General features: G+C 37.8%; 3 protein-coding genes and 1 pseudogene across 8 annotated transcripts in view; all 4 read left to right on the top strand.

Moving 5' to 3' along the window:
- The first annotated feature begins 4,275 nt into the window (after positions 1 to 4,275).
- ZNF451 (zinc finger protein 451) lies at positions 4,276 to 88,715 on the top strand. Of its 5 annotated transcripts, XM_049652850.1 has the most exons (15): positions 4,284 to 4,562; positions 5,113 to 5,196; positions 14,323 to 14,403; positions 37,929 to 38,054; positions 43,214 to 43,325; positions 48,304 to 48,454; positions 49,699 to 49,825; positions 58,239 to 58,392; positions 58,897 to 59,044; positions 62,335 to 63,944; positions 68,153 to 68,296; positions 69,619 to 69,749; positions 70,787 to 70,973; positions 76,972 to 77,040; positions 88,246 to 88,715. In XM_049652850.1, exons 1-15 carry the CDS (start codon positions 4,542 to 4,544, stop codon positions 88,290 to 88,292), a joined length of 3,192 nt encoding a protein of 1,063 aa, XP_049508807.1. In that variant the 5' UTR covers positions 4,284 to 4,541; the 3' UTR covers positions 88,293 to 88,715. The 5 variants fall into 5 exon arrangements, with proteins under 5 accessions (XP_049508811.1, XP_049508809.1, XP_049508807.1 ...); XM_049652852.1 differs by lacking the exon at positions 5,113 to 5,196 and having other exon boundaries at positions 4,283 to 4,562; XM_049652851.1 differs by lacking the exons at positions 4,284 to 4,562; positions 5,113 to 5,196 and adding an exon at positions 5,203 to 5,758.
- Positions 57,512 to 57,647, top strand: LOC125939244 (uncharacterized; annotated as a pseudogene).
- Positions 88,716 to 91,819: 3,104 nt separating the features above from the next.
- Positions 91,820 to 106,337, top strand: BAG2 (BAG cochaperone 2). The gene is made up of 3 exons (XM_049652863.1): positions 91,820 to 92,022; positions 103,790 to 103,899; positions 105,762 to 106,337. Exons 1-3 carry the CDS (start codon positions 91,910 to 91,912, stop codon positions 106,172 to 106,174), a joined length of 636 nt encoding a protein of 211 aa, XP_049508820.1. The 5' UTR covers positions 91,820 to 91,909; the 3' UTR covers positions 106,175 to 106,337.
- Positions 106,338 to 124,457: 18,120 nt separating this feature from the next.
- Positions 124,458 to 144,179, top strand: part of RAB23 (RAB23, member RAS oncogene family) — a 38,186-nt gene continuing 18,464 nt past the window's right edge. For both annotated transcript variants that reach the window (XR_007462550.1, XM_049652862.1), the window contains exons 1-3: positions 124,458 to 124,756; positions 133,245 to 133,460; positions 139,803 to 139,888. Coding sequence is in view for 1 of the 2 variants with exons in the window: in XM_049652862.1 (XP_049508819.1) it covers positions 133,306 to 133,460; positions 139,803 to 139,888 (241 nt within the window). In the remaining variant the exon portion in view is untranslated. The remainder of the gene's footprint in view (positions 124,757 to 133,244; positions 133,461 to 139,802; positions 139,889 to 144,179) is intronic.

The raw sequence follows: 144,179 nt of genomic DNA on the forward strand, positions 1-144,179 counted from the left end.
TACAGGCAAATACATCATTGCTTGAAGGGGGAAATGTCTACATTTTAAAGAAGTAATTACAGCTTGCTTTAATGAAAAAAGTGGCTTGTACTTCTGAATGAACCATAGAAATGAAAAACCCTCTTTTGTTCTGTGCTCCAACAGGCTACTTTTCCTTATGTGCAACACTTGTACAGAATTCTAGACCTGACAGGAAAAAAGAAGTTGCACTTATAGACCTATGGGCTAGTCTTTTATACTCTTTTCAGAACCAAATGCTTTTTGTTCTGCTCCCATAACTCCCAGGAAATGATTATGTCAACTGGTTCTGTATTATTCTAAGAGCCATCTTCTTCCCTGAAGAAAATTGTTTTGGAATAAATGCCTATAAATCCATTTCTTTATTAGCAGTTGTTGAAGAGACCATTGTAGTTGCCAGGTCTTAAAACCAGAGCATTTAATCAAAACCAAATATGGTCTTAATAATAGAATTGCATTAGAAGTATTTGTGCTTTTACTAAAGTATAGTAAGATTTGGTTCTGTGTATACATGAATTCTTTGGCCCAAATTGAATGCTCTTTAAGTAAATTACAGGCACATGATACTTCCCCTTTTTTCAGACGTATGAAAATATTGTATAATTCTCAATGAGGGTTTGAGCCTTTTAATGCATTTAATTTGCCTCTTGGTGGCATTCTCTTAGCTAAGAACTAGGTCTCCAGAATCTTAAATGCTGCTGTGCAGCCAATATTCAGACAGATGGTTCTATAAATAATCATTCAACAAAAAAAGCAAGTCAATAGAAAACTGATGAAAACAGGGGTACCTGGGTGCCTCAGTCGGTTAAACGTCCAACTCTTGGTTTCAGCTCAGGTCATGATCCCACAGTTCGTGAGTTTGAGCCCCACATCAGGCTCTCTGCTGTCAGCACAGAGCCAGCTTCAGATCCCCTGTCCCCATCTCTCCCTGCCCCTCCCCTGTTTGTGGTCTTTAAAAAAAAAAACAAACTGATCAAAACTAAAGTTGAAGCTTAAACTTCTTTGTTAAATTGTGAGTTTAAAGAATAGTATCATGGGAATGCAAGCTGGTGCAGCCACTCAGGAAAACAGTATGACGGTTCCTCAAAAAACTAGAAATAGAACTACCCTATGACCCAGCAATTGCACTACTAGGCATTTATCCAAGGGATAAAGGTGTGCTGTTTCAAAGGGACACATGCACCCCCATGTTTCTAGCAGCACTATCAACAATAGCCAAAGTATGGAAAGAGCCCAAATGTCCATTGATAGATGAATGGATAAAGAAGATGTGGTATATACATACAGTGGAATATTACTCGGCAGTCAAAAAGAATGAATCTTGCCATTTGCAACTACGTGGATGGAACTGGAGATAAGGTATTAGGCTAAGTTAAATTACAGAAAGACAAAAATCGTATGACTTCACTCATGAGGACTTTAAGAGACAAAACAGATGAACATAAGGGAAGGGAAACAAAAATAATATACAAACAGGGAGGGGGACAAAACAAGAGACTCATGAATATGGAGAACAAACTCAGGGTTACTGGAGGGGTTGTGGGAGGGGGGATGGGCCAAAGGGGTAAGGAGCACTAAGGAATCTACTCCTGAAATCATTGTTGCACTATATGCTAACTAATTTGGATGTAAATTTAAAAATGATATTTCATCAACTTAAAAAAGTGATAAAAATAAAATGCGCAAAGGACTTAAGAAAATATTTCTCCAAAGAAGACCTACAAATGGCCAACAGATATATGAAAAGATGCGCAATCATCAAGGACATGTAGATCAAAACCACAATGAGATATCACCTCTTAACAGAATGACCATTATATAAAAAACAAAAAAATATGATCTAGCAATCCTACTTCCAGTCATTTATCCAATGATTTGAAATCAGAATCTCAAAGAGAGATTTGCATTCCCATGTTACCTGCAGCATTGTTCTCAATAGACAGTGTGGAGTGTGGACATTACCTAAATGCCCATCCACAGATCAAAGGGTAAAGAAAAGGAGATTTACGTACACCGTGGAATATCATGAAGCCGTAAAAAAGGAAATTCTGGTATGTGGTCTACCTAACATGAATGAACTTTGAGGACATGATGCTAAGTGAAATAAGCCAGTCACAGAAGGACAAATATGGCACAATTCCACTTACACGAGGTACCTAAAGTAGTCAAGCTCATAGAAACAGAAAGTAGAATGGTGTTGGCCAAGGGCTGGAGAGAACGAGAGTGGGGAGCTGCTGTTCACTGGGGTTTACAGTTTCAGTTATGCAGGATGAGCAAGTTCTAGTCACTGCTTATACTGAATTCTGTGTCATACACTTCGTTAACGGGGTAGAGCTCATGTTATGTGCTTTTTGCCTCAATAAAAACTAAAAAAATATGAATATTCTCCACCAAAAGAAAGAATAATATCAAAATAATATCACTGATCTAGATCTAAAAAATCTCTTATGTTGTTTAGGATACAGTCTAAGAGAACTAAATTAGAGGAGTTACCAAAACCAGTGGTAGGCTCCCTCACCAATCTAAACTCATAAAGCAAAATAATGGATCCACGGCCCAAGTAAAACATAAAAAAATATAGCCACACAGAAAACATTTCCCCATAGTTAAAAAGTCTCCATTTTGAACCCTGAACCGTTCAGGAAACAACTCTGCTTCTTCCAAATCTAATCAGTCCCTACTTCACACGCTGGTCTTAACATCACGCAACCCAATCTCTTAATTTCCTCAGATTGAGAGGAGTCTCTAAACTTTGTTTGTGGTTTCTTCTCCTTTGCTACACTAAGCTAAATAAACCTAGTTTTGTGGTAACTACAGGCATATCTCTAATCTTCTGTTAGTGTGTTGCAAAGGATTTTCTTAAAAACACATAGTCTAGCTACCCAGAGAAAATTACTGTTGATGATTAAGTAGTTTTCCTAATTCAGGCATGGTTTTCTTGGCAGTTGACGTGGTTCTTATCATATTACTTATCTTGCATTTTTGAAAAACAGGATTTTAGAAATTTTAGCTACACATTTTCAATGGAGATGAAAACACTATAGAATTATATTGGCAGAATACATCCCAAAGTTTAACCATTTCATTTTCCAGTCACTAGACATTTAAATGTTTTACAATTTTTCTATTACAAACTTGTCATAAATAATATTTTGCATACATATTTTCCTACAGACTAAGGTATGTCCTCAGGATAAAGCCTTGCATTGACAACTGAATTGAAGAATATGAGAATTTGGGAGCTCCAGCCAGAGAAAGCTCGTTTTCCGATAGTTTTACCCATTAACTCCTACCTGTAATCAGTCTTTTATTCTCAATTTTTTCAAGAATTTTCAAACTTAGGCAGAAAAGCAAATGAAGTCATAAAGCACTTTCTGGAAAAGCAGAAAATAACAAATACCAAGAATAATTACTATAGGCATAAATAATCAGCTAGGTGTGGACATAGGCAAAAACAGGCATCGGAAAATTTAAAAGAATTTTTCGACTTTAAAAGTTCTTTTCAAAATTGTTGGTGTAGAAAAAAAAAAAAAAAAAAAAGCCGGACAGTTTTGTATGACATTAAAGTGAGAAAAACCACACAAGTAAACATGAGTCAACTATTTTAAAGACTGCTTTTTGAGTATGAACGCTGAAAAAAAAGCTATTGTAGTAAGGTAATATTCTGAGAATATATTTAAACAGCGCATGTTTTCACTGGCCTAGAGCTTAATGATAGTTAGCTAGGCCTTGGCTCCCTGGACTCTTGCTTCGCCAGTTTTCTTCAGGCCAACCTGGAGACTGGAACGCTGGTCCTCAATTTGCCTACTCGGGTGTATTAATACATGCTATGGCTGAGAGAATGAAGCTAGGGAACAGGTGAGTAACATAAAGACACCTCGGGTTTCTTTATCTCAAAATTCAACTACACCTTTACATTTCGGGCCCACCGCAAAAAATACAAAATTAAAAAAGGAATATGAGAATTTAATCCCCATCATCCGCCATTAGGCCAAAACTGACACCGGTGAGCTTCGATTCCACACCCATACAATACCCAATTGCAAACACACCTCCACATCCCTGTTCCTGCCCTTCACTATGAAACAGAACCTAGCCCGCCCACGGCTCCGCAAAGCTGCAGCTGACGTCAGCGTGGCAAAATGTGTGCGCCATGCTTTGGAGTCCTTTTCCGTGGTTTGCTACTGACGCCGGGACGGTCTCGGGCGGCACTAGAACTACAATTCCCAGGTTCCTGCGCGGCGCGGAGAAGGCAGGCCGGGACTGTGCGAAAGAGACTCGGGGGGATAGCGGGCCAGAGCCGGCCGCTCCTCCTTTTGAAGCGGTTTCGCACCTCTTTCCGCCCGCGGCGTCGGTGGCGTCGGCGGCGTCGGCGCTCACGCAGGGGCGGGTCACGGCGGCGCGAAGCGGTGCTGGGCGGGAAGGGAAGTCGTGGCGGCGGTGGCGGCGGGGACAGCTGCGACGGCGGCGGTGGCGGCGGAGACCGCAGCAGCGGTGGTGCTGTCAGTTAGGCCGTCGGAGAAATGGGAGACCCGGGGTCGGAGGTGAGTGGTGGAGCGTCGGGCCGCGGCGTTCTCAGCCGCGCCGCGAAAGGGCTTTGTGTTTTGTTGAGTGTGTGGCCTGCTGTGCGCCCGCGGGGCGAAAGCCTCGGCGTCTCGGGCCGAGCCCAGCGTTCCGGCCTGGTGCGGGTCCTAACGACGACCCAGCGGTAACAATGGCCGCCCGGCCGCCCCCGGTCCCCTACGCCGGCCCCGGTGCTCCCTGTTGTCGCCGCTCTGCCCGCGAGAGCGACATTTTGAGACAGGATCGCTCTTCGGCGGTGAGCGTGCATCCCTCCTCCTCGAGCAGATAGGGGAATTCGCAGGGGCTGGGGAGTCGTTTTCGGCGTCCGCTCCCCGTGGCTCCGCGTCTGCAGAGGCAGAACGCGACTCCATGGAGTTCTGTTCTTAGTCGGATTTGCATGCAGTTGTGCTGTTAGGTTTCCTCAAGAGCTCGTTGTTTTAAAAAGCTCTTTCTTTTTCGTTCCTTTTGGGAAAGTCTCTTCCACCAAGTACGTGGCTGTATAGATAAGCGTGTTTTGGCTTATTTTTATAGATAATAGAATCTGTCCCTCCAGCTGGGCCCGAAGCATCTGAGTCAACAACGGATGAAAATGAAGATGACATTCAGTTTGTTAGTGTAAGTAGCTACGACATTCGGGTTTTTCCTAGAGTTCCAAGACTGTGCGTGGTAAGCCATTATGTGATTGTACTGCACCTGTCCACTCCTCATTGAGCAACTGTGTATGAACGTCTGATAGGTACTAACACCGGGGAGCGTGGCGTAGGATTAGGAAATTTCCCCAAAGAGGGCTCTGAGCAGCTGCGGTAGCCGTCGCAAAGACTGCCGAAAGTCCGTGGTGCTCACTCCATCACGCTTCTCGTGCGTTTATTTAGCGCCGTTTTAATGCTTAGTCTAGGCGTGTTTCCAAGAGGGACAAGGTTGTCCTGTAACAGATGACGATGCAGGCGAGGGAGAGAGGACAGGTGATGATGAGGAAGGAGGTAGAGAACAAGAAGGCTTGCAAGAACTCAAAATCTGAGCGTTATGTAGCTGCATAACATGAAGGCGACTAGCTTGAAGACTTCCCTGACCTGTGAGATCATGGTGTTTGTTACAGCATAGTGCAGGAGTTGATGTTCATATGGAGATCCCCACATCACCAGGAACACACATATTTTTCAGAATTTCGTCCCTTCGGGTCAGTGGTCTTTAAGCATTACCAAGGGTAAATGTGCGGATTCCGGGGCCTCACCCTTCCATACCCACTGAATCGGAATTTGTAGGTGGGACCTAGGAGTCTTCCTTTTGGAAAGATGAAAGGACATATGAATCTCTGAACCACAGTTTGTAAAGCCTTGGTTTAGGCAGAGTGGGGGTTATGACGTATTTGGAGATGATTTTCACCCAAAACTGTCAAGAGTTGCAAAGGCTCAGCTTAAAGTGGTATCATAGTTAGCTAGAGAATACTTCTACTCTAAACCATTTTCTGAATACTGTAGTTATTTGAGGTTTGCTGTGAAACGTGTATAGTTTTTCTTAATAGATTGTAGTGTTTTTATGTTTGTTGGTTTGGGACAGTTTGTAAAGCTGGTTATTAAATGATATCCTCTATATACCCAACGTTAGGGCCATTGTGGTGAAACCATTCTTGTATTGTCTTTAATTGGTTTATTGAGGAGTCTTTCACGAGATCATTTTTTTGGCTGTCTTCACCATTGCTAGTGCATGTGGTACTTTTTCCTTTTATTTATTTTGAGAGTGAGAGAGAGTGCAGGTTAGCATGCAACAGGGGGAGGGGCAGAGAGAGAGAGAAAGAGAATCCCAAGCAGGCTCCACCCTATCAGCACAGAGCCTGGTGTGGGGCTTGATCTCACAAACTGTGGGATCATGACCTGAGCCAAAATCAAGAGTCATATGTTTAACCACCTGAGCCACCCAGGTGCCCTTTGTCCTTTTATTTTAATTCTAGTGTGGTTAACATAGTGTTAAATTAGTTTCAGATGTACTTTTTCTTTTTCTTTTTTTTTTTTTTTTAAGTGTTTGTTTAGTTATTTTGAGAGAGAGCATGGGAGCAGGGAAAGGGGCAGAGAGAGAATGCTAAGCAGGCTCTGTGCTATCAGCACAGAGCCCAACGCAGGGCTCGATCTCATGAATTTTGAGATCATGACCTGAACCGAAATCAGAAGTTGGATGTTCAACCAGCTGAGCCACCCAGGTGCCCTAACAGTGGACTAAAGTATGTTGGTAACAGGATTCTATGGCTTCTTAGGACAAATATTTCAGGTTGTTCCTGAATATTGGTATTTGGAGAATATTCATCTTGATATTTGTGTATATGAAAGAATGATATACTTCTTTATAAACTATGGGTGTTGGGTTGAGAATCATGGAATTTATAAAAATAAGATTTGAAAAACTTTTTGGTACTTGTGGAATAAAAAATTACAGTATAGCATGTATGTAACTTAAGCTTAATAATGTATTAAGCTGAAGTTCAAAATACTCTTTATTTTTGAAATACTGTTTTAATTTTAGGGGCCCCTGGGTGGTGTATTGGTTAAGCATCCAACTTCAGCTGAGGTCATGATCTCACGGTTCATGGGTTCAAGCCCCATGTCAAGCTCTGTGCTGACAGCTCAAAGCCTGGAGCCTTCTTCAAATTCTGTGTCTCCCTCTCTCTCTGCCCCACCCCTGCAAGTGCTCGCTCGCTCTCTCTCTCTCTCTCTCTCTCTCTCTCTCTCTCTCTCATAAATAAAACATTAAAGGGCGCCTGGGTGGCGCAGTCGGTTAAGCGTCTGACTTCAGCCAGGTCACGATCTCGCGGTCCGTGAGTTCGAGCCCCGCGTCAGGCTCTGGGCTGATGGCTCGGAGCCTGGAGCCTGTTTCCGATTCTGTGTCTCCCTCTCTCTCTGCCCCTCCCCCGTTCATGCTCTGTCTCTCTCTGTCCCAAAAATAAATGAAAAACGTTGAAAAAAAAATTAAAAAAAAAAAAAAACATTAAAAAAAAGCTTTTTAAAAATATTCTTTTAATTTTAAATGTAGAGAATATCTTACATCTTTGTGTCAAGAATAAAAAATATATAGTGCAGGGGCACCTGGGTGGCTCAGTTGATTGAGCATCCAGCTTCGGCTCAAGTCATGATCTCATGGCTTGTGAGTTCAGGCCCTGTGTCGGGCTCTGTGCTGACAGCAAGGAGCCTGGAGCCTGCTTCAGATTCTTTGTCTCCCTCTCTCTCTTTCCCTCCTCTGTTCATGCTCTGTCTCTCTCTCTCTCTCTCTCTCTCTCTCTCTCAAAACTAAATAAACATTTTAAAAAATTAAAAAATATATTGTGTGTGCACCTTGATACAACACCTTGTATTTATCCCTGTTGGCAAATACAGGTTCAAAGTTCTGATAGTTCCAAATGAAGAAGTGAATTATATGTATTAAGCACAATTACAGTTTTAGAAGAGATCTATGAATAACATTGCTTCTACATTTTTAGTGATAACACTTAAGTGATAATTAATGATAACTTAATTCTATTTTAAAATAAATTGAGATATAACCTTCTACTTCTCTCTGTAAACTAATCTTATCCTTGATTCCTTTAGGTGATGCTCATCCAGTAAAGATAACAAATTGTTCTCTGCTTAAGATTTCTTCAGATACAAAAATGGCATTATAATGTTGCTTCTTGATTTACTCTGGCTTGGATTTCTTAATTCACGCTCATTAATGTAATTTTCCCGTCTTTGATCACATGGTGGCACAGCAGTCTTTCAGTGGTTTGCAAAATATAGCAGTGTGCTGAAGGAAAGAAATAATGATAATAAATCCCTTTCATTTAAATTATGTTGAAATATACGTACAGAGAACTGCACGGTTTATAAGTGTACTGTTTGATTTTTGCAAAGCCAATACCTGGGTGATCTCAAACATAATGTTACCATAGCAAAAACTTTTTATTTAAGCATTTTGCTCTCATTTTCTGTTTAGTTTAATAATACAGGTGTATCTCCACCACTCCCAGTTATTGTAAAGTAGAAACATTTGAAACCTATGAAAACTTTATAAGCTAAGAGGGTCTAAAGCAAAGAAGCAGTTACCATTTGCTTATATGGAAAAATTTTCAGCATTTCCAGACCCCAAAAATAACCTCTTTTTGGCTTTTCTGATACCTTAAAACACATCTTGCTAATGGATGTCCAAAATAAATTGAGATAAAGTACAGATGTTTACAGACATAATCCAAAGCTATGGCAGTGAAATGCTGAGTTTAGTTCACAGGGAAGCAGCTTGGCAGTGGTACTCTCGCTGCTTGGGGTGCATACCGCCTCTGTAATGGTTTTCTGCAAAACAAATGCTGTACAGTATTTCTGTTTTTCATCACTTTTTTTTTTTTTTTTTTTTTTTGTATAAGAGAAAATCTTCAGATTTACTTCAGTTAGTGAAAACTGATACCAATGTAGGTCTTTCGTAAAAGTGAAATGGTGTTAACACAAGCTTTTAAAAACTGAGAATATTTTTCTGATCCCTTATTCAGCCACCATCTTTCTGTCTTTCTTTGAAACTTTGTATATTTTAGTTAATTTACTCCCAGAAAATGGTTTTAGCCAAGAGCTGATGACATGATTTTTCACAGTGCTACTTGAGACACAAAGGCAACCTATTATAATCTTGGTAATAGCACATGAGATTTAGGTTTTAGTCAAGATTATTGGTATAATGTGGAATCATTGAACATATGGAAATAGTGAAGGAAATCAAGGTATAATTTCATCATTAGCTTCTGAAGCACATAGGTCAAGTGATAATACTTAAACTGCAGTAGGTAAGAGTCATGGGCAAAAATGTGAAGGTATCTTGGCTGGGTGTCTTGCACCTATAATTAGCTCAGTAAATAAAAATAATGCTGGAGCTCATGATATGCAAAGTCATGAAGTAAGTACTCTAGAACTACAAAAGATTAATTGAAAATAGGTCCTACCTGTAAGTGCCCATATTTCAATGTGGAAGATAATATAGGTTATGAGAACTGTGTAAATGGTTGTAGAAAGTAGTTATTTTATAAAAAGTACCCGGTGCTATATAAAAAAATAAAGGAAGCCTTTTTGGCCTAGGTAACATTTAGTATTTGTATTTAAAAGAGCATTTTGAACAGAAATAAGGAAAGGCATCAAAATGGGAAAGCAGGGAAGATTCTGTGTAGTTTTGGAGGATAAAAACTTTTTAAGTGAAAGAGAAAAGGGTGGGCCAGATAGTGTAGATTTTGAATTGTGGTCTAAAAGTGGCAGTTGGGAACCACTTGGAATTTTTGAACTGGGCAGGATTGCACAAGTAAACTATATCCCTGATCCTGTAACTGGAAATCTATTGAAAAAACACATGCATTATTAAAATTTTAGATTAGAGTTTTGCATCAGTATTCAAATCCATATTCTTTTAGACTTGGGTGAACTACATTTCTTACAGTCCATATCTTAATGTATTGACATTATTTTCCATTTACAGTTGACCCTTAAACAGTGGGTTTGAACTGCGTGGATCCACTTGTATCTAGTTTTTTTTACAGTACTATAAATGTATTTTCTTTATGATTTTTGTAATATTTTTGGCTTTATTGTAAGAATACAGTATATAATAACATCATACAAAATACCTGTTAACCAACTGCTTATGTTATTGGTAAGGCTTCCAATCAACAGTAGGCTTCTAGTAGTTATGTTTTGGGAAGTCAGATGGCTGTATGTCGATTTTCAATTCCATAATGGAAGGGAAGGTCATAGCCCAAACCCTCATGTTCTTCAAGGGTCAACTGTCATAGGTAATTGGTGTTTGGTTTTGTATGATAATCATTTTTCTAGTAGCAGGAATGAAAGCTTTTTGTGTCATTAATTTTTTTTTTTTTTTTACTTAGAATATTAATATTAATTCAGCTGTGTTACTAAACTGTGTTGTTTGTGCCTGTGCTCCTGGCCCTAATTGTGCGGCCTTCGGGAGTAGAATCCTTTGATTTTGTTATTGGTACAAAAGGGATGATGAGAGTGATGGTTTACTAGTTGATGAGTTGAGCAAATTCAAATAAAATGCCTTTAATTGGAGGACAACATGCATTTATACTTGTTAAGAACATAGGCAGTTACTGTAAACATTTTAAGAAATGTTTCTTGACATAATACACATTCTTATGGGGAATTAATAACTTATTGTTTGGTTAGTGTTATGAGTTATTCAGATTTGAGGGCAATAGCAAGAAGTCTTTTTTTTCTCTTTTTGAAGGAAGACAAAGTTTCTTAAAAACTTAGGTAATAAGGGATTGATTTAAAAAAGCATGTAGAGTCACCTGGCTGGCTCAGTCAGTAGAGGATGTGACTCTTGATCTCAGGGTTGTGAGTTCAAGCCCCACGTTGGATGTAGTGATTACTTAAAAATAAAATTAAAAAAAAAATGTAGTGTGTATACTTTGAACTTAACCTCAGAATTATAGTGACCACACAGCCGGTTATATATTTAGAGAATCAGGTGTACTTCACTTAGTTTTCTCATTTGTTAAAAGGAGTAATAGTAATAATTCACTGTTTCATCTCATAAAGTAATTGGGGATTAAATGGAATCATTTACATGAGAAGTTTAGTACAGGTCCTGTATAGGGCTCAAAGACAAATGTTATTGATGAGTAGTAAAATTAATGGAATACTAAAATGTTTTGATTCGTTAAGTTCGTTATGGTGGCATTTTTTCCATATCCATAACTAAAGTTTAGAGTGTGTGCATATAAGTAATATTTTCCTTGGGGATACTTCTCTTATTTTTTAACTCAGCTTCTGCTTTTTTTGGTGGTCTCAAATACATGTCATCGTCATCTACCATTCTTTCACATACAAACCCATAATTATTTGCTGAGTTAATCAATAAATATTCTAAATGACTCTTGGTTTTTCTCATTTTTGGATTTCCTACCCAGATTGTTTTTACTCTTTTAATTAGTGTGAATCATATGAAGTTGTCATTTTTCGCTAGTTCAGGAATAGTTGGTTGCATATCAGTCTAATGGTTCACCCTAGCAGTAAATTTGTAATCGTCTTCTTTCATCATTTCCTGCTCCTGCTATTTTCTGCTATTTCTGCAGCTGTTTTTAAATCCCATCTGTGACCTTTTTCTTTATCCTGGGTTTTGGGGGTTTTGGGGGGGTCCTCTTCTACTTTTTGCTTTGTACTCTGTTACCTTCTTTCGTCTCTTTTTTCTCTGTTTATGGAAGCTCTCTCTGCCCCTCCCTCTGTGTATTTCTGGTAACCCGGAGACTTTCTTGGTGGGCTGTTGCTATGGACATGTAATAACAATTTCTAATGCACATTTCTTGAAGAGCCCAAAGTTAAGGCGTTAGAACAGGAGAAGCTAGCATATTTTTATTTCTTCTACTTCCTTGAATTGAATGTATAACATTGACAATAACAGTGGTAGATTGTAGTCTAAAGGTAGGTGATTCCTCTCTGTTGACCATAATTGGAGAATATCCTCTTTTCTAAACTTCCCATTTTTAGGGGTACCTGGGTGGCTTAGTTGGTTAAGCGTCTGACTTTATCTCAGGTCATGATCTCACTGTTCGGGAGTTCGAGCCCCGCGTTGGGCTTGTGCTGACAGTTTAGACCCTGGAGCCTGCTTTGGATTCTGTGTCTCCCTCTCTGTCTGCCCCTTCACTGCTCATGCTCGCTCACTCACTCTTTCTCAAAAGTAAACATTTAGAAAAAATAAAAAACATTTTTTTAAACTTCCATTTTTACAGCTCAGGCAAAAATCTTAATTACTTATTACATGATCCCTGTCCTGAAGTTCTGGTCTCTGGTTTTATCATAGTGCCTAGATAAAACCTGTCTGCAAGGATAGCAGTTTTCTGCTTGAGGAGAAGTAATAGCCTAAGGGAGAAACAAGTTATCTTTGAGACAGAATGTCTCTTCTAAGGAAGAGGATATTTAAAGATCTTAGCTTCTGTGTCCTGACTCTAGTCTTTCTCTGTTAGTTTATCCACTGAATAGATCGCTTTGGCTTGCCAACAGTCAGCTTTCTGCATCCTAAGAAATCTTTCCCTCAGCTATATTCTCTTCCTGTGTTCCTTTCTCTTATTCTCAACATATTAGAATTTAAAAAATAATATTCTTTACTCATGGCCTTACTGCCTCTTTTTTTTTTTTAATATTTTATTTTTAGGTAATCTCTACAACCAACGTGGGGCTCAAACTTACAACCCCAAGATAAGAGTCGCATGCTGCATTGACCAGCCAGGCGCCTCTATTGCCTCATGTTCTACTTAATATTTTAGAGCCTGGCTTTTATATGCTTGCTACTTTCTTGAAAGTTGTTTTCAGGCATTTAAAAATCATGTTGCCAATTTCAGTGGCAGTTTTTTTGGTTGTCCATGTTTTTGACTGCATTTTGCATTGACAACTTTTTGAGGATTCTCTAGTGTTTTTGAATTTATCCATTCCTGATTCTTCTTCAGTCTTTAATTACCTGCTTAGCTCTTCTTGAGTCCTAAAATTCCAGCATTTCCTCAAGAGCCTCATTAAATTTCTTCTTTTTCCTCATTGTTTTCTTTGTTAGCAATATCATAGTTCAATTTAGTCTTCTAGAGGAACCCCTCCCAAATCTGTATTTCTAGTTATGTTTGTACATCCAGATTTCAGCCCTGCATTTCTGGCTTCTGCCAGTTAACTTTGTGTGCCACTGGTACATCAACCCATTATGTTCAAAAGAGTGTCGGCTTCCTGTTTCTGAATTCCAGATATATCCAGCTGGTTGTTCAAGCTTGAAACCTTAGGGACTTCTTTGATTCCTTTTTATTGTTGGAATTTTGTTTTTTATAGCCAATCTTTTTTTCTTTCTTAATACCCATGTATTGTCTTGTATATATACTACAACACTACTCTCTTTGCTGCTGGTTTTTTTTTGCATTATTTGACTGATTAATTACCCTGCATTTCCCACTCTCCATACTCATCTACATGATTAATTTTAAAGCACAGTACTCATGTTTTCCTTATCTTAGTATTTATTGATTCCCTCTTGCCTATGGAATAAAATCTAGGCTTTTAGGCCTAGTATTCAAGGCCTGATATATGATGCAGTTAGTATGGTTGGAAGCAGGATGGAGAAGAATCAGGTTTGATGTTTGACTATAGGAGTGGGAAATAAAGCCAAGCTGTTAGTCAGAGAACCACATGTTTTTGAGTCTGGTTATCTAACAGGTAATTAATACTCATCCCATCTAAAAAACATTGAATCATATCTGTGTCCTTATAGCACTAATTCCTTTATTATTAATAATCCTTCCTCGAAGAATAACATTGTCTTAATATTCTACCAAGGTTTAAACTCTTCCTTTTAGATCTTGTCATTAGTTTTTTTTAATGTTTATTTTTTATTTTTGAGAGAGAGAGATAACGAGCAGGGGAGGGGCAAGGGTGGGGGTGCACAGAGGATCTGAAGCAGGCCCCAAGCTGCTCTTAGCATCCCGATGTGGGGCCTGAACTCATGAAGTGTGAGATCATGACCTGAGCCGAAGTCGGGCACTTTACCAACTGAGCCACCCAGGTGCCCCATCATCATTTCTTACTCATGTACTCTGAATATTTTTCTGTGTGTTCTAATTATTTTCTGGCGCCCATAGGCCGCCTCTTTAGAGGAATTCTTGCCAGTCCCAACAAAAAAAGTGATTGTTTTAAGTGACTGGTTTAGTTTGAATAACTACATGACTTGTTAATTTGCTTGATTGTTTCATAGGAAGGACCATTAAGACCTGTTCTGGAATACATTGATCTGATCAGCAGTGATGATGAAGAGCCTAGCACCTCCCATAGTGATGTAAGTACATTATATTTGATTTGCATTTCTTTCACTTTAGTCATTTAAGAGGCCTTGTCTAAGACAATTATCAAGTCAATGATGGCTGTGTTTAGGAGCTGTAGTACTTTAGTGAATGGTCCATTTCTATAGAATGAGCCATAGAAGGTATCCATTGAGTCCTTTGCCCAGAACATCTCCTACTTCCAGTTTTGTTTTTTACTTTCAGTGAGAATGTGAAAAGATAACATGATACAGCAAAGTTCTAAGACTTGAAGATGGTATCTGATAAAAGGGAAATGGAATAAAAACTGCAAGTGTTTTGGCTCCTTGTGCCCTTCTCCTTTCGTATCTCTCCTTAGGTGCCATGTATAACTGGATCCTTTTCTTCCAGAACCATGTGGCCACAGAAAGTTTGTTTTATCTTGGAAGAGAGGATGTGTGAAGATCCTTTAGAAAATGGAATGTGGGGAAGGGTTATAGGTGGTATAGTACTTCAGTTGTCATTCCTTTTAACCTTCTCTATTCCTCACATATTTAGGGTTTTTTTTTTCTCTTACCTGTGATTTATTGGTTGTGGGTTTGACCCTTAAACTAATACTTCCCTTACTCTGAGAACTAAACTAGCTGAGCCCTTTGTAGCAACCTTGTCTTTCTTTTGTCTTAGCCCGAGTTTCTATTAATGGGCTATTGTCTTGATGGATTGATGGGTTGGAGACTCCTGGCCGGAATACTTCTTGCTTTATGTTACAAGGGATTGAGACTTGGACTTGGAATCAGTATGCCTAGGTTTTAGCCTGAGCTTTACTCCTTAGTAATTTTGTGACTCTGGATAAATTAAGTAGCCTTTAATCTTAATTTCTTTATCAGATAATAATACCTACCTCACAGGGTTGTTGTGAGGACAAAATGAAGTGACAAATACATACTATGTAAGCTCCTTGGAAACTACAAACCATAAAGTAGGACTATGCACAAACCATAAAGTAGGACTATGCAACTGGCAAGTTTTATCATTATTCATTTATGTTATTCATGGAGAGGGAACAAGAATCTTTAAAGGACTTAAAAGTGACTCTTCAATGGGGACTTTGAGAAATATTTTTGTGTGTGTGATTTTCAGTGGAACTTTTCCCAAGTTCTCTATACTATTATAAACTTCTACTTGTTGACTTACATACATTAGATGGGATTTTTAAAAAAAAGATTGTTAATCACCAGTAGTCTCACCACCTCTTCTTGTCCTAGCAGAAGACTGAGCAGTAGGCTAAGATGGCACCAATTGAACTGGGCTTGTTTTTACTCTCTTTTTTAATAGAGTGCCAGATTATTGCCAGTAGTTGGTATTGGGTTTTGGGGGTAGTGAAGCTTGTGGCTTTGACTTCTATGATCCCCTTGCAGACCTGTAGTGGATTGCATCTTTCATTGTTGTTATAATAATTAAAAAAATTGAGTTCTACTTACTGGTCATGCATCTCTGCACTTGAAAGTTAACATATTAAAAGCATTTTTTTTTCTTCCTTGGTTTTCTTGTTCATGTGGATAACCCAGAGAATGCCTGAGTCTAAGGTGCCATCCTCTGAGAATCATCGCCCAGAAATGTGCTCTAGCTGCAGTGTTCCTCTTCCCATTGGAGACAGCAGCTCCTCCTCTGGGAGTTGCACCAGCAGTCCACAAAGGATAGTTTCTCAACCTTCTTCTGTTGAGAACCCATTGGAGAACCAGAAAAATGATCAAAATAATTCAGATATTAAGATTTCTGAGACAGAGACACTTAAACCATCACAAAATTATCAGACTCTGCCTTCATCTCCAGTTCTGGTCCCCCAAGAATCTTTGGCCTCTTCAGAGGTCAAGGAGGATTTACCTGTAGAGTCTTCTTCAGCTTCACAGCATGGACAAGATGCCATCCTTTATCTTCAGACACAGGTGGCTGAGATGTCACGAGTGATACGTGATCTGCAGTCTAGGAGCTGTTTTAGATTCCATCATTCTAGGCCAAGTGAGAACTCCTCAGTTCCGTGGGACATCTCCACCTCCAAGGATGAAAATTTATCTACGGTTGATGAAGAAGCTGACTGCAAGTCCCCCTCAGCTGATGACAAAGGGCAGCCAACTGATCCCAGTCAGTCTAGTTTCACAGGTCTTTTGAAAAGAATGGAACAAAGAGGTGTTATAAAGAGAGTAACGTTACAATCTGAAGCAGAATCATGTGAAGGGAAACCTGATTATGTGACCTCTAAGAAACGTTTGGTTCCTCCATTGCATCCTCTTCTGAGAATTGCCACCACTGAGGTTTTTAAAGACCCTGCTGATTGCCATCCTTCTTCCTTCATGGGGCACAGAGTATATCCTGTGGCCAAGGATACCTCTCCTTTCCAACCAAATCCACCAGCCGAGGGCCCTATTGTAGAAGCACTAGAGCACAGCAAAAGAGGAAGCACAACATCTCCTCTAGATTCTACCTCAAAAGAAATGGAGGTCATGGGTTGTAGATTCTACCATGCTGCTTCCATTGCAGCCCGAGCTGCTAGTTACATGGCCTATATGACTCAATATCAGCGTAAACTCTGGGAAGACATGGAGGATCTGGTTCATGACCCAGAGTTTGATCGTGGAAAAGCAAGATGTATAATATCAGATGGTATGGATGCCGGCCTTTGGCAGCTTTGTACTACTAGGGACATAATGGATTCTGTAGTCAGAGTTATGGCCATGGCAATAGACTACAGAAGACAAGCCTGGCTCCGACTTACATCTCTCACTAAGAAAACCCAGGAGAAGATCTCACACTTGCCCTTTGATGGTACTTCTCTCTTTGGACAAGATGTAAATGCTGTTGTTGCAGAAGAAAACAGTATAAAAGAAAATGATTATAGAGACCACAACAAATACTATAACCAACATCGATACTTTTATAGTCATGATCAGAAAGCACATTATCACAATAGAGGATATTCCAAAGGAGATTGGTACAAACCTCGAAACCACCCCTATAGATATAGAAAAAAGGGAGAATCTCCAGAACGCCATGGGTACAAGAATTAATAACCTGTTTGCATTCAGCAGTGTAGTCATCCAAGATCCTAACTATTTTACTTGTTCCTCCCCACTCAAACAGGATCTACAGGTAGGAGGTCACCTCAGAAAATAAATGCATGTCTGGAATTATCACGGCTAACATGTAATTCTAGACTTTTGAAATAGAGACTTATGTTTTATTGGCCAAGTGACAGTAGAGACTTCCATCTGAGTAGGGTTGGACAAACGTTTACCCATTATTTCTGGTCCAAAGTAAGTTCAGAGGAGGGTACTCAGGAATCTGAATCCTCTTGTGCTTAAAAAAATATAAATGATTTGTTCCTCAGGAAAATCTTACTGGTAAACTGAGGACTAGCAGATCTGGGGCCTGGAAATAACCTGCTACTGGGACTCTGTTTACTAATGCCAGAGGCAAATCCTTCATTTTTATGTCATCAGTGCTTCCTTGTTCGGGCTTCACCTTGTCAGATCTTCACAAAATGACAAATCTGTTGTGCCCTGTTTATGTCAGGACGATCTGACTCTTCAAGAGTCCATACTACTCTCAAGCTCTCTCAGACTTCAGAATCAACCGTGCAACTCTGTCAAGAACTGGAATACAAATCAAATTTTGCCAAATCCAGTTTGCTTCCAGTAGGATGGCTAGATGTTACAGGTCTACTGTGGACACCAGCTGGAAAAAGACTTTCCTTCTTGTAACATCTCTAAAAATTTTCAAAGTAACTGTCCGTATCGAGACTGATGGCTACAGTGTCATTACCACTCAAAGCTACATGTGAGAGAATTCTTTTTATCATCATGGCCTAAGTCTTTGACCTGTCAAGCTCTCACATATAAGCAAGCTGTGAGACCCATCATGGTGTTCTCTCAGGATATTCTAGGCCTTTCACCAAGATGACCTTCTTAAACCTACCTTCTAAACGGTTAAACTTTTTGAGCTTGATAATTCATCACTCTAAACACAAAAAGGAAATGTGCATTAGTGTCCTGGAAATAAAGGATGTTCTACAATCCAGGCATGCAAATCTGAACTCTTATAGGAGAATTCCAAACATGCCTGACAATCTGGTCCTCTTACTGTAATAAAGAGGGATGCCATCAAATAGATGATGTTGAGAATCCTTAAGTGTTAGAGTATAACTATGGATGTAGTAAAGAGAACATCTCATGCAGTTCTGTTTCTGGATATCTGTTTAAACGATAACATCCAGTAATGATTTCTTAAAAGTCTGAAATCAAGACTTCAGTAACATGTTCTTGGTTTATTGGTCCCTTATTCTAGTCAGACTCTTAATCATGAGAGACGACTTATCTTTTTGCTCCAAGTTGGTTCCATTAATAGTTCTTCACAATTCTGGAACTGGCAGCAGATACCTCAATTGTATATTCCACAGTATCTTTTTAATCTCAAGGCAGTGGCTGTGCAGTATACCAGTCCTTAGATCCTCGTTTTCGCAGCATGACTTCAAAAATGGAAGAAGTGTCAAGTTTGAGGGATCAGAGTCCATCACCTAGTATTATTTGCTTGACAGCCCCCCAAAAAATTTTTGTCAACAGACTTAACATTTTGTATCTCCTTAGTTTGTAAAACACCTGCATTTTTTCATCTGCTTGGTCAAAATATTTTGGATCTACTGTTAGTGGAATATAACTGTTTTAGGGTTCATGTGGTTTCTATTTCTGCCGTAGTTCTTGCACAGTGGTGATTTATATTTTCCCTAGTGCCCCACTTTTTAATAGTTGAAGCTCATTCCCCCTCCATTGTAACTATATTCAGTACCCTTTTTACTACTTTTCTTCCTCTTTCTGATTGTTGAAGACGCAACAGAGGTTGAAGACTCAAATCCCTACTTAGAAGAAGTTATTTTATTTTGTCAGATAAGTTCAGAGTACTATATTGGTCCCATTTGTAGATTAAGCTTAGCAGACTTGATAGAGGAGATGATCTTGCACATTTGGTCAAGTCATATCTAGACTTAACATTTACCTTGAAAGACACAAGGGTCTAAGAAATCATAAAGATTTTTATAGTTTGATATGTATCACATCAGTTAAGTGGTCTCATGTGCCCTTGACATGGCACTATATAGCTTCTTTTTTGAAAGGACTAGTCACAGGTGAATTCAGTGGAGAGAGAGACCTTGGAACTGTTCTATATGGCTGCACATAGTTCCGAGTTAGCTAAGGCTACTTTAATCTCCCACTTGTCCATTTCTCCCCTTTCCTCCCCTGAATCAGATAGTGGGTTACAAATTTGATGATTTTTGAGGTACTCTTACTTTCCAAAATCCGAATCAAAAAATGATATGTGAAGATGGGATTCTCTGAAACTGCTTTGGCACTTCCACTTAACACATGCCTCCTTTTAAAATTTTTGTTTTTAATTGTGGTTAGAGACAAGACAACATAAAATTTACCATCTTAACCATTTTTAAGTGTACAGTTCACTCGTGTTAGCTCTATTTACATTGTATAGCTCCTCAAATATTTTATAAAACAGCATTGCTGTTCTCTTCTTGTGTTATTTATGTTGCTCAGTAGTAAAGTTAAAATTGCATTACCACTCTCCAGTTGATAGACTCAAGCATCTCCAGAGAATTTTCCTAAAAGTGAAAAGAAATCCCCGAATTGTTGACTGGGTAACTTCTGAAAGGGATTTGGATTTGGCAGTTGAGTGGGGATTGTCAGAATGCAGTAAATGGGAACAGCTTTTAGCTATAGATCAGTCTCTTGACTGCAGAAGAAACAGTATTCTTAACTTGTTATTTAAAAATCTTTCTCTGGCATACTTGAATGATAATGGTGTTACAAAACTAAAAATGGGGACTTGTTGTAGGGAGACAACCCCAATAGCATATGGAACTCACAATTAGATAGTAAGTTTTCTTACTGTGCCTGCCATGGGCAGAGCCTGCCACAAAAATTCTCCATTAGGTGAACCTGTTTAAATATCTCTAGGTTTTCGGGAAGCTTTGAGGTAATTGCAAATTTAATGATTTGGTATTCTCAAAAGGGATGTGTTTAATGATCCTTTTTCTTCAAAATGTTTTTTCTCAACTAGACATAAAATATATGTGAAGACAATATGATTTCTTGCAGTTACTGTGTACAGAGAAACAGTTTCCATTGTTATATGAAGTGCCTTTTTAAATTTCACCCTGCTTAAAACTTAACATTTTGGTGTCTTGCATATGTTGCTGGTGGTATTTATGTGAGTTCTGTACAGTTATTTTTTTTTTTTTTTGGAGTCTTATAGTTTATTCATCATCTGTACAATTGCACTATCTAAATGTACTCTCCTTCTGAATGTTCATTTGTTTTCTTTATAGCACTGTTGATCCATTTCAGAAGGTTATAGAGTATGCCCTTCCCCTTTATTTAAATAATGTTATGGTAGTTCTTTTTAGTTATTAATGATTGGCTCAGTTTCCTGGGCATTAAGGCAGCTTTGTTTTCTTTCTGCAGGTTCCAGGTTTTCTGATTGAGTCATTTGTCTATCTAACTTTGTTCTAAGCCATGGTAACACAACTTATATTTGATAAGTGGAAGTGTTTGCTTGGTAAGAAGAAACAAGGACTTTAGGAAAAGCAGTAGATTTCCTGATACTTTATCCTTTGTTTTCAGACGGTGTGACAACTTCCTTATCAATGTAATTGTATTTAAACTTTTTTTTTCTTACTGTGTGGCAGCTTCTTTATAATTCCATTTATTTACATAGCCCTCAAAATGACATTTTGAGGGGAGCATAAAGTCTTTCAGGATACTTGGATACTATTTAGTATGTTACATTAGTACTATACTAATAATTTACTGAATGATACCTAAGTGACCTGATTGATAATGTCCTTAAGGGTCCAGTACATCCAGGATAACCTCAGGTACTAAAAACAAGGAGGTTGGAATAGACACAATCCAGAATCCCTTCTAGCTATAAAATTGGATACAGAGTTAAATGACACGGATAAGTAGACTTAACTGCCACATTCACTATTCTTGAGGATGTAATTTAGTGGAGTTCTGATGAAGGTTAGAAATCATGGATTAGGTCTTTGTAGGAATAGTTTATAAAGGTTGCAATAATTGAAAACTTTTTTTTTTCTTTAACGTGAGGCATATCTTGCCCCAGACTTGCACTGCTTATGTTTCCTTGTCTTTTGAAATTTGCCATTCTTAATGTTAGTGGCTAGTCCAATAATGGATTGTGATATCTGTGTACATCTTAGGCATGTCATTCAGTTCGCCAGGTCCATTCTGTATAGTTTTCATTTGTGGATACACAAACCAATCCTTCCATTTTTCACTTAAAATATACAGGTGGAAGTTATCATTTAACTGATGATCGCTTTTGAATGCAAATCTTTTAGTTATTTTTCCAGAAATAAAGAGTTTTGTAAGCCATTAAATTTTTTTATGAAATTTCCCGTCCTGTACGAATGATGAAATACTGTTTTATTAAATCTTTTTTTTCTTATTGATTAGTGGGATAATATTTTTGTAATATTTTTGTCTTTTTTGTTTGCTTGACTTTATAGTAATGAAAACTTTTTTATAGTCGTGTTCGGTATCATTGAGTTATGTTATTACTGGAAATTATGTTTGCTTCCAGTGGGATATATCTGGAAGTGATCACAGTCCAACCATGTCCTTTTGATGTTATCATATCAGTTATTTCATTCTTTATTTGATCTTTTCTTCTCCCTTATGTAACACATCTTTCTGGAAGGATGTCTGATCTTCCCCTAATCTCTTTGATGTAGATTATATTTTTTATTCTACCAGTAATTACTAGCCAGTATTTTGATGTGGCTTTGTATACTTAAATACAATGCCTTCAGCATTATTGTAAGAGATTTTCTAGTCTTCTTTTTTAATGTCCTTTTTTTTTAAAAGTAGCCAGTCCAGTCTCTGGAACTATTATTTTCTGGCTATTGAACTTTCATCAGTTTTAAATGCTTTCTCATTTAATAGTAGTATTTTCTCATTTTATAATTTTCACACAAATGTATTATTACATATGGTTTATGGCTAATTGCATCCTCTCATAAAAATTTTAAGCCCATTACCATGGAGTTATAGAACAGTGCTGACATATAGTGTATCTTAAAGTTAACTAGTTTTCTCCAGGTCTTAAGGGCTTTACATGTTTTATTGAGATAACTCTATTTCAAATGGTCTCTTGGATTTTCTGATGCCTTGTCAAGAATTCAACAAGAATTCTCAGGTTGTCTGTACTTTCTTTTAGGACTTTGGAGATCTCTCAAGTTGTATTGAGTTTTCTAATAATCCTAACTAACTATGTTCTTTGGTAGAAGTGAAAGTAAATGCTTTATATCTAGTGGTATTTTAAATTTCTCCTTTGATCTTAAATGCTTCAGGTGTTATTATGAGTTCTGTTAGTAGTCTTCTTACAAGACCTACTTTGATATGCTGTTTTTTTCCCATGAGCTATCTATGTTTTCTGTTTTCTTTCATTGCCCATAAGAGTAGCTCTGTCACGTCATTGAGTTTGAAGGGCTACAGTTAGACCTCTTGTTAACTCCCACTTTTATCTATGATGGCTATTTTACACTACTTAGTGTGCATTTAACACTAATGTGCTATAAGAACTATCATGTTTGTGGTCCCTTTTATTTATACCACTTTTAATTCGTGGGGCAACAATGATGTGGACGATTGGGGGAAAACATTTTCCAAGTCACTAAATAGTCTTAAATTTTCAGTTACATTTTTTTGAACATATTTAATTACATTAAATATCCAGCTGTTAGGTGTGCAGCCCATTCCTTTCTGCCTTGGTTCTAGTCAGTTTTTTATTAACCTCATTTAGATTCTTAGCAAGAGTTGCATGCATGTTGGTCTTTGTCTAATGGCTTATAACAACTCCTATTTACATTTAGCAAAAATATATTTTGAGATCTTGAAAGCACCTTGATAGCCTTGAGTCTAACTATTGTCTTCCTACCTGGGAAGCAAGCAGAGGAGAAAATTTTCATTTATAGAGCTTACATTTACTAGGCTGTGTGCTAGAAGTTACAAGGCGTTCTTGAGGAAGAAATTCACTCTGATTTTGCAGATGAGGAAATGAAACATCATTAAACACCTTGCTCAATTGGTGAAACCAAGCTTTGAATATAGACTCTTCCTCCAAAGTCTGAATTCAGCATTATACTAGGCTGCCTCTATGTATTTTTCAAGGCTCTACTAAAGTCTTAACTTTTCTGATGAGCTAACTTGACATACACTAATCTTTTTCTTCCCTAAACTTTGTGTTTATGGTTGTACTCTCATCCCTTAGTATTTGATGTCTTATATTAACTAATTCCTGGTCATTTCATGTGTCAGACGAGAAACCCTAACCTCTTAGTTTTCCCATTGAGATTTCACTGTGGGACTAAGATTGTTCTTGATGCATGGTCATTGGCTTGTTTCATGTATTCCATTCATTTTCAGCACTGATCATTTTAGTCATGTTTTTTTTTTTCCTACCTTTTTTGTTTGTTATATCCATTTTGTTTCAGATACACACTTAAATTTTATTTATTTTTTTTTTTTGCTGGCATCTTTAAGATATTGGCTAGGGAAAAAGGTGGAATGGTGCAACACACATGGTATTTAAATTCAAAGACCTTGATCCGAGTATTAGCAAGTCATTTATTATCTGAGCCTCAGTTTTCCTACTCTCAAATGAGGTAATGCGCAGAAGTACTTTGAAAACTCAAAAGTCAAATATAGATATCTTTCATAGTTGTGCTGTTTCTACACACATTCATAGATATAACTGTGGGATGGTATTGGGTATAAGTACAGGTACATTTTAAGATGTGTATTTAATAGCATGTAATAGTTCTTGTCATCAGATCATTTCCCCTTGTTTACAGTTTTTTAAGGCTCAACCATTAAGCTATATTGCAAACCCATCAATGGACTAAGTCATTGAAAGGCATATTTAAAGTAAAATAGTTGCTTTTCTCAAGTGCAAGCTAAGAAATGCTTATGATAATAAGAAATAAAAGAATGTAGAATGAAGAGCTAGGATATGTAGGTACGTGTATACAGTTTTTGATGGATGCTGTTTTGTCACTTTGTGTCTATGTTGGCAACAAACTTTTATCATCATCAATATCTATGTGCAGGCAGGCACTGAGGAAGGTCTGGGGGTACTGGGAGTTCATAAGAGATGGTGTATTCTCACAAGAGAAGGAAATACCAATACAATGTAATTGTCCTGTTTAGAGGATTGTCTGTGATGAGGTTGGAACAAAAGAGGGCCATCTAGAGGGATCAAGGAAGCTTTTCTTACTTAGTAAATACTTGAGCTGGGGTTTGGAACATGCTTAGAGAAGAGCCAGTTGGACTAACGGAGAATCAGGAGCCAGGCATTGAAATGAATCAGTGCATACAAAGGCATGTGGAACATCACATCTGGTTTCAGAATTGTAAGGAACACCCTTTATGGGGCACAGTTTGAGATGCAGCTGAAGAAAAAGGATAAATTACCCATGAAAATGTATTGGTTCCTACTTATTCAAAGTGTACCAAGTTTGTATAGCCGTTACTTGTAAGGTTATAGAAGTAGTCTGTCTGGAGTTCGCTTTGTACCATAGTCTCCTGTGGACATCTAGAACAATTCTTTTTCTTCTCTGAACTGAGCCAAAGGAGGGTTTTTGGTCAGTGCACCACCAGCCCCAGGGATAGACAGCTCAAGCAGTGAGAAAGAACTGAGGCACCGGTAGAGAACAACTTTGAAGATGAACAGGATGATGACACTGAAGTGGAATGTTACATTATGGGTATACAGTTGTATACTTCATGACCTCCTATTGGCATTGTGTCCTTAGTGTAGCTAAATGTGGCTAATCTCCCTGTATGTTGGTTTATAGATAATTTGAGGGTGGATTTGGGGAAAATGAAGATATTTCTAAAAATGTTGCTTCATTGGAGTTTGGAGGTGTTGTATTGAAGAAAGACCTGTGAACCTTGTGCCAGTGGTATCTCCAGCAGCACCCAGAACACATTTTGTCAACTTCCTGTTTGTTTTTTCTCTGGTTTGGAGTTTCTTTTCTTGCTTTTGTTGCCACTTTGTCACCTTTTCTCTTTTCATAATTCATCCTTTTTCTTTCTGTGCCAGAGATATAGCAGTGGCACTCAGGGTTAAAGCTATAACTCCCCCTTAGCAGCTTCAGAGATATTTTAAAATTCCCGAGTTCCAAAGTTGTTTTTTTGTTTGTTTGTGGTCCTGTGCTGAAGGAGAATCTGTCATTCTTCCCAGGAGGGATTTTTATAAGTATAGATACTGGCAATTTACCGAAAAGACAATACAGGAAGAAGAATCTTACCTAACACGTTTGGTGGTTACTGGCCTTCTTAAATGAATAAAGTACTTTACAGAATGGGGTATATCTGTATGTATGTTTTTAAGTTTGCTCATATAAAGCAGATGTTCTGTGTACTTTGTATTTGTAAACAATAACCAGTTGGGGGTGGGAAGATGATTGCTTTGTATAAAAGGGTTGTTTTCTGGTTCCAAAGCTTTGCTGCTGGAGATGGTAAATAAATATTGTACTGCTTTGCTGTGTTTATCCCTTCTGCTCTGTCTGTATTTGAATATAAAATTCTTGAGAAAAATTGTTGCTTTTCAAAATGTTATTTTGGGGTATGGTTTGAGCCATAGGTTGGGCAGAAGAGGCTTCTGGTAAACAGAACTTCTGGGAGTACAAACTTCAGACCGAACTGCGGACCCCGGCTTTAGAATGAGCAGTAATAAGCAGGCTTTGGAATTTGAGTTTGTATTAAATAATGCAATTGTTTCAGGAATTCTTTTAAAATTAATTGCATTCGTCAGATGGATAGATAATATGATGATTTACAAAGTTAATTACACTTTCACATTTGATTGCTTCTTTGAGCTTTTTTAAAACTTGGAATCCCTTATAGAGGATAAGGATAATGGCCAGAATAATCATTCTCCAGTTAACACCCCTCTGACTAGTTTGTGCCAGCTGGTATTCAGGAAGGATGCTGTAACAACAAATAAACCTCTCCCTTGGATTGTTCTCTATATCCCCTCTCCCTAATCTTCTCCCCCCCCCCCCCCCCACCTCCTACAAAGCTCATCTTTCCTTATTACTGGCTTTTCTGTAGCCAAAAAAGCACCTTTGGTGTGTCAGATAGGGAACTGGGTTGTTGTGATCACCTCTCTGGACAACTATTTTTACAGTGCTTTCTCCTAGCTTACATCATCCTGTAAGGAGTGAGAATTAGTCCATTTCACAGAGTGCTCCATTGGCTATATTCATTATTTCCATTAAAAAATAATTTTGTATAATGCCAAATTTGATAGTTACTCAACAACTAAAATGCTTTTTAGAGATTGGTGATTTTAAAATATGTCAGTTGCTCATTATAAAAAAGCCTCAAAATGATATAATGCCACAAACTATTATAAAATGATAATTTCTTCTGTGAAGCCCTGCCTTGTTCAGTATTGTTTCTAGAAAATGCTTTACAAAAGCAGATTTATTCTTTTAATTCTGTATTTCCTTTAACTTAATCTTGGCAAATATTTCTAGAAAACTGACTTAATGGCAGTAAGAAGCTCAACTTTTGGGTGAGCAGATGAATGAAGAGTAAAATGGAAAATCTGCCTGTATTTAATATTTTAAAAACATTTATTCATGAGACCTTAGAAAAGTTTTATTAAATGGATTATAGCCTGTTTTCTCAGCATTCAGTGCCAAGTCCAGTTCTTAACTACCAAAGGGGACTTGGCAAGTATATGGCACTTGGCTTCTTAAACTATAATACACTGAAGGATTGAGTGAATGGTCCAAGAAATGGGCATTTGTAGATGAATTTTGAAAGAAAACCCACCTGTGAAATTCAAGTTATAGTTAAAATTACTTGTGGGACCTTGTTAGCTTTCTTGTGAATAAATATGTATATTTAGAAATTACCTTGGTCATTGGAAAAGTTAAGAATGTTGCTTTCTATTTTTATATTCCAAAAAGAAAAAGAGGACGGTCAGGTTTAGGCTAAATAAACTAGTATTTTTAATTTGACTAAATATACTTTTAATAATTTACACTTAAAAATACAAATGGGTATGGGTACTTCATAATTTTTTTAAAGCATACATGTATTTTGCTTTTTGCTTTAAAATAGTAATGGTGTTTGACATCAAAACTGTGTAAAATACACTTTCCTGATAGCCCTTAAGTCTGTTGAATTGAATATGACTTACCTTAGTTATGATTAGTATCTTTTTCTGTTAGGTTTGGAAAATAATGTTATCTTGTCATTGGATTTCTTAGAGGGAAAAATCTGGAGGAAAAGAAAAGTTAAATACAATTTACTAACAGATTATGTTGCTTCTAGATACAGAATTTCCATCTACCTTTATAAAGTATAAATGTTAAACTTCTATTTTTGTAAGGGATTAATTTAAACCAGATCTATCATTCCCAAACAAAAGAGTGAGATCCTCAGTTCTTTTTGTCTTTATGCTGTCTTGTTTGTTAAAAATTGAAATTTTATGGGGCACCTGTGTGGCTCAGTCAGTTAAGTATCCTACTCTTGATCAGGTTCAGGTCTTGATCTCAGGGTCGTGAGTTTAAGCCCCATGTTGGGCTCTGCACTGGGCGTGAAGTCTACTGAAAAAAAAAATTGAAATTCTGTAAATAATTTTATTACATGTGCTCACTGTACAAATACTAGGAAATAGAGATAAAACGGGAAAAAAAACCTTTCCAGACAGAAAGAAACAACTGCTATTAAGATTTGATTTATAGCTTTCTAGATTTTACTTAACATATTTTATTTAACAAAAGACAAAATTATTTTCACTTAAATACAAGTTAGGGAAAAAAGACATTGAAATGTATATAGATGATAACTTCATTGATCGGCGGTATTGTGCCATTTCGTCATTAATTTGCCTATTTAATGATAGTGTATGATTTTATAGTTCACATAGATGTTTCACATGAATGTTAGAAATTTTAATAGTATCCAGGAAATCTTAGCTCATTAAACTTGACTAGTAAGTGAAAGTATTAATTACTTTGGTGAAAATTTTGTCCAAATAGTAGTCACCCTGGGTGTGACTCCTCATGATCTTTTATGATCAGGATTGTGAGTTCATGATCAAAACTAATTTGAAGTTCAACTGAACTGATTTTGAGGTGGTTATTGGCCTGTAGCAAAAAGAAAAATCAGGATAGTGCAGCTAGTTTTTCACAAGGCTAAATTTGTTTAATATGAGACTATTAAGGGAAATTTTAAAGGATCAGCCTGAGGTTGTGTCTTTACTCGTAAGAAATGGTGACCATTGATATTAGTTCCTTTAAAATGCCCTTACTTGGGCTGCCTGGGTGGTTCAGTCAGTTAAGTGTCCAGCTCTTGATCTCAGGTCTTGATCTCAGGTTCCTGAATTTGAGCCCTGCATTGGGCTCCACACTGGGCATGAGCCTACTTAAAAAAAAAAAAAAAAATGTCCTTAGTTGACAAAATAAGGGACTCCTATCCCAGGCTTTGCTTTTCCCTCTGCCCCCAGTTATGTTGACACATTGAATCCCATTATTACGGATTAGATCTCATAAGAGATTCTTCCTTTCTTGCCCAAGTTATACCTTACTTCTAGCTTGGAATTTTTGCTATAACTCAACTCCACTATATTAAAACATAAACATTTTGTCCTCAAAAACAAAAGTCTTACTTTCACCTGTGCAGGCATTCCTTGGAGATTTTGCAGGTTTGGTTCCAGACCACCACAATAGGACAGATGTTAAGTGTGCAGTAGTAGTATGTCTAAAAAAATATACATACCTTAATTTAAAAATATTGCTAACAAATGCTAACCATCATCTGAGCTTTCAGTGAGTTTTAATCTTTTTTCTCGTCTTGCCTCGATGATGATGGCTTCTGACTGACCAGGTTGGTGGTTGCTGAAGTTTGTGGTGGCTGTGGCAATTAATATAAAATTACAGTGAGGTTTGTTGCTTTGATTAAGTTTCAGAAACAATCTCTCAAGCGTGGTAATATTCTAAATCCTTTGTTGTCATTTCAACAGTCTTCACAGCATCCTCACAAGAGTAGATTCTATTTCAGGAAATCTCTTTGCTCATTGATAAGGAGCTCCTCATCAATTCAAGTTTTATCATGAAATTACAGAAATTGAGTCACATCCTCAGGCTCTACTTCTTGCTAATTCCGGTTCTCTTGCTATTTCCACCACATCTGCACTTCCTTCCTTTTTCCCGGAAGTCTTGAACCCCTTAATGTCCTCCAAGAGGGTTGGAATCCATTTCTTCTAAACTCCTCTTAATATTGATATTTTGACTTCTTCCCATGAATCACAAATGTTCTTAATGGCCACTAGAATGGTAAATCTTTCCGGAAGGTTTTCAATTTTCTTTGCCCAGATCTCTCAGAGGAATCACTATGTATGGAACTATAGCCTTACAGAATAAATTTCTTAAATAATAATAAGACTTGCGAGTTGAAGTTGTTCCTCAATCCATGGGCTATAGAATGTGTGTTGTGTTAGCAGGCATAAAAACAACATGAATCTCACTGTGTATCTCCAACAGAGCTCTTGGATGACCAGGTGCATTGTCAGTGAGCAGTAATATTTTAAAGGAGTTCTTTTTCAGCAGTAGGTCTCAACAGTATGCTTAAATTCAGTAAACCATGATGTAAACAGATGTGCTATCATCCTGGCCTTATTCCATTTATAAAGCACAGGCAGAGTAAACTTAGCATAGTTCTTAAGGACCTTAGGATTTTAGAATGGTCAATGAGCGTTGATTCCAACTTAAAGTCACCAGCTGCATTAGCCCCTAACGAGAGTCAGCCTGTCCTTGGAAGCTTTGAAGCCATGCATTGACTTCTCTCTAGCTATGAAAGTGCTAGATATTATCTCCTTCCAATAGAAGGCTATTTCATCCACATTGAAAAGCTGTGGCTTAGTGTAGCCACCTGCTGCTTCCCCTTGCACTTCGCTGTTCACTGAGACAGCTTTTCTTAAGCCTTGTGAATCAACTAGCTTCAAACTAGCTTTTCTTTTTCCTCACTTAACCCTTCACAGAATTGAAGAGAGTTAGGGCTTTGCTCTGGATTGGGTTTTGGCTTAAGGGAATGTTATGGTTACTTTGTTATGGTTGCTTTGATCTGTCCATACCACTAAAACTGTCTTCATATCAGCAATAAGGCTGTTTTGTTTTCCTATCATTTGTTTGTTCACTAGAGTAGTACTTTTAATTTCCTTTAAGAACTTGTCCTTTGCATTCACAACTTGCCTTTTTGGTCCAAGAGGCCAAGCTTTCAGCCTATCATGGTTTTCAGTATGCTTTCCTCACAGAGCTTAATCATTTCTAGCTATTAAAGTGATAAATTGTGCAACTCCTCCTTGCATCTGGACACTTAGTGGCTATCATCAGGTTATTAATTGGCCTAATTTCAATATTTAGGTCTCAGGGAGTAGGCCTAAGGAAAGAGAAAGCGACAAGGGAATGGCCAGTTAGTGGAGCAGTCAGACAACGTTTACGCAATCTTTATGTGTAGTTCATGGCACCCCAAAACAATTATAGTAGTAACATCAAAGATCACAGATCGGCATAACAAATACAATAGTGAAAAATTTTGAAATTTTGCAAGAATTACCAGAATGTGACAGGCATAAAGTGAGCAAATACTGTTGGGAAAATCACATTGATAGACTTACCGGATGCAGGGCTGCCACAAACCTTCAATTTGTAAACGTTGTATCTACGAAGCACAATAAAATGAGGTGTGCCTGTCTGTGCTTAACTTTCATGGATATGTGTACTCAGATTTAACCCGTATTCTTAATCTGACTGCCATTTCTAGGACACAACTCAAATTTGCTTTGTATAAAACCCAAGTCTTAGATAAAAATGTAAAGAATATACCAGAGGATATAAGGAGTTCATAGTGTCCAGAGTGAGCAGAAACAGGATCACAGAGAGAGGCCATATTAGCCCAGCTTCTGAGGTTCTGGAACAGCTTTTCTTCCTGTACCCAGTGTGTCCCTTATTTTGTAACCTTCTGACTCCTGATCACCCACAGATTTTTTTGTGTGTGTCAGACTGGGATTTTAACCATACCTCTGGTTCCCAATTAAAAAACAAACAATATTCTTCATAAATTTTTTTCCATGGTCCCTGAACTAGGATATGCCTTTTAACATTTTCTGACTTGACAACTTTCTTCTTAATTCTATGAAAACCCCACACAACTTCCGCAATGGGAGAGGAGAGGGTATGGAAGAAAAACTGATGCAGAGAATGATCTAAAATAGAGGCAAACAGACTCTCCCCCTCCCCAGTGTATCTCTTGAGACCGTCATATTCTTCTCCCAAAAAATAACTGAGTGGGTAGCATTTTCTTGCAGATTATTTGCTGTAACCCTGGACTCAGTAGTATTCTTTAATAGTTTCTAATATGGAAGTTAATCCAGGGTGAGCACAGCAAGTGCTTCAAGAAAGATGGCTCTGAAGATCCTATAGCTGCTAACATTTTATTCTTTTTGTTTTTTCTTTTTGGCTTAAAACAACAGAAATTTATTCTCTTACAGTTCTGGAGACTAGAAGTCCAAGTTTGGCCAGACCAAGCACTCTCTGACCACTCTAGGGAAGGGTCCTCACCTCTCTCCTCACTTCTAACGGTGGCCAGCAGTCCCTGGCTTGTAGTTTTGTCACTCCTGTTGCTGCCTCTGTCTCCCATGACATTCTCCCTGTGTGACTTAGTCTCTTCATGTGGCATCATCCTCTCTGTGTCTTTATTCTTACCATTCTTACCTTTGAGAGCCAATTCCATTTCTAGCTTGAGAATTTACATATCTGAAAGTCAGACCATAGAGAAACTCTAAGGACCTAAATGCTTATTAATACTATAGGCTTTGGGGAAGATTGGCAAATCTGGCCTAAGAAGAACACTCCTAGAATTTTGTGACTTCACGTTAAATAACAATTCAGTATTTTGTCACTAATGGAATGGTGGAGACTCCCACACCTAAGAATATAGTGGCCCCTTTTCATCTTAATTCTACAGAAACATTTAATACACTTTCGTCTATCCTGAAATGAGTTCACTTTCTGCCCATGTTCCTGACAAATAACACTATAGTTTTGATTCTGCTTTTGAATCAGTAACAAGGTGGCCTGCAGTAAGTTTTTTTTCCCCTTGCTTCTTTCTGATAAGTTAAAATATATTTCCGAACATATTGATTCTTTGAATTACCTGTTCTATTTTTGTGCAAAATAAGGTCTTCTGCGACCTAATAGGCAAAATCCCTAGTATGTGTTTTAATATCAGTCATCTCTGGTTTTCCAGTGCATGTGTGTTTTCCCAGAACCATAGAAGTATGTAATTCAGTAAGATCTAGAGGCTGCCCCTCATCTTGAACCCCTAAAAATGGAAATTCAAAGGATTTGGCTTCCTAGAGTGAGTGTGTGTTCATAAATAACCCATTACTCATGCCTGGCTTAAACCAGCAACCGTGATCCCGAAACCTAAGTTGTGATGGAAAAATATATGAGTATCATCCCCTGCCTCATATAATTAATTTTTGTCATTTAAAAAAAATTTTTTTTTTTTAACGTTTATTTATTTTTGAGACAGAGAGAGACAGAGCACGAACGGGGGAGGGTCAGAGAGAGAGGGAGACACAGAATCTGAAACAGGCTCCAGGCTCTGAGCAGTCAGCACAGAGCCCGACGCGGGGCTCGAACTCACATACCGCGAGATCGTGACCTGAGCCGAAGTAGGACGCTTAACTGACTGAGCCACCCAGGCGCCCCTAATTTTTGTCATTTTAAATGGCAGAAGTCTCAAAGTTGAAGTTCACTCTTTCTCTGGCTGCCATTCATTCCTTTTTAGCTACTCCTAGCAGATTGTCTTTCATATCTACTTATGTGCTTTCAATATAGGTAGCCAGAGGTGGGGTTTTTGGGGCTTGGGGTTTGTTTTTTTTTATTTTTAAGAAGAAAATAGAAACTTTCCCCTTTGAGGAAAAGAAGGAAAATAAACTCAAATGTCTTTTGTTTTCAGTATCAGAGCTGTTAGGTCTTTTGAGTCCTTCAAAGTCATGAAAGATTAAATAAACAGATCAGAGTTAGCTGGGAATCACAGAAGTAATCTTTTGATTGATATCGTCAGCTAGTTCATTAAGTGTTAACGTAGGCTACTGATAACTAAATATAGGAAAAATAATTTTAGCAAACAATAATACCAACAGTCTTTATTTGTTCTCCAAAAGGTAATGTTCTAGGACTAGAGACTAACTTTAGAATGAGGTTGAAGAGATCTAAACAAATGTATAAGTGCTGATTAAAGGTACTAAACAATTTATCTTCCTAGCTTATGAGTATAGTTTGAATGGAGTAAAATTCTTACCTATATTTTGTGACTAATGGATTACTAAAAATTTTTCCAGTTGGATATATAATCTGTTTCAGACTTTAATTTTCAGCTAGTTTTCTGCCCAGCATATGTTCAAAAATTTTTTTAAGTTTATTTATTTATTTATTTTGAGGTAGCACACAAGCAGGGGAGGGCCAGAGAGAGAGGAGAGATCTCAAGCAGGCTCCACACTGTTAATGTGGAGCCAGATCAGGGCTTGAACTCACAAATCATGAGATCATGACCTGAGCTGAAAGCAAGAGTCAGATGCTTAAACCAACTCAGCCACCGAGGTGCCCCAAGAGTGTATTTATAATTTATAATGTAAAGCAGAGAATCCTTAATTGTGCTTTAAAGGAAACTTTAAGAAGAATAAATATTATGTAAAATCTTCCTGAATGAGTATAACCTCAGAAGTATTTCAGAATGGTTATTTTGTAGTGGCCTAGGAAAAAGTAAAATGATAGTGAACCATCAATTCAAGGGTAGCTCTTCCTGCATTAGAATTACCTTAATCCAGAACATGGCCTTCTTTCTGTCCCCAGAATTGTGATCCAACAACATATTTTTATAGGTAAACCCTAATTTATACCTTGTCTACCTTGTGTTCATGTGACCTTAGTTTACTTAACCTTCCAAGCACAACTTTTACTAGAGTTTAAAACCTAAAAAGTGTATCTGTTAGGAAAACTAACATACTCTAGGCCCATGTTTGATTATCATTAACTTCCTTAAATTAAAAAATTCTTTTAGAATCTACTCTAGATTTCCTTCTCAAGGTAGTATTTACATTTTAAATAAAGAAATATTATTTTTGTCTTCCCAAAGAGTAAATTTTTGTTTTTAAGACAGGTAAATATGTCTTTACTAAAGGATCAGAGCTCTGATAAAGATTTTTGTGACTCTTTTTCTAATAAGCTGCATTGTTCTATGCCTTGTAAAAGAATATTTTGGTGAAGTTAGGAGAATGTCATCTATTACCTGGTACAAGGGTATATGTAGGCTGGCCAAGTGGTCAGAAGTCAGCTGGAACTACTTGTACCCAAAGTGATTCTGTGAGCATTCCTTGTTGCAAGGATGCAGCTTCATATTGAAAATACCATTTTGACCTTCTTATGTATACTCCAGTGTAACTTTTGTGTACTTGGAAAGTCACACTTGGTGTTTGACATGGTTGATGATGCAACTCTATCCCACTGTATATAAAATTTGGGTTGCACATAAATGACTGATTTGCCTACAGAGTGATACAGAGTAACCCAGTCTTTCTAGTAGAAAAAAAATTTAATAGACTTTATTTTGGGGGGAAGTTTTAGGTTTACAGCAAAACTGGGAGGAAGATAGACAGAGATTTCCTGTATACTTCCTGCCCCTGCACATGTACAGCTTCCCTCATTATCAACATCCCCCAGCATAATGATACATTTGTTGTAGTGAGTGAACCTAGAGTGACACATCATTGTCACTTAAGTTCATAGTTTACATTAGGGCTCACTATTAACGTACATTCTGTGAGTTTATAAAAATTTGTGATAACAGGTGTCCCCTTTATAGTATCATACAGAATAATTTTACTGCCCTGCAAATCTGTACTCTGCCAGCTCATCCTCCCCTCTCCTCAACCCTGGGCAACCACCGATCTTTTTTACTATCACCATAGTTTTGCCTTTTCCAGAATGTCATATAGTTGGAATCATACACTTTGTATAGCCTTTTCAGATCGGCTCCTTTCATTTAGTAATATGTATTTAAATCTCCATGTCCTTTCATAAACTGATGGCTTTTTTTGTTTGTTTATTTGTCGACTCATTTCCTTTCAGCACTGATATTCTATCATCTGGATGTTCCACAGTTTATCCATTCACCTACTAAAACACATATTGGTTGCTTCCAAGTTTTGGCATTTATGAATAAAGCTGCTACAAATATCTAATTACACAGGTTACTTCGCCTCTAACTACTATATATTTGCGTGTTCATTTTTTATTTTTTTTAATTATTTATTTTGAGAGAGAGCACTAGCAGGGAGGGGCAGAGAGATTAGGAAAAAGAGAGTATCCCAAGCAGGCACCACACCAGCAGCACCAAGCCCGATACAGGGCTCAAACTTCTGAAACTGGGAAATCATGACCTGAGCCAAAATCAAAAGTCAGACGCTTAACCTACTGAGCCACTCAGGTGCCCCTGCATGTTGTTCTTTAAGGAAGATCATGTCATCTGTGAACAAAGAGGATTTTATTTCTTGATTTATGGTTTGTCTGGCATTGATTGGGGGAAATTTTTAGTCATTGCATAAAGGTTTCTGTTCTTTCTCTCTCGTATTTTTTTTATGTGTAACATCTTTTGTAACAATTCTTGGATATTCCATTTTGTGTTTTTTTCAGTCTTTGTTTTGTTTTTTAGTTTTGGGAGTTTCTGTGGCTGTATTCTCAAGCACAGAGATTCTTTCCTCGGCAGTGTACAGTCTACTAAGGGCACTGTCAAAGGCATTCTTCATTTCTCTTATAGTGTATTTGATCTCTACCATTTCTTTTTGATTCTTTCTTAGGATTTCTCTCTCTTACTTACATTACGCATCTGTTCTTTCATGTTGTTAATCATAGTTGTTTTGAATTCCTGATCTGATCATTCTAACATCCTTGCCGTGTCTGCCTTTCTGTGCTTGCTCTGGCTCTTCAAACTGTGTTTTTTGCCTTTTAGTGTTCCTTATAATTTTCGGTGGAAAGGTAGATAAGATGTGTTAGGTAAAAGGAACTGTGGTAAATGGGCCTTTATAATGTGATAGTAAAGAATGGGGCGTGGTAGCACTGTATAGTCCTGTGATTAAGTCTCTGTCTTGTTGAGCTTGTGCCCCTGGACTGTGACCTTCAGCCCTGCTTCTCATTCCCTTCTTTCAATCGGGAAGGATGGCTAGTGTGGCCTGAAATTGGGTATTTCCCTTTCCCTCATGTGGAAGGCTAAATGGAGCTAGATTGGGTCTTTCCATTTTCCCAGGTTGGTTAGGTTCTGATAAAATTCCTACAAGGTTACCTTCTGGTAAAATAGTTGTTGGTGAGGGCAGACCTTGTTAAGAACAGAATGCTCTGGCATATTTCAAAATGTTTACTTTTCCTCTCCCCCTGCTGGAAGCATGAAGGGATTTTTCTCCAGTGTTTACTGTGAGAACCTGGTAGAACTCCTTGGAGGTAAACTCACAAAAGTGTGAGGGCTCTCCATGACTGGGTCATCCTGCAGTTGTTAACTCTTAGACTTATCCCACTGAGCCTCTCGCAATCCATCAGTTACAGTTGAGGTTTTTTGCCTTTATTGCTTCCTGCTGAGGTTTCCACTCATGGGTTTTTGCTCCATTTACTTGGGATTCTGTATTTGCCCCCTGTCTTTTTTGGAGCACCAATTTATACTGTGACCTCACTTCTCTGGTGGATGTAAGAAGAGTTGTTCACTTTTGGTTTTTTCAGCTTTTTACTCAACAGAATGAAGTGGTAGCTTATAAGCTCCTTACATGTTGGACTGGAAACTGGAAGTTAGATCTATTTTTTTAATCAATAATTTCTCTTAAATAAATATTGTTCTGGCATTGCTGAAAAGCCAGAATCAAGGATGTTTGTACTGTTAGACCTTTTAGAGGTAGACTAATGGCTTAATGGCATTACCTTATAGATCAGAAGAACAAAGCAACACCAAACTCTTCAATATCCAGATGATTATAAAGTAAATAAAGATGATAAATTGTCCTTAGAAGCTAGTTTATCTAACTTTTAGAAAATGAAAGATGTTGGTGGATAATTGACCTATAAAATACTACATGAAATACAGAATACACAAGACATGTTCTTAGAAATTTACTGATGATAAAAGTAAATTGTTCTTGAGTGCCTGGCTGGTTCACTCAGAAGAGCATGTGACTCTTGATCGCAGAGTCATGAATTTGAGCACCATGTTGCGTGTAGGGATTACTTAAAGAAATAAACTACAAAAAAAGGTAAATGGTTCTTTAGTACAATAACGCTTTGGTAAATGGATTCGTTATCCCAAGGCTTGTTTTGTTAGTTAAAAAAAAATGAAAATGTTTTTTTCAATTATAGGATAATGTTAAGCATAAAGACTATATTGACCATCAGAAGGATAAAGTTGCTTTAACTCTGGCTCGTCTAGCCCGCCACGTCGAAGTGGAGAAACAGCAGAAAGAGGAGAAGAATAGAGCATTCAGGGTATGTGGTTGGTGTTTTTTAGTTGGTGTTTTACCAAATTATAGAATTGTTTAGAATACAATTGTAAAGAGAAACTTGTCATCAAAAAATGTGTAATTGAATCCAGTTCAGTATGGACTCTAGATAGCTCATTAATTTAGTAGTAATTCATAATAACTTTTTATATCTCTGTCTTTAGTTTGTTAGATTCTGATCATATATGTATACAGGAGAAAAAATTGACTGGGCTTTATTTTTGGGAATTAAAAATCATGGGATTTCTTACAGCAGATAAGCAATTAAGGGTTTCTGATTACTATATCACAAGGGTGAAAAGAGTTTATTGGTGCTTTCATAGACATAAGCTGTTAAAAGAAAGGTTATTAGAAAGCTATTAAAAGAAAGGTTTTTCTACTAAATAGAATCAGACCGCTTTCTCAAACTTGAGCCTGTCCCTTCAGATTAAATCTATTACTAAAAGGAAGGAATTTTGAATCAGGTTTGTCAAAAAGCTGCTATGTGGAAAATGAAGCCTAATTTAGAATATCTAATGATGTAAATCTTTTTCTTCACTTGCTTTAGAAGGCCCTGGATGAATTACTTAAAGAATCCCTCAATACTGAGGCACCTAGCTGGCTCAGTCGATGGAACATGTGACTCCTGATGTGAGCATCATGAGTTTGAGCTCCACGTTGAGGGTAGAATTTACTTTAAAAAAAAAAAAAAAAAATTTTTTTTTTTTTTTTTAAAAAAAATTTATAAAAATTTATATAAATTTATTATATTTCTACTCTGTTAGGAGTAGAAAGTTGATGAGTTGGGTAAATAAAGCTTCATACTAGGACTTTGGCAATGGAAATTGAGGGGTGCCTGGTTGGCTCAGTCAGTATAACATGCAACTCTTTTTTTTTTTTTTTTTTTTTGAGAGAGAGAGAGTGACAGAGCACACATATGTAAGGGAAAAGGTCAGAGGGAAAGCAAGAGAAAGAATCTTAAACAGGCTCCATGCTCAGCACAGAGCCTAATGTGGAGCTACATCTCACAACTGTAAGATTGTGACCTGAGCTGAAATCAGGAGTCAGGCCCTTAACCAACTGAACCACCGAAGCACTCCTACAACATGCAACTCTTGATTTCAGAGTCATGAGTTCAAGTCCCATATTGGATGTAAAGCTTACTTTAAAAAAAAACAAAAAAAGAAAGAAATTGAAATCATGGCACTGCCAGCTGCTTGTTTAGGTTTCAGCAGGTCACTTATCTTTTATAGACTTTGTACTTTAATTTGGTAGGGATAGAGTCGGAGATGATCTCCCAGGTTGGGATAAGCACTAGGACTTTATAATTTTAACATCTGTGTTTTGATTGCTTGTCCATTGGTTATCTTAAAGGAATTTGCATATTTCTATAGCCTCTGTTTTAGTATCTCCTAATTTGGTATAGAATAAATTAATATTCTTTACATTTAGAAATAGATTTGTTTGGGGACTTTTACTTCATAATGTAATACCAATTAAACTAGTGCATAGTATTCTAGTTGTATGTTTAAAATGTTTAATGCATAGAGATATAAAAAAAAAAATAGGATCATTTCTTTCCTGGCAGAAATAATAATCAATTTTAAGGAAGATTATTTTTCCCCAAAACTATGTTAAATGTATTGTTTATGGGTCATGGGGAAAATCTTGAGAGAGGGGTGATTTGCAAGCTGTCCTTTTCCACAGATTTCCTGAATGATGCTAGCTTCTTTTCCCAGGCAGTGTTCCCATATGAATAATAAAGCGTCTGTGAAGAGTTCAGAATCTTATAGGCACTATGATAATTGGTGCTTTTCTCAAGGGTGGTTTTAGCTTCTACTCATATAAATGCTGATTTATTCTATTAAAGACTTTACCTCAGCATTGAATGAACTTCTTGAAATTGTGAAATTCTTGTTTAATCAGTTGTGAAGAATAAATGTATCTAAATTTCTTTCTTCTTAAGATTTCTTTTTTTTTTTCCAAGTTTATTTATTTTGGGGAGGGGGAGGCAGAGAGAATCCCAAGCAGGCTCTAGCACGGAGCCAACATGGAGCTCAAACCCACCAACCATGAGATCATGACCTGAGCCAAAATCAAGAGTCAGACGCTTAACCGACTGAGCCCCAGGTGCCCCGAGATTTCATTTTCCTTTTTTCTCTTTCTTTCTTTCTTTTTTTTATGTTTGTTTATTTTTGAGAGAGAGACAGAGCGAGAGTGGGGGAGGGCAGAGAGAGAGAGAAGGACACAGAGATTTCAAAGCAGACTCTAGGCTCTGAGCTGTCAGCACACAGCTGGACATGGGGCTCAAACCCGCGAACCGTGAGATCATGACCTGAGCCGAAGTCGAAGCTTAACCACCTGAGCCACCCAGGTGCCCCTAAGATTTCATTTTCTAAGGGAGAAAGTAACACAGATGCTTTAGTTCACTGCTTGCTATCCATTCATGATTTTTTAAAATTTGGTTTCCTGTGTAGATAACTTCTTTTTTGTTTTAACTAGATGACAGAAAACAAAAATAAACTACCCAGAAAGGAAGATAATGAAACGAAAATAAAAATAACTGTTGAGGAGTTTTAGTGGATGATAACTCTGACTAAAACTAGATATAGTAGAAAATATCTTCCAACTATTCTTAGGCCTTTGTGAATTATTGATGTTTTACTATTAAGGTGAATTGTTCATCTTTTGTGATGGAGTGGTTTTATAGAAAAAAAGAAAATTCATTAAAACCTTCACTGCATATGGGGTACCTGGCTGTGTCAGTCAGTAGAGTGTGCAACTCTTGATCTCAGGGTCATGAGTTCAAGCCCCACTTTGGGTGTGGAGCCTACTTAAAAAGAAATTTTAAAAAATCTTGGGGCACCTCAGTGGCTCAGTCGATTAAGCGTCCCATTTTTGGTTTCAGCTCTGTTCATGATCTCATGGTTCATGGGTTCACGGCCCACATGGAGCTCTGTGCTAATAGCGCAGGGCTTGCTTAGGATTTTCTCTCTTGTTCTCTCTTCTCCTCTCCTACTTGTGTGCAAACACCTGTGCTCTTGTGCTCTCTCAAAGTAAATAAACTTCAAAATCTTCACTAGATAAATTACTTTCAGAGATAATGTTGTGTTGACTAGTTGACCGGCTACCAGCTTTGCTTGTGGCTATACTGTAAGAGTTAAGATGACTTACAAAAAGGGGTATAACCCTAAAGTTTGTGGAAGAAGCTTCATGACAAAGGAAAAGTAGTGGCTAATTTGGGGATGACTTCAGCCAACAAGTGTTTTTTGAGCATTGACTATCACCAGAGAGTTCAAATTCTGTTATAAAAAATGTCAGAACTTTTTAAAAATCTGTTTATTTTTAAATTTTGACAATTTAAAATAAATAGGCTGTTGGCTGGCATGTAGTTGTACTTGATCTTAATCTAAGAGTTTTTATTGTGATAGATTTTTGTAAGGAACTATGATAAGTAGTTTAATTTTGTACATTAGAAAACGTCTTTGGAGTCTACCGGAGGCTTACCATATTGCTTCTTTGGATAAACTAGCTTTGTTTTCCATAACGTATTACTCAGAACACTAATACTGCAGGATCAGGATATACTTTGGAAAAAAAATATTTGATAATTTCTTGAGATACTGCATATTCTCTGTGTGGAAAATCACACAAACATTGACGCTTGAAGGCTTTGGAAGTCCTGCACTAAAGGAGACTTTTAAATTTTGTATTAAAACCATTGCTTCTATACTTACTTAATTTGATTATAGGGAATTTTTTAAATCTCTATATAATGCTTGTTAACATCTTTCAGAATTAGTATCGTATGGCTGTACTTTGAACAATGTTGTATAGAAGATTTTTTTCAGATTTAAATCTTGAATCTCCCTGTTCCTCTACTTTTTGATAGAAGATCTTGTTGTATTGCCAACTAGGCCATTGATTATTCTGGCCTGTCTCTTACAAATCTAGCATTTGTGACTTTGTGATTTCTTTTTAAGAACAACTTTGTTGAGATGCAGTATGGTATACTAGTTAAGTGCATGGATTCTAGAATCAAATTGTGAGAGTTTACATCCTGTCATTGTTATTTATCCTTGGGCAATTTATTTGACCTTTCTGTGTACCTCAGTTTTCCCATCATAAAATGCAAACAGTAATAGTACCTGTCTCACAAATTTATTGTGAAAAATCTAAAATGCTTTTAGAATAATGGCATGATAAGTCATCAATAAGTGTTAATTGTTAGATATAGCATGATCAGACAGTATGCAAAAGATTTACAGGTAATATACAGGAAGAGTTAGAAACTAACAGTCGAAAGCACAAGTCTAATTTCATGGTTGGTCCTGGCCTGCCACCTTTTTTTGTAAATAAGATTTTGTTGGGACATAGCAATCCCCATTTGTTTACATGATCTCTATGGCTGCTTTCATGCAGAGTTGAGTAGTTGCAGTAGGGGCTGTATGGTCTGCAAAACCTAAAAATATTTACTGGTCCGGCCCTTTATGAAAAAAGTTTGCTAATTGTGGATCTAGATGGTAATAAATGCTTTATACTGGCACATACTCAGTACTAATGAATATCTGCTCTTATTAATACTATTCACTGAACAAATATTGAATAGGCTTCTGTATACTTCAGAACATATGTGGAAAATTTGAAAAGAATGTATACTGGTTTAAAAATTAAAATAACCATTCATATTTCCATTCCCAGAGATAGTCATTGACATTTTGTATATTTACTTTCAGCGTTTGTTCCCCCTCTGCAGCAGATGTAGTTACATATAGCTTGAAATTAATATTTATTTATATTTGGCCTCATTTGTTTAATACTATTTGGTGACCTACTTGATACAAAAATACATTCCTACTTCACTGAAAAAGTTTGATTAATGTTTCTAATTGACTTTCACGAGATATATGTACATAATTAAACAGTACCCATTGTTGGAGATGTAGATTGTAGCAAACTTTGTGCAAATACAGATAACATTGGAATCAGTATCTTAGAGCATGAACCTTTGTTTTGACTTTTCTCTTTGGGATAGATGTCCAGATGTGGAGTTACAGGGACAAAGGATAATCAGTATTTTCTGATCACTAGTATGTTAAAATCTTTTTCTTAAGGAAACCAGGTTAGTAATCATAGGTTAATTAATTTTCTTCTTAATATCTTTAGGAAAAAATCGATTTTCAGCATGCTCATGGATTACAGGAATTGGAATTTATTCGAGGACATTCTGATACAGAAGCAGCAAGACTGTGTGTGGACCAGTGGCTAAAAATGCCAGGTATTCTTTAGTGATCAGAGTGGAACACTGAGGTTACTGAGCTTCCCTAAAGCCTTAATGCATTATGTCTGTATTATTCAGTTGCTAGTAAGTGTATAAAGTATTGAAATTTAGTTTCAGTAATTAATAATGGCCTACTTTACCACTTGTCTTTCTACATTGGCAAACGTGTATTTTGATTATAATAGGCCATCCTTGATCTCATTAGATACTGCTCATGTATTTATTCGTGTTATTTTATAGTTGTTACATGGAATAGTGCATGTGTTTTGGGAGGATTTTTAATGGATTATTTGGGGTCAGGAAAGGCTTCTCTAATGAAATGGATTTTAAGCTGAGATCTAAAAAGTTCATGTTTATTTATTTATTCATCAATGCAGCCTGTATAGATATTTGGAAGGAAGTGTCCACATGAGAGTCTCATCTAAAGCATTGGGTAGCTTCTTCACTAACTCTTTGCAGACCTTAGGTTCCTGAAAGAGTCACTATGGAACATTTTCCCCCCAACAGATAATTTGATGGAATCTTTAAGAGCCAGTGGGACATTCACACCATGGCAGCTTTTCTAGCCTGTCTTGTAGACAAAACAGTGAGCCTTTTAAACGCTTGGGATATCCACAGAAATCTTAGCTGTGGATATAATCCACAGAAGATTTCATTGAAAAAGCCATTAGAAATATCTGCGCATGCAGGGGTGCCTGGGTGGCTTAGTTGGTTGAGCATCTGACTCTTTATCTCTGGTCAGGTCATCTCACGGTTTCTTGAGTTCGAGCCCCACATTGGACACTGTGCTGACACTGTGGAGCCTGCCTGGGATTCTCTCTCTCTGCCCCTCCCCACCTCTCACTGTGTGTGTGTGTGTGTGTGTGTGTATGTGTGTGTGTGTGTGTGTGTGTTTGTCTCTAAACATAAATAAACAAACAAACAAAAGAAATAACTGCATGCAGTACTCAACTTGAACCTAGATATCTTGTTATTCTGAAGTTGTTTTCAGAGGGGTTTTCTTTGAATCAGATTACCACTGATGAGATAATTCCAAAGTTCTCTAGTGCGGTTTTTACCTTGTTATGTTGAATTGAAATGTTTGCACATCTGTCTTTGTCAGACTCCACACTCTTTGGGGACAAAGACCAAGGTTTATAATTCTTTTTTGTGTGAGTGCCTAAAAAGAATGCTCAGCATAGAGATAATAAATGCTGGTTGAATATTAGCCAAAGCAGGCTATAATCATTTGCATATGAATGCAGAAAAGAAGCCTAGGACTTGAGTTCCAAATGTGACTGTCATTCAACTAAACAAAAGAATTGTTTGGCATTCCAGACCTGCTTTAGCAAAAGATACTTAGGAATTGTGGTAAATGATTTTGCCCCTTGGGTTGTTCTTTGTAAGGCTTCGAATAATAAAAACTTCCTCTTGATAAGCATTCTGTTCTTAGTGCAAGTTAATGACTTTAGTTCACTGGTTTCCCCTTAGCTACATCAGAGTCACCTGGGAGCTTTTAAATACATACCTTGGCTTCATCTCCAGAGATAATTCTAGGACATCTATAGTTTTGGAAAGATTCCTAGGTATTTTTGATAGAGAAATGGACTATTTCATCTATAAGATGTCTTCTAAAAATAGTTTATCTCATGTGAATCTAACACCTTCAAGTCCTGTCTAGAATGCTAGTTGGCCTGGTAATATGCCCCTTTAGGCATACCCCTAGCCTCCAGGTTGGCACAATATTTTAATTTCTTGTAAAATGAATTCATGAGCATCTGTTTATGGATCTGTCGGAACAGGTCAGGGGGGAACAAATGAGTCATTTAACTGTGTCTTCATGTCTTGGTAAGACTTGTTATTGTATATATCTTTAGGTCACACCTGATTCATTGGTGGCTGATGAGCTTAAGTGTGGATTTAAGGTCTTTAGTTATACTCTTTTTATATGATTGTTTTATTTTTTTGCTTGCTCCCTACAAAAATACTATAAAACGAAAGTTTGGGATCTATTTCTAGAACAGCTGCTTCAGCACTGACTATATTTGGTATGATGCTATTCCATAAATTATCTTTAGAAAGTGCTGAGATATTTGGATAGGGTATAGCTGGGGAAACAGAGATGAGTCATTGTTTTCTTAAATTACAGAAAGTGAGATTCTACTTTAAAGTAGCACTAAGGGACTTGTTCAATCTATTCCAAAGTATCCAGCTTTGTAATTCAGTTCTTTGATTAGAAGTAGTTTAAGTACTTTATTTATAATTACTCTACTAGAAATTCATCTTTTATAGATCTTTACAGTTAGGCCAGTTTGTATACATTTGAATACTTCATAACTTAAAAACAACACTCTCTCTTTTTTTTTTTTTTAAAGTTTTTTAACCTTTATTGATTTTTGAGACAGAGAGAGCATGAACGGGGCGGGGGGTTCAGAGAGAGATGGAGACACAGAATCTGAAACAGGCTCCAGGCTCTGAGCTGTCAGCACAGAGCCCGACGTGGGGCTCGAACTCACGGACTGTGAGATCATGACCTGAGCCGAAGTTGGACGCTCAACTGACTGAGCCACCCAGGCGCCCCAAAAACAACACTGTCTATACTATTTAAGGAAAAGAGTTGTTTAAATTTCTGTATTTTGAAAAAAAAATTCTGTCTTTTGCCTTTCCATGGGTAAAGCTTATTTTCTTTCAATAGATTGTTTTCTGCTATTATTTTTAGTCAGAGCCTTTATTTAGTTAAAGATCAAAATGGAGCAACATCTAGAATGTGGATCGACGGTAAATAAAAACTGTCATAATTGCGACTGCATCAGAAAATTAAGGATAAAAAAATGCATTGTCATTTAATGCCTCTTTAAGATTAAAATATGATTAATGCTATGCTGTTCAATGTTGTCAGAACACATTGATAAGCATTTTGGCAGCTTTTAATGGAGGCCTTCCCCCCATGAGGACTAAAACAGCAGAAAAGCAGTTGAAACCTTAAGTTTGTATAATAACCATTTGGAGAATCTTAAAACTAGATCTTAAAACTAGATGATGTTAAAAGAATAATTCATTCTATTTAAATCTTTAAGTTCTATTTAAATCTTTAAATCTGCCATAAAGATAAATAACTTAGTTTTCTATTGTATGAAATATTCAAGGTATTGAAACAATCCACAAATAATTATAAAAGGGAGTCAATAATCAAACCGTCTGTGTATAATCATGTGATATACAGTCAGAATCCTGGCAGTTTTACATTTCATGGTTTATACAGTGTGACTACAAAATTTCCATCATATATCATGCATTCGGAATTTCCCTGGGAACAAAATTTGGCCAGGGGTATTAGTCTACAAGAGTTGTGTGATTATAAAGAAAGAGAGGGGATGAAGAATGGATCAGGATAGAGGAAGATTAATTAAGAGAAAGTAGTGATGAAAAGGGGTGCTTGGCTTGCTCATTCAGTAGAGCCATGTGACTCTTGATCTTGGGGTTGTGAGTTCCAGCTCTTCTTTGGGCATGGAGTTTACTTTAAAAAGAAAGAGAGAAACTAGTGATAGGCAAACTTTGAAAGGAGAAAAAGAGGGGTGGCTGGGTGGCTCAGTTAAGTGTCCAACTTCAGTTCAGGTCATGATCTCAAGAATGGTTCTTGAGATCATATCCTAAGTTCAAGTCCTGTGTCAGGCTCAGTTCTTACAGCTCGAAGTCTAGAGCCTGCTTTGGATTCTGTGTCTCCCTCTGTGTCTCTGTTCCTCCCCCACTGGCACTTTCTTCTCGCTCTCTCTGTCTCTCAAATAAGATTTAAAAAAAATTTTTTTTACATGAAAGGAGAAGAAGAGGGACAAAATAGAATAAATAGAAAGGAAAGAGGTAGTAACAATAAGTAAATCTCTGCTTTGTGTTCTGTAAATTTATTACTGAGATCTGCATTATTTGATATCCAGGTTGGAACTCATTGCTCAGTGGCTGGTTTCTTCAGAAAGTACCACTCTTATTTTCCTTGCCTCCCTGAGCTCTCCACTCTTCCCGCTCTCCCAGTTGTATTTTTTAACATAATTTTCAGAGAACCCCAATCTTTTATAATATAGCTAAATCTTCTAATGTGTTTAAGATCGTTAAAAGAGAAAAAAAAAATTAGAAGATCTTTGCCAGTTTATATAAATGAGAAAGAAGGGTAGGGGTCTGTGGAGCAACTGCTTTTCTTTTTTTTTTTTTTTCAACGTTTTTTATTTATTTTTGGGACAGAGAGAGACAGAGCATGAACGGGGGAGGGGCAGAGAGAGAGGGAGACACAGAATCGGAAACAGGCTCCAGGCTCCGAGCCATCAGCCCAGAGCCTGACGCGGGGCTCGAACTCACGGACCGCGAGATCGTGACCTGGCTGAAGTCGGACGCTTAACCGACTGCGCCACCCAGGCGCCCCAGCAACTGCTTTTCTAATCAGTATTTAATGTTTGACATTTCTTGGCTGTTGAACTTAAGAAAATAGAGTTTTTTCCCCCAGAGAATGTTACTTAAAGATGTTAACAGCATTCAGGACTCCTGACTGGCTCAGTCAACAGAGCATGTGACTCTTGATCTCAGGGTCTTGAGTTCAAGACCCACACTGGCTGTAGCAATAATAAACATACAAACAAACTTAATCCCTATACCTATTTCAAAAACAAAAAGAAAAGGCACCTGGCTAGCTGAGTCAATAGAGCATGTGACTCTTGATCTCCGGTTGGAAGTCTGAGCCCTACATTGGGTATAGAAATTACTTAAAAAAATAAAATCTTTAAAAAACAAAAAAAAAAAAGATGTTAACAGCTTTATTTGTCCCAAATAACTATTTATTTTTAGGTTATCATATGTTTTATTAGAAAGCTAAGAAATTTTTAATTATAATTAGGATCACCCAGTTGATGCTATTTCATAGTATTTATTATTTTGCCGTAATTTTGGTTACCTGTCCAAAGGACAAATATCTGAAGTAGGAACTTAAGAATTTGTATTTCCAATAATGCAGGACTCAAAACAGGCACAATTAATTCTGGAAAAAAAAGTTCATTCCGAAGAGGAGGCCAGATGCAGGTGTCTGGGAAACCAATTTTATGTCCCATAATGCACTGTAACAAGGAATTTGATAATGGACACCTTCTCTTAGGACATTTGAAAAGGTGAGTGTGATACTCAGAATAGTGGATACTGAAGAGCAAATGTGTTACAAAGTGATTTCATATAATGAAAGCATGATGCACTCATGCCATTGTAACCATAGCTTTATATTCCAGACAAATTGTTTTATGCTCTTATGATAGTTATTTTAAATTTATATTTCTTAGGTTTTCTAGAAGGCCTAAAGTCAGATTTCTCTAGTTATATTCTTTTCTTTAAAGACTTGTAGCATTCAAGTATGTATTTATCCTAATATGTCTCATAAAATTTTGAACAGATTTTTACATTGATATGCAGTTGAATCCGTTGTAGATAAAGCCAGCCCATAAATGCAAATTTCAAGAGACACAAAGCACTTACAGATATTTGGTTTAGCCTAAAGAAAGCTAATATGGTATTACAAAAGAAATGTTAAAAGCAAACCAAATGTAGCAAAATTAATAATAAATATTCTATTTATAAACCTATCTTATTAACTTACTGAATTTTTTTAATAGTAGAGCTTGAGAAAGTAAATATCAGGGAAAAGCAGTATTAAAGGTATAAAACATTCCTACCTTCATAATCTCTCCTTCTAATAGTTTAAAGATGGAAATTGAGAATTTGGGGTCTCACAACCTTTTTCATTTCTAGATGTCTCACCCTGCTTATGCATTAACCTACCTATAGAGCCTTTTGTACGGTCTTCAGCATTCTATAAATAACTAGGTAGCATACTATATCTAAAGAGTTTTTAAAAGTCTTTGAGGCAGTTTAAAATGACACATACTTACTAAATGATTAAAGTGAACATTAAAAGGATTAAAAGCCATTTTTAGGAAACAGGTGTGTGCCAGAAATCTTGACATGAGATTATAATTCTGTTGATTCATTTACAACTATTAGTAAATATTGTGGCAAATAAGGCAAAAAGGAAAAGATGATGGCTCTATAACTTTCAGACTGGAATTGTACCAGTTTGGCAAGACACGCTTAAATCTGTTTTATTGGATCTTGGATACTTTTATGAAATCTTGAGCTAACTGTTGGTCACTGTTTGAAGGGATTGTGTGTGGCATTTAGGAGTCATTTGATATTTCTTGAACATGAAGAACGTTTTTAATATTTCAATAGAAAAGTATAAATTTCTGAGTGTGTTGTGTGTATGTGTGTGTAAACAAATAAGCAAATGCTTAACAAATGAAGCAACATAGTTTGGCTCCTAAAATGTGGACTTTTCTAATGCTACCTCTCTTTTGCTGAGTAGGTTTGATCACTCTCCATGTGATCCGACAATTACACTACATGGACCATTCGTCAATTCCTTTGCTTGTGTAGTATGTTACAAAAATTTTGTTACTCAACAGCAATATAGGGATCATCTTTTTGCTAAGGTAAGAGGATGTCCTAAGAGTAGGTATTTTTTCTAGAGAACCATGGAATTCGATGCAAGTGTTTTCTTGCTGCTCTTAAGCCTGCAATCACTAGTAGTGCACATAAGGGTCAAGAGTAAAATGATTGGAACATTAAATTTTTGTGGACAGGTAAACTTCATTACTGAAAGCCAGCACTCCTAAGGATTATCATCGAAGCCCTTCCTTTGATGGAGTTGCTGTGTGGAATTAACATTCTTCAAGATGCTTATGATGAGAACTAGAACTTTAATCTTAAGTCTGCTGCCTTTCACTGCCTGTTGAAATGTTGGAGCCATCTAGTAAATTAAATAACAATTCCTTTATTAATGCTAGTGTTAAGAAATCTAGTATACAAAAGGTTGTTTTATGTAACTCTCATTAAGTGTTAAATCTCAAGGGAGACAGGTTGATTCGTGGCATACACAAATCTGTATAATAGATGATTCTGTAGTGTGTGTTTACTATATTTGAAATTATATATCTATAATGACTTATTAACGTTACAAAATGTTACTTGTGCAATATGTTCACTGTGGAGAAAATTTTTTTTTCATTTAAAAAAAATTTTAATGTTTAGAGAGAGCACAGGCGGGGGAGGGGCAAAAAAAGAGAGTGGGACAAAGGATCCAAAGCCAGCTGTGTGCTGACAATAGGGAGCCCAAAGGGGAGCTTGAAATTAAGAACCATGAGATAATGACCTGAGCCGAAGTTGGACACTTAACCAACTGAGCCACCCAGGTGCCCCTTAAGTTTTTACTTTATGAATGCTCAGTGTTCATCATGACAAGTATACTCTTCAATCCCTATCACCTATTTCACTCATCTCCTCTAGTAACCATCTGTTTATTCTCTATAGTTAAGAGTCTGTTTCTTGGTTTGTGTCTCTCTCTCTTTTTTCCCCTTAGCTCATGTTTTGTTTCTTAATCATACCTATGAGTGAATTTATAGGGTGTTTGTCTTTCTCTGCAGATGGCAAGATTTCATTCTTTTTTATAGCTTTTTTATTCCATTGTGTATATATACACCACATCTTCCTTATCCATTCATCAATCGATGGATACTTGGACTATTGTAAATAATACTGCTATAAATATATGGGTGCATTATCACTTTGAATTAGTGTTTTTGTGTTTGGGTAAATACCCAGTGGTGCGATTACTGGATCACAGAGTAGTTCTATTTTTTAACTTTTTAAGGAACCTCCATATTGTTTCCAGAGTGGCTGCACCAGTTTGCATTTCCACCAACAGTGCACAAGGGTTCCTTTTTCTCCACATCCTCGCCAATACTTGTTTCTTTTGTTTTTGATTGTAACCATTCTGACAGATAAGAGGTGATATCTCATTATCACCTCTTATAGTTTTGCTTTGCATTTCCCTGATAATGAGTGATGTTGAGCATCTTTTCATGTGTCTGTTGGTCATCTGAATGTCTTTGGAGAAATGTCTGTTCATGTCTTCTGCCCATTTTTTAATTGGACGATTTGTTTTTTGACTGAGTTGTATAAGTTCTTTATATATTTTGGATACTAACCCTTTATCGGATATGTCATTTGCAAATGTCTTCTCCCATTTAGTAGGTTTCCTTTTAATTGTGTTGATTGTTTCCTTTGCTGTGCAGAAACTTTTTATTTTGATGAAGCCCCAATAGTTTATTTCTGCTTTTATTTCCCTGGCCTTGGTAGAAATATCTAGAAAATTCTTGCTATGGCCAGTGTCAGAGATTACTGCCTGTACTCTCCTCAAGGATTTTTACGGTTTCAGGTCTCACATCTAGGTCTTCAATCCATTTTTAGTTTGTTTTTGTGTATGGTGAAAGAAAGTGGTCCAGTTTCATTTCCTTTTTTTAATTCTATTTTTTTTTAAATGTTTATTTATCTATTTTGAGAGAGATAGAGGGATAGGAAGAAAGAGAATCCCAAGCAGGCTCCACATTGTCAGGACAGAGCCTGACATAGGGCTCAAACTCATGATCTGGGAGATCGTGACCTGAGCTGAAATCAAGAGTTGGACCCTTAACCAACTGAGCCACCCAGGTGTCCCCAGTTTCATTCTTCTCCATGTTGCTCTCCAATTTTCCCAGCACCATTTGTTGAGAGACTATCTTTTTCCCATTGGCTATTCATTTCTCCTTTGTCAAAGATTAATTGACCATATAATTGTGTGTTTATTTCTGGGTTTTCTGTTTTGTTCCATTGATCAATATGTCTATTTTTATGCCTGTGCCCCACTGTTACAATTACTATACCTTTGTAATATAACTTGAAGTCTGGAATTGTGTTACCTCCCGTTTTGTTTTTCTTTTTCAAGATTGCTTTGACTATTCAGGGTCATTTGTGGTTCAATACAAATTTTATGATTATTCTAGTTCTGTGAAAAATGCCGTTGGTATTTTAATAGGGATTGCATTAAATTTGTAGATTGCTTTGGGTAGTATAGACATCTTAACAATATACGTTCTTCCTATTCATGAGCATAGAACATCTTTCCATTTCTTTCATCATCTTGAATTTCTTTCATCAGTGTTGTATGGTTTTCAAAGTATAGGTCTTTCATGTCTTTGGCTAAGTTTATACCTAGGTATTTTATTGGTTTTGGTGCAGCAGGTTCAGTACACACAAAACAGTCAATGTGATATATCAATAAGAAAAAGGATAAAAAACATTGCAATAGATACAGTAAAAGCATTTAACAGAGTACAATATCCATTCATGATAAAATCCCTCAACAAAGTAGGTCTAGAGGGAACATAACCTCAACATAAAAAAGGCCTTTTGTGAAAAACCTACAGCTAACATCATACTCAGTGGTGAAAAACTGAGAGCTTTTCCCCTAAGGTCAGGAACAAGACAAGAATGTCCACTCTCACCACTTTTATTCAGCATAGTACTGGAAGTCCTAACCACAGCAGTTGGATAACAAAAAGAAATAACAAAGATCCACACTGGTAGGGAAGAAATAAAACTTTCAGTATTTGCAGGTGACATGATACTATATATAGAAAACCCTAAAGATTCCAAGAAACTACTAGAACTAATAAATGAATTCAGTAAGGTAGCAGGATACAAAATCAACGTACAGAAATCTGTTGCAATTCTATACCCTAATCTGAAGCAGCAGAAAGTGAAATTAAGAAAAAATCTGATTTACAGTTGCATCAAAAATACTTATAAATATTTTTATATAAGATCAGGTGTGTGAGTTTTTTTATAATTAAGAAAATCAGTGTGTTAGGAGCATCTAGGTGTCTCAGTTGGTTAAGTGTCTGATTCTTGATTTGGCTCAGGTCATGAGTTCACGATTAGTGAGTTCATGCCCCAGCTCTTTGCTGACAGTGTAGAGCCTGCTTGGGATTCTCTCTTCCTCTTTCTCTGTCCCACTCCCTGCCCCCTTGCATGCACACGTGCTTGCTCTCTCTCTCTCTCTCAAAAATAAACTTAAAAAAAGAGAAAAGCAGTGTGTTGTAAACATGAGTGCTTAAACATTTGTTGAATCGATGCATACACTTTAAGTCAATGAATAGTATTCTTCTGTATGAATATATTATAGTTCATTTAATTTCCTCTTAGATGTATCAGTTGTTTCATTTTTTGTTATTAAAAACAATACCACATTAAATATCCTGATAGCTTAAAACCTATAATGAATCATAGCTGTGAATACAACTATATGCTGAGTGCTGTGTATCCTAGCAAACCATCAAACCTGGGGATGATTTGGGGGACTCCCAACACAAGTGGTAACCTTAATACTGGCAAGAGGTTATTGTAATAGGACAGTGACATGATGAAAATAATGCTTTATACCTTTTAGAGTTAGAAGGACTTTTAATTCTAGAACCCAATTCCTTCTCTTTCTCAGGGATACCAAAGAGATCGAGTGGTATTAGGATGGTAGCAGTGTTCAAGGTGGATTTATAGGTGTAGAAAGGAGACTGCTTTAGGTGACTTTTGCAATAATTTAACTTTGAGATGAAAAAAGGCTTTGCTTAGGTAATGGCATTTAGAATAAAGACCTTAAAGTGAAACAAAAAGAAATGACAGGGCTTCCTATTGTGACAAAGGTTTAAGGAGAGAAGAGAAAAATGATACAAGAGGACTGCGTTCCATAAATTTTTTTGGTGTTTTCACTTGGTGACTAGTATTCTTCCTTTTTCGAAACTAGAGTTCTTTCAGAGTCTGTTTCCCTATTCCAGGCTGTAAGTGTTTTGTCTATTTTAGCGAGCAAATTATTTATCTTTTTTCTTTAGTAAATCTGGATAGGTATTTTAACCTTAATTAATACTCTCATTTGTATTTTCCAAATTTCATTAATTTGTTCCCTTTTTTTCTGGGAATTACTTATTCCATGTTGTTTTGACTGGTCTCCAGGAAGTAAATTTATGATATTTAGCCTTCTGAGAAGCATTATGGTAAAATGGAGCAAAGGCTTTGATGTCCAGACAGACCTGGATTCTGCTGTCGCTTTTATTAGCTGTATGTACTCAGCAAGTTAAGGAACATCTCTGAGCTTTCTTTGTCTCTAAAATAAAATTGTCATACTTACATGCAAGATTGTCGAGAGAAAATATAATTCTTTCTAAAGCACTTAGGCCTTAACAAACGGCTCTCATTAAATGCTCCTTATTGCTTATTCTTTGGAGAGTCCGTCACCGGAACTCTAAAGGAAACTGGTATGCACTAATTATAATTGCCTATCTTAAATCAGCCAGAAGAGGTCACTAGAAGATTGTATACCTGTGAATTCTGTTTTGTAAAGATGGCATTCTTCGGTGAAAGAGAATGAAATTACCACAATTTGCATTTTTTGCCTTGCTTCCCTCCTCTTTCCCTTTCGTCTCCAATTTCTTCTGTCTATGCTGATGTTTCTTACTTAATACACTAATCACTTGGGAATCTTGTAAAATGCAAGTTCTGATAATAAATTGAGGTGGGACCTTGGATTCAAGATTCCTAACAAGCTTGTAGGTGATGCCAGTGCTTCTTGTACTTGGGTCACACTTTGAGTAGTAGCCAATGTCTAGTGGTTTTTAACATTAAAGCCATTCAATGAGTGCTATATCACTAGATAGCTTTCTGCTTTTCTTCCGTTTAATGCAGGTGGTAGAGGACATATTGTAAGCTTCAGTGTACCTCAGTGTCACTTGTGAGTCAATAGGCACAACCACTCTTTCTCATTCTCTTCCTAGGGGCCAGCCTATCATTGAAGGTTATTTTTCCCTGTTGTTAGCCCATCCTCCCTAGCCCTAGGCAACCTGTAAACTATGGTTTTGCCTTTTCTGAGCATTTCATATAAATGGAATCTTAAAATATGTGGCTTTTTGTGACAAGATTCTTTTATTTACCATAATGTTGTCAAGGTTCATCCATGTTGTAGCATATCAGTACTTCATTCCTTTTTATTGCCAAGTAACATTCCAGCATATGGATATATGCCACTTTTTCTTTATCATTTCATCACTTGGTGGACACTTGAGTTATTTCTACTTTTTGGCTGTTGTGAATAATGTTGCTATAAATAAATGTATAAATCTTCGTGTGACTATGTCTTTACTTGTCTAACAGGTTAAATTGTTGGGTCATATCATACTTATGTTCGGTTGTTTGGAAAACTGCCAAATTGTTATCCAACACACTGTACCATTTTACTTTCTTACTAGCAATATATGCAGATGCCAATTTTTCCACATTCTTATCAACACTTACGTGCCTTTTAAGCTAGCCTAGATCCTAGTGGGTAAAAAGTAATATTTTATTGTGATTTAACTTTGTTTAGATATACAAATGTGTATGGTGTATTTTATTTTAATATAGCTGAAAATATAGTGGTAGAAAAGAATTGAATAACTATTTCCCACTTATTCCCCTAGTTTACATGAGCTAATATGCTATGCTTTTGCAATTGGTATATTTCAATAAAATTTTATGTAGGATCACATTCTTGTTCTATTGAGCAAATATTTTAAACAAGCTTTATATTGAATCCATTTATAACTCACAGTTGAACTAAGAATTATTTTGTTAGCATTCTTCAAGTTAGGGACATTTTTATAAATTGGTGTTTAAGAAATGCCTTTAGTGCTCTTATTTAGGGCTTTCTAAGTATCTTCTTAGATGTGATCTTCTGCAGGGCACTCACTAAATTAAAATGGGGTAAGGTATAGTGGAAAGAGCATAGAATTTTTTTTTTTTTTTTTTTATTTATTTTTGGGACAGAGAGAGACAGAGCATGAACGGGGGAGGGGCAGAGAGAGAGGGAGACACAGAATCGGAAACAGGCTCCAGGCTCCGAGCCATCAGCCCAGAGCCTGACGCGGGGCTCGAACTCACAGACCGCGAGATCGTGACCTGGCTGAAGTCGGACGCTTAACCGACTGCGCCACCCAGGCACCCCAAGAGCATAGAATTTTTAATCGAGGTATAAGACTGTTTGGTTATTTTGTCTCTTCCCAGGGTACAACTTGATTGGAGGGAAGTGTTGACTTAACTAAATTTAGTTTTCTCATTTATAAATAATGAAAATAGTACTTCATGGGACTATCGTAATGACTAAATGGAAAAGCACGTTTTGAACCCTAATGTGCTTCTTCACATGTGCTCAATTTAAATGTAAATTTCTTATTCCTCTTTCTGTTGCATCTTATTAGCACTATATAAACTTTCTATATCCCTAATGTTAATGATTGTAAATTTAAAAAGACACAGTACAACTTCTAAGGCTATTACTCTAAGGACCATTAACAAGATGTCAAATTATATTTATACACTAGCACACATACACAGACATAAATATAGATACTTTAAAGTATTTTCAGCTTTGGGGCACCTAGCTGACTCAGTTGGTAGAGCATGTGACTCTTTTAAAATTTTTCTTTTTTTTTATATTTATTTATTTATTTTTTTTTTTGGAGATAGAGCGTGAGCAGGGAAGGGGCAGAGAGAGAGGGAAACACCAAATCAGAAGCAGGCTCTAGGCTCTGAGTTGTCAGCACAGAGCCTGACACGGGGCTCAAACCCACAAAGTATGAGATCATGACCTGAGCTGAAGTCAGATGCTTAACTGACTGAGCCACCCAGGTACCCCAGGCATGTGATTCTTAATCTCGAGGTCGTGAGTTTGAGCCCCACATTGGAGGTAGAGTTTACTTTAAAAAAAATTTTTTTTTATATTTAGAACATTTTCAATTTTGAGATAGAGGAGCCTCTTAACCAAGTGGACACCTAGAAAGACATACCCGTTTGACTATATTAAAATTTTAAAGTGACCACATCAAAATTCATAGATATTTCAAAAATGTTTGCAAAATGGAGCATCAGACAGAAAGTTAATTTTTATAATGACGAAATGATGCAAGTTAACCGGCGGGGAGAAAACAAAACCAACTGAAACATCAGACAAAAGGGTATGAGTAAGCAATCCACAGAATATGGAATATCCATAAAATTGTATGAATTAAAAAAAAAAATCTACAGTAGCTATTGTACCGGGCTCATTCATTGCTAGGGAATGTGTGAATTGGTAGAGCCTATTTGAAAAACAATCATACAGTATCCTTTAATATTCAAGTAATAAACCTTTTAACTCAATAGGGCCACTCCTAATAATGAGAAAAATACGTCTGTAAATAAGGATATGTATTCAAGGTTGTTTATAACACCATTGTGTTATTGCTTCTCTGCCTTTTGCCTGAGATCAAGTGTAGTATATGTTCTTATCAGTTTGTAACACCATTGTGTTGTTTATAGTGGCAAGAAAAAAAAAAGTCTGGTAATGAATAGTTACCTAAGTCTTAGTAAACCTACACTGGTTTACAACCAGTTGAGAGCTTTGCAACCATTGAGAAGAATGAATTAGAGATATTCCAGTTGATTTTTTTAGGCATTTTCATTAGGTATTGTGGAATAAGAGAACTAAGAAGCAGAAGAGTCTGTAAGATGACAATATTTGGTAAAACAGTGGCAGTTCCCTGTGTGTTTATTTCTATATATTTTTGTAGATTATTAAGCATGGAGATATTTGTGGAAGAATACATATATATAAACATAGGTTATATTGCAGAGTAGAGTGAATAAAGCAAAATGGAAGAAAAAGTATATGTGATATGAAAACATTTATTCATTAACATAATATAGATATGTATATAAAAGAAAAATATATAGAAAGCAAATTTACTTGTATATTATCACAAAAAGATGGTCAAGAGTTAAGAAAAAAAAATTTTAATCCACATAGGCAATTTAATGATAAAAATTCCATAGTTCACACTGAGGAAAGAAAAGTTCTCTTGTTAAAAACTGGTACAGAATATTCCAAATCAGAAATTTTGAAAGTTGATTTTTAAAAATTGAATATTGATTTTAGTTGTCTGTAATACAGCTTTGCTTGTATTTTAGGAAGCTGCAGATGATGGACATAAAAACAACCTTCTTCCTCAGATTATTCAGTGTTTTGCATGTCCAAATTGCTTCCTTCTTTTTAGCAGCAAGGATGAGTGTTTGAAGCATATGTCTGGAAAGAATCATTTCCATCAGAATTTTAAACTGAGTGGTATGTTAATACTCTGTTCTGAAAATTATTAAAGTACTTTAATCTTTGCTGATTTACCATACTTCTCAGATAATTCTTGAGGTAACTTATCCTCACATTGGATTGGAAATATGAAAGTGAAAGATTGTCTTAATTTTTATTTTTCAAAAAAAATTCTCAACATTGATCTGTACCAGCAGTAAGGTTTAGTTACTTTGAGGAATGAAGAGAAACTTGGAAAGAAAACATTTCTTTATATAATAAATATAAAAAATAATTTTTGATGTAATAATTTTTATATATCCATAATATCTGGGAAGTTGGGTGTTTCTCTGCATTAAAGGTTCAAATTTTGAGCATGAGTTCAGCATCCTTTGTACTTATGGCTGGAAAATGACTTCTCTTAGTTTTTTATGACAACAATCTTTTACATATTCCAGCCAATGTTGAGAAAGGCAAAGGGGAGGAAGGTTGGGTTGCTATCTGCTTAAATCTTTGCAAGTTATAGTGTATTTTGTCTTTCAGATGACAAGGGAATAGCACAGCCAATATCATTTCCATCTTTTGCAAAGAAACTTCTGATCTCTCTCTGCAAAGATGTCCCATTTCAAGTTAAGTGTGTGGCCTGCCACCAGACACTACGTTCTCACATGGAGCTCACTGCCCACTTCAGGTTTGTACAGGTCTAGTCAGGCTGTAAGGGAATCCTGCCCAAGAAGCTCTTTACCAGTAGGAGGATTCAATAGGATGTTTTTCTATTTCATGTTCCTCTGCTTTTAAAATGAGATTATATATTAGTCTGGAAATTAATCAAATTTAACATAATGAGAGAAGTTAAAGGTGTGGAAAAAGTGGATATATTGATATTGCTGTGAATGTAAAACCAACAGTTCTATTTGTGTTTTTCTCTGTATGTTTGTGAAGAATGTGTGTATGGGGGGAGGAGTGGGTTAACTTGCCTTTAAGTGTGACTTGCTTTTAAGTCAACCAGAATGGAAAGTATAATATATATATGAAAATTAAATTTCAGTGAAAGACCAAATTTATCAAATAATCAAGTGTGATTTTTTTTTTTGTCTTTGCAATGGAAATTATCGAGCAGTGTACAACCCCAGTATACCTTTTACCCAGCTTCAGGATTTAGCAACACATGGCAGTCGTGTTCATTTATATTCTCACCCCCCTGCAAGTTATTATTTTGCAGTAAATCATGTCATTCTATCTGTAAATACTTCTGAATATAACTATAAATGATAAGGACTCCTTTTTTTAAAAAAATCCTATAATACCATTATCACACCTTTAAAAACTGGTATTTTTAATAGCATCAAATACCTAATCAGTTATCAAATTTCCCTGATTATCTCATAAAGTTTTTTGTTTCACATTTGGTTTCTTGGAATCATGATCCAAACAAAGTCTGTACATATTTTCTATTTAGGTGCTCTGTCTCTTAGGTCTCTGTTTTCCTGTTATATCATTAAAATATATTAAAAGTTCGTATCTACTAAATTGCATTCATTTAAATAGAACAATTATTTTCACAAACCTTCGAGTAAAATATGTTCTCAATAAATGAGGCAGTAGAATATAATTACTCTGTATATATCCAGTGTAACTACTAAGGTTAGCAGTCCTGGTTCTGACTTATATTTCGTGAGTTCAAATCCTGGTTCTACCTGTTATTTTTATTCTTAATGTTTTATTATGTAAAATTTCAACTGTATGAAGTCAGCAGAATAGTCTAGCGAACCTCCATTTACCCATTTTATTCTATACATCTTTATGCTCTTTATTCCCCTTATTTTTTTTAAAGTTTATTTAATCTGAGAGAGAGAGAGTGTGTGTGTGCACTAGCAGGGGAGAAGCAGAGAGAGAGAGAGAATCCCAAGCAGGCTCTGCACTGCCAGCACAGAGCCTGATGCAAGGCTCAAACTGACAACTTAAGAGATCATGATCTGAACTGAAATCGTACGCTTAACTGACTGAGCCACCGAGGCGCCCCAGCCCCTTAATTATTTTTAAAAGTTCTTTGTTTTTGAAATACAAATTAAATTAATCACAGTGTACACATCTTAACTTTTATGATTTTGACATAAAATCACAGATAGATGCCTACATCTGTTAACCTATGCTTTTATCATAATATGTTACCTGTCTGTGGAAAGTTCCATTGTGTCCCTTTCCAGTCATTTCCCACCCTCTTACCCTGCTTGCTCTAGATATTTTTTCCACCTTGCATTGGCTTCATCTCCTTGAGAACTTCATGTAATTGAAATCACGTAGTATGTACTCTCTTGTATTTGTCATAATAGCTGCGAGATACACCTATGTTGCTTAGTACATTGTTCCTCTTTATTGGTGAGTAGTATTTTATTATATGAACTTAGCACAATTTGTTAATTCATTCTCCTGATGATGGACATTTGGAGTTAAAGTTTTTAGCTATCATAAATAAAGCCACTGTATATATTTTGTACAAGTCTTTTATGGACATATGTTTTCATTCCTCTTGGATTAATATCTAGGAGTGGAATTGCTGGATCAAAGAGTAAGTGTGTATTTAATTTTATAAGAAACTACTACATACTTTCCCAAAGTGTTTGTACCAACAAGGTATGAGAGTTCCAGTTTCTCTGCATCCTTGCCAAGGTTTGGTATCGCCAGTCTTTCATTTTAGCTGTTCTTTGAGTGCCTCTTTGTGGTTTTAATCTGCATTTCCCTGATAAACAATGATGTTGGGCACTTTTTCATGTGCTTATGGGTGATTCATTTATCTTTTTTTGTGAAATGTCTGTTCAAGTCTTTTGCTAGTTTAAAGATTGGATTGTTTGCGTTTTTCATAGTGAATTGGAATTCTTGATATATTCTAGATATAAATATTTTGTCAGAAATATGTGACTATATTCTGTCCCAGTCTAGACTTTGCTATCATATTAATTATGTCTTTTGTGGTTGTCCATCCTCTTTCCTGAGTATCCTTTGCTTATTCTTCAGGAATATATTTTGTTTACTTCAACTTTTATGAACGTCAGCTTTTTTTAAGCTTTTTGGTTTTTTTAGCGTTTATGTTTATTTCTATAATTTGTCTCAAAACAAATTTTTGCTGATCTTTGAAACCACCAGCATTTGACTTTACTGATGATTCTCTGCTTTTTGCCCATTTTTTACTTTGTTGATTTCTGCTCTTTAAACTTTGGGTTTATGGGGCACCTGTGTGGCTCAGTTGGTTAAGCGTCTGCATTCGGCTCAGGTCATGATCTCATGGCTTGTGAGTTTGAGCCCCACGTTGGGCTCTGTGCTGACAGCTCAGAGCCTGGACCCTACCTTGGATTCTGTGTCTGTCTGTCTCTGTTTCTCTCTCTCTGTCTCTCTCTCTCTCTCTCTCTCTGCCCCTCCCCCATTCACACTTTGTCTCTCAAAAAAATAAAAATAAACATTAAAAAAAAATTAAACTTTGGGTTTAATTTGCTTATGGTTTTCTAGCTTCCTATGGTAGAAGCTTAGATTGACTTTGGACCTTCTTTTTCTGTATAAACATTTAAAGTTATAACTTTTCCTCTAAGCATTGAATTACCCTTAGGTTTTGATAGGTTGTTTTCTTTTTCATTTATTTAATAATATTTTCCCTTTTCCCTTTTCCCTTTTAATTTCTCCTTTGACCCATAGATTTAGTAGAAATTTGTTGTTTAACTTCTAAAGATTAGGGATTCAGTTTCCAAATATTTGTATGAATTTTTTTGATCCTTTGATTCTAGTTTTACTGTTCTGTACATGGATTAGAAACAGACAAAATATAGGTAATACTCAGGTACTCTGAGGTAAAATTATTCTGTAACCTGCATTTTTATTGAAAAATATCTTTTAGTGCTTTTTGTATACATTGTTTATAATTCCTATAAAAAGCAGAGATACCGTATTTAGAAAGTACTTACAAAAGAGGTTTTTTTTCATCTAATTTAGAGTTCGTTGTCGAAATGCTGGTCCTGTAGCTTTGGCTGAGAAGAGCATTGCCCAAGTTGCAGAAAAATTCGTATTAAGAGGTTACTGTCCAAATTGCAACCAAGTCTTTGCGGATGAAACCAGTACCCGAAATCACAAGCAGAATTCAGGGCACAAAGTCCGAGTCATTACCTCAATGGAAGAATCAGTCTTACTTTATTGCCATAGCAGTGAAGGGAACAAACCTTCTTCTGACTTGAATCTCTTGCTAGATCGATCAAAATTTTCATCACTTAAAAGAACCATGTCTGTTCAAGAATCTAACTCACAAGATTGCACCACTGTTCCAAAAAAGAAGATGAATTTAGAAGGTAAAAGCCATGAAGGTACAGTTTGTGTTCAGAAAGAAAAGTCATTTGTTAAAACCTGGTTTTGTGAATGCCATCAACAATTCCCAAGTGAAGATGCAGTGGAAAAACATGTTTTCTCAGCAAACACAATGTGTTATAAGTGTGTGGTCTGTGGAAAGGTATGTGAAGATTCAGGGGTCATCCGTTTACATATGAGCCGGATTCATGGAGGGGCACATTTAAATAACTTTCTTTTCTGGTGTCGGACATGCAAAAAGGAGTTAACAAGAAAAGAGACTATCATGGCACATGTGACTGAATTTCATAATGGACACAGATATTTTTATGAGACGGATGAGGTAGAAGGTGAAACTTTGCCAACATCCTCTGCAACATTGGTGAGTAATTTGACTGCTAAGAATCCTTCTTCAACTATTACTATTATTGATCATTCTCCAGCAAATAGTCCCCCAAGGGGTAAATGGCAGTGCCGAATTTGTGAAGATATGTTTGATTCCCAGGACTGTGTAAAACAGCATTGCATGTCTTTAGCAAGTCACCAGTTTCATAGATACAGCTGTGCCCATTGCAAAAAGACTTTTCACAAGGTTGAAACACTGTACCGACATTGCCAAGATGAGCATAACAATGAGATAAAAGTTAAGTACTTCTGTGGGCTTTGTGATCTTACCTTTAATGTGGAAGAAGCATTTCTAAGTCATTATAAGGAGCACCACAGCACAGATTATGTGTTTGTGTCAGAAAAAACTGAAACTTCAATTAAAACTGAGAATGATTTTCCAGTAATAGAGACCAGTAACCTGTTAACCTGTGGTTGCCGTGAGAGTTACATCTGTAAAGTTAACAGAAAGGAAGATTATGGTAGATGTCTCCAAATCATGCTGGATAAAGGTAAACTGTGGTTTCGCTGCACCTTGTGTTCAGCAACAGCACAGAATGTAACTGACATCAATACTCACATCCATGAAGTGCACAGAGAAGAAAAGAGTGAGGAGGAAGAGGAGCAACAGTATGTCATCAAGTGTGGCACTTGCACCAAAGCGTTTCACGATCCTGAGAGTGCTCAGCAGCACTTCCATAGAAAACACTGCTTTTTACGGAAACCCAGCGTGGCTCATTTCGGATCTGAGAAAACAAGCCTTTACAAGTTTGCTGCCAGTGCCTCACGTCCAGAGAGAAAACTAAAACAGGCAGTAAGCCATCCAAAAAATTCAGAGATGGAAAAGGGAGCCGAGAATGACCTAAGCTGTCAGAATATAGGTATGGCATTACAACTCTAATGTCTGTGCAGATTTCACATACTGATAGAGAAACATACATGTATTGTAGCCATCCTTGTTTTTAAATTTATTTATTTTGAGAATGTCCACACAAGCGGGGAGGAGGCAGAGAGAAAATCCCAAGCAGGCCCTTCACTGTCAGTGCAGAGCCCAATACAGGGCTGCATCTCACTAATCCATGAGATCATGACCTGAGCCCAAATCAAGAGTTGACACTTGGGGCACCTGGGTGGCTCAGTCGGTTGAGTGTCCAACTTCAGCTCAGGTCATGATCTCACAGTTCATGAGTTCAAGCCCTGCATCAGGCTCTGTGTGCAGACAGCTCGGAGCCTGGAGCCAGCTTCAGATTCTGTGTCTTCCTCTCTCTCTGCCCTACCAAGTCTTACTCCCTCTCTCTATCAAAAATAAACATTAAAAAAAAAAAAGAGTTGACATTTCACCAAATGGGCCACCCAGGTGCACCTGTGGCCATCATTTTTGTGAAAGCTAATAATGATTCAGTTTTGAAGTAAGAAACATGGTGGGATGATACAGTAATCATTATAGCATATACTTTTGGGGGATATGTATTCCTAAATACGAATACATACTAGTATTTAAATATTCATTTAACTACTCTAAACTTAAGGGGACAAAGAGTATATATTAGATTTAAACACTATGTATTTAAGATAACATTGTCTTTTCTTTTATAAGAAGTATGGGAATTTTGAGAGATGAAGAAAATTGATAGTATATATATATATATATATATATGTATATAAATGTTATCCTTAACATTTAGATTCTTCTTATCATTTAGAAGGTTCATTAAGAAGATAAATCCAGTGAACTCTTTGTGTTTATATTTTGACTTTATTCTTTTGTTGTCGGCAGACTTTTTTTTAAACTTTTTTTTTTTTATTCCAGTATAGTTAACATAGTGTTATATTCATTTCAGGTGTACGGTATAGTGATTGAACAGTTCTATACAGAACTCGGTGCTTATCATGATAAGTGTACTGTTAATCCCCTCACCTATTTCATTCATCCTCCCCATGCACCTCACCTCTGGTAACCACTAGTTTTCTATATTCAGAGTCTGATTTTTGTCTTTTTTTTGTTTGGTTGGTTTCTTAAATTACACATGAGTGAAATCGTATATTATTTGTCTTTCTCTGACTGACTTATTTCCCTTAGTATTATACTGTCTAGATCCGTACATGTTGCAAATGACAAGATTTCATTCTTTTTTATGGCTAATATTCCATTGTATATATACACCACATCTTCTTTATCCATTCATCTATCCGTGGATACTTGGGTTGCATTTATAAGTTGGCTATTGTAAATACTACAGTAAACATAGGGGTCCATATATCTTTTTGAATTAGTGTTTTCATATTCAGGTAATTAGTAGTGGAATTACTGGATCATGTGGTAATTCTATTTTTAATTTTTCAAAGAATCTCCGTATTGTTTTCCATCGTGGCTGTACCAGTTTGCATTGCCACCAACAGTGTATGAGGGTTCCTTTTTCTCCACATCCTCATATTTTGGCTTTATTCCGTAATTATGAGAAATCATAATGTTCACTTCAGAATTTACATATTTTTGTTATGATTTTCTGGAAAGCAGAGCTTTTACTTAGACTTAAAATAGCAATTAGAAGTAGAGTTACAAATGGTAGCAGGAAACCAGGGAGAAAATTGAGATATAGATCCCTTTGTACTTAATCTAGATAAGACTCCCTAAATGTAGGTGTGCTGGGTGGCTTAGGTGCTGTCAACACAGAGCGAGCTTTGGATTCTTTCTCTCCCTCTCTCTCTCTGCCCCTCCCCCCTCAAAATAAATAAATAAACTTAAAAAAAAAAAGAGTAAGTCTGGAAGAGGACAATGGTTTTATTTTGTTTAGAAGTATAATTTGTCGTGGTTAGAATATAATTTTAAGTCCATATTCTTTTAAATAAATATGAGCTCTTGGTAAGTTACACAGTGTAGAGAGGGGACAATGAGGATATGTGAAAATTTTGGCTAAAATTTTTTTATAAACTATTTTTATGAACTACTGAGCTTATACAGGCTTGCTGTATATAGCATTTGTAGATCTTAGCATCATCTTTAGTCATGGCATGTTTTACGTAAGAAATGATTACATGACATACTATCAACTCATTCAGTTCTACTTTTAACAGTGAAGCAGTGATTACACTGTTTTTATGTTCTCTTGTGCTTTTCTCTTGTTCTCCCGATTACTTTTGGGAATTTATGTCGATCTGTGTTTGATAGATGATTGTGGTATCTAAATCTACAAATACTAAGAATTAAAAAAATTTTTTTTTCTTTGTAATTTCTACGCCCAATGTGGGGCTTGAACTCACAGCTCCATGATCAAGAGTCACATGCTCCACTGACTGAGCTAGCCAGGGGCCCTTACAATTACTAAGAATTTTAAGACAAGATAAAAGAAGATAGGTGGCTTGGAAATGGGAGAGGATGGCAGTGCAGTATATTTGAGGGAGGCTGTATTAGATGGAGTAGAACCTAGTCATTTTAAAAATAATTAAAAATGTTAAGGTTTGCATTGGTACACTAGAAACTTTAAGGCCTTATCAAGATAGAAAATTATGAAAGAAGTGAAAGAGATGGAGAACAAGAGTTGGAGAATGGTGGAAGAAGAAAGAACTTAAGAGAACCAAGAAAGATGTGTTTATGGTAGGAGGTACTGATGTGCCACCAGTACCTATTATGCACCACTTTATGGTAGAGGGTTGTCATTTATTTCATTTGTGCTCTGTAGGGTTTTTAATCACATAGCTAGCAGGTTACTAATAAATCAGTCTAGATAGGGAAAAGAGCATAATTCTGGTGGGGAGAAGTTCTTATCAGGTAAACTTGAAATTTTATTTTAATATATATATTTTAAATGTTTTTAGTTATTTTTGAGAGGTGAGGGAGCATGAGCAGGGGAGGGGCAGAAAGAGGGGGACAGAGGATCCAAAGCAGGCTCCAGGATGTCAGCATAGAGCCCAGTTCGGGGCTTAAACTTTCACAAACTGTGAGATCATGACCTGAGCCAAAGTTGGATGCTTAACTGACTGAGCCACCCAGGTGCCCCACCTTGAAATTTTATTTGATGGATGGTGCAAGTTTTTGGTTTTTCAGCCTTAAAACTTGGTCTTTTAGTTAGTTCTCCCAGTACATTATTTTTTAATTATTATTTATTTTATTATTATTATTTTATTATTATAAACAACTTTTAAAGAAAGTCTTAGCTATAACATATTTGGTAATGATGGAAGTAATTTTGGAAGTGGTGGAAGCTATAATGATTTTGGCAGTTATAACAGTCTTCAAATTTGGGACCCATGAAAAGAGAAAAGAGACAAGCTCTGGCCCCTATGGTAGTACAGGCCAATACTTTGCCAATCTACAAAACTAAGATGGCTATGGCAGTTCCAGCAGCAGCAGTAGCTATAGTAGTGGCAGATTTCAGTTACTGCCAGGAAACAGCTTAGCAGGAGAGGAGAGCCAGAGAAGTGACAGGGAAGGTGTAAGTTACATGGATTTGTGGACTCAGACCACCATATTGGTGGCAGAGCCTAGCTGCTACATACAAAGAAGACATGTTTTAGGCAATATTCATGTGTATGGGCAAAAAAAATGAGGACTGTATTTCTGACTAATTGTGTGACAGGTTTTTTTTATTTATTTTTTAAAAAAAATTTTTAATGTTTATTTTTGAGAGAGAGCAGTGTGCATGCAAGTGGGGGAGAGGCAGAGAGAGATGAAGACACAGAATCCAAAGCAGGCTCCAGGCTCTGAGCTGTCAGCACAGAGCCCAATGCAGGGCTTGAATCCACAAGCCATGAGATCATGACCTGAGCCAAAGTTGGATGCTCAACCAACTGAGCCACCTCAGTTTTTTTGTTTTTTTTTTTTTAATTAAAAAGAGAAAGACAGGCTTAGCATCAATGGCATGTATTTATAGAAAGAATAATAAAATTTTGGAAGTATTCAGAATATTTTTTATCTGGTGTAAATATACTATATCATGTATAGGTTTGGATCTCATGAAAAGGTTTAAGTAGAAATTAATAATATTCAAGATTAATATTTTTGCATATTCTCTAGTATCTTTTAAACTTGAGAAATTAAAGCGTTTTTAGCTAATTCTTACCAAATTCATGTTAATGTTTCTCTTCTCAGATGAAGAAGTTGTTGAACTTCCAGATTTGGATTATCTGCGAACCATGACTCATATAGTCTTTGTAGACTTTGATAACTGGTCAAACTTTTTTGGTCATCTACCAGGGCATCTTAACCAAGGAACATTCATCTGGGGCTTTCAAGGTATGATTGATAAGGAAAACATCTGATACCTTCTCCTCTTTTCTCCATTAGAATATGTTCCACAGTAAAAGGATTGCTCTTGAACCTTCTTGAATAGAACATACAAACATAATTGCAATATTGTCACTTTGCATTGTAGCTACTTTGCCAGAATATTTTTCTCTTTACATTTCTTTGTGGTGAATGTTAGCTCTCTTTGGTGACCTAAAGTTTGTGGATCTTTTGATACATATTGAAAAAACATTTATTCAGCACCTACAATGTGCCAGGTACTAATGCTTGGTATTAACCCATGCTTACTAATTATTTTATTTATCTCCTTCTTAAAACATAAGGCAGGATGCATGAGAAGTTTATTTTTTCCAAAGTGTAAAACTGATAAATAATAGAGTTAGCTTTTGAATTTGGACCACTTGGCTACAGAACTAGTATGATTTTCAAATTGCCATAATTGCCTCTTCAGTTCATCCTTACTGAACTGAAGTTCATAAATATGCAACTTCATCTAAATATTTCTTTACAAACCATTGACCAAACAGGGAGAGAGATGACTATGATTTACGGAAGTTTAGTATAGTGAGCATCCAATAAACTTTATGTTTGATAGGAAACAGCATATAAGAGGATGATTTGGGGTGCCTGGGTGGCTCAGTTGACAGCTCAGGTCATGATCTCACGGTTTGTGGGATTGAACCCTGTGTTGGGCACTGCACTGACAGCATGTTGCCTGCTTGGGATTCTCTCTGTCCTTCCCCCCCACCTCACACTCTCTCTCTCTCTCTCTCTCAAAATAGGTAAATAAACATTTTTAAAATAATTTTAAAAAAACAAAGAGGAGGACTGGATTTAGGATAGAGACATACTGACCTCAAAAAAATTAAAAAAGAAATGTACTGACCTGGATAAATACTCTAGTACAACCTTTTAGTAAATTTAGCTTTGCTGATTGCCTATCATTTCTGTCCACTGAATAGTCTTGACATATTTGTTAAAAACAAAACAAAATTAATGCTTACGTTCATATGGAATTATACCAGAGACTCCTTACACATAATTACTTTTGATTTTCCTTAACATAACCTATGAGTTTTCAGATTAATGGGCAGATGCAGGGAAGGTGGCCTACTTTGCCAAGATTGTAAAGCAACAAGATGGTGATGCCTATACTAGAACTGAGTTCTGCATTCTAATCTAGTACTTGCCCTCTAAAAAAATCTTTTTCTAGTATGTTTTTTCTTGATAGAGCTTTCAGTTGTAGCTACTGTTCAGTTCTCTTTTTTTCTCTGTTTGACTATCATTTATGCCTTTTCTAAAAATAATAGGAGGAAACACCAATTGGAAGCCTCCACTCAACTGTAAGATCTATAATTACCTGAATAGGATTGGATGTTTCTTCCTTCATCCTCGTTGTAGTAAAAGAAAAGATGCTGCTGATTTTGCCATATGTATGCATGTGAGTGATTGTTTTATTCAAAATCTAATGTGAATCTAGGACACATTTGGAATTTTTTTTTCCACTTGAATCGTAATGACAGTATAGAGCATTCTTCAGTGCTATATTTTTGTATAAAACCTTCTACATCAGATTCTGCTGATGACTAATGAGAGCAAGGACCCATATCATACTTATTTACTGCTTTCCCCAATTCCTAGCAGACTCCCAGCTACCCATTGTAGACCCTCAACTATTTATAGAATAATGATCAATAGATGACAGTGTATTTGATGTATGCTGAGATACTTTCACATTTTAACATCTCTGAAATTGGGAGACACCTTAACAATCACTGTTGGCCTAGGTGAAATTTGCATTTGCTTCTGTGTCTGCCAGTCACCTAGAGAAACTACCAACCTGAGACCCATTTTAAATTAAATTCTCTGCTTAAATGTAAGTCAGTTTACATGTCGCACTGATAACATGAATTTACTCTGTAACTTTGTTAACTCCTGCTTACATTTTAAACCACAAAACATTTTCTTTTCCATCTATTCAGTGCTAAGATTGAATTATGCAGATTACCTTGCTTCCCTTCTCTCTATGGCAGATTTATTTCTTATTTATCCTTAGATTAAGTGTGTAACCCTTGTAGCATTCCAGCCTCTTATTTGACTTCTTTTGGTATTTTTTTTCTTTCTTAGTGGCACATAAAATAGCTTATCTTATAATTCGTGGCAGTTTACATTTGATTAAATGTGTTATATTTTATTTATGAAGGAGATCTTTGTATCATACTTTGGTGGGAGCTAGAGAACAAGTTAAATAAACCTTTTTAGGGGTGCCTGGCTGGCTCAGTTAGTGGAGTGTGCAACTCTTGATCTCGAGGTTGACTTTGAGCCCCATGTTGAGTGTAGAGACTACTTTAAAAAAGTAATAAAATCTTAAAATAAATAAATAAACCTTTCTAGGTATGTGTTCATACTGAAATAGATGTAATGGTTTAAAACTCAAATGCTGATTTTTATCAACATATGCGTTTTGTTCCAACTTAGGCTGGCCGTCTAGATGAACAACTACCCAAGCAGATTCCTTTCACCATCCTCTCAGGAGATCAAGGTTTTCTGGAGCTAGAGAACCAATTTAAGAAGACTCAGAGGCCAGCACATATACTAAACCCTCACCATTTAGAGGGAGATATGATGTGTGCCTTGTTAAATAGCATATCTGATACTACCAAAGGTACGCAGCTGCAGTCACAGTGCAAACCGCCCAAGAGGAGGAGACTTCACTGCTGAGAGAAACCAATAAACTGCTGTCCACTAGTGAACTACTGGCTGCTCACTAAAGCATCATGCTCTCATACTTTTTTTATTTTTTCCTTTTCTCCCTTTCATTTTTTAGTGTTTTAGAGAAAGGATGATTTCATGATTTTCTGGAGCCTTTTCTGATCTAATAGATAAAATCTGTGTTCATGTATATAAAATATATATTCATGATTTGAAATATGTTAGTATAATTTTGCAAAGCTGAGAATCCAGATTTTCACTATTTCTGAAATTCCAAATTTATCTTCAATTTTTCTGAAAGCTAACTGCTTATAGATTAAACCAGAAAGAATAAATAATAATATGGCAATTAAAAAAAAAAAGATCATTTTAAGAGATTGGCAGGGATGAAATGAAGCCCTGAGAGAGGTTTAGTTCCTTGAAAGAGGTACCTTCCTGTCCTATTCCCAGGACTTAAACTCTCTTCTCTGACATTCTGATATTGTTCAATGAAAGGATGTGCTAATGTTCACTTTCACTACCAAGCATTTAAGAAAGGATGTAATTCTAGGGAATCAGATGAGTTTTTTTCATAATTTCTGAAGTAAATGTGAATAGAAGAAAAGAACAAAAGAATAATTTTTAAATATCCTAATGGCTTCCAGTCATGAATAAGATTTGAAGATATTGATGAATGACCTCAATGAAAACGTATCTTTGGCATTTTTATCATAAGCTTTATTTTTTTTTTTAACACTTACTTATTTTTGAGAGACAGAGACAGAGCATGAGCAAGGAAGGGGCAGAGAGAGAGACACAGAATCTGAAGCGGGCTCCAGACTGTAAGCTGCCAGCACAGAGCCCAATGCGGGGCTTGAACCCACAAACTATGAGTTCATGACCTGGGTCGAAGTCGGCCACTTAACCGACTGAGCCACCCAGGCGCCCCTTTATTATATGCTTTAAATTTTCCAACTCTGCTGTCCGCCTAGGTATTTTTTTCTTTCAACATTTTTGGAGCCACATTTTGATTGAAAACCCATTCTGAAAAATTTTGCTCTAATCACTCATTACAGTGGATCAGTTTACTTCTGCCAAGTTAGGAATCTTTACTAGCCCAACTCTGCTCTTTAAAGGAAAATCAACTCTGTTTTGCATATTTATGTCATTCTTTAGTACTGAATTTTATCTTCCTGTTCTGTAATTTTTGTTTTCATCTGTTTGCTTTTTCTATCTCTGGCTGCTCCTTTTTTTTTTTTTTTTTTAATCTTTTTCTTTTATTTTTTTGCCATCCTGTCCCCAGTCCTTAATAACATCCACTTAATATCCTGTGAAATACCTAAATTTTTACCTTCTGCCACCCTAGACCACCTTTTTTCCCTTTTCTTATGCTGCTGATTTGGGAAACATTTATTTGGTAGTTTCCAACGTGAAACTTATTATCGGTTTGCCTTTCTTACCAACTTGATTTGGAATGAGCGCTGCATATAAGTAGGTCTGCATGGGTGTATTAGGGTTGGAGATAAGATACAGGTTATTATATTCTGATTGTTCCCCTCTCAGTGCCCCTTATGCTCTAGGTGTGTGTGTTTTTTGTTGTTTTTTTTTTTTAATCAGTTCATAATCAGTGCTGTTATGAATTTACTGCTCTTTGAGGGCACCTGTGTACTTTATTCTGAATTTTTATGAAATGCAGAGATTGTGCTACAGTGCATAAAGAAGGGCATGGGCTTTGGTTTGAATGCTAACTTTGCTGCCTCCTTGCTGTGTGATTTCAGGCAAGTTACTGAACTTTTTCTGAGCCTCACTTTTCATATCTATAAAGTCGTAAGAGTTAATGATATGTATAAAATGTCTAGCACAGCATATAAAGTACTGTGGGTATTTAATAGCAGCTATTTTTATTATTACTACCATAAGAAAAAAATATGATTCCTAGCCACTACTTTTTATTTCTGTTTTTTCTAATATTTTTTATTGTGGCAAAATATACGGAAGATTTACCATCTTAACCATTCTGAAGTGTATGTATATAGTTCACTGGTGTTAACTACATTTACATTTTGTGCAGCCATCACCATCATCCATTTTCAGAGCTTTTTTCATCTTGCAAACTGAAACTTTATACCCATTAAACAGTAACTTCGCACTCCCCTTTCTCCAACCCCTGGCAAATACCATTCTTCAGTATTTTGACTAAGTACTTCATATAGTTGAAATCGTACAGCATTTGTCTTTTTGTGGCTGCCCTGTTTCACTTAGCATAATGTCCTCAGGCTTTATCCAGGTTATAGCAACTGTTAGAATTTCCTTCCTTTTTAAGGCTGAATGATATTCCATTGTATCTATAGACTTTTGTGGGAAATCAAATAGGTATGTCGTGGGTTAAGAGATTATAAGGGAACACATTGCAAAGCAGAAAACTGCTTTCTGGCCTTGCTGAAAACACCAGCCAAGCTTTGTTAATATATACCTAGGGGTTAGGTCCTGCCTATGCTCACAAATTCCTTAGACCATGTTATCACATGGAATATTTTACCCTGTCTTAACTTGTTTTTCTGCACGTTTTCTGTACATTCTTAGTGGCATGTAGCCCACTGAGTATTGCACAATGTTATCCTAAATGTCTGCTCAATAAATATGGGAGCTTGAGAGCAGCTCAGAGAGACTTCCCTAAGCCTCCCTCTCACCTCTCTTGACTTGCATGGAATCTTGAGCAATCCTTTCTGCCATCCTCAGCCTTGCTGGACAAAGCCAAAAGCTGAAGCCACAGACTGTTTTTTGCTTATCTGTTTGTCCATCAGTGGATGTTTACATTGAATCCATGTTTTAGCTGTTGTGAATAACTGCTATGAACATAGATGCACAAATATCTCTTCAAGACCTTGCCTTTTATTTCTTTTGAATATATACCCAGAAGTGTAATAGCTGGATCATATGCTAATTCTATTTTTAATTTTTTGAGAAACTTCATACTGTTTGCCATAGTGACTATATCATTTTACATTCCTACCAACAGTGTACAAGGGTTCCAAGTGTTCTGTATCCCTGCTAACACTTGTTGCTTTCTAGGTTTTGTTTGTTTTTTATAGTAGTCATCCTAATTAGTATGAAGTGGGATCTCATTGTGGTTTTGATTTCCATTTCCCTAACAATTAGTGATGTTGAGCATCTTTTAATTTTTTTTAATTTTTAAAGTTTATTTATTTTGAGAGAGAGGGAGCGAACACACAGAGGAGGGGCAGAGAGAGAGGGAGACAGAGTCCCAAGCAGGCTCCGCACTATCAGCGCAAAGCCTGACACGGGGGTCGAACTCATGAGCCATGAGATCATGACCCAAGTGGAAGTCAAGAGTCAGACACTTCCGACTGAGCCACGCAGGTGCCCAAGCATCTTTTCATGTGCTACAGCCACTACATTTTAAAAGTAATGAAAATTACTAAAATTAAGTGGCCAAAGATGTGTAGAATCCTTCAATCATGAGATTTCATTTAGACCTAGATTTAAAGATACTTACGTAGCTAGCTCTAAAATTCAAAAAAATTCAAAAAAATAAGGTATACTGAATCACAGTATGTTCAGATTCAGTTGAAGACAAATTTTTTTCTTTATGGAAGGCTTAAAGACATCAAATTGACTAGTAGTGAACTTTACAATAAGAAAAAGAACAGTCCTTGGATAACTTTATTCCATCACCTTTCCTAATAAATGGCTTTGAAAAATAGTAGAATAATAGCGTTTGTTTAAAAATGATATTTGATATGTATTGGGATTTAGAAAATTCCTCAGTGTCCACAAATACTGTCATTCTTCTTAGGCCTTTAAGGTACTTTTGGTGACCACAAGAATGCCAGGGTAACTCCTCCCTCCTAGCTTATTAGCACAGTGTTCCTATCTTCAGATTTGAAAATAAGACCGTTTGGGGTGGAAATCTTTGGACCTTTCTGAAAATCTGACAAAAGCTATTTTTCTTTCCTCAAAAATGAACAGGTATAGGAGCACCTGGGTAGCTCAGTTCGTTGAGCATCTGACTCTTAATTTTGGCCCAGGTCATGATCTCAGGGTCGTGAGATTGAGCCCTGCAAAGAGATTCGTCACTGAGGGTGGAAGCTGCTTAAGATTCTCTCTCCCTCTCCCTCTGTCCCTCCTCTGCTTGTATGCTCTCTCGCTCGCTCTCTCTCTCTCTCTCTCTCTCTCTCTTTAAAGTTTGTTTAATAGAGAGCACACACACGTGCAAGTTGGGGAGAGGCAGGGAAAGAGGGAGAGAGAGAATCCCAGGCAGGCTCCACACTGTCAGCAGAAGGCCTGATGTGGGGCTCGAACTCACAAACCATGAGATCATGATCCAAGCCAAAGTCGGATGCTTAACTGACTGAGCCACCCAGATGCCCCACTCCTTTTGCTCTAAAATTAAAAACAAAAAACAAACTCAAACTCAGGAACCATGAGATCGTGACCTGAGCAAAATCAAGAGTTGGACGCTTGACTGAGCCACCCAGGCGCCCCCCCAATTACACAAATTTTTAAAGCCATCTTAAGTATGAAACATAAAAGTTCACCCATGTCATGAAAATGTGGCTGACAGAAGTAGCATCATGCTGTATCCAGTAGTCATTATATAAAATAATTGTTGAACTTAATTCTAGAAGTCTGCCAGTTGTTTCTTCAGCCTGTTAATGAGACTATCCACAGGTTGTTGGTTAGGACACCATCCTAAAAATCTATGTGATACAATTAATTCTTTGTAAGGTAATGAAAACAGGAAAGAATATTCATGATTTTCTCTGTTCTACAGGTGGGGCTGACTGAGGCAAAGAAAACCTTTTTTAATTCTTGCAACCTAGTGTCATGCTAATCCTTGTGATTCAAACCTACACTTTTGCCTAAGCCTTGTATGCAGTGATGAATTGTTTAGTCCAGTTAAAACATTCTGCTTTTGACTGGCATTGCTTTTGAATTGAAATAACAGAAACCTTGGGTACTTTCTCATTGTTCCTAATGTCTTAAGACTTAATTTGTTGTTCTTCAGATTGTAAATGTAAAGTTTTATTTCCCTAAAACATAGCTTGAAATATTTGAGTTTGTAAGTGTACATAACAGATTATAAAAACAGCATTAGTATTTTTGCTGGAATGGCAAAAGATGGCTTACAACAAATTTCTGCAACAAAGGAATATAAGTGAAATATAGTGATTTTTATTTATAAATACTAAAAATCTTAAATTTTTAAATGTATATTTAAGTTTTAACCTATTTTCCACAAAAACAAATATGTCCATATGACTTATATTCAGTTATTTAATCTCTGATTCAGTCACTATGATGTATATATTGATTTAAATGTAGTTAAAGTGATAAATCAAGTACTTGCTCACTGGTTCAAATTTTAAGTGACTTTTGCAATACCTGATCAGTCATATCATTTTTATATAGACTTAGGCTTTTCATTATGAAAGTATATAAGACATCAGGTAAGTGAGTTTGTGCCATGAAGAAGTATTGCTAATTTAAGCCTGTGGTCTCTATAGCAATGATGCATGATAGTCAAAATATAGAAGAACTTTATCTCATCATTTTAGAAATTTTAAGATGATTTCATGTAACTTAAACTTGGGAGTTTATTTGCTAGATTTAAACAAGCATACTAGCTTTTCTTAATTTCTAGGTTTTTTTAATAATAGAATTTTATATTCATTAACAGTTGTGCTAAAATAAATTTTTCAAATAATTTGAATATAGAGCTGAAATTGAATTAATTTCATTAGCCTTTTTTCCCCCTTGATTTATTTAAGTAGTATTTGGTAAGCATTTTTTAAAAGGAAACCTATAGGAAAAGTGGTATAATACTAATGAATTATAATTAGTAAGCTTTGCTATGGTAGAAGTGATTGAAAATAGTATTGTTTGAGACTACATAAATGATGGCACAATAACTGTTTCAGAAATATATTTGTATTTATTCTGCCTTACAGAATGTGATAGTGATGATAACCTGGGTATAAAAAATACTTCAATAGAAGAAGAATTCACATCCACAGAAGGTAACCTAATGGAGTTAATCCTTTTCCTACTTCACTGTATCTGTATTTTTTAATTGCTCCCCTTCTTACCACTTCATCCACTCCTACTCCCTCCTATTAACCTCCTACCCCTGAGTTTCAGAAACATTGTTTCCTGGTTTAAAGGAGAGTTTGCATTTTCTCTTTTTTTTTTTTTTTTTTGAGAGTTTGCATTTTCTTATGGAAGTTGAATCAAGGACAAAAGCCTAAAATAATTATTTTCTGACCCTTTGCAGAAAAAGTTTTCTAACCCTAGGCTAGGAGAAGATTTTGGTTTTCTAATTTTTCTTTATTTCAAGTAGTATTGAATTAAGAATATTACAAGTTAGGGGCACCTGGGTGGCTCAGTCAGTTAAGCATCCAACTCTTGATTTCAGCTAGGGTCATGGTCTCACGATTCATGGGATCAAGCCCCGCAAATCCTCCAGTAGTGCAGAGCCTGCTTGGAATTCTCTCTTTCCCTCTCTTTCTGCACTTTTCCCCCTTGTGCATACATGTTCTCTCTCTCCTTCTCTATCTGTCAAAAAACAAGAATATTACAAGTTAAGCGTGGAACTATGAAAACAAGCACTTCTATCTGATTATTAATGGGCTGTTTCTATAAATTAAGTTTTTCCCTCTTCTTAAAGGAAAAGCTGTTTTCTTCCATAGGTTAAAGAGAACTTTTTTATTCACATCGAATAGTTTCCTGGCTGTACCACTATTTAGTTGTGTCATATGCTTTTATTTTGGTTTTTCCATAACAGACTGTGCTTTTTAAGCATAGGGAATATGCTTAAATATTATAACCATAGGGAATAACCATAGGGAAAAATGAAACAGTGATTTTAGAAAATGGTTTAAGCTTCACTGAAGAAGTTTAACTATTTCAATGACATCTTTAACCTTAAAGGGCAACAGAAGTCTTAATATATTCCAATAAAGTATTTGTTGTTGGAGATTTGAGAATGGGAATGTGGAGACCAGAATGTAGGGAGGAAAATGTGGCTAAACAAGCATAGAATGGCCCAGCTGATTTATTTTCTGTGTATTTGCTTGATCTCTCACATAATGCAATTGTTTAAGAGCATACCCTGGGGGCTCCTGGGTGGCTCAGTCGGTTGAGCCTCCAACTTTGGCTCAGGTCATGATCTCGCGGTCTGTGAGTTCAAGCCCCATGTGGGGCTCTGTGCTGACAGCTCAGAGCCTGGAGCCTGTTTCAGATTCTGTGTCTCCCTCTCTCTCTCTGACCCTCCCCCGTTCATGCTCTGTCTCTGTCTCTCTCTCTCTCTCTCTCTCTCTCTCTCTCAAATAAGCATTAAAAAAAAATTTTTTTTTTAAAAGAGCATACTCTGTGCTATTAGGAGTTTAGGAATTTGAGTCTGGCAGTGGACTTGATTCATCAAAACTCTAGTCTTATAACCAAAATTCAGTGGTTAAATAAAGTTGGCAGTAAATCTGCAACCTAAATGGAAGCAAGTTTTTTTGACCATCTTGTTTTCCCAACATGGTTTTTCAAGGTCTAGCTCACTGCTTAGCAGCCACATAATAATGAGTTAAACAAATGAAAGAACTTTTGTGAGTTAAAAACAAAAACAAAAAATAAAAACAAAAAACCTGCCACCTAAGTTGTTTATCAAGACCACTAAAAGATAAACACCACTGAGCATCTAAGTAGTTCAGACTTGGCAGCCTTTATTTTCCACTCATGACTTAATCCCATGGAAAATGCCACACAAAATTATAACTTTTAAATAACCACCCTTGAGGAGCTTTCACAGTTTTTATGGTTCCTAGCTGACCCAGGAAATCTGAGATATGTATAATGCAATGTGTACCAGAGTTTCTAACATTTTGTTATCTCTGGCTGTTTTATGATTTGGAGAGTTTTTACATTTTTGTGATTCTTCAGTTTGGCAAAAGGATTGCTATTAAAGAATTCAGGAAAAGATACTTTAAACTTTAAACTACTTGTCATATGAGGTAAGAATGTAATGCTCTAATTCTAAGAAAAATCAAAGTGTTATGTGCGTGGTTTTTTTTTTTTTTCTGATGCTTTATATAAATAAGTTTGACAGCCCACAGTTTTCCATGTTAAGTTAAGGAATTTGGTCTCCTCTGCAGTTTCCTCTGATACTCTTCTTTTTCCCCTTTCACCCAACAAGAACCAGCTCAAATATCATCTCTTAGGTCGAACCGTAGAGACTTGACATTTTGTAGGCATTGTTGTTTGGTCGTTACTTTTAGAGTTACCCTTTTTAGAGAGAGCTAACCGCTGCCTCCTCTAGGCTCCCTCTGTACCATACCAAACAGATTTATCTGCTTGTGTATTATCCCCTTGAGAAGTAGGATCATGTGTTTTGTTGTTGTTTTGTCTTTTTTTCAATAGCACCTAGCTCCTGGTGTTTGGCACTAAAATGATTGCCTGTTGAAGAATATACTTATAACAAACTCAGAATATGCTAGAGCTAGCAGGACCCATCTCTCTAAAGCTAAGTAAGGGAAATTAAGATTAAGGCCATTTGGGGGTGCCTGGGTGACTCGATTGAGCATCTGACTTTGGCTCAGGTCATGATCTCGAGGTTCGTGAGTTCCAGCCCCTCATTGGGCTCGCTATTGTCAGCACAGAGCCTGCTTTGGGTCCTCTGTCCCCCTCTCTCTCTTCCCCTCCCCATGTCTCAAAAAAAATTTTTTTAATTAAAAAAAAAAAGATAAAAGGCCATTTGGGTGAGAGAAGAGTGGGTGATTTATTGACCCTGCACCATGGAAGCAAAGCGGTATTTTAGTGCAGACTTCTTAGCAAAACTTAAAAAAAAGGTTAAATAACTTCTCAAGCCTCTTTTCATTCTTTTTCTTTCCGGCACAACATTGTAACTGCCTGACAAATAGTGGCAAAAGGCAGGATAAATCTTGTGACTTTTTGCCTTGAGGAATGGTAGTTTCCTTACCCACACTACGTACCCCCATGATGATTTGTCTCATTCTTTGCTGCTGTTCTCTATAGACCAGTATCAGACTCTGACTACCCATGCCAATCATAAATATCTTCTGTAATCTATTTTGTATACCAGACAGGGGAAGTAGGGACCACATAGTATGGTGATACAGAGTGCAGACTTTGGATTCAGACTGCCTTGGTTAAAACTCAGCTCTCAATTAATAGCAGTCATCATATAATTAATATTATAAGTAGTAAAACATTGTGGCTAGTTGAATGAACAAATACAGGATAAGGGAGAATAATATGTTTATTTTTTAATTCAGTTAATGTTTAAGAAAACACTAATCTCAACAGCTCTGTGAGAGTCAGAATATTCTCTTCATTTTACATAAAAATGTAGTCTTCTAAACATTAAGTAATTTGCCTCCAGATTCTCAGTCTCAAAATGATGGGGCATGATTCATATATAAGTATCCTAACTCCTATTACTGAGTTCTTGCCTATTCTGCAGTAATTACCTCTTTTTCAAAGAGAATGAAATTAAGGCAAAGACCTACTTCCCACAAATTCTCTTTATTTCTTCATATAGCTTTCCGTTATTGTTTAATGTTCTTTCATTTCAACCAAATGGATTCCCTTTAGCATTTCTTGTAAGGCAGGTCTGCTAGTAACAAACTCCCTTACCTTCTGTTTATATGGGAAAGTCTTCATTTCTCCTCCATTCTTGAAGACTAGTTTTGCTGGATATAGAATTCTTGGTTTATAGGTCTTTTTTCCAGCACTTTAAATATGTTATCTCACTGCCTTCTGGCCTCCATGGTTTGATGAAAATTAAGCTATTAATTTTATTATTGAGAATTTCTTATACATGATGAATTGCTTCTCTCTTGCTGCTTTTGTTGTTTTTGGCTTTTGACAGTTTGATTATAATGTGTCTCAATGTGGATCTCTTTCAGTTTCTTCCTGGAGTTTGTTGAGCTTCTTGGATGCATAGGTTCATATCTTTCATCAAATTTGGGCTATTTGTTTGCCATTATTTCTTCAAATATTCTTTCTGCCCCTTTCTCCTTCTGGGGCTCCCATAATGCCTGCCTTACTGCATTTGATGGTACTCCACTGGTCTCTTAGCCTCTGCTTGCTTTTCTCCGTTTTTCTTTCTGATCTTCAAACTGGATAAATTGCCCTATCCTCAAGTTTGCTGATTCTTTTTTTTCTGTTTGCTTAAATTTGTTAAACTTTTAGAATGAATTTTTTATTTCAGTTGTACTTTTCAGCTCCAGAAGTTCTATTTGCTGGCTTCTCATAATTTCCATCTGTTCATTGATAACTTCATTTTGTTCATACATTGCTTTCCTGGTTTCCTTTAGTTCTTTGTCCATAATATACTTTAGCTCTTAGAACTTATTTAAGACAATTGATATAAAGTCCTTGTCCAGGAAGTCCAATATCTAGGCTTTCTCAGGGACAGTTTAATTCATTTTTTTTTCCCCTTCAAATGGGTCATACATTTCTGTTTCTTTGTATTCTTTGTTTTTGTTGTTGTTGAAAACTGGGTATGCAAATACTACAGTACCTCTGGAAATCAGATTATATCTCTTCCCCACAGTTTGCTGTTATTATTAAAGGTTGTAATTGTCTGTTTGGTTGGTTGCTTTTCCAAACTACAGTTGACCCTTAAACCCAACGGGTTGGGGCACTGACACCACCCAACACACAATCAGAAATTTATATCCCCCAAACCTTAACTGCTAATAGCCCGCTGTTGACTGGAAGCCTCACCAATAACATAAACTGTCGATTAACACATATTTTGTATGTTATATGTGTTATATACTATTTTCTTAAATAATCTACAGAAAAAAAAATGAAGAAAACCATAAGGAAGAGAAAATACATTTATAGTACTGTACTGTATTTGTATTTATCAAAATCCATATAAAAGTGGACCCACACAGTTCAAACTCGTGTTGTTCCAAGATCGACTGTATTTTTGCAAAAAATACATGTATGGTCATTAAAGTATCTAAGTCTCTATTTTTTTTAATTTTTTTTTTTTTAATAGTATCCACACCCAACATGGGGCTCGAACTCACATGCTCTTCCAACTGAGCCAACCAGGCACTCCTGAATCTCTGTTCTTTTAGCTTGTGTTCAGCTAGTGTTTTACCAGAAACTGCCTTGATTACCAGAAGCTCAAAACAACCTTTCTTAGTGTTTGCAGTTTGGCTCTGTGCTGAAGCTCTTCAGCATTTAGCCAGGCTTGCACTGGGCCTACAAATCAGCCAGTGGTGAAAGCTTAGGGTCTTTTCAGGTATTTTCTTAGTGTGCATCCTGTCCTAGGGCATGTGCAGGTGCTTTTGAATGCGCTGATTTCCCGAAGAAAGTTTCTGGGGGGTTTCCTTCTAGGTGTTTATTAGGCAGTCTTTTGTATGTCTCAACTATAATCTTTTGCTCCAGGCTATGTTTTGTTGTGTTTTTTTTTTTTTTATTATTATTCACCTTAAAATGTTTTGAGCAATGCCCACTGCTTTTTGGTCCTAAATGGGTTCTGAGCAAGGCAAAACAGAGACATATGCCTTGTATCCATCCTTCTTGTAGCCCCCAGAGCCCCCAGACAGACTAAAACAAACAAACACAGTAATTTGTAATTTCTACTGTACTCCATCTGGAACTAGAGACCAGAGTCCCATACCAGGAACATTCTCTGTTGTTTTCAAGACAGCTGCCAAGTCAAGGAGGTGGTGAAGAAAGGGCAAGTAAAAATACCACTAGGCTTTCCTCCTGGTTCTTTTTTAAGTTTATTTATTACTTATTTTGAGAGAGAGCATATGTGCATGGGCAGGAGAGGCAGAGAGAAAGTGGGGGAGACAGAATCCCAGGCAGGTTCCATGCTGTCAACTCAGAGTCTGACTCGGGGCTTGATCCCAGGACCGTGAGATCATGATCTGGGCCAAAATCAAGAGTCACTTAACCAACTGAGCCAGCCAGGTGCCCCTTTCCTACTGTTTTTATGTTGTCTTTTTCTTGATTTAATGCTTGCTTAGTTGCTGTGAACCTTTGAATGTTTTTCAGACTTTGGACAAAGTTGTTTCTGATGGTTTCTGCGTGTGTTTCAGTGTTTCTGTGGAAGGATGGGTGTTTGCAACTGCTTATTCCACCATTTTGTTGAATTCACTCCAAGACTGATTTTATTTCTTCTTTAAATGTTTTAGAGAATTCACTGGTAAAACTATCTAGGCCTGGAGTTTTCTTCCTGGGAAGTTTTTTGATAATAGATTTATTTTCTTTAATATATATAGGGTCAGATTTTGCTTAATTTTGTGTCAGTTTTTAGAGAATTGTGTTTTTCAAGAAATTTGTCCATTTTACCTAAATTGTCAAATATACCAAATGTACTTTTTATTTCTGTAGGATCTGTGGTGATATTTCCTCATTTGTTACTGATATTGGTAATTTTTGTTTCCTGTCTTTCCTGATCAGTCTAACTTGAAATTTATCGATTTATTTGATCTTTTTCAGGGAATGAACTTTTTTTTTTAAGTGTTAATTTTTTTTGAGAGGTGGGGACGGGAGGGCAGAGAGAGAGAGAGAGATTGGGAGAGAGAATCCCAAACAGGCTCCATGTTCAACGCAGAGCCTGATGTGGGGCTCCATCCCATGATCCTGGGATCATGACCTGAACCAAAATCAGGAGTCAGACGCTCAACCAGCTGAGCCACCCAGGTGCTCCTAGTTGTTTTGATTTTACATAGATCTCATTTCTCTGTTGACATTTTCTATGCATTCATCCTTAAGTCCTTGAAAATACAAATTTTCTAAAATTCTTTTCTCCTAATTCCAACAGCTCAGTTATCTTGGGGATTAGTTTCAATTGGCTATTTTTCTTGACTGTTGGGTTACATTTCTTTTTCCCTTGCAAATCAAGTGATTTTTGATGTATATGGATATTGTGGATGTACATTGCAGATTCTTTGGATTTTGGTTTTTTTTTTTTTTTCTTTTGAAGGCAGTTACCTGATAGACCTAATCTCCAACCTCTGCCTCCTCCACAGCAGGCAGTAGCTAAAGTTGCTTACTTCTTTTACTTCCGAACTGTTGTTTTTCACTCAGAATCTTAGATCGTCTCCTTTGTATGCACAGTTTAGAAGTCAACTAAGAATTTGTAGATTTCGAGGATCCTCCTCCTGTTGGTTTCTTGTTTCTTCTGGGATAACCTTCTTTTTTCAAAACTTCCTTTCCCCAGCTCCACTTTCTAGCTTCTATGATTCAAACTCTGTCTATGATGCCTTAAGCCACACAGTTTCGCTTCCTGGGTTAAGTTGTATTCTTGTTCTACAAGGACTGAGGAATACCCTGAGGCAATAAAACCATAAAGCTGAAAATTGAACCCTGTGCAGTTTGCTTCTTTCAGTGATCAGCTTCTGTCCTGTTTCTACCTGATTTTTTTGTTCTCCAGTGCCTTAAAATAGTTCATAATTGTTATCTATGAGAGGGCTAATCCAACATAAGCTACTCCACTATTATTAGAAGTGGAACCATTTAGGGGCGCCTGGGTGGCTCAGTCGGTTAAGCGACCGACTTCAGCTCAGGTCACAATCTCGCAGTCCGTGAGTTCGAGCCCCGCGTCGGGCTCTGGGCTGATGGCTCAGAGCCTGGAGCCTGCTTCCAGTTCTGTGTCTCCCTCTCTCTCTGCCCCTCCCCCGTTCATGCTCTGTCTCTCTCTGTATCAAAAATAAATAAATGTTAAAAAAAAAAGTGGAACCATTTAATTGTTTTTGTATATTTTTAGTTTTCTGTTTTCTTTTAATTGGTTTGTAAGTTATATACCTTATTTCTATTTTTTTGTGCTTATATTGGCATTTTGCCACATTTTTACATGTAATTTAAAAACTAAAGTATACCTAAATGCTGTCTGCCTCTGCAACAAGAAAAGGACTCTAAAACCCTTCAATTCTGATCCTCTCCTCCCAACTTAGATGCTGGTATTCTCCAGTGTTTGGTTCTCTGGGTGTAAATGTGTATAGTATAACGAACACAAAAATTGTACAAAAGATCTTACATCCCTCAGGTTAAAAAAATGGAATAACACCAGCATGTTAATTTCCTGGGGCTGCCATAACTACATACTACAAACTAGATGACTTAAAACAACAGATTTATTGTCTCACAGCTTTAAGGGTTAGAAAACTAAAGTCAAGTTGTCTGTAGGGCCATTGTCCCTCTCCTAGCTTTTAGTTGTTATAGGCAATCATAGGCACTCCTTGGTTTATGAATGCATCACTCCAGTCTCTGCCTCTGTCATCATGTGGCCGTCTTCTACCTGCGTGTCTGTCTTCACATGGTATTTTTTTCTTATAAGGACACCAGTCATGTTGGATTAGGGCTCACCCTAGTGACCTAATCTTAAATTGATTATATCTGCAAAGACCCTATTTTCAAATTAGGTCACATTCCTGGGTACTAGAGATTTGGACACATGTTTGGGGGGAACGTAATTCAACAACAACCAGTACCTTAGAAGTGTCCCCCTCATTTCTCTCTTCCAGTTACTTTTCCTGCACTCCTTCCCAAAAAAGGTTAGTGGCCACTATCATGTCTTGAAATACTAGTTTAGTAGTGCTCGATTTTGAACTTTATTTAAAGGGGATCATACAGGGGCGCCTGGGTGGCGCAGTCGGTTAAGCGTCCGACTTCAGCCAGGTCACGATCTCGCGGTCCGTGAGTTCGAGCCCCGCGTCAGGCTCTGGGCTGATGGCTCGGAGCCTGGAGCCTGTTTCCGATTCTGTGTCTCCCTCTCTCTCTGCCCATCCCCCGTTCATGCTCTGTCTCTCTCTGTCCCAAAAATAAAAAAATAAAAAACGTTGAAAAAAAAATTAAAAAAAAAAAAAAAAAAAAGGGATCATACAGATCATCATTGTCCAATATAATTTTCTGTGACGAAAATACTTGATATCAGCACCCATATGGTTGCTAATATTCATGTGTGGCTATTAAGCACTTGAAATGTAGCTTAACTGAGGAACTGAATCTTAAATCTCATTTAATTTTAATTGATTTAAATATAAATAGCCACATAGAGTCAGTGGCCATCATATTGGACAGCACAAGCAGAGTCTATATATTCTTTTGTGTCTGGGTGCCCTTTTTTTTTTTTAATGTTTATTTTTGAGAGAGTGCACAAGCAGGGGAGAGAGAGGGGGACAGAAGAGCCAAAGCTCATTCTGTGCTGACAGCAACAAGCACAATGTGGGGCTCAAACTCATGAACCATGAAATCATGACTTGAGCTGAAGTTGGAAGCTAAACCGACTGAGCCACCCAGGTGTTCCTGTGTCTGGGTGTCTTCTAGTCGAGTTGTTTTATAGATTAATCCAGGTGTTAGCATGTAGCTTTTGTTTGTTCATTCCTAATATCTGAATAATATTCTATTTTACATATATATCTCAATTCACCTATTTATAGACATTTGCTTTGTACTTTTTGTCTGTTGCAAGTAATACTACTGTGAATGTTCTCATACATGTCTTTTATTTTTTTTTAATTTTTTTTTTTTAACGTTAATTTATTTTTGAGACAGAGAGACACAGAGCATGAACGGGGGAGGGTCAGAGAGAGAGGGAGACACAGAATCTGAAACAGGCTCCAGGCTCTGAGCAGTCAGCACAGAGCCCAATGTGGGGCTCGAACTCACGGACTGCGAGACCGTGACCTGAGCCGAAGTCGGACGCTTAACTGACTGAGCCACCCAGGCGCCCCCATACATGTCTTTTAATACACATATGTGTGCATTTATGGGAATGTATACCTAGGAGTGGGATTGCTTGTGTTCAACTTCAGAAGGTAATGCCAAATTGTTTTTCCAAAGTGGTTGTGCCACTTTCTTTTGTCCTGTGTTGCATATGTGAGTTCCCATTGATGTACATTTTCACTAATCATTTAAATTATTTGATCTCTTTAATTTTAGCTAGTGATGGATATATACTGTTATTTCTTGGTAGTTTCAATTTACATTTTTCTGATGAGTAAGGTTATTGACCATTTTGCCATAATCTTTTGTGCTTTTTCAAATTTCTTAATAGTTTTCTTGTGGATTATTTTATTGATTTTTCAGGGTTGAAAATTTTTTAATACTTTCTGGGTGCAAGTTCCATGTATTGTAAATATTTTCTCCCACTGTATGTCTTGCCTTTTTACTCATTTAATTGTGTCTTTTTTTTTTTTTTTTAATGTTTATGTATTTTGAGAGAGAGAGGGAGGGAGAGAGAGAGAACCCCAAGCAGGCTCCATACCATCAGCACAGAGCCAGACGTGGGGCTCAAACCCACAAACCATGAGATCATGACCTGAGCCAAAATCAAGAGTCGACATTTAATTGATTTAGCCACCCATGCTCCTCATTTAATGGTGTCTTTTAATGAATAAAAGTAATTTTAATACATTCCAAATTACCGTAGTTTTCCATAATATTTTTTTAAATTCTGTTTAATAAATATTTCCCTACACTAAGGTCTTGACGCTGTCCCCTTGAATTATCTTCTAGAAACTGGACCACACTCTTAATTACTATAACTTTATAATAAGTTTTCATATTTTTTATAAGTGTTGTCACCTTGTTTTTCTTTGCTAAGAAGCATCTTGGGTTTTCTTTGTATTTCCTCATCCCTTTGAATTCATCTTAGGGCAACTCCCTGACCTAGAATCTAGCTTTAACTTAACATACATTATACACTAGCCTGTAGCTTTTTTTTTTTTTTTTCTTAATGTTTGTTTTTGTTTGAGAGAGAGCACAAGCAGGCAAGAGGCAGAGAGAGAGAGAGAGAGAGAATCCAAAAGCAGGCTCCAGGCTCCGAGCTGTCAGCACAGAGCCTGATGTGAGGCTCGGACCCACAAAGTGTGAGATCATGACCTGAGCCAAAGTTGGACACTTAACCTACTGAGCCACCCAAGCACTGCAAACTAAATTTTTAATCTCTTTGAGATTTTGGCATTTCATGGTTTTGCCTATATCAACTCTTATATGCATTGCCTCAAGTGATTCTAGAAGGTTGTTGACTTTCCGTGTCCCTAAATGGAAATAACTTGCAAGTTCCTTATTAAGCTCATATTTATTATAATTCAGCCTGAGATTATATACAGATTCTTATTGTTTTGAAATACTCAAATTTTATGAAGAAACTGTCACATCATCCCAAGTGTAGTTGATGAGATTTATATAAAGCATGTATTTATTTTCTGCCCTAAATATTGAAATTCTGTCTTTTAATGCAGATGTGGAATTAGAAGAAGCTATTAGAAGAAGTCTTGAGGAAATGTAATTATAAAGATATTACCACACAACATCAAGTGGCCTTGAAGAGACTCAGAATAATGAATTCTTGAGTTTGTTTTCTAAAGGAGACCAGAAATCTGTTAGTACAAATGTATTTGGAAACACGCTTTTTTTGCTTTTGCATCTGATACTTGCTTTGTATTTTTGTGCTATTTTGCAAAAATGTACAGAGGAGTAGAATACATGTTAATGCAAATATAAATCATGTATTCTAATATAGTTATCACAGTTTTCCAGTCAACTTTAAATTTATATATTTAGGTTAAAAGAATTAAAAAATAGAGAAGCCCTCAACTATTGTTTATATGTTTCCCAAATAGCATTAGTGCTTCAATTTTATTTGTACTGTACAATGATTCTAGTTTATTTTTTTAGAGTGAAAATGAATATAAATAAAGCTGTCATAGATCAGTTTTTCTGTAAATTCCATTTCTTATGTGGCACTAGTATAGAATACCATTGAGATCTTTGTTTATGATTATTAGAAGAGAGTAATGAAAACTGATCATGGAAACAGATTAAAATTTTACCAGCAGTGTTCTTTGTGGGTTTCACTCAGATGTATATTCCTACTTTAACTGGGGCAGCACATTGTAGAATTAAAAAAAAAAGACAAACCCTAATTTCTTTGAAATTATTAAAAAGAAACCTTTCCATTCCTTTTACCTGCTTAGACTATCATGTGAATTGTATTATCTACTATTTAAAGGGAATGATGTCAAAATGTTTGCATAGAATTAAATGTATTTTTAATAATATTAGTCTTTTTCTATATATATTTGTGTAAACATAATCTTCAAAAAATAATGTTAAAGGTCTACTCAGGAGTAATCTTCCTTAATTAACCCTTTAAAATTTTTATTTCATTGTAAGTGTCTTCATTTTAATTAATCATTAAATTGTCAGTCTCCAACATTTCATATTACCCATTTAATTTTTAAATGTTCAGGCTCCATTGTGAATAATAAAAAACATTACATAATTAGAAGACTAAGAAGGGCTTATCACAGTATCTTTGTGTATATGCTTCATGACCAGAAATGTCTTTCCTAAAAATTTTGAGTAGTAATTCCATACAAAACTTAACATTTTCTATAAATATAAATTTTTTCTTTAAGACAAAAAAAATCATCGCTAAAATTTTCTTCTTTGCAACTAGATATTTTAGTGTAAAATACAATTACTGCTTGTTTTTGTTTACTATAGTCTTTCCAATCCACATTGGAAACAATTTGTGTTTTTATTTCTTAAGATGTCAGTTCTGTCCTACCTTCTGCTTTTATTTTTTTTAAGTAGACATGTAGGTTGAGAATTTACCAGTCATTTTTCCAAAATGACCACATTGTACTTTTCATTTGTATGTTAAAGTCATCAAGCAAGGCTTTAGGAGGTAGTCATGAGCTGGACCTTAAAGACCTTTCCAGGAGCTTGCTCAATAGTGAGGAGCACAAAGGATGATCCAGAAAGAAGAGTGCTGAAGCAGATGTGGGAAAGAGAAATCAACACCTCTCTGCCAGAGGTGCCACACACAGATGTTCTGTTAAGAAGTTTTTGTGGTGTGTATGGTAAAGAATAAATGAAGTTTTTTATATGACAGTAAAGGGATATTTAATCATGACCATTAAAAAAAGATAATTGGGTGGTTCAATGTTTTATTTAATAATTGTCACTGATTATATTTCTACTTGTTAAGCAATTGAAAAATCATTTTTAAATTACTTCATAATTTGAACTTAATTTAGACACAAAGAGGAGAGGTAATTAGATGGTATTACAGAAAATTATATGTATTATTATCAAAAGTAAGTGATTAAAAAAAAAGTAAATATGTTTCTGACATTGACAAAGATGCTTATCTTCATTACATCATTGATTTATTTTTCTTTCATGCATTCCCTCACACAGTATTTGTTGAGTACTTACCATGTGCCACTGACTGTTCTAAGCACTGGGATATACCAATGAGCAGAGCAAAGCCCACACTCCTTTATGATTCGCATAACTGGTGAAGAGAGGGTTGGATAGAGTGTTATCCATTATCATAAACAAGTGTATCCAATGGTGGTAACTAAAGAAGGAAAAATAAAGAAGGGAAAGATCCTGTTTCTGAGAATTAATGGTGTGATCTGCCTTCTTTAGAAGGATTACTGTAATTACTGTATTGAGAATATACACCAGAGGCAAGAGAAGTAAGACCAGACAGGAAGGTGTTGGGAGTAATCCAGGTGAGAACTGATGGTGGCTGGGACCACCGTGGTAGCAGTGGAATTGGAGAGAAGAATCAGAGTATATTCTAAAAATAAAGGTGAGGGGATTTACTGATGGATTGGATCTACAGGATAGGAGAGAGAGAGTCCAAGATGATTCTAAACTTCCATGAAAGACTTTCAAACCATTCACAACATCTCTTTGGATTCCAAGTTTGTGTCATGATAATGGCAAAATATATTTAATGAGGTCAAATAATCCCCTACACCAATAGTTTATTAGTATTTAGATGGAGTTCAGAGGGAACTGGAATCCAGGCTTACAGCACTCCTCTCTGTTCAGGTATTTAAATGTCTTTGATCTCAGATTAAAGGTGGTAATTCAGCTTTAAACTGTTATTATCTATCATTTAATGTGCCCTGTATATATATTCTCATCATTGCAATATGAGGCGGACAGCTATAATGAGATGGGAGCAAAGCACAGGTTTTTCAGTACATAAATCTTTGTATTCCCTGTCCTGTTCCTTCACTGACCTTTATAGCGTCTGCCCTAGTGACTTGCCGTATCTTTTTAACAGGAGATTTAAATCAATTGCGTGTGAAAGACAAAGAAAGATGGGGTAGCTTTTTCTTTCTTTCCTTTTTTTCCCCCGCTCTGTAAGCTTCAGTGGTTTTATCCAGGCTTTCATTTATTCCACCTCAGGAAAGGAAATGTTGAGACAGGGTCGGGCAAGTACAGACTGCCAAGGAGCCGTACTTACATGCCATCGGTGCCACAAAGGAACCTTTTCTCCCCATATCAAAGGATTTTAATGGTTTTGGTTTAGGGCGTGAATTAGGAGAGCTGGGAGAAACTAAGCGAAGCCATCACTGGGTAATACCCACAGCCTACCATTAGGTACCTTGGCGTGTGGGGAATTGGCTACATCCAGGCTGCACAGAGTCGCGGGCGCCCAGAAATAGGGGTAGAGGGCTGTTCTGTGAGCCTCCTCTGGGGTTTCGGTTGTTTCCGGGTCTGGAGAGCAAGAAGGGGCGATCGAGTTAGGTCCTCCCCTTCCTTCGTCAGCCCCTCCAGGTGCCTCGGAGGCCGCTCCTCCGGCCCCGGGCCCTGGCTGCCCACCCTCGAGGCCCCGTGGCCAGCGAGCTCCCTCCCGCAGCCGCGGTCGCTCCCCGCCGGGGACCTTAGCCCTGAGCCCGGCGGGCGGCGCGCCTGCCCTTGTTTGGCCACGCGGCGGCGGCGGTGTCGGCGCATCCTCCCGGGCCGCCCCCCGCGGGCGTCAGAGGGAGGCGGGCGCCCCGCGCGGTGACGGCGACGCCTGCGGCCGCGGGACTCTCCACTCGCCGCCGCCGGAGAGGCCGGTGACCTCTTGGCTGCCCCGCCTCGGAGGTTCAGATGGCTCAGGCGAAGATCAACGCGAAAGCCAACGAGGGGCGCTTCTGCCGCTCCTCCTCCATGGCCGACCGCTCCAGCCGCCTGCTGGAGAGCCTGGACCAGCTGGAGCTCAGGTGAGCGGCGGGGCGGTCTGCGGACGGAGGCCGTGCGCGGCGGGGCGGGCCGGTCCGGCACGGTCCCGGGGCAGGCTGCGGCCACAGAAGTTGCTTGCTTGAGATTTGTTCTTCATGGGGATGCTGCAGTCTTCTCTCGCCCTTGGTGGATTTTCCTCTCCGTCGGAGAGAGAACGCATGCGATTTAAGAACCTGTGAGCGCATTATTGGTGGCCACGTTCTCGTTAACAGACCTGAGCGTTTGGGAACGGAGAAAAACGAGAGAAGGTAAAAGTTAGCGTGGCGTTATTTGAGATTACAGACTGTGACACTCCGTGTCTACAGAACTTCTAGAACCTTCTGAGTGCCAGTGTGTGGTCTTCCCAAATGTTTTTTAACTTGCCCTTTTCCTATTATTCATTTTTAAGAGCGGCAGCAGTTTACTGGTGAGTGATGAGTTTCTTTGCTCCAAAACCCAGCAGAGCAAAAAAACTAAAAATCCAGGGACCCGTCTGATAGCAAGGAGTAGGGAGGAGTAGGACAAATGAGGGGCTGCGGGGAGAACAATGGCTGGGTACTTGGTGTAATAAGACCCTGCAGCTTTCGTTTTCCTCCTAACCCTGCATGCAGACTTTCCGTTAGTTTCGCAGTATTTGTGTACCTCCTTCCGTAGAAGACATTGACTGTACTGACACCTTCTTAAATTTTTTTTTTTTAATGTTTATTTATTTTTGAGACAGAGAGAGACAGAGCATGAACGGGGTTGGGTCAGAGAGTGGGAGACACAGAAACTGAAACAGGCTCCAGGCTCTGAGCTGTCAGCACAGAGCCCGACGCAGGGCTCGAACTCACGGACCGCGAGATCATGACCTGAGCCGAAGTCGGCCGCTTAACCGACTGAGCCACCCAGGCGCCCCCTGACTGACACCTTCTTGAAAGTGCTAATCATTGGCCCAAAAGCATAAGATAGTCACCCGTTTTTTTTCCTTCTCAACTGAATAAGATTTTATTAAGTAATACATAGTTATGCTTATGTACAATCTCTAATTTATAATAAATTTTGGAAATACTTGTTTCCCTTAGTGTATTAAAACTTTTATGTACTTCTTGTAAACGTTTATGTCACCAAAGTTACTGTGACAATTGTGTGCAGATGTAGTTAAATGAAAATCTTATTAAGGCTCTGCAACCCCTGAAACTACACCGAATTTTTTTTCTATAGTTTTCACCAGGTTCTGGAGGAGCAAAGAAGTATGTAAGCCAAAAATTTTAGGAAGCAGTGCATGTATGTCTTTATCTCCCTGGATTTATATACCAAAATAAGAAGGGGTGTCTATTTGCCAACAAAGTGCATTCATAACCACAGTATATCTCAGCAGTTGAGGAAATTATTATTATTATCCTGAGAAAAGAGTCAAAAGATGAGAAATTCTCCTTCCAGGATGATTTCATGGATGGCAACACGTAGGGAAATCGGAGCCAAAACCACATTCTAGAGTTCGGCTCAGAATGAGACAAATGGAACAAAAGAAAACTAAGGCTTCCCCATGGTTGAGCTTGACGCATTCAGCCCCCAGAGAAAGTGGAACAAGACTGATCAGTAGCTTCAAGCTACTTAATGCCCCTCTGAAGAATAATATTTCTTTTTATATGGCAGCGCTACAAGTAACTCCCCACATCCTCCTGAAACCACTATTACACTGTATGTTAACTAACTTGGATTTAAATAAAATCGTAAACATAAAAATAAATGAATAAAAGATGAGGAAATGAAGACACTGAAAACAAAACAAAACAAAAAAACAAGTAACTCCCACATCTCCCCAGGTATTTAGAACTTTGAGGGCAAGTTCTTAACTATTTCAGGGCTCTCTCCCTCCTGGTCAGAAACGATTTTTCCTGAAAGGAATGAGGAGGATTTTGCCCTTCCCTTCTTCAAGCTGAGTCATTCTGCTCAAACTTGACTTAACACCTCGTGTGTGGTAGGTGGAAAAGCAGGCAAGTACTTATCTTTAAAGGAAAGCCTCTGTTCTAAGTATTAGTACATTCTTAATGTTTGATTAATGTAAATTGATTACTATATACAAGTGATTACATTATAACTTGTTTAATTAACCCTTGAGCTGAGGAAGAAAGACTGATTAAAATGTCCTAATTACTCATTTTAAGGACTTACCTAGTAATTTAGCCTTTTGTAAGCTTTGTTTTTTCCTTAAAATAAAAAGTAATACTGATCTAAGGAAGTATTTTAGAAGGTAGTGAAAATAAAAATGCAAATGCTGATGCTTTAAAGTTCCTTTGAAACCACATGAGCAGTGTCACAGAGCACCGCACTATTAAAAACTAGCCTCATGCCTAGATCTATTTGTAAAAGAAAACATATTCAAGGTAATTTTGCTCTAATAGTTTAATTTTATATTAAGGATGACTCATAAGGCAGTGTTTTAGGTAGAATAAAACACTGTAGTTTGTACTTAGAAGCTTGCATTTACTGTTCCCCAGCCATACTAATTGTGTCATTTGTGGTAAAATGTCTTCCATATGAAACTGAAAACAATTTGCTAAATGCTCTATGAGCTAGAGTATGAACTGGTGGCGTATGTGAGTTTTTAAATGCTTTAAAATGTTTGGCAGCATTCTACAAATTAAAGGAATTCCATTTGTTTCTAATACTTTACCATGACACTGGCCTTTCTTTCTTGACTCCATCTCATCTCCTTTTTTGCTTCCTCCTAAAAAGGTGATTCCTGTCTCTCCCAGTTTTTTGACCAATTCTAAATGGCATCTGACTTTTACATTCATCAGTGGCTCAAGACACCTTGCTTATTATTGTTACTTTTTTTAAGTCACTGTAATTTATGAATAATACATGCTAACAATGATTCATTAAATGAGCACTGACTCTGTATACCAGGGCCCATTCCTTTGTGGAAGTTACTATTACCTCCATTCTCCACATGGGAAATTGAGGCTTAGGAAGATACATGACTTGTCCAGGGTCCCCCAGCCAGAACCCAGGAAGACTGGCAATAGAGCTTAATAATTCATGCCTGAATTCTCTTAAAGTTAGATGTGTCTTACTGTTACCTGAAGCTGGGTTTGCCTCTTGGTGGGTGTCAAGCCGAAAGATACAACCAAGCCAAAGAATAGGAAAAGGAAGGGTTTTACTTGCAGCAAGTGAAGGAGAACATGGGGGATCTTTCCCAAGCAGTGTGTCCCGGAACAACAAGATTGGGGGAGTTTTAAGCTAAGGGTGCATACATATTCAGGAAGAGGCTTGCACAGTGGGGAATACAGCATGGCAATGGGGTGACTGATTCCAAGTCAAAGTCACAAGGGCTGGAAAGGGTCAGCAGCATCCGTTCCCTGGCGTCAGTTGGTCTGGGATCTGAGTACTCAAAGGGGTTTAAATCCTGCAGAGATAACTCAGGAGTGTGCATCAGGTCAGTCTTTGCTTTCTGACTATGATTAGACTATCTCCTGGCCTGATGGTGGCTGTTCTCGCATTCTTTCACAAGATGGTTTGGGCCTAAAATGACTTCTCTTACATCAAGAAAGCTATGTCTGTCTTTCTTTGCCCAGGGACCCCTAACTCTTGCTGCTTACAGTATTTCAAAATGGAGGAATAGTATATGGATGAATATATGACTTTACTGAAAGAAGTGAAAATCCCTTTTTTTTTAAGATTTTATTTTTAAGTAATCTCTACACCCATCATGGGGCTTGAATTTACAACCCCAAGATCAGGATTCACACACTCCACCAATTGAGCCAGACAGGTGCCCCAAAAATTACATTTAAATTGGTGTTGAATACAGTAAATACTGAACACCTACTGATGCCAAGTATTGAGTGGCTCCTAGAAGGCTCTCGATGGTAATGAAGATGTTTGGGATATGGGTTGTGGAGAGTGGCAGAGGGGAAAATGATAGGACTGCAAGATTGTTCACAAATTTCCCAAAACTGGTCACGTTGTAGGTCCTTCCCCTGCCCAGTGACTTACCCGACAGCCAGAGAATGAAGGGTTGGGGCCGGGAGTGATATGGATCATTTGGCTGAAAGTTTCCTGTTGCTTGAAGTTTCTTAGGGTGTGCCAGTGTCCCACGAGTCACAAAACAAGTGGCCTCAGAGTTAATATTGAACAACAGCCTATAATTTAAAAGAGCACTTCTCACATACATTGTCATTTGAACCTTACAAAACCCTTTGAGGCAGAGGAGGGCACAAGAATGTTATCTCTTTTAGAAATGAGGGAACCCAAGTCCAGAGGGATTGAGTGGCTTGCCTAAGGCCGCAGTACTGATGAGAGGCTCCTAAGCACCAGTTCCATCTTCACACTGCAGGGTTGCAGTGGTGAGTGTATTTTCATATTTTGGTGATGATTAGGAAAACTTACTCAAAATCTTACACTGCCTAGAATATAAGTAATCCTTGTAGCTTTCTTTATATACAAGGGTATTTTTTTAATTTTTATTTTTTATTTTAATTCCAATATAGTTAACATACAGTGTTATATTAGTTTTAGGTGTGCAATATAGTGATGCAGCCATTCTTATTTTTTTTTAAGTATATATATTTTTTTAAGTTTATTTGAGAGAGAGAGCAAATGGGGGAGGGGCAAAGAGAGGGAGATCGAATCCCAAGCAGGCGCCACACTGTCAGCACAGAGCCCGAGGAGGGGCTCAAACTCACGAACCGTGAGATCAAGACCTGAGCTGAAGAGTCAGCCGCTTAACCGACTGAGCCACCCAGGTGCCCTGATTCAGCAATTCTATATACATTACTCAGAGCTCATCAAGGTAAGTGTACTCTTGGGGCACCTGGCTGGCTCAGTAGAGCATGTGACTCTTGATTGAGCCCCACATTGGGTGTAGAGATTACTTAAAAATAAAATCTTTAAGCAGCACCTGGGTGGCTCAGTTGGTTAAGCATCTGACTTTGACTCAGGGTTTATGGGTTTTGAGCTCGTCGTCAGGCTCAGAGCCTGGAGCCTGCTTCAGATTCTGTGTCTCCCTCTCTCTCTGCCCCTCCCCCACTCACACTCTGTCTCTCTCTCAAAAATAAACATTAAAAAAAAACTTAAGAAAAAAAAAAGATAAGTTTTCTCTTAATCCCCTTCACCTATTTTACCCATCCCACTCACTCCCTCCCTCCCTCTGGTAACTGCCAATTTGTTCTCTATAATTAAGGGTCTTGTTTTATTGTTTGTCTCTCTTTTTTTTTTCCCTTTGTTCATTTGTTTTGTTTCTTAAATTTCACATATGAATAGAATCATATGTTATTTGTCTTCCTCTGACTGACTTCGCTTAGCCTTATACACTCTAGCTCCACCCGTGTTGTTGCAAATGGCAAGATTTCATTCTTTTTTATGGCTGAATAATATTCCATTATGTATGTGCATACGTGTGCGTATTTATATACACATCTGCTTTATTCATTTATCTATTGATGCACACTAGGGCTACTTCCACAATTAGGCTATTATAAATAATGCTGCAATGAACATAACAGTGCCTGTAACCTTTCAAGTCAGCATTTTTGTATTCTTTTGGTAAATACCCAGTAGTGTGATTACTGGATCATAGGGTAATTCCATTTTTGTTTTTTTGAGGAACCTCCATACTGTTTTCCAGTGTGTGCACCAGTTTGCATTCCTGCCAACGGTGCACAAGGGTTCCTTTTTCTCCACATCCTTACCAACACTTGTTTCTTGGATATGAGTATTTAATAAGAGATGGACTATGATTTTAAGAACCTATTTTAGAAATTATTTATTTCAACTAAATTCATGATAGGAGCATTTGCCATTTCTCTTCCTTTGTATGAAAGCACAAGTTCTTGGTATTTATAAGCCTGAGTCCATAATGGTAAGTGTGTAATAAATAGCATGAAGCTAATGTTTACCAGCACCAATTCTAGACACGTGACATGTAGTAACTCATAAACATAATTGTTGTAGTCAGTGCTGTCAGTCAACTGTGTTAAACTCTTTACCTGCTTTACTTCATTCAGTCACAACCACCATCTCATTATCCCTATTTCATAAATGAAGAGATTGAGGCAAAGAGAACTTAGGTTACACAGCCAGTAATTGGCGGTGCCGGTTTGAACAGTGTGACTGAAAGCCATTGTGGCTTCACTGAATGCTGTGTTAGTGGACATATCCACAGTAGCCTCAGTCTGGTGAAGTTGCTGTCAGGCCTCACAAGTGCATCCTTTTGCTACCTAGGCTGCAGAGATGTGTGAGGTGCAGGAGACCCGAACACTAGTGGAGGATGTGGGACTTCAAGTTTTGCCCTCCTAAGAATTTCTGACTAAAATTTCTTTGTGTTAAGCCTGCTTAGTTGCAATTTCATGCAGAGAGTTTTCCAGGAGTACAACCCAGGCCAGCCATGGTATGAGGATTTCTTTCCCAATTTTGGACATGTAGCTCTTCTAGGATCTGTTAATAAAAACAGAACCACCCTTCTCTGCCAAGAGAAGTGTTGTCAAATGATGTTTAAAAACTTGAAGGGTAAAGTGAGGTGGTCCAACACTTGTCTAACCAGAGTCCCGGAGGAAAATAATAGCATGGAGGACAGGGAATATTCGAAGATACTATAACTAACAATTTTCTAGAACTAAATGGAAGGGTTGTAGACAGAAAGATTTATATGTGAGATGAATTTAAGGATCTCAGTAGCTGACAAACAGTGCAAATATTACTTACATAAATTTAAGTAGAGGTCTAGGTTCAGCTAGAGGGAACTGCACATGAAAGGTCGATGGTGCCAAAAAAAAAAAAACAAACAAAAAAACCTTGAAATATTTACATTCTAAAGAATGCATTTTACCTTTGCTATGAAATGAAAAAAGTATACATAAAAATGTATATGAGAGGTTTCATTAAAAGTGAAGTCTGTTTATCACAGGGAAAATGCCCTGGCAATTTCTAGCCTTGGGGAGAAAAACAAAACAAAACAACAACAACAAGAAAAAACCCCACAACCTTAAAAGTTCCATCTAATGTCTTCTGTATTCGGGGCGTCTGAGTGGCTCAGTCAGTTAAAGGTCTGACTTTGGGTCAGGTCTTGATCTCATGGCCCATGGGTTTGAGCCCCATGTCAGGCTGTGTGCTAACAGTACGGAGACTGTCTCTCTTCCTCTCTCTCTGCCCCTCACCAGCTCACGCTCGCTCTCTCGCTCGCTGTCTTTCTTCAAAAATAAATAAACATTAACAATAATTTCTTCTGCATTTGGTCTCATTTAATGACAAAATATCTTCCTTATATTTATGGGGTTTTTTTCTAGAGCATCTCTTCCTAAACCAATTTCTTGTTAACAATTCCATGAACTTACTGTCATAACTTGATGTAAATGAAGCTTTCCTTTTTAGAGTAACATTTAATTCTCTATCATTGTGCATTTGAGTACAAACTCAAAGAGTGTTGAAAAATTAATCTCTTCTTTCAGCATCTTCTCATTTACTAATCACATGATTCATCTGTGTCATTTAAACAGTATAGTCATGGTTTGTGTTTTTCACATAAATATTTCATATTAGTGCCTACTCAATCTCTCTTCTATGTACTGGGCCCTAGGTTATCTGCCTGAGAGTATGCTAATGTAAAATATTGAAGTACGCAATGAATGGTGCTGGAAGTGGGCCTGCTGTTGGCATTATTGCTGTTTTATAGAATATTGGTTTTATTGTGCTTTCCAGCCACATTTGTCACATAAGATTCTTACCAGCTCTTTGTTTTTCTGGCTCTTATGAACACAAAGTTCAACATATATTTAGTATCTTGATGAACAAAGAGACCGTGTGACTTTATAGTCTATCAGTGCTATTTTGGGGTCTAACAGGTGGATGGCTGTTGGGGAAAAGGCAAATGTGTGGTTAGGGTGAGTAGGGGAAGCCTTATATGGAGTGGACATGTGTTCAAACATTAGTGAAGTTGTTCCTTCTGTGCCCACTTAAGGCAGCAATCAAGATTAGATCTTCATGATCTCATGATCCTCAGGCCATCTGAATACCAAGGATCTAAGTCTGTCACTGTTCATTTTGCAGAAATGGCAACTTACTTAGTTACAGGATAACGTATAGCAAGAAATGGCCCTGAAAACAAAGCACCCTAAACATACAGGATTTTCTTTTTTTCTGTTCTCATAATTCCACAGTCTTGTTCTTTGGTGACTGGGTGTGTTCATGTGTATGTGTAATAAGAGCGCATGTGTATTTATTTATACTCAAGGGAATTAGGAAAAGTAGTGCTTCTATAGCTTGATCTGGTCTTTATACCAAAAACCTAAACAGGCATTTCCTTTAAATTCAGGAAAAGACACAGTTGCCCTGTCTAATCACCACTGCTTAATAAAGTAACAGAGGACTTTAGTCAATACTAAAAATAAATTAAAATAGGAGCTGATAGGATTGAAAAGGAAGAGATTAAAACTGTCATTTTGTGCAGATGATATGCCCACCAATCTAGACGAATCACTGAATCAAAAGATAAATTATTAAAATTAATAAATAAATCAGTTACCAAGTACAAGATGAACCTTCTAAAAGCAGCATTTCTCCAACCAGCAATAACCAGCAAGAAATTATAATTTAAAATATTCACAATAACAACAGTATCCTCAAAGGATCAAAGCACTCAGAAGAGTCCACAAAGACTACCATTAAGAAAACTTCAAAACTCGGGGTACCTGGGTGGCTCAGTTGGTTAAGTGTCCGACTCTTGGTTTCGGCTCGGATCATGATGTCATGGTTTGTGAGTTAAAGCCCCAAATCAGGGTTTGCACTGACAGTGTGGAACCTGCTTGGGATTCTCTCTCTCCCTGTCTCTCTGCCCCTCCCCTGCTCATGTTCTCTGTCTCTCTCTCTCTCAAAATAAATAAGCTTTAAAAAATATATTAAAAAATTTTTTTAAAAGAATACTTCAAAACTCTAAGAATATAAAAGAGGGGTGCCTGGCTGGCTCAGTCAATTGAGCATGTGACTCTTGATCTCAGGGTCGTGAGTTCAAGCCTCCCATTGGGTGTGGGGATTACTTAAAATAATAAAATCTTTTTTTTTTTTTTTTTAGTTTATTTTTTTTGAGAGACAGAGAGAGAGAACATGTTGAGCAGAGCAAGAATCCCAAGCAGGCTCTGCACCAGCAGCACAGAACCTGATGCCAGGCTTGAACTTACTAACTGTGAGATCATAACCTGAGCCAAAAATCAAGAGTCAGACAGGACATTTAACTGACTGAGCCACCCAGGTGCCCCCCAAAAATAAAATCTTAAAAATATAATAAAAAAATAAAAATAAGATAGAAGATGATCTGAATAGATGGAGCGACACATCATGCTTCTGGATAGAATTGCAGTATGCTAAAGATGCCAAATTTATCTCAGTTCTTTGAGAAACCCGATAAACTTACTCTAGAGTTAATATGGAGAATTAAAAGTCTAAATAGCTAAGTTATATTTAAGATTAGGGGACTAGTTCTGCCAAATATTAAGGCATATTACCAGGCTGTTGCTGTTTTTTAAAAAATGGGTGTTGGTGTAAGAACAAATATACTAGTAGGGGCACCTGGGTGGCTCAGTTGGTTAAGCATCCGACTTCGGCTCAGGTTATGATCTCACAGTTCGTGAGTTCGAGCCCTGCATCGGGCTCTGTGCTGACAGCTTAGAGCCTGGAGCCTGCTTCGGATTCTGTGTCTCCCTCTCTCTGTGCCCCTCCCCTGCTCATGCTCTGTCTCTCTCCTTCAAAAATAAATAAAAACATTAAAAAAGAACAAATATACTAGTGAATGAAATAGAGATTTCTATGAGTAGACAATCTATAAATCATTGGAGGAAAGGTAGATTTTTGGTGGATAGAATGTTGGAGAAGCCGGTTCACTATTTGGAGAAAATAAAGCAAAATCCTTACCTAAACACATACAAGGTGGATTCTAGATGGACTAAAACATAAATATGAGAAAGATAAAGCAATAAAGTTAATAGGAAGAAATATAGGAAAATAACTTCGGACTTAGGATGGAAAGATCCTGAAGCAAAACTTCAAAAGCGTAAACCATAAGGCAAAAGAAAAGCAAGAAAAGATCAATTTGATCACTTCAAAGTAAGGATGTCTGTTCAGTGAAGGATATCCCAGACAAAATTCATGTATGATAGGATGGGAGAAGATAATTATAATGTCTTTAACTAACGTGGGATTAATTGCTTGAACATGCAAATCAACAAGAGGACAGTAACTCCTGTTTAAAAAAGATGAACAAGGGAGGGACGGAGGGGGAAAAAGAAAATGAAATGAAATGAAGTGAAAATAGGTACAGGCTATGAAGAAGCTAACAAGAATACAAAGAGATGTCCAAAATTATTAGTAATGACAGACATGCAAGTTAGGTACGAACATATCACTGCACACTTACTAGACTGGCAACAAGTAGAAAGTTGGAAAATGCTGAGTATTGGTAGGGCTTTGGGGGCACAGGGATTCCTCTGCTTTGCTGCTGGGAATATTGTGAAGGAGTTCAGGACAGGGCCCCCAGAATGTGCCACTTTGGCATGTGGGTTATTTTGAGCTGAAGGCACTTGAGAACCTGCAGGCTCAAGAGAAACTTTTACCCCTCCCTTAACCACACAGAAGAATCTAAATTAGGGGTCTTTCCCAAAATAAGGGTTATAAACAGAGATAAATTTTATCTGAATGGCCCATCTTTTTGGTAGGGCAAACATCTAATTACCAAACATCTGCTCTTCTTATCACCCTGTGAAGTATATTCCTTTTGTCCGAAGTCCCAGACCCCTACTCCCCTTTTCTTCATTCAGAATGACATATACACCTCATTTTGCCTGACCATCTTTGGAATTTCCTCCAATGTACACTGTTATATTTGATTTTCTCCTCTTAATCTGACTCATGTCAATTTAATTCTTGGTCCAGCTAGAAGGACCTGTGAGGGGACAAGAATTCTTGCTTCCGAACAGTGGTCTAGCATAGCCATTCCAGAGAACAATTGTACCCTTGTCTCAGCAATCCTGCCCTGGGATACATCCTAAGGAGATTCTCATTCAGTCCATGAGGGGACATGTATTCGTGTAAGCATTTTTTGTGGTGATGAAAAGTGAGGGGATAAGGTGGGTGTCTCCACTGGGAGAGTGGATGTAAAACCAGCTGTATATGCATGAAGTATATGATATGCAGCAATCAGAAGCTGCTGACTAGATATTCACATAGGAAGCTGGATGGTTCTTAATAAAATAATGCTGAGGGGAAACAGAGTGAGATATAAATTGAAAATAGGTGAAAACACAAATATACATTTTGTTAAGAACAAATACAAAATAGGGGCGCCTGGGTGGCGCAGTCGGTTGAGCGTCAGACTTCAGCCAGGTCACGATCTCGCGGTCCGTGAGTTCGAGCCCCGCGTCAGGCTCTGGGCTGATGGCTCGGAGCCTGGAGCCTGTTTCCGATTCTGTGTCTCCCTCTCTCTCTGCCCCTCCCCCGTTCATGCTCTGTCTCTCTCTGTCCCAAAAATAAATAAAAAACGTTGAAAAAAAAAAAAAAAAAAGAACAAATACAAAATAGATAAACACTAAACAGAATGGTCGCCATACAAGCAGGGAGGAAAATGGGAGTGGGGTAGGTGGATTTAAAACAATAGAAAAGTTAAAGAACTTTTTAAAAAGGAATAAAGAATTTTTGAAAGGTACTCCTAGTGATCTTGAAACTTGAGTTGGAGCACATGACAGCGATGAGGAAAACTAAACTTCCATATGGTAACTTTTGTTTTCCCAACTTCTACAGGGTGGAGGCTTTGAGAGAAGCGGCAACTGCTGTGGAGCAAGAGAAAGAAATCCTCCTGGAGATGATCCACAGCATCCAGAATAGCCAGGACATGAGGCAGATCAGCGATGGTGAGAGCATTTCCATGGAAGGGAGCTCATCTTTTCCACTCCGTGAAGGGATTTGGGATACACATGGGTCCATGTTCGCTTGACTTGAGGAATGAGCACGCCTGGCTTTGGCATCTCCCGTGAGCAGCAGACAGCAGCTGCAGCTGTCAGTCTATTACAACAAGAGCCACGTACCCAGAGGTCACCCTTCTGGCCCACCCCCTACCTCAGGGACATGATCGGAAATGGTAGAAAAGGCCTCTAAGGTCCAGAAGAGGTAGCCCCGAGCAGTAGGGCTGTGGCTTTGACCTCAGGCTCACACTTCTAACTTCAGCTCCTCAGAAGTTATTGGACCATAGAAGTATAAAAGCAGAGAAGACAAAAAAGGAGGGGTTGAGGTGTAACTTAAAGAGAGGAAGGAGAGAAAATGCAGGGGAAATAAATTATGGACCCGATAAAACCCCATTAATGTAAAAATGTGCTATTGTTTCCATACGAAAAGCATGACTGCCCATGGAGAAACAGGGTACTTGTAATTTCCTTTCACTAGCAGTGGTCTTCCTAATTTGGTTGCCCTGGTGCTTCCCGGGACAAGCTAATAGGCCAGCAGCTGGTGCCATGAATGTGCCATCTAACTCCAGGCCCTGAAATGTTAGACATGCACAGCGGGATTAAGACCTAGCCAGTCTTTTCCCCATCCTGGCCAAAGATCTATGAATTAGGAAGGAAGTCACAGAACAGAACACACAAAAGATTGCTGACTTTTTCATATAAATAATGAAATGTTGACCCAGCGCCCCTCTCCCCACCATTGCCTCTCTGTGCTGGTCAAGACTTATACTACTGGCCTGCTTAAATTTGCCTGGAGAAGATGAAGCCAGTGTCTCATTCTGAGGCCAGCTTTTTCTCCACTACTGTGGCTAAGTTTTTGTCAGCCAAAATTGGGTCATTGTATTCTGATACACGTGCAGACTATGTCATCCGAAAGTATACCTCTTGGCATGAGAATTATTTCAAGCTGATTATTTCTGAGAAACTGCAGACACAGGAGAAGCTCTGAAAACAGAGTAGAAGTCATTCTTTTGTAAGGGAAGTTTAAATTTACAAAGGAAAGTTCCATTTGTAAAGAACTCTGTGTACCAGAAAGAAGGATGACTGGAAGTCACAAGAAACTCTTATCTATGCAGAAAGCACCTACTACATCTGCAAAACACCCTTAGCCTGGTTTATCCTGCTTTTCCTAGTAACCTCCCTAAGGAGGGGAAGACCTCCCTCAACATCTTAGTCCTTAGCCGAAGATGGTTTTTAAGGTGGTGGCTCAGGCCATCTCAGGGAGTTAGACCATCTCCGTTTCCCTGGCAATCTCTTATGTATATTTGAAGTATACATATTAATAAATTTCTGGGTTTTTTTTCTTGTGAATCTGTCTTTTATTACAACGTTTCTCAGTCAAGAGCTCAGAAAGGTACAGGGAAAATTCTTTTTCTTCCCCTATGTGCACATCCGTATGGAGAGATCCACCATATCTGATCTCTTGTCTACCCAGCACAAAGCCCTGGTTATGTTCACTATTCACTCTGTGTTAAGACTTGATCTCCATCCCAGTTACAAATGCATGCCCGCCCAAACTTTTTCAAACATGACCACTTGAGAAGTCATCTGGTATCCCACGTATAAAGACTTTCAGGGAAAGGTATTCTGCAACCTCTCTTTGTAATACACATAGTTAATCTTATGTGCTATAGTTTTAACTTTTACTCTAAAAATTTCATAGCAGAGGCACTACAGAAAATAGTTTTAGCCACAAAAGAATGCCTTTGTGTTCTCAACATTGATAAATTTATATCTCATATTGATTGATACTTTAAACTTTCTATGTTTAGGAGAAAGAGAAGAATTAAATCTGACAGCAAACCGTTTGATGGGAAGAACGCTCACCGTTGAAGTTTCAGTAGAAACTATTAGAAATCCCCAGCAGCAAGAATCCTTAAAGCATGCCACCAGGATTATTGATGAGGTGGTCAGTAAGTTTCTGGATGATTTGGGAAACGCCAAGAGTCACTTGATGTCACTGTACAGTGCTTGTTCATCTGAGGTGCCATCTGGGCCTGTTGACCAGAAGTTTCAGTCCATAGTGATTGGCTGTGCTCTTGAAGATCAGAAGAAAATTAAGAGAAGATTAGAGACTCTGCTTAGAAATATTGAAAACTCTGACAAGGCCATCAAGCTGTTAGAGCATTCTAAAGGAGCTGGTTCCAAAACTCTGCAACAAAATGCTGAAGGCAAATTTAATTAGTTTTGAAACAGAAGAGCACTTAAAAATAATGACGTAAAAATGATTAAATACTAGTTCTTTATGTTAGGCATAACATTTGATACTGATTATTTCAGATGAGGAAAATATCCCAGTGTCATCAGTTTTGTGATTAACATAATTAAACCTAGAAGTATTTTAATTATCTTTCTAGAAATTTTTAGATTGAATTCTTGTCTTGTATTAGGATCTAGCACCTAATATATATATTTTTTACTATTCTGTGGTTGAATACTTAGTATATAGGAGAGAGTTAGTGCTCAGCCTAGGGCAAAAGCATTATTTTCTTTCCTGGGCTTTATCTGACATGGAGATACTTGGGCACATGGGGCATTTGGTTGACTAGAAATTCTTTACTTAATCAGCACACACACACACTACACATCTACTGTTAACTAAGAAGTGTGCTTAAAAGGGATCCCAAAATAAGAAGCTTTCCCTCCATCTTTTTCATAAAGCACCTTTTTTGGACATCTGAATCAATTTTGACTTAAGATTTATGCATCTGATAATATGAATATATTCCTTCCTGTGTGTGAAAACATGGCATAAAGTGTGAGAGAATTCGCCTGATTTTACCACTGTGAACAACTATATGTCCACTTCATCTTTTTCCAAATGCATCATTTCTCTCAATTTGTACTCATTATTGAAATGCGGTATTGTAACTTGCCTTTTTTTAAAAAAAATGCTGCTATAAAGTCTGCTAATTGTCAACTTTAAAACCTCTATTCCATATAGTTGTATAATTTACTTAGCCATTCCCCTAACTAGGCATTTAGGTTGTTTCCAGGTTGTTTCTTATTCCTGCAACATGTTTATATACAGAGAGCTTTTTCCTTTTTTCTTTGTTTTTGATTTTCTTTGTATAAGTTGCCAGCAGTGGGATTTACCAGGTCAAAGGGTATATACATTTTCACGACCTGACATATTTCCAAATTTTTTGGTATAAGAGTTACATCAATTTATACTGTCTTCAGTAATTAAAATGTAGCTATTTCACTAAAAGCTTCCGAGAATCGAGCATTGTTTTTTCTAACATTAGACATTAGACTAAATACCTGAATTTAGTTTGCATTTTGTTTACTAACAAGGTTGACCTGTATATTGATTATTCTTTTATGTGTGATAAATGAAACAACCGTAGAACACTTTCATTTGTTAGAAGTAACTAGTGCTGTGGATACACAAAAACCTCGACTTCCCCTCAAATACTACTTCAAAATGAATACATCAAACCCAATTTTCATGAGAATGTAGGTATTCTTTCACACTGGGGGAGAAAGAGAGTCAGGATCCAGATTAGCTTTATATATTTATAGCTTGCGATGCAAACAATATTGAGCTTCATTTTCTGGGCAAAAATGTCAAATTAGCCTCTCTTCATAAAAAGCAATTACAATCTGAGAACATTATGGTTTTGATTGCCATTGCTAAGTTGGCCTCATTTAAATCTTTCCATTTCATGGGGAACATTAATTCTCATTGATAACTGTGGTCAAAGCCGCTTGATTTTGTCATTTGACTCTCATTTGCTGTCATCAGGTTCACTGTCAGATAAAGATGTTCTTTTTGTGCCATCTTTACCAGCTTTTTGAAAATTAAGAAACAAGAATCAAGTTTTCTTCCAGTTCTCAAGGACTGTCAGCATCTTTGAATCCCTTCCACCCTGGGAGATACTCCCACTTCCCATTCACTCGTTCACTCCATGTTAGCCTAGGACATTTTCTACCACATGTTTGGGCCCCGCCTCCTCAACCTTTGTGCTCTTCATGTTGTTTCTTTCCCATTTTTTTGTAGTGGAGATTCATTGGAGGCCAGTCCTTATCACGGACTTGAAGAGCTGTGGTCTACCATCTCCAGGCTGCCTCAGTCCCTGGCCTGCAGCACCTGTAGCCCTCTGTATCTCCAGCCTGAGCCACATTCCAGGGGCAAGGACCTCAGTGTGTTGATTCTTAACATTTTTATTTATTACAAGAACGAGTAGAAGTGCAATTCATTTTTAAATGATGAAACTACCAAGAGTCACATTAACCTTCATCTGTCCTCTTTTTTTTTTTTATTTTTTAATGTTTATTTACTTTTGAGAAAGAGAGACAGGGGAGAGTGTGAGCAGGGGAGGGGCAGAGAGAGAGGGAGACGCAGAATCCGAAGCAGGCTCCAGGCTCCAAGCTGTCAGCACAGACGCCAACACCAGGCTCAAATTCACGAGCCGCGAGATCATGACCTGAGCTGAAGTCGGGCGCTCAACCAACTGAGCCACCCAGGCGCCCCTGTCATCTTTTATATAGATAATAGTCTGGGGCTACAATGGAATTCAAAGTATATTATTTGTCTTTTATTCATACATTCCGTAAAGCCCCATTCCTTTTTTGTTTCTTTAATGTTTATTCATTTTTTGAGAGAGAGACAGACAGAGCCTGAGAGGGGGAGGGGCAGAGGGAGAGGGAGACACAGAATCCAAAGTAGGCTCCAGGCTCTGAGCTGTCGGCACAGACCCTGAAGTGGCGTTCAGACTCATGAACTGCAAGATCATTTCTTACCATTTACTGAATGTAGCATACAGTTTTTGGACAGCCCTGCTTCCATCCTTCATGAGACTGCTTCCCAGTAGAGTGTCCCTATTCCTACACTGGCTCTAAGAGTGCAGCTTGCAGGACCAGCCAAGGAGTTGACGGGAGAGCATTCAATGTGCATCAACTGAGGACAGAGTGATATTGCCACCCCGTGAAAAGTCTGACAAATGTAGAATTGTCCCTCCTGGCATTTAAATGTAGGAATCATTGACATTAAAAAATAATAATAAAAATCCTGAAAGCTTTCACAGGGATAGGACGGAGAGAGCTAACAGTAATGAATGTGAACTGGGTTTTCCAGCTGTGCTGCCCTCCCAGTACCAGTACTGCATCCACTAGGGGGCACCATTCACGCTATTCTATGGGAATGGTATCCTGTGACTAGAACATTAGCAAGTGAGGTATGATGCAGAGGGACACGACAGTGAGTACAGACATGGTCCTCTGCATTGATGCAGCTCACTCTAGCACTCCAACTCAAAATGCTTGGAATTCACTCTAAGGAGATGACCAATTAATTACAGAACTCTGCTTAAACATGTTACAGTTGGAAAGCATGAAAGAATTTAACAACCCCTGAAAGGAACAGAGTAAGGATCTGGCAAACAATTACATGCAATGATTTTTAAGTAGGAAATATCCATACATGTGTCCCTTTCAAATGACTGAGAGAAATTCTGATACATGTGGAGGACACATATGTGATAATGCTATTTTTGAAGGCTGGATTTTGAAATTCCTCAAAGACAAAAATGAAAGTAAAAGCTGAGAATTTTAGAAAAGGCAAGGACAGTAGTGAAATTGAACTCGTGTGTGTCTACTCACAACAAGCAAGCAAAATGAAATGGACCTCTGTTTAGGGACATGACTACATTCTTAAGCTTTCAATCATGATCAAAGAGTAAACAACTTGAACTGGGTCACACTAATCTTTAATTACCCACCTCAAATATTGGGGGTGCCCAGCTGACCAGGCCTTAGAGCATGCAACTCTTCATCTTGGGTTTGTGAGTTCAAGCCCCACGCTGGGTGTAGAGCTTATGTAAAAACAATAAAACAAACAAACAACAACAGAAAAAAAAACATTGTGGCAAACATGCTTCCCATGCATGTAGTTGGCATTCAGATCACTATGGCATTCACTCACAGCTGTTTGGTGAGGGCCAATTTCAGTATCTAGCCCAGCTTTTTTTTTTTTAAGTTTATTTTTCAAAGAGAGAATACAAGTGAGGGAGGGGCAGAGAGAGAGAGAGAATGGGAATTGCAAGTAGGCTCTGCACTGCCAGCACAGAACCCAGTGTAGGGCTCGATCTCATGAACCGTGAGGTCATGACTTGAGCCAAAATCAAGAGTCAGACACAACCGGCTGAGCCACCCAGGCACCCCTCTAGTCCAACTTTAATATGCAACTACTTTGGGCACGATTTGTGCAGGAATTTGACAGAGGCTGTCAGAAAAGATTGAAAAACCTGGCATTGGAAAACTGACCTAGAATTTGGATCCAGAGAGTATTATAAGTACATATTCAAGTGTAATCATCAGCCTTCAGGTCTAAAGATGATACAGACCTGGGACAGAACACACATAGTGGCTTTAAGCTTTGCTGCAGGAAGACTTGAGTTCCTAACCCCAGCTCTTATCAGCAGAGAGCCCCAAGAATATCCCTGACCTCCCCAGCTGTAAAGTCAGGATGCTAATGCTCCTGTGAGTTATGAACTTTAAATGAGATGCCATATGCAAGGTGCTTAGGATGGTGGCTAACATAGAATGCACTTGCTAAATAAATTTGAATAGGGGACTCCTGACTGGCTTAGTCGGTGGAGCATCTTGATCTCAGGATTGTGAGTTCAAGCCCCATGCTGGATGTAGAGATTATTTATATGTTTTTTAATGCTACAGTTATTTTGCACAGGGAAAAGTAAATTTATTATTTGAGGGTGGAGCACAAAAGCCTCAAAACAACATTTCTTTAAAATAGACTTTATTTTATTTCTTTAAAACAAACTTCATTTCTAAGACAAAATTATTTAAGCCACAGTGCTACTAAATTGCATTAAATATCCCACTATCAATAAAATCACTATGCTAAATATTGGCAGAGTATCTAAAACATGAAATAGGGGTGCCTGGATGGCTCATTTGGTTAAGCTTCTGACTCCTGATTTTGGTTCAGGTCATTATCTCATGGTCATGAGATGAGCCCCGGGCTGGTGTGTGCTCTGAGCATAAGCCTGCTTGGGATTCTCTCTCTCCTTCTCTCTCCCACCCCCCCCCCCATCCCACTCACGCTCTCTAAAACTAAATAAACATTTTTAAAATAAATAATTATATAAATATGAAAATTTTTAAGTTCAGAATTTTATTTTTTTTAATTTTCTAATGTTTATTTTTGAGAGAGAGAGAGAGAGAGAGAGAGACAGAGCATGAGTGGAGGGTGGGGAGAGAGAGAGAGACACAGAATCCAAAGCAGCCTCCAGGCTCTGAGCTGTCAGCACAGAGCCCAACACAGGGCTCGAACCCACTGACCTCAATATCATGATCTGGGGTGAAGTCAGAAGTTTAACCTCCTGAGCCACCCAGGTGCCCCAAGTTGTTCTAAATTTTAAAGAAGTTACATTATAGGAGCACCTGGGTGGCTCAGTCAGTTAAGTGTCCAACTTCAGCTCAGGTCATGATCTCAGGGCTCGTGAGTTCAAGCCCCATGTCACGCTCTGTGCTGACAGCTCAGAGCCTGGAGCCTGCTTCGGATTCTGTGTCTCCCTCTCTCTCTGCCCCTCCCCTGCTTGTGCTCTGTCTCTTTCTGTCTCTCAAAAATAATAAACATTAAAAAATATTTTTAAAAAAAAGTTACATTATATCTTTTACTGCTTTGTTCCACACTGTTGATACATGTTACACAAAATTTTAGTTTTGAAATTCATTTATTTTTTGATTATTGGATTTATCTTTCATGAAATTTTTATTAAGTAGTATATTTTATTTTTTTTTAATTTTTTTTAACGTTTATTTATTTTTGAGACAGGGAGAGACAGAGCATGAACAGGGGAGGGTCAGAGAGAGGGAGACACAGAATCTGAAACAGGCTCCAGGCTCTGAGCTGTCAGCACAGAGCCCGACGCGGGGCTCGAACTCACGGACCGCGAGATCATGACCAGAGCTGAAACCTGCCGCTTAACCGACTGAGCCACCCAGGTGCCCCTAAGTAGTATATTTTAAATTAAACAAGGGCTTAACTTTAACGCCAACCCAATAGCAATACATACAGGTGGTTTTCCATTCAAATTTACAAAAGCATTATTTAATAGTAACAAAAATACATAAGGGGTTCAGTTTTCCTTTTAATCCAAAGGGTGGGTTGTTTGTTTGTTTAGAGGAGGGGGTCATGAGTGGGGAGCGGGGCACAGGAAGAGGGAGAGAGAGAATCTTAAGCAGGCTCCACACCCAGCTCAGAACCAGAGGCAGGGATCAGTCTCACGTCCCGAGCCAAAATGAGTCAGACAATCAACTGAGCTGCCCAGGCACCCCTAATGTTTTTATTTTTAAGGGACATTTACCAACATCCTAACATAGATATTTCAAGAGAGAGAAGAAAAGGAGCACCCTGTAATAAAAGTTATTACAGCCAAATAATGTAGTTACCTAGGAGTTAGGTGACTGGACATTTCAGAGTCCACTGTGGTTTTAAATACTTTCTACTAGCAAATAAAGTCACTTATATAGTAGGCTTATGTATTTTAGGGTGAAAACGTAAAGAGTTATAATGGTATACATGATATTTGTAACAGTTAAAACTGAATAAATCTACCTTTTAATTAAATGACTGCAGTGTGGGACAAATTTTCACCTCACCAGTCATTTTGTTTTCAGAGAAACAGATGCCCTAATGATAGAGTAATGGGAGTGCTTCAGCAAGTTACCAGCAACTATTTAAAAGGTTTGGAAAAGGATGCTAACAATTAACATTTTATGTTAAAGTCACTTTAAGTTAGACACTAGGTGCTGAGGCCATTTGCTCATTCTAAGGTCTTCAGAAAATATCCCAGTCCTTAAAAGTCACAGGCACCGTGAAATATATCATTGAGAGTTCTTTCTAAGCATTGCATTCTGTGACCAGAAGCCTTTTGGGGTATAGCAATCCTACTACCACCACCACCTTCTTTCCTTTTGTTAACCACGCCCTTAAGTACACCCTCAGGGCAAAATGTCCTTGATCTGCTCTAGAGATAAGACACCTTTTCCAGAACATTCTCCTCAGAGGTGGTCCTCCTGGTAGTCCCCAGTTTATACTCCCCAGCCTCTAGGCTATAAAAACAAGTCTAACGGGAGCTGAGGTTGCAGCGATCTACTCATCTTACTGCCTTCCTGGCACCAAAGACACAGCTTCTGTCTCTACTTCCCCTTAACAGACCATTTCTCTCAAGCTGGATTTGTCCACTTTTTTCTTCAGTCTTGTGGCTCCTTTTGCTTTCGGAGTCATTTTGCATATAACTCCCTATCATGGAACACACTGACAACTTTTGAAACAACCACATAACTTCCTTCCACAGTGAAGAAAGGTATTCACCCTCTTTTTGGTAGTGCTTTACTTTATTTTTAAAAAGCAGCATGTGTGCTATCATTTGGGGCAGATAAAAGGAAATCACTTGGCCCGGTTTTTTGTTTCACTGCAGCTGACCCTTGTACAACATGGCGTAACTGGGGTGCTGGGGTGCAAGAGCACCCGGCTCCAGGGGCTCCAAACAGACCAGGATCGGCCACTCGCAGCTGACAAAATCCAAAGGCAGAGGGATGAGAGGCGATGAAACAAGAAAGAGTTTATTTCAATGATGCCGACACGGAAGACAGCAGACTACTGTCCCAAAAAGGTCTTCAAAGTGCTGAAATACTTCGGGGTCCCTGGGTTGCTCAGTCAGGCATCTAGCACTTGATTTTGGCTCATGTCATGATCTCATGGTTTGTGAGATTGAGCCCCATGTTAAACTTTGAGCTGACAGCACAGAGCCTGCTTGGCATTCTCTCCCTCCCTCTCTCTGCCCCCCCTCCACTTGTGCACACACGCGCGCATGCTCACACTCTCTCTCAAATACACTTCCAAAAAAAATCATAAAGAAGAGAAAATACATTTACAGTACTGTACTGTGGTGTATAAAAAAATGTGTATAAGTAGACTTGTGGATCCGTGCAGTTCAAGAGTCAACTGTGTATCTGAGCCTGTATTTTTCCTTCACTTGAAAAAAGAAAGGGTGTTCTGATTCTTGACTCACGGCCCAAATTTTTAGAAAGAAATTCCTGTAACATGTAAGAACAATTCATTGTTTCTCTTCAGTTTGCTAGAAATTCTTTCAGAAGGCATCCAATTCTATTTGCTTTAGTTTTGTGCTTACTCAGCAGCCTTCTGACTTGCAAATTGGTCTCCTAAATGTACATACCCACAAGAAAGAAAAAATTCAGAAAAGAAGAAAAATGAGAAGGACGGAAGCATGAAATGGAGGCTTCTGCTTTTTTAAGCAAGAGATCATGTTTTGTGAAGAAACCTTCAGGTCTGGTTATCATCCTTGGTATATATCCTACTTATGAGACTAACATTCTGCTTTATGTATATAATAAGCTTCTTGGAAGATGATTGGTTTCCCGTTCCCTAATCATCCCTTGAGTGAACTGGTAGAATACGATTCTTAAACATATAAATCTGAGGAGTAGAATCTGGACCTGCCATGTGGCCCTAAAGCAACCTAAAAGCACCCAGAGGTGTCTCTGTAATTATCACCAATTCATCATCAATGCAACACTTGTTTTGTCCTGCATTCTTTCTGGGTTGTTTTTTTTTTTTTCTGTCTACATTTAAATTATGTCCCGTGAGGGAAAAATATTTTAGGAGGAAATTCAAAACAGACCATCATTTTTTTATAGCAGAATTTCTGAATCTCTGAAGGCTTGATAATGCCCAAATTAACCTGTTTATTTTTTTAAGTTTATGTATTTTTGAGAGAGATTGAGAGAGTGTGAGCAGAGGAGGGGTAGGAGAAAAGGTGAATCTCAAGCCAATAGCACAGAGCCTGATGTGGAGCTCGAATTCATCAAACCGTAAGATCATGACCTGAGCCAAAACTAAGAGTCAGACACCTAACCTGACTGAGCCACCCAGGCACCCCAAGCCTGGATGTTTAGAAGGAACCAACTATAACTTGGGATAGAGAGAAAAGCATTTAATACTTTGCTCAGTTCACAAACTCTATATCCATTTGACCTTAAAGTATGAGATAATTGAGTTCACTGTACTTGTATTATTAAGGACCCTTATAGAATATAGTGTAAATGAAATGTTTAAAAAGGGAAATACAAGTTTACCCTTTTGATATATTTTGCCAAATTGCTCACTGAAAGGATTGATTTCATTTCTCTTCCAACAACATACCAGGCTTCCCCCACTCCTAAAAGTAGAGCCGTCCTATGAAAGCTTTAGCCAAAATGGCATAAAGCAGGGGCACCTGGCTTGCTCACTCAAAAGAGCATGGTACTCTTGATCTCTGGGTCATGAGTTCAAGCCCCACATTGGGTGTAGAGATTACTTAAAAATAGATAAATAAATAAATAAATAAATACACTCTAAGTCAAATTGGTGTAAAGCAAAGAAGCAATTACCATTAATTTACATGGAAAAACTTTTCATCATTCCCAGACTCCCCCGCAATAACTTCTCTTAGGTTTTTCCAATATCTTAGAACACATCTTGCCAGTAGATGCACAAAATAAATGGAGACAGAGCACAGAGCATAGGTGCTCACAGGCACAGTTCAGAGCTGTGGCCAGTCATGCTGAGATGCTGGATGTGGATCTCAAGGAGTTAGGCAGGGCCTCTCTCGCTGCTCAGGTGCCCGCTGCTTGTACCATAACAGTCCGCTGCAAAACAAACGCTGAATGCTATTTTCGATTTTTATCTTTTGTTTTTTGTTTTTGTTTTTGTTTTTGTTTTTGTTTTGTAAAAGCGAAAATCCTCTTCGGATTTCTTTTGGTTGTGAAAACAGGTACTAATGTAGGTCTTCTGTACAAGCAAGGTGTCATAATGAGAATTTGTGAAAAACAGGGGATAACTACATATCTCTTCTCCCACAGCTTTACTCACATTAAGTAGTGTTATGCTGTTAATCCTTGTCAATTAGATACAAGAAAAATTATATCCTCATTGTTTAATTTCATTTCCTTATTGTGTATGATATTAATACACTTTCCTGTCAATTGACTATTGTATTTCTTTTCATATTCGACGTGTCGTCTTTGCCCATGTTTCTATTCAGCTGATGGTCTTTTGCGTATTGATGTATGAGTCCTTTCTACATTAAAGAAACTAGCCATTTATCTGTCAAATGTTGATGGTACTTTTTCCTAATTTGTTAGTGGTTTTGTGTATTATTATTTGTAATTCAAGGTGAGTTTTTGAGACAACAAGCATTTACCAAGAAACAATAAAGTAATCTCTGACTACATCAAACTAAAAAGCTTCTGGGGTGCTGGGTGTCTCAGTAGGTTAAGCAACCGGCTCTTGATTTCAGCTCAGATTATGATCGCACAGTTGTGAGATGGAGACCTATGTCAGGCACTGCACGAACACCGCAGATACTGCTTAGGACTCTCTTTCTCTGCCCGCCCCCACCCCCCCAGCTCTCTCTCCCTCTTTCAAAATAAATAAATAAACACTCACAAAAACGTTTAAAAAGCTTCTGCAGGGGCGCCTGGGTAGTTCAGTCGGTTAAGCTTCCGACTTCGGCTCAGGTCATGATCTTGCGGTTCACAAGTTCGAGTCCCACGTCAGGCTCTATGCTGACAGCTCAGAGCCTGGAGCCTGTTTCACGGATTCTGTCTCCCTCTTTCTCTGCCCCTCCCTGGCTTGTACTCTGTCTCTCTCTCTCAAAAATAAATAAAACATTTTAAAAAATTAAAAAAATAAAAAGCTTTTGCAGAGTAAAAGAGACAATCAACAAAATGAAAAGGCAACCTACAGAATGGGAGAAAATATTTGCAAACTATATATGTGATGCAGAGTTAATATCTAAACTATATAAAGAATTCATACAACTCAATAGAAAAAAGAAAGTCCAGGGACTTCTGACTGGCTCAGTTGGTAGAGCATGTAACTCTTGATCTTGAGGTTGTGAATTCAGGCCCTATGTTGGGTATAGAGATATCTTTTTAAAAAATCCAATAAAAAAAAGGTAGAGGAACCAAATTGGTATTTTTCCAAAGAAGACATATAAATGGCCAACAGATACATGAAAAGATGTTCAATATCACTAATCATCAGGAAAATGCAAATTAAAACTACAAAACTCACACCTGTTAGAATGACTGTCATCAAACAACAACAACAACACCACCACCAACCAAGAAATAACGAGTGTTAGCAGGGATGTGGACTTGTGCACTATTGATGGGAAAATAAATTGGTGCAATCACTATGGAAAACAATTAGGGAGGTTTCCCCCAAAACAGTCCCATATGATTTAACAGTCCCACTTCTGGGTATAAATCCAAAGGAAATGAAAACAGTATCTTGAAGAGATATATGTACTTTCATATTCATGGCAGTATTATTCACAAGAGCCAAGACATTGAAACAGCCTAAGTGTTTGTCAGTGGATGAATGGATAAAGACAATATAAACATACATATAGTGCAATAGTATTCAGCCATGAGAAAGAAGGAAATTTTGCCATTTTCAACAACAGGGGTGGACCATGAGGGCATTATGCTAAGCAAAATAAGTCATTTAGAGAAAGACAAATACTTTAAGATATCAGTTACACATGGAATCTGAAAAAGCCTAACACATAGAAACAGAGTAGAATGGTGGTTACCAGGGACAGGCATGTGAGGGAAATGAGAAATGTTGGTAAAGGGTACAAACTTTCAGTTATAAATGAATAAGTTTTGGAGCTCTAATGTGTTGCATGGTAATTATAGTTACTAATATTGTATTACTTATTTGAAAGTTGTTAAGAGAGTGTATCTTAAATGTTTTTACCACAGGGTGCATGGGTGGCTCAGTCGGTTGTGTCCGACTCTTGATTTCAGCTCAGGTTATGAACTCACGGTTTGTGAGTTTGAACCCTGAATCGGGCTCTTTGCTGATAGGGCAGAGCCTGCTTGAGATTTTGTCTCTCCTTCTCTCTATGCCCCTTCTCTGCTCTCTCTCTCTCTCTCTCAAAATAAATAAACTTAAAAAAAAGAAATTATATTAAAAAAATGTTCTTACCGCAAAATAGAAATGAAATGATAATCATGTGACATGATAGAATGTTAGCTGACTCTATGGTGGCAATCATTCTGCAATATGTTAGTATATCAAATCAACACATTGTACACCTAAATTTACACAATCTTATATGCTCATTATATCTCAGTAAAGCTAAAAAGTTTTTTCCAAATAAATAAATCTTAAATGTTTCTTTTTTTAAAATTATCTTTTAATGTTTATTTATTTTTGAGAGCGAGAGAGACAGAGCATGAGCAGGGGAATGGCAGAGAGAGAGAGACACACACAGAATCTGAATCAGGCTCCAGGCTCCTAGCTGACAGCACAAAGCCTGACCTGAAGCGGGGCTCAAACCATGAACTGTGAGATCCTGACCTGAGTTGAAATCAAGAGATCCTGACCACGAAGTCAGACACTTAACCAACTGAGCCACCCAGGTGCCCCTAAATCAAATAAATTTTAAGAAATGAAATGAAGAGGAGCAGAGAGCATAAAAGGATCTAGGGGCGTGTGGCCGGCTCAGTTGGAGGATTGTGCAACTGTTGATCTCAGGGTTGTGAGTTTGAGCCCCATGTTGTATAGGGAGATTACTTAAATAAAAATAAAACTTTAAAAAAAGGATCTAAAAGGTAATCCCAAGCCTCCCAACTGAGAAATAAAGAGTATTTCAGAGAGGACATCTCTCAGCACACTATTTCAACAAAATCAAATTTATGTAGGAGAAAGACCTGGGCAGTGAAGGAGAACAAATATACATTTTTTAATGTTTATTTATTTTCAGACAGAGAGAGAGAGAGCACATGAGAGCAGGGGAGGGGCAGAGAAAAGGGGAGAGAATCCCAAAAGGCTCCATCCTGTCAGCACAGAGCCTGACACAGGGCTCAGTTGCATGAACTGTGAGATCATGACCTGAAATCAAGAGTAAGAGGCTTAGGGGTGCCTGTGTGGCTCAGTTGGTTAAGCATCTGACTTTGGCTCAGGTCATGATCTCACAGTTTTTGAGTTCAAGCCCCACATTTGGCTTGCTGCTCTCAGTGCAGAGCCTGCCTTGGATCCTCTGCCCCCTCTCTCTCTGTTCCCCCCCACCCCCCACTCAAGCTCTCTCAAAAATGAATACACATTAAGAAAAAGAGAGAGAGAAAAGAAAAGAGACGCTTAGCCAACTGAGTCACCAAGGCACTTCAACAAAGATTATTTTTTATGTTCTAACAATTGATGAGCACCCTAAATCCAGAAGTGTATGCGATGGTATAGACTAGGTAGCCCATTGAGACAAGAATGATCAATGACAAACCAAAAAAGGAAATCTAGAAAGAACTGACTATTCCCTGACTCACACTGGCTAGGGATTATAATTAGTAGCATAGTGATCACTATCAGCAAGTTCATGTGATTTATAATAAGAAGTATATGCTTAGTCTTTGTCCCTCTTCCAGGCATAGGGCTCCTAAAACCCTTGGAATTTCCTAGGGTTGAGAGCAACAGAGGCCTCTTGTTATGTTAATAAGGTGAATTTTGCACACCACCTAAGGATAGGGGGATGGTTGCCAGGAGAACTAACCTTGTGATTAGAGAGTTGCCTCCCACCATCACCTCTGCAAGGGGAGGGGGCCTGGAGGTTGACTCAATCGCCAATGGCTAATGGTTGAATCAATCATGCTCACATAATGAAGCCTCCATAAAAACCCATGAGGGCTGGGCCAGAGAGCTTTTGGGTAGATGAACAGCGGAGATGTGGGGAGACTGGACATCTGCAGAGGGCATGAAGCTGCATGTTCTTTCCCCATTCTTCTCCCTATGCATCTCCACCATCTGGCTATTGCTGAGTTATATTCTTTTATAATACACTGGTAATCTAGAAAGTAAAACGTTTCTCTTGAGTTCTCTGAGCTGCTTTAGCAAATTAATCAAACCCACGGAAGAGATCATTGGAACCTCCCATCTATAAAGAATTGGTCAGAAACACAGGTGATAACCTGGGCTTGTGACTGGTATCTGAAGTGTGTGTTGGGGGGGGGGGGGGGGGGGGGGGGGGTGGCTCCCACACATTGGAATTAGGTGCCAGAATCTCAGATGGTCATTCAAGAAACCTGTGAGTCATTCCTGATGTTACCTCTTTCCTGTTCCATAGCCAAGTCCTAGGCTTGGCCTAAGCCAAGACAGAGAAAGACAAAAATCATATGACTTCACTCATATGAGGACTTTAAGAGACAAAACAGATGAACATAGGAAAGGGAAACAAAAATAATATAGGCGGGAGGGGAACAAAACAGAAGAGACTCATAAATATGGAGAACAAACTGAGGGTTACTGGAGGGGTTATGGGAGGGGGAATGGGCTAAAGGGGTAAGGGGCACTAAGGAATCTACTCCTGAAATCATTGTTGCACTATATGCTAACTAATTTGGATGTAAATTTTAAAAAATAAAAAATAAAATTAAAAAAAAAGAGTAAGTCATTTTTCTTTAATGTGTTTCTTTTCACCCATATACAATTCATGATCCCTGAAAACTATTTGGCACGTTAGTGTCAGACATAGTAAAACAACTAGCAAAGGACTTTTTGCTGGGTCAGTGAAGGTACTAGATTTGAAGAATCACTAAATTACTTAAAAATATAACTTTTCAGAGGCACCTGGATGGCTCAGTTAGTAGAACATGCCGCTCTTGATCTTGGTATTGTGAGTTCAAACCCCACATTGGGCATGGCAATCACTTAAAAATTAAAACAAAACAAAACAACAAAAAAAAAAACTTTTCATAATGTTTTCCCTAGGAGCGCCTGGGTGGCTTAGTTGGGTTGAGACCCTTGATTTTGGCTCAGGTCATGATCCCAAGGGCATGGGATCCAGCCCTGAGATAGACTCTCCACTGAGTTTGGAGCCTGCTTGGGATTCTCTCCCTCTCTCTCTCTCTCTCTCTCTCTCTCTCTCTCTCTCTCCCCCTTTGCCCCATTCCCCTCTTGAGTGCTGTCTCTCTCAAAAAAAGAATATTTTCCCTAAATAATTTTGCACAACTCATTTCTAGATACAGCAGGTGAAATTTCTTTCAAAGGCCTTCAGACTAATTCTATTGCCATTTGTGCTACACCACAACTGCAGGATTTAAAAGGCCAGATCTGGGGTGCCTGGGTGGCTCAATCTGTTAAGCGTCAGACTTCAGCTCAGGTCATGATCTTGCAGGTCTAGGGTTCAAGACCTGCAACGGGCTCTGTGCTGACAGCTCAGGGCTAGATCCTGCTTTGGATTCTGTGTCTCCCTTTCTTTCTGCCCCTCCCCCACTGGCATGCACATGCGCACACTCTTTCTCTCTCTCTCAAAAATAAATAAATTTTTAAAAAATAAATAAAAGGCCAGGTTTCCACTTCTTGGGTACAGTCTTGAATCAAATAAAAGGTAGACATAATTGCATTAGAGTGTGCAAAAATCCCATGGAAATGGAAAAGGGCCTTCAAGAAGTTTTTCTCAAATTTGAATCCTCAGATTTATTTTTTGATACTCACTAGAATTTTCTTTTTTTTTCCCATTTAAAAAATTGTGGTGGGGTGCCTGGGTGGCTCAGTCAGTTAAGCATCTGACTTCGGCTCAGGTCATGATCTCACAGTTCGTGAGTTTGAGCCCTGTATCAGGCTCTGTGCTGACAGCTCAGAGCCTGGAGCTTGCTTTGGATTTTGTGTCTCCCTCTCTGTGCCCCTCCCTCCTCCCTGTCTCTCTCTCTCTCTCTCTCTTTCTCTCTCTCAAGAATAAATAAACATTTAAAAAATTAAAAAATTGTGGTAAAATATACTTAACACAAAATTTACCATTTTGACCATTTAAAAAAATTTTTTTAATGTTTATTTTTGAGAGAAAGAGACAGAGTGGGAGTGGGGGAGGGGCAGAGAGAGGGGGAGACACAGAATCTGAAGCAGGCTCCAGGCTCTGAGCTGTCAGCACAGAACCCGATGCAGAGCTTGAACTCATGAACCATGAGATCATGACCTGAGTCAAAGTCTGATGCTTGACTGACTGAGCCATGCAGGTGCCTCACCATTCTGACCATTTTCAAGGGTAGCGTTCAGGGGCATTAAGCACATTCATGTTGTCCAATCATTAATTACCACCATCCATCTCCAGAACATTTTTCACCTTGCAAAATGGAAACTGTACCCATTAAATACTAACTCCCCATTCTCCCCTCCACTCTCCCTCTGTCAACCATGATTCTACTTTGTGTATCTATGAATTTGACTACTTTAGATACCTTCTATAAGTGGAATCATACAGTATTTGTCCTATTGTGACTGGCTTTTATTCAGCACGATGTCTTCAAGGTTCATCCATGGTATACCATGTATCAGAATTTCCTTCCTTTTTAAGGCTGAGTAATATAATAAATGTCATATTTATATGACACTTTGTTTATCAATTCATCTGTTGATACACATTTGGGCTGCTACCATTTTTTGGCTACTGTAAATAATGTTGATATGGACATGGTTGTACAAATATTGGTTTGATTCCTTGCTTTCAATTCTTTTGAGTATATACCCAGAAGTGGAATTCTATTTTTATTTTTGTGAGGGACTGCCATATTGTTTTCCATAATGGCTGTACCATTTTACATTTCTGCTGGCAGTGCACAGAGGTTGCAATTTCTCACCAACCTTGCCAACACTTGCTATTTTCTGTTTTGTTTTGTTTTATAGTAGCCATTTATCTTTAATTTTTTTTAATTAATTTTTTTTTTTAAAGAGAGAGCGGGGGAGAGGGGCAGACGGAGAGAGGGAGAGAATCTTAAGCAGGTTCTCTGCTCAGCACAGAGCCCAACTTTGGGCTTGATTCTAGGACCCCGGGATCATGACCTGAGTTGAAATCAAGAGTCAGACCCTCAATGGACTGAACCAGCTGGGCACCCCTATAACAGTCATTCTAATGGGCGTGAAGTAATATCTCATTGTGGTTTGATTTGCATTTTACTAATGATAAGTGATATTGAGTCTTTTTTCATATACTTATTAGTCATTTGTACACCTTCTTTGAAGACATGTCTATTTAAGTCCTTTCCCCATTTCTTAATGAAGCTTTTCCTTTTCTTTTAAAGGGGGTGAGGGTGAGTACATTACTCAAGTTTAAGAGACTACTAACCAAATCCTAGAGATAAATCCATTGGCTACTTGGCATTAAATTTCCTATAAATAACCACTGTGTTTACAAAACAATATTGCAATTATAGGTAAAACATTTGAAATTAAAAATTTTTAATTTTAAAAACTACTGCTTGTGAAATATAATTCACATACAGAAAACTGTGCATAGGAGTACAGTTTAGTGAATTTTTACAAATGAACACATATGTGTAACTAGTGCCAACATCAACAGAGAGAGCCTTACTAACACCTTGGAAATCCCTCACCCAGTCACTATCCCTTTCCTGCAACGGTAACCATTATCCTAAATTTTATAGGTTTTTTTTTTCATGTTTTTGTGCTGAAAAAGTCTTACCCATTAAGTACTTTTTGTGCCTTACTTTTTGTTCAAATTTACATTTCTGCAGTTAAGCCATTTCATGTCGGTAGTTGTGGGTTATTCTTCTCATTGTTGCACAGTATTCCATTGCATCAACACTGTGTGAATTAGGTAATTCATTCCATCGTTTATGGTCTTTGGGGTTATTTCCATTTGGGGGCTATTAACACAAATGCAGTTGTGAACATTCTTTTGCCGTGTTGGTGCAAGGTAAGTACTCATTTCTCTTGGCTGGATTAGTAGAGGTGGAACTGGTGGGTCATAGGGTATGCTTCTTTAGGAAACAGCGCCCAATTGTTATTTAAAGGAGTTGTTCTAGTTTACTTTCCAGAAGCAGGGTAGATGCATTCAGTTACTCTACATCCTTGGAGTATTTTGCCAACAGTTGGTATTTTCCTTTATTCCCTCTATTCTATTGTATTTTGAAATATAAAAACAACTGAAGCAGTTTAGATTGCTTTCAGGGGGAACTTTTAATTGTTGGTTTGGTTCTCTCAACTGTTAACCATCTCAGACTTCTTTCTCCAGCCGCAACGGGTGGACTGTGAGTGCGTTTTCAGTTTTGCTCAACATTTTTTGCTCACTCTACCACTTGGATGTCATCCGGTGGAGAAAAAAAGGTGTGTGTCCAAGGCAGGGCAAGTCCTTTGAGTACTCTGGAAGTCTGATTACTTAGTAGGCGAAACCTATGCGGACCTTCCTCGGTCAGTGCTATACTAGGGTCGACGATCTAGGAGCTGCCGCCCGCCGCTGCGGTCCTCACTGCACACCGGGTTCCCCCAGAGGCACCGGGAACGCAGAAGAGCCGCCGGGAACGCGGGAGAGCCGCCCTCCCCGAGAACCAGCCAGAACGCGGGTGGAGCAGGGCGGGGGGACCGGGTCCGCGCGGAGCATGCGCAGAACCAGCCCAGCGCATGCTCCGCAGAGCGGCGCGTCCACAGATGAGGGGAGTCGAGTCTCCCGCGCCCCACCATCCTTGCCGGAGTTGCTGTTGAGTCGCTCGTGCTGAGCCGCTCGTTCTGAGCCCTGGCTGGCAATAAAGTTCGTTAAAAAAATCATAGTCATTTTTAAGAGAGTGAAAGAGGGCGCGAGCCAGCCGGGCGGCCCCGCCGGGGGGAGCTGGCGCGCTGGGAGGAGGAGGAGGAGGAGGTGGCGGCGGCGGCGGCAGCGGTTGCGCCGCGACCAGGAGGAGCCGGTCGCGCCGGGCGGCGGGTCCGTGGCCAGCGGGGACGGTGAGTAGCAGCCTGCACTCCGGGCAGCCGCGCGGCTCTCACTCGCCCTCTCCAGCGGTTCAGGACTCCCCCGGCTCTGCTGAGGAAGGACCCGCTTCTCCCCGGGGTCCCGGGATGTGCCGTACTCCGGGGACTGGAGAGGGGTGTCGGGGACAGGGGCCTCCAGGCCCGGGCTCCCATCCCCCGGCCCCTGAGCGCCCTCTCCCCCGCCTCGGAGCGCCGTGCCCAAGTTCCAGCTGGAGGAGGTGGGCGGCAGCGCCTGCCCGGCACCCGTTCTCCCTGCCCCGCGGCCGGGGCTCCCAGGGTGTGGGTCCCTGGAATTGCCCCTAGGGCGGGAAGGAGCGAGAAGGCGCGGGGGAGAGGCGCTGGCCTCCAGCCTGGCTGAGCACCCAGCTTCTCGTCTTTCCCCAGCCCCCAGGTGGGGAACGGGCGACCCCGGCCGGGAGACACAGCGGCAGGGGGCGTTAAGTGCCGAGTGAGGTGTGATGGGGAGGAGGGTCCCAGGCTCTACCCCGGCTTTTAGGCCCCCCTCTTCCTTGCGGAGGGGCCCCCTCCTTACCCGCGGCCCCACCCTTCCCTAGTTTCTCACTCAGTGACTGCTAGAATATGAATGAGCCAGACTGCACTATTTCATTGACACTGGCTGCCGCAGAATTTCTTAACTCGGAGAACCGAGGAGCCTTCAGCAGCTCCCAGACGTAAGAACCTGAGGGTGTGTGTGTGAGAGTATTAACTTCACTATCAGTAGTGTCAGCCGAGTCTGAAAAGGGCCGGGTACTTCTTTAGGTTTTATATAACTCCTAACGTCTTCCGGGTAATTTCACTGAACCTAACAAGTTTTTTCAGTGTTGTTATAAACATAATCGTACTGTACTTAAGTACAGGCTGAGATGAAAAAGACAACCCTTTTAATCAGTAACTTAGCTCATATTTTTCTTTTCTAGTTTATTAGATTGCATTGGTTGGGTAAGTCTTTAAATTGGGGGAAAAGAGTATTTATGTAAAGCATTACTGTAAGCTTTTTAATTATCATACTCAGGTTTATGCTTATTTTCTAAGAACTTAATTGTTTTGATATAGTGCCTTAAGTCGAGACAGTAGTAGTAGCTGATAATCACAAGAGTCAGACGGCCTGCGTTAAAATCTGATTGCACTTTCCTTCTTTAAATTAAAAAAAAACTTATTACTTATTTTGAGAGAGAGAGAGAGAGAGAATGAGCTGGGGAGAGGCAAAGAGAGAGAGGGAGAGATAATCCCAAGCAGGCTCGATGATGTCAGCTCAGAGCCTGATGCAGGGGCTGGATTCCACCAACCCTGAGATCATGACCTGAGCCAAACCAAGGTTGGAGGCTTAACTGACTGAGCCACCCAGGTGTCCCTTTAAATTTTGTTTTTAAAATTATATGATAAAGGGCACCTGGGTGACTCAGTGGCCTGAGCCTCTGACTCTTCGTTTCCACTCAGGTCATGATCTTAAGGTCATGGGATCCAGCACGGCATTGGGCTCTGTGCTGTGCTTGGAGCCTGCTTGGGGTTCTCTCCTCTCCCTCCCCGACCTGTGTGTTCGTGCTCACTCCCACGCTCTCTCTCTCTTTCTGTCTCTCTCACAATAAATAAATAAACAAACATAAAATAAAATTAAATGGTAAAAGTGACTTTTTAGGGGATTTGTGGTTCTATGAATTTTAGATTAATGCAAACACCACTACAATCCGAATTATAAAACAGTTCTTACCACCGCCCCACCCCTGCCAAACTCATGCTGTCCTTTTATATCTTTTCCCTTACCCCTAACCCCTGGCAATCACCAGTCCTTTCCAGATGTCATATAAGTGGAATCATACAATATGTAACCTTTAATGCTGACTTCTTTTCACTCAGCTTAATGTCTTTGAGATTCCTCCAAATTGTTGTATGTATCAATAATTTTCTTTTTTTATTGCTAAGTAGTGTTCCATTAGGTAGATGTACCACAGTTGTTTATACACCCACCCACTGAAGGACATTTGGAGTGTTTCCAGTTTTTTGTGATTATACATGGAGCTGCTTATAAACATTCATGTAAAGGTTTTTGTGTGAATATAAGTTTTCATTTTAGGGTATTGCTAAGAGTGGGTTGCAGGGTCATATAAAATATGTTTAACTTTATAAGAAACTGTCATGCTGATGTCCAGAGTGGTTGTATCATTTTGCATTCTTACCAGCCATGTGTGAGAGTACCAGTTGTTCTACATCCTCCTAAGCACTTGGTATTGTCAGTAATTTTAAATGTAAATGTAAAATGTAAAAGTAAATTTAAATTTTAAATTTAAATTAGCCATGCTAATAGACGTGTGGTATCACATGATTTTGATGTGTCTTTAACTAATGGTTAATGATGTTGAATATCTTTTCATGTGCTTATTTGGCATGTATAATCTTTGATGAGTATCTGGCCAAGGGTATTGCCCATTTTTCAAATGGGTTGTTTGCTTTCTTATGTTGAGCTTTGAGGGTTCTTGATATGTTCTGGAAACAAGTTATTTGGTAGATATGTGCTTTGCAAATACTTTCTTGCAGTTTGTAGCATGTCTTTTTGTTCTTTTGACAGCATCGTTTCCAGAGCAAATGTTTTTCGTTTTTATGAAGTCTAATTTATCAATTTTTCCTTTTAAGAACTCTGCCTAACCCCAGGTCAAGATTTACACCTTCTAAAATGTTTCTTCCAAAAAATATGGTTTTATTTTTATTTTATTTTATTTCAGATTTTATTTTTAAGCTCTACACCCAACGTGGGCCTCAAAATCACAACACCAAGGTCAAGAGTCACAGGTTCTACCAAACTGAGCCAGACAGGCACCCTTATAGTTTTATTTTATTTTTTAAAACGTTTTATTTATTTTTGAGAGAGAGTGAGAGTGCAGGGGAGTAGTAGGGAGAGAGGGTGACAGAGGATCTGAAGCAGGCTTGGCTCTGCACTGACAGCAGCTAGCCTGATTCAGGGCTGGAATTCACAAACTGTGAGATCATGACCTAAGCTGAAATCAAGAGTCTGATGCTCAACTGACTAAGTCATGCAGGTGCCCCTATATTTTTGTTTTTATTTTATTTTTTAAAAATGTTATTTTTGAGAGAGATAGAGAGAGCATGAGTGGGGGAAGGGCAGAGAGAAAGGGAGACAGAGGATCTGAAGCAGGCTCTGAGCTGACAGCAGAGAGCCTGATGTGGGGCTTGAACTCATAAACCAGGAGATCATGACCTGAGCTGAAGTTGGATGCTTAATCTACTGAGCCACCCAGGAGTCCCTTTTTTAAAAAAATTATTATTATTATTTTAATGTTTATTTATTATTTTTGAGAGAGCACCTATAGTTTTACATCTTTGATCCATTTTGAGGTTTAGGTAGATGTTTGTTTGCTTTTTTACATATGAATGTCCAATCGTTCCATCACCATTTGCTGAAGACATTGTCTTTTTTCCATTGAATTGTTTTTGCACCTTTGTCGAAAATCAATTGACTGAATTTGTGTGGGTCTATTTTTGGGCTCTCTGTTCCATTGATTTACGTATCTTTGTCTTTGCCAGTATCATGCTGTCTTAATTAGTATAGCTCTTTGGTGTCTTAAAATTGGCTAGTATGATTTCCTCCAATTTTATTCTTTTTCAAAATTGTGTTACCTATTCTAGTTTATTTGCCTTTCCATATAATGTTTAGCATCAGCTTGTCTTGGAATACCTGGGTAGCTCAGTCTGTTAAGGGACCAACTCTTGCTCTCAGTTCAGGTCATGATTTCATGCTTTGTGAGTTTGAGCCTTGAATCAGGCTCTGCACCGTCAGTGTGGAACTTGCTTAGGATTCTCTCTCTCCCTCTTTCTCTGCCTCCCCTGCTTGTACTTTCTCTCTCAAAATAAAAAAAATAAAAATAAATGTAGAATCAGCTTGTCTCAAATACAGAAAAAAAATCCTGCTGGTACTTTGGAATTGCATTAAACCATAGGTCAATTTGGGGAGAAGTGCTATTTTTACTTTGTTGAATCTTCCACTCTGTGAATATGGCATATCTTCTCATTTATTTAGGTGTTTATTTCATTAGTGTTTTATAGTTTTCAGCATATAGATCCTGTACGTGTTTTGTTAGATTTATACCAAAGTATTTAATTTTTTTTTGGAACTCTTGTAAATGTCACGTAAAAATTTTTGGTTTCAGGGTGCCTGGCTGGCTCAGTTGGAAGAGCATGTGACTCCTAATCTCAGGGTAGTGAGTTCAAGCCGCATGTTGGGTATAGAGATTACTTAAATAAATAAAACTTAAAAAAATATTGTTTCTTGCTTTCAAATTGTACATTGTTAGGGTATAGAAATACAATTCAGTGTTGTTTGTTGTTTTTGTATCTTGTGCCTTTGCTAACCTGATTTATTAGTTCCAGGATTTTTTTTTTAATTCCTTTAAGTTTCTATAAAGACAGTCATGTAATTTGTGAGTAGGGTCACTTTTATTCATTTTTTCCCTAATCTCTGTTTTATTTGTTTTTTTGTCACCTGTTTCTCTGGCTAGAACTTTGTGTATAATGTAGAACTTTGAGTGGTGAGAGTAGAGATCCTTTCCCTGTTCTTAGTCTAAGGGTTAAAACAGTCACACTTTCAGGTGTGTGGCTCAGTCAGTAGAGCTTGTGACTCTTGATTGCAGAGTCATGAGTTTGAGCCCCATGTTGCGGGTAGAGTTTACTTAAAATAAAAAAACAACAGGTTTTTAGAGTTAAGTATATAATATTAGCTGGATAGTTTTTTTTTTTTTTTTCAATATATGAAATTTATTGTCAAATTGGTTTCCATACAACACCCAGTGCTCATTCCAAAAGGTGCCCTCCTCAATACCCATCACCCACCCTTCCCTCCCTCCCACCCCCCATCAACCCTCAGTTTGTTCTCAGTTTTTAACAGTCTCTTATGCTTTGGCTCTCTCCCACTCTAACCTCTTTTTTTTTTTTCCTTCCCCTCCCCCATGGGTTTCTGTTAAGTTTCTCAGGATCCACATAAGAGTGAAAACATACGGTATCTGTCTTTCTCTGTATGGCTTATTTCACTTAGCATCACACTCTCCAGTTCCATCCACGTTGCTACAAAGGGCCATATTTCATTCTTTCTTATTGCCACATAGTACTCCATTGTGTATATACACCACAATTTCTTTATCCATTCATCAGTTAATGGACATGTAGGCTCTTTCCATAATTTGGCTATTGTTGAGAGTGCTGCTATAAACATTGGGGTACAAGTGCCCCTGTGCATCAGTACTGCTGTATCCCTTGGGTAAATTCCTAGCAGTGCTGCTGGGTCATAGGGTAGGTCTATTTTTAATTTTTTAGGAACCTCCACACTGTTTTCCAGAGTGGCTGCATAGCTGGATAGTTTTTTAATAGACACCATTAATCAGGTTGAAGGAGTCCTCTTGTGTTTCTAGTTTGCTGACTGTTTTTCTGACAAATGGATGTTGAGTTTTGTTATATATTTCTTGTGATATATGTATCAGTTGATATGGTGATGAGGTTTTTCTTTGCTTTGTTAATATGGTTGATTACACTGATTGGTTTTAGGTATTGAACCACCCTTGCATTCCCAGAACAAAGCCCACTTGGTCCTGGTGATTCTTTTTATATATTCCTGGATTTGACTTGCTAATATTTTGTTGAGGACTTTGGTGTGTCTGTGTTCATGAGGGGATATTTGTCCAGTTTTCTTTTTTGTACTGTCTGTGTGGTGTTGGTATCAAGGTAATGCTGGCTTTATAAAATAAGTTGGGAAGTGTTCCCCTCTTTTCAGTATTCTGGAAGAGATTGTGTATCGTTGGTGTCAATTCTTGAAAAGCTTGATAGAATTCTCCCATGAAATCACCTGAGCCTGGAGATTTTTCTTTGAGTTTTTAAGTTACAAATTCAATTTCCTTTATAGTTATAGGGCTATTCAAATTATCTATTTCATATTGAGTGAGTTGTGGTAGTTAATCCTGTTTAAGGAATTGGTCCATTTCATCTATGTTGTCAAATTTATGTGTGTAGAGTTGTCTGTTGTATTATCCTTTGGAGTCCACAGAGTCCATAGTGACATTCTTGATTTTATTCCTAATATTGGTAAATTGTGTATTCTCTTTTTTTTTCTGTCAGTTATACTGATCTTTAAAGAAACAGTTTTTTGTTTAATTTTCCCTGTTTTTCTGTTTCCAATTTCATTGATTTCTGTTCTTTATTATTTCCATCATTTGCTTTGGGTTTATTTTGCTCTTTTTCTAGTTTCTTGAGGTGGGAGTTTAAATGATTGAGACTTTTCTTCTTTTCTAAGGTAAGCATTTAGTGCTATAAATTTTCTCTTTCAGCACTACATTAGCTATGTCTCACAGATTTTCACATGTTGTATTTTCCTTTTCATTCAATTATTTAAAAATTTAAAAATTATTTAAAAATTTAAAAATTAAAAAAAAATTTTTTCTTGTGCACCTGGGTGGCTCAAGTCATAACTGACAATTACTGGCATCCAGACTCTTGATTTCGACTCAGGTCATGATCCCAGGGTCATGGGATCGAGCCCCATGTCAGGCTCCACACTGAACATGGAACCTGCTTAAGATATTCTCTCTCCCTCCCTCCCTGCCCCTCTTCCCACTCATGCTCGCTCTCTCTCTCTTAAAAAAAAAATTATCTTCAGCTTCAGTCTTTGGCTCACACATTGTTTTTAGTTTGCAAATGTTTGGAGATTTTCCTGTTATCTTTCTGTTTTCTGTTAATTATTTCTAGTTCGACTGCATTGTGGTCTGATTATTTTAAGTTTGTTGAGGTTTTCTTTTTTTTAAATCACCTGGAATTTGTTTTATCTTGGTATATATTTAGTAGATAGATTTAATAGATACTTAAAAAGAAGTATATTCTGTTGTGTGGACAGTTCTATAAATGTCAGATTCTGATTGTTTTATTGTTATTAGACTTTAATTTTGTTTTAAGTATATCTCTTTGTAACTTCAGTAGTTGCTCTGGATATTACACTATATATATATATATATATATATATATATATGTATATACACACGCACACACACACACTATGTACGTACATATGTGTATGTATAAATATATGTACACACATATATGTATATATGTATACATACATATATATGTATACATGTAATATACACATATATATGCACTTATATATACACACACATATATATACACTTATATATATAATTTATCACAGTCTTTTGGAGTCAACATTTTACCAGTTCAAGTGAAGCATAGAAACTTTACCTTCCTTTACATTCCTTTATCTTCTCCCATTTATAATTAGCTATCATAAATATTTTCTCTATACATACTGAAAACCACACAATTGTGTTTGAGTCCAACATAATTTAGAACATTCAAGAGAAGTCTTGTATTTACCTGTATTTTTGTTCCTACCATAGTCTTCTTTTCATTCTTATACTTTTTTTTTTCATCATTTAATTATGTTTGAGGTGGAGACCTAGAACCTATACTTGAACAAATCCTCCTAGATGATTCTTATGATTGTGCAAATTTGTGAAGCGGTAGGGACAATTACTGAGACTCCGTGGTGGGGGATGGGGGAAATGTTCTTCATGTTTCAGACTTGTTTTATGTAATGGTTGTATAGATGGATTTTCAGTTAAGGTAGTTGGAATATAATATTGTATAATAGGAATTTAACTAGTAATTTTAAGAAATAGAAGAAATTGACTTTCTGTTCTTTTCAATCTAAAATGCAGACAGTACACATTGTATTACTTTCATTATATGAGTAACTGTAACTAGTCTGAAACTAAAGAAAGAATGTGTGGTATAAGATTATTTATAAAGGATTCATTATAACCTGAACAGTGAAGCACTGTAAGAGTTCAGTGCTGACACACAGTTGTATATTATACAAAATCTTTCTTAGGGGTGCTTTTCTAGGGATAGTAATTATTACTTGTGAGGTTGAAAAAGCAGTTTTCTTAGATATTTTATTTGTTACCCATATGGTGGTGACTATGGAGGATTTATTATGTTGTATGAAACTACCAGTTTTTGAGTGCTCGATTTTCATTATGCTTAGTGCTTTATATGTGCCATTGATCAACAATCTTGTGAGATAAATATCCTTAGTAAACTGAAGTTTAAAGAGGTCAAGCAGTAACTTCACTAAGAGCAACTTTAAATCAGACCTCAACTCTAACACTGACCATCTTAATCTTAGTCTCCGTGAAAGGTAGAACTATGTAATCTAGGCCTTTATTAATACCTAGATATCATACATTTTGCTACTGATCAGGATTCAGAAATGAATGATATTATTGTTCCTCCTTTCAAATAATTTACATGATCTAAACAGGATGGTAAGAGGGCCTCCATCATGGAAACAAATTCTTGCAGTGCAATATAATTATTTCTCCATAAAACAATTATAGCTTATTTTGTACAATTTTTATGTTATGAAAAATAATTTCATTTTAAACCACAGATTTGAGAAGATCTGATCACCTGGAATTAAAGTTGGTTCAGAAACCTTTTCAACTGCAAAAATGTTGGAGGAAGATATGGAAGTGGCTATCAAGATGGTGGTTGTAGGGAATGGAGCAGTTGGAAAGTCAAGTATGATTCAGCGATATTGCAAAGGCATTTTTACAAAAGACTACAAGAAAACCATTGGAGTTGATTTTTTGGAGCGACAAATCCAGTATGTACTTGGCCATTTTATCCCCTGAGTTTTGATTTATGAAGTTTTGATTTGTGAACTATATCTAGGACTTTCACTGGAATAATACTAATTATAGTATAGTCCAAGGTTAGGAGTCTAGTGACTGTGGCTAATGAGACATTCTGTGGTGGTTTTCAAATACTTATTACTGTGTGTATCTTTTTTTTTTCTTTTTAATGTTTCAAGCTTTTATTTAGATTCCAGTTAGTTAACATATTCCTGTGTATATCTTTATTCTTCTGCCTTTTTTCACCTTTCATCTGTTTTCCCTTCCTCATTTCCCCCCTTTTTTCATACTCCCCTCCCCACTTTCTGTCTTGTATCTGATGTTATATTTATTGGTGGCACCTTGCGTACTTCTTAAAGTCAAACTGATGCTTGACTCTAATGAGATTTCTGTCCCTTATAGGCACAACTTGGAGATTTTGCAGGTTCTGTTCCAGACTACCACAATAAAGCAAGTCAAATGAATTTTTTGGTTGCACAGTGCATATAAAAGTTATGTTTACATTTTACTGTAGTCTATTAAGTATGCAACAGCATTATGTCTAAAAAAATGTACATACCTTAATTTAAAAATACTGTATTGCTCAGGCACCTGGGTGGCTCAGTCGGTTGGGCATCCGACTTCGGCGTAGGTCATGATCTCGCGGTGAGTTCAAGTCCCACGTCGGGCTCTGTGCTGACAGGTCAGAGCCTGGAGCCTGCTTCTGATTCTGTGTCTCCCACTCTCTCTGCCCCTCCCCCACTCCTGCTCTGTCTCTCTCACTCTCAAAAATGAATAAATGTTAAAAAAATTAAATATTAAAAATTTAAAAAATACTGTATTGCTAAAAAATGCTAACCATCCTCTGATCTTTCACTGAGTCTTAATCTTTTTGCTGGTGAAGGTCTTGTCTTGATGTTGATGGCTGCTGACTGATCAGGGTGGTGGTTGAATGTTGGGGTGGCTGTGGTAGTTTCTTAATATAAGACAACAGTGAAGTTTGCTTCACTGATTTACTCTGCCTTTCAGGAATGATTTCCCTGTAGCATGTGATGCTGTTTGATGGCATTTTACCCACAGTAGAACTTCATTCAAAATTGGAGTAAATTCTCTCAAACCCTATTGAATCACTATATTGTACACCTGAAACTGATATAACGCTGTATGTTATACTATAGTGGAATTAAAATTAAAAACTTTAAAAAAATTCTCTCAAACCCTGCTGCTACCTTATCAGCTAAGTTTATTTAATATTCTAAATCCTTTCTTGTCATTTCAACAGTCTGCACAGCATCTTCACCAGGACTAGATTCCATGCCAAGAAACCACTTTCTTTGCTCATTTATAATAAGCAACTCCTCATCTGCTCATGTTTTATCATGAGATTGCAGCAATTCAATCACATCTTCAGGCTCCATGTCCTGCTATTTCCACCACGTCTGCAGATACTTCCTCCATGGAAGTCGTTGAACCTTTCAGAGTCATCCGTGAGGGTTGGAATCAACTTCTTCCAAAGTCCTGTTGATGTTGATATTTGACCTCTTCCAGTGAATCACAGATGTTCTTATTGGCATCTACAGTGGTAAATCCTTTCTATAAAGTTTCAATTTACTTTGCCCAGATCTATCAGAGGAATTACTATCTGTAGCAGCCATAGCCTTACAGAATATATTTCTTAAATACTAAGACTTGAAAGTCAAATGGCCTGCAGAATGGATGTTGTGTTAGCAGTCATGACAACAACATTCTCTCATTGTACATCTCCATCAGACCTCTTGGGTGACCAGGTCCATTGTCAATGAGCAGTCATACTTTGAAGGAATTTTTTTCCTGAGCAGTAGGTCTCAACAGTGGGCTTAAAATATTTAGTAAACCATGATGTAAACAGATGTGCTGTCATCCAGGCCTTGTGGTTCCATTTATAGAGCACAGGCAGGGTAGATTTAGTATAATTCTGAAGGGCCATAGAATTTTCAGAATAGTAAATAAGTATTGGCTTCAACTTAAAGTCACCAGCTGCATTAGCCCCTAACAAGGGAGTTAACTTGCCCTTTGAAGCTTTGAAGCCAGGTACTGACTTTCCTCTAGTTATGAACGTCCTCCATAGAATCTCCTTCCAATAGAAGGCTGTTTCACCTACATTGAAAATTGGTGGCTTAGTGTAGCCACCTTCATTAATTATCTCAGCTAGATCTTCTGGGTAACTTGCTGCAGCTTCTGCATCAGTACCTGCTGTTTCACCTTGCTCTTTGATGTCATAGAGGCAGCATCTTTCCTTAAACCTCATGAGCCAGTCTCTGCTAACTTCAGTCTTTTCTTCTGCAGCTTCCTCACCTCTCTGCCTTCATAGAACTGAAGAGAGTTAGGGCCTTGCTCTGGATTATCGGGCTTTTGTTTGAGGGAATGTTGTGGCTGGTTATATCTTCTGTCCGGATCACAAAAGCTTTCTCCATATAAATAGTACAGCTGTTTCGCTTTCTTACGTTCTCCGTGTTCACTGGAGTAGCTTGCTTGCTTATTGATTTATTTATTTAGTAGATAGTAAGTAAGTAAATATGTAAGTAATCTCTACACCCAATGTGGGGCTTGAGATCAAGTTGTATGCTCTACTGACTGAGCCATCCGGGCACCTGTGAGACAGCACTTTGATTTCCTTCAAGAATTTTTCCTTTCATTCATAGCTTGGCTTACTGGCACAAGAGGCCTAGCTTTCAGCCTCTCTCAGCTTTCAACATGCTTTCCTCACTGCTTAATCATTTCTAGCTTTTTAAAATTTTTTTAATGTTTATTTTCTAGAGAGAGCGCGCGCACACGTGTGTGCGAGTGGGGGAGGGGTAGAGAGAGAGGGAGACACAGAATCCGAAGCAGGCTCCAGGCTCTAAGCTGTCAGCACAGAGCCCGACACGGGGCTCGAACCCACAAACTGCAAGATCATGACCCAAACCAAAGTTGGACGTTTAACCGACTGAGCCACCTAGCTTTTGATTTAAAGTCAGAGATGTGTGGGTCTTCCTTTCACTTGAACACTTAGAGGCCCTTGTAAGGTTATTAATTGGCCTAATTTCAGTATGGCTGTGTCTCAGAATAGGCAGGCCCAAGGAGCGAGATGGGGGAATGACTGATGGTGGAACAGTGAGAACACACACAACATTGTTCCATTTAGTGTGCTATCTTATATGGAAGTGGTTTGTGGCAGCCAAAACGATTATAGTAGTAGCATTAAAGATCACTATTCACAGATCACCATGACAAATATGATAATAATGAAAAAATTTGGAATATTCTAAGAATTATCAAAATGTGGCACAGGGACTCAAAGTGAGCAGATGCTGTTGGAAAAAATGGTGCTGATATGATTGCTAAATGCAGGGTTGCCAAAAACCTGCCATTTGTAAAAAACACAGTATCTGTGAAGCCCAGTAAAGCGAAGTGCAATAAAATGAGGCATGCCTGCTTTATGTGGAAGGGAAATTACCTGTCTCTCAGTATAGTTTTCAGCTCTTATATTATGGGATCCTAAGACTATCTGGAAGTTCGAGAATTGATCATTTGTTTTAAAGAAATAAGAGCAGATTTGGCAGGATTAAATACTCCTATGAAAAGGAAATCTTACTTTAGTAGATCCATTTGGATTCTAAAACATGTCAAGAGTGACACTTTTTGTCATTAGTCCTCAGAACTTTTTTTTTTTTTTTTTTAACTTTTATTTATTTTTGAGACAGAGAGAGACAGAGCATGAACGGGGGAGGGGCAGAGAGAGAGGGAGACACAGAATCCGAAGCAGGCTCCATCCTCTGAGCCATCAGCCCAGAGCCCGACGCGGGGCTTGAACTCACGGACCGTGAGATCGTGACCTGAGCTGAAGTCGGACGCTTAACCGACTGAGCCACCCAGGCGCCCCTAGTCCTCAGAACTTTTAAGGAAATTTTATTTTAATTTTTTTTATTCTGAGTATAGTCAACACATAATGTTACATTAGTTTTAAGTATACAACAAAATGATTCAACTCTCTGTAGGTTAAGCTATGTTCACCACAAGTGTAGCTACATCTGTTACCATACAATGCAATTACAATATTATTGACTACATTTTCTATGCTGTACCTTTCATTCCCGTGATTTATTCATTCCATAACTAGGAGCCTATATCTCCCACTGCCCTTCATTCATTATGCCCATTCCCCCATACCCCAAGCATGCATGTGTATATGTGTGTGTATTTTTTTTTAATTTTTAAAAATATTTATTTATGTTTGAGAGACAGAGACAGAGACAGAGTGTGAGCAGGGGACGGGCAGAGAGAGAGAGGGAGACACAGAATCCAAAGCAGGCTCCAGGCTCTGAGCTGTCAGCACAGAGCCCGACTCGGGGCTCAAACCCACGAACCACGAGATCATGACCTGAGCCGATGTCAGACGCTCAAATGACTGAGCCACCCAGGCGCCCATATCTATATGTATTTTTTAAGTATTTATTTTTGAGAGAGAGCAAGTTGGAGAGGGGCAGAGAGAGAGGGAGACAGAGGATCTGAAGCGGGCTGTGCACTGACAGCAGAGAACCCATTGCGGGCTTGAAGCCATGAACCGTGAGATAATGACCTAAGCCAAAATCAAGAGTCAGATGCTTAACTGACTGAGTTACCCAGGAGTCCCAGAAATAAGTAACATTAAACAAATCTGACTAGCGTAGACATTAGCGTTAAAGATAATTGTGCTCATTGTTTTAAAGATTGTTCAATTTCTAATTTGCATTTTATTATCCTTATTTATTTATTTATTTATTTATTTATTTATTTATTTATTTATTTAAAGAGAGAGGGTGCAAGTCAGCTAAGGGGAGAGAGGGAGACGCAGAGCTCACCTGAAGCGGGGCTAAAGCTCACCCTATGTGGGAATTGGCCTCATGAACTGAGATCATGACCTGAGCCAAAGTCAGATGTTTAACAACTGAGCCACCCAGGTGCCCCTATTTCCCTCTTTTAAAGATACTTCTGTGTTTACTTCCTTTCTCAGATATTTTAAGAGGATTCATTTTAAGTCTTAATAGTATTTATTTTTGTACTTGTTATCTGAACCAAATTAACATTTTAAGTATATAGTTGATCCTTGTTATTTGTAGAGTCCATATTTATATTTTAAGTATATTGTTGATTCTTGTTATTTGTAATTCCATATTTGCAAATTCATCTACTTGCTAAAATTTATTTGTAATCCCAGAATCAATATGGTCAGTGCTTTGGTGGTCATTCATTGATATGCACAGAGCAGCAAATATTTGGTACCTTACATGCACGTTCTCAGGTTAGACTGAACAAGGTGACTTCCTTTTTCATCTCTCATATTATAAACAAGTGTTTTTTTGTGTGTCTGTTTTTGTCCCACATTTTTGTGCTTTTTGTTGAAGGTGATGCTGTTTAACATGGCCCCAAGCATAGTGCCATCTAGTTTCCCTAAGTACAAGAACGCTATGATGTGCCTTATAGAGAAAATATGTATGTTAGGTATGCGTCATTCAGGCGTAAGTTACAGTGCTGTTGGCTTTGACTTCAACATTAATGAATAAACAATATGCATTAAATAAGCTATCTTTAAACAGAATCACAAAAAACCAAGGTTATATATTTATTGGTTGGGGAGAATGTAACCAGGGCTTACAAGAACCTAACCCTGTATTTCCCTGGGAGCAGTGTTTCAGTATTTTATAATGCAGCATTTGCAGTGACTTTATAGAACAGGAATAAGACAATGGAGTGTATGACAAGTAAATTTATAAGTTGAAGGGCAACCAAGCAGGTAAACTGCTTGCTTTTGCTCATTGCTTCCTCTTGCTTCTTCCTTCCATTGTCACTCTTTTCTTTTCTTTCCTTTTTTCTTTTCTTTTCTTTTCTTTCTTTCTTTCTTTCTTTCTTTCTTTTTTTCTCACTTCTGTCTTTTGCTTCTTTCATTTCTTTCCTTCCTTATTCTTATTGTATCACTTGTACGCCAGAACCCACTAGAATTTTGTAGCAAGAGGAGAGCAAGTATTAACCTAAGGGAATCCCCTTGCCAGTGCCAGTATCTGAGAGCCACCACTGTCTGTGACTGGTGTTAAAGGAGAAAACAGGACAGGTAAGCTCAAATCATGTATAAAGTTATAGCTTTGAGGGACTGTCTTTCCCCCTTTAGTTTCACTATTGGTAATAGTATCAATATTTAAAAGCACTCAGATTTTTTCAGAGTGAACACCAATAATGTAGTTTTAAAACCTTCAAATCTTTGAAAAATAAAAATAGGTACAAAGTTATGTTGCTGAAGACATTTTCTTTTACATATGACATAAATTCATCTCTTGTTTCAGAGTTAATGATGAAGATGTCAGACTAATGTTATGGGATACAGCAGGTCAAGAGGAATTTGATGCAATAACAAAGGCCTACTATCGAGGTAAATTGTGGGGTATTTTGCAGGGGGCGTTTTCTTTTGGGTAAACAAAGAACTTCACTTTTTTTTATTCCACATTAGAAGGGTTTCTTTTTAAGAATACTTAAATTAATTTCAAAGCATTTTTAAAAATCTCTTAGGTCACTATTCTAATGATCTTGTTGAGTGGTAAACAATACTTTGTACTATAGATCATTTGTCTCTGCCTTGGAATTATATGACTCACATAGGCATTCCCAGTTCTAATCAGTTAGAAACTGTTAAATGCCTTTTTTTTTTTTAATGTTTATTTTTGAGAGAGAGAGACAGACAGAGCTTCTGTGAGCACAGGAGGGGCAGGGAGAGGGAGACAGAGGATCTGAAGCAGGCTCTAGGCTATAACCTGAGAGCAGCGAGCCCAAGGCAGGGCTGGAACCCATGAGCTGCCAGATCATGACCTGAGCCGAAGTCAGACACTTAACCGACTAAGCCACCCAGGTGCCCCATAAATGCCTATTTCTGACCATATGGAGATGACTATATGGTCAGAGTGGGAACTAGCATGAAAGAAAGCAAAATCCCTGCAAATAAGATGACATTTTGTTATGACTCATGAAATTGCGTGGATAAAGCTGTCTCAGTGCTCTGAGTTCAGAAAGGCGTAAGATACATGTGAAAGGAAAGAACTACACCTATAGGATTTAAGAATAAAATGTGGGGTTAAATTCCTCAAGAAAAGCTGAAATTTCATTCATTCATTCATTCATTCATTTATAAATTTACACCCAAGTTAGTTAGCATACAGTGTAATAATGATTTCAGGAATAGGATACAGTGATTCATCCCCTGTGTATAACACCCAGTGCTCATCCCAACAAATGTCCTCCTTAATGCCCCTTGCCCATTTAGCCCATCCCCCCACCCACAACCACTCCAGCAACCCTCTTAGTGTTCTCTATATTTCAGAGTCTCTTATGTTTTGTCCCCCTCCCTGTTTTTATTTTACTTTTGCTTCCCTTTTCTTATGTTCATCTGTTTTGTATCTTGAATTCCACATATGAATGAAGTCATGATATGTGTCTTTCTCTAATACCGCTTAGCATAATAGACTCTAGTTGTTGCAGATGGCAAGATTTCATTCTTTCTGATTGCTGAGTAATACTCCGTTATATACAACGGAGTATTCCACATCTTCTTTATCCATTCATCTATTGATGGACATTTGGGCTCTTTCCATACTTGGCCCATTGTTGATAGTGCTGCTGTAAATACTGGAGTGCATGTGCCCCTTTGAAACAGCACACCTGTATCCTTTGGATAAATACCTACTAGAGCAATTGCTGGGTTGTAGGGGAAAAACTGAAATTTCTTTTTTTGTTTGTTTTTAATTTTTTTTTTTAACGTTTATTTATTTTTGAGACAGAGAGAGACAGAGCATGAGTGGGGATGGAGCAGAGAGAGAGAGAGACACAATCTGAAACAGGCTCCAGGCTCTGAGTGGTCAGCACAGAGCCCGACATGGGGCTCGAACTCACGGACCGTGAGATCATGACCTGAGCCGAAGTCGGACGCTTAACCGACCAAGCCACCCAGGCGCCCCAAAAACTGAAATTTCTAAATGGAACTTAAAGTTTCCTATAAAATTTTGTCCTTTTGAAATTTATGACAAGCTTTTACAGTGTTTCTCCAACTCATTGCCAGTGGTAATTGCAATGAGAACAAAATAACTGGAGGTTTGATATAATACCATGTAGTCTTATAGTGTGTTGGCGCTTTTGAATATATATCTTGTTTTTTCCCACTTTTGAAAATGTGGGATTTATATTAATAATGGCAGCTGAGGTATAATGAAAACACAATTGTGCTAAACATCCAAACCACCAAAGAAGTTGCTGTTCCAACTTGGTACCAGGGAAACTTGACTTCTACTGCCTACTCTCAGAAGACATTTTGGTTCCTTGAGAAATTAAGAGAGGTACACCAGGTAGTATTGTAATAATGTCACCACTACTTCTCACTTTATTTACTGTGTCCTTAAAAGCTTCCCACCTGCAGTAGTTTGGACTGTTGCTCTCCGATGCATGCCAGTTTGGATCTTGGGCACCTATAACATGGTATGAGGCAGGAATTGTGTCCTTAGTACCCAAAGCTCTTAGATTAGATGGGATTTTTATCAAATTATTAATTTCATAAGCACTGATGCTAAAGGTCCTAAAAATAAAGTTAATTCTTTTTTTTTTTTTTTTTTTAATGTTTATTTTTGAGGTGGGGGTGGGGCAGAGAGCATGGGAGAGAGAGAAAATCCCAAGCAGGCTTCACGCTCTCAGCACAGAGCCCAACATGGGACTCGATCCCATGAACTGTGAGATCACATCCTGAGCCAAAACCAAGAGTCAGATGCTTAAGCAACTGAGCCACCGAGATGCCCCAATTCTTTTTTTTTTTTTTTGACATTTTTAAGTTGTTTTATTTTATTTTATTTTATTTTATTTTATTTTATTTTATTTTATTTTATTTTATTTTATTTAAGAGAGAGAGAAAGTGTGTGCGCAGTGGAGAGGGGCACTGGGAGAGGGAGAGAGAATCTTAAGCAGGCTTCACACTTAGTGCAGAGCCTGACATGGGGCTGGATCACATGGGATCATGACCTGAGCCGAAATTGAGAGTTGGAAGCTCAACCGACTGAGCCACCCAGGGGCCCCAGTAAAGTTAATTCTTGAGTAAGATTATTTGTATTTTCTTAGGTTATTACCACCACATCCCCTCACCCCATTCACACGGGAAAAAACAAAACAAACAGCCTAGGTGTAAACTAGTAGGAGTATATGAGATTTTCATTGTTTTCATTTAGCTTTTTTCTCTAAGTTCTCGGCATGAAATATATGTTCTTTTGTGAGGAAAAAAGATAGGTTGGGTTCTCTCATTTTAAGCTTTTGACAATTTTATATGGCAGTATTACTTTTTAACCGTTATGGATAATTGTGGAGAATGTATTTACCATATGTATCTCTAATTTATAAAGCAAAACTGTGTTAGTTTATAACTGACCCAAAATAAAGTTTAACTTGAAAAAAGGCAAAAATGATCAAATGTCAAAAATGATTTGATTTGCATATAAATAAAAAGGAGAAAATGTGGGAACTGTAGAATTAAGTAGATCACTTGGGTCCCTGGTTTTAAAAAAAAAGACCAGGTAGCTAAAAATATTTTTTTTTTTAAATGTTTTTATTTATTTTTGAGACAGAGACAGAGCACGAGTGGGGGAGGGGCAGAGAGAGGGGGAGACACAGAATCTGAAACAGGCTCCAGGCTCTGAGTTGTCAGCACAGAGCCCGACGCAGGGCTCGAACTCACAGACCATGAGATCATGACCTGAGCTGAAGTCGGACACTCAACCGACTGAGCCACTCAGGCGCCCCTAAAAATATTTTTATATCCACTGTAGTTGAGGAATTAATGCTTTCTTCAGTTTTTCCCTTCAGACTGTGTTCAACATTATTATCTTTTAAATTTCAAAATTGGACTCGTCTGGCTTGTCATGTAATTCTTGTTTAGTGCTTTTTAGGTGTCCACAAATCAGTTTCTCTTTACTACCTCTACAAAAAAACACTCTTTGCCAGAAACTAAAAAGAGAACCCATAATTATTAGTATTTACATCTTAACTTACTATGGGTGATGTTTAAATTTTTTTCCACTTGGTTTCATTTCACCTAAAAGGCTTTAAACAGCTTTGATTTTCCTACATTTAACATTTTAACTTAAAGTGATCTTAAGCATATAAATAGACGTCTGTTAAAAGCTTTTCTTAAAATGTAAATTTTTAGTCAACCATGTTAAATGGCAAAGAAAGTGGGATACTGAGACAGGTCTTAAGTTTCAGCTTCTTTTTCTAAGTTGTAAGAATAAACATCCCATCCCAGTGGCAATTATATGTGAATTTGAGAAATGGCATACTGAATATTCTTCTATGCTTTTCTTTGGGGTTTCATCAGAATGCTTTTGGTTGCTGACAACAGAAAAGCAATTTCAAACTGACTTAAACTACAAAGAAAAGTGGAAGTATCATAGCTTTTAGTTATGGTTTGTTCTTACTGTAACCTCTTTGATTCTCCCGGCTCCCCTCTCTCCCTTTGTGGGGTTCCTTCTCATGCTGATTTTCCTCTTGGTTGCAAGATTGCTACCATCAACAATGGAAGCCACATTCTTTGTTCACATCCTTGGGAGAAAGGATCACTTCCCACAACAATGGATTATAAGTCCTGAGCTTTTATCTGATTAGATCACCCTTGACCAGATCACAGTAAGTAGTCAGAG

The sequence above is a fragment of the Panthera uncia genome (assembly GCF_023721935.1).
Source record: "Panthera uncia isolate 11264 chromosome B2 unlocalized genomic scaffold, Puncia_PCG_1.0 HiC_scaffold_24, whole genome shotgun sequence".
Classification (NCBI taxonomy): Eukaryota; Metazoa; Chordata; class Mammalia; order Carnivora; family Felidae; genus Panthera; species Panthera uncia.

Bases quoted from the DNA above. Each gene is read 5' to 3' on its own strand.
- BAG2 (XM_049652863.1), top strand. From the start codon at position 91,910: ATGGCTCAGGCGAAGATCAACGCGAAAGCCAACGAGGGGCGCTTCTGC. The intron at 92,023-103,789 runs GTGAGCGGCGGG...CAACTTCTACAG, and splicing joins CTGGACCAGCTGGAGCTCAG to GGTGGAGGCTTTGAGAGAAG. The intron at 103,900-105,761 runs GTGAGAGCATTT...TTCTATGTTTAG, and splicing joins CATGAGGCAGATCAGCGATG to GAGAAAGAGAAGAATTAAAT.
- ZNF451 (XM_049652850.1), top strand. From the start codon at position 4,542: ATGGGAGACCCGGGGTCGGAG. The intron at 38,055-43,213 runs GTATGTGGTTGG...TAATATCTTTAG, and splicing joins AGAAGAATAGAGCATTCAGG to GAAAAAATCGATTTTCAGCA. The intron at 69,750-70,786 runs GTGAGTGATTGT...GTTCCAACTTAG, and splicing joins ATTTTGCCATATGTATGCAT to GCTGGCCGTCTAGATGAACA.